Consider the following 144,179-nt stretch of genomic DNA (forward strand, 5'->3'; position numbering starts at 1 on the left):
TACTACCAATGTAATCAAACAATGGAAACAACAGGTGGGAGTATCAACAATTTAGGAAAAAGCAGGTCGCTACTCACTGTGAAAAAGGCATGTCCAGCTGCAGACAGACCTGAGATGCTGGACTTGGTAGTTGTGTGGTGTGCACGAGGTGTGCTTGTTTGTGTGCATGTCTGTTTTACTGATGAGGGCTGTGGCCAAAAGCTTTATGTAAGAGTCTTTTAATTGCACCTGTTGGCAATATTTTTTTTTTTCTGTCGTTTTAGGGCGCAAAACTGCTACGGTCATTAGCGCCCAGTCCGGGACTTAAGAAACAGTAAAAAACCTAAAAGAGAAACCAGCAGCAGTGGGAACAAAAGGCATAAAATTGGAGAAACTAAAAGCAGAAGGAAGGCTTAAAAATTCACTACAGAAGGGGGTTGGTTGTCCCAAAAAAAAAAAAACTTCAAATGACTGACGTCATTTCACTGGCACGAATGAACTCTAGAACACGATCGGCCGATCGCGTGTCATCTGCTAAAATTGACGATATATCAGGCGACAGCTGTAGATGGGTGCGTAACAGAGTAAAATAGGGGCACTCAATTAAAAGGTGTCTTACCGTCCACAACTGAGAGCAGTGGGGACAGAGTGGGGGAGGATCGCTGCTTAAAAGATGTCGATGGCTAAAACGACAGTGCCCTATCCGGAGTCTAGTTAAAATTACCTCCTCCCGACGACGCGTTAGGGAGGAAGAGGTCCAAGCACAAGGAAGAGTTTTTACGTCCCGCAATTTATTTTGAGGAAGTGTCGACCAGTGCGCGTGCCATAAATGAACAACACGACGACATAAAATGCTCCGTAGATCGGCGACGGGAATCGATGGAATAGCTGGCCGAAGAAGAGAGACTGCAGCCTTGGCTGCAATATCGGCCGCCTCATTTCCGCAGATACCAACGTGTCCCGGGAGCCAGAGGAACGCCACCGAGACGCCCCCCAGGTGGAGCAAGCGCAGACAGTCCTGAATCCAGTGGACCAGAGGGTACACAGGTTAAAGAGCTTGGAGACTGAGGAGAGAGCTGAGAGAATCGGAGCAGATAACGTACTGTATCCGCTGATGGCGGCGGATGTAGTGGACAGCCTGGAGAACAGCGTAAAGCTCCGCAGTATAGACCGAACACTGGTTGGGAAGCTGAAAGTGATTTGGGGTGTCGCCAACAACATAGGCACTCCCTACACCTAACGATGTTTTCGAGCCGTCGGTGTAAATAAATGTGGCGTCCGTCATTTGTGCACATAGAGCAGCAAATGCCCGACGATAAACAAGTGAAGGGGTACCATCCTTGGAAAATCTACAAAGGTCACGGAGCAGGCAGATCCGGGGACGGAGCCAAGGCGGTGCTGTACCCCAAGTTGTCAAGAAGGTTTTTGGAAAGCGGAAGGAAAGAGAATGGAGCAGTTGACGGAAGCGGACTCCCGGTGGTAGTAGGGAGGAGGGGCGGCCTGCATACCCTACATCAAAGGAGGCGTCGAAAAATATGTCATGGGCTGGATTAGCAGGCATGGAAGACAGATGGCTGGCATAACGACTCAGAAGGACTGCTCGCCGATTGGACAGCGGAAGTTCAGCAGTCTCAGCATAAAGGCTTTCCACAGGGCTGGTGTAAAAAGCTCCAGACACTAAACGTAATCCACGGTGGTGGATAGAGTCCAGACGCCGAAGAATAGACGGCCGAGCAGAGGAGTAGACTATGCTCCCATAGTCCAATTTCGAGCGCACTAAGGCGCGATAGAGGTGGAGAAGGACCACTCGGTCTGCTCCCCAGGAGGTACCATTCAGGACACGGAGGGTGTTGAGGGATCGCAGACAGCGAGCCGAAAGATACGAAATGTGGGAGGACCAGCATAGTTTTCTGTCAAACATAAGACCCAAGAATTTAGCGACGTCTGAAAACGGAAGGTTGACAGGTCCTAGATGTAAGGAGGGTGGAAGAAACTCCTTACGTCGCCAAAAATTAACACAAACGGTCTTACTGGGAGAGAAACGGAAGCCGGTTTCGATGCTCCAAGAGTGGAGGCGATCGAGACATCCTTGAAGACGCCGTTCAAGAAGGCTGGTCCATTGAGAGCTGTAGTAGATCGCAAAATCGTCCACAAAGAGGGAGCCCGAGACATCAGGAAGGAGACAATCCATAATTGGATTGATGGCAATGGCAAACAGTACAACACTCAGCACGGAGCCCTGGGGTACCCCGTTTTCTTGGGGAAAGTACGGGAGAGAGTGGTGTTCACCCGCACCCTAAATGTGCGCTCTGCCATAAATTCGCGAAGAAAAAGGGGCAGCCGACCTCGAAAGCCCCAAGAGAACAGTGTGCGGAGGATACCTGTCCTCCAACAGGTATCGTATGCTCTCTCCAGATCAAAAAATATTGCTACTGTTTGGCGTTTCCGGAGAAAATTATTCATGATATAAGTGGAGAGAGCAACTAGATGGTCAACTGCAGAACGATGCTTTCGGAATCCGCATTGGGCAGGTGTTAAAAGACTGTGGGATTCCAGCCACCAAGCTAAACGGTAATTCACCATACGCTCCAAAACCTTACAGACACTACTCGTGAGAGAAATGGGGCGATAGCTAGAGGGGAGATGTTTGTCCTTTCCAGGTTTTGGAACAGAAACGACGACAGCTTCCCGCCATCGTCGGAGAAAAGTACTGTCGGTCCAAATTCGATTATAAAGGCAAAGGAGGTAACGCAGACTATGGGTTGATAAATGCAGCAACATTTGGACGTGGATACCATCCGGTCCTGGGGCGGAGGAGCGAGAAGAAGAGAGTGCATGTTGGAGTTCCCGCATGGAGAAAACAGTATTGTAGCTTTTGCAATTTGGAGAGGAGAAAGCAAGAGGTCGCACTTCCGCTGCACGTTTCTTCGGGAGAAACGCTGGCGGGTAATTGGAAGAGCTCGAAATCTCAGCAAAGTGCTGACCCAATGAGTTAGAAATTGTGACGGGGTCCACTAATGTATCATATGCAACAGTGAGCCCAGAGACCGAGGAGAAACTAGGCGCGCCTGAGAACCGTCGAAGCCGACTCCAAACTTCTGAGGAGGGAGTGAAGGTGTTAAATGAGCTAATAAAGAATTTCCAGCTTGCCTTCTTGCTATCGCGGATGACGCGACGGCATCGCGCACGGAGCTGCTTATAGCGGATACAGTTGGCCAAAGTAGGATGGTGACAGAAAATGCGAAGAGCACGTTGCCGCTCACGTAGTGCATCACGGCATGCCTCGTTCCACCAAGGAACTGGGGGGCGCCGGGGCAATTCGGAGGTGCGTGGTATTGAACGTTCCGCAGCTGTAAGAATAACGTCGGTAATATGTGTGACCTCATCGTCGACGCTGGGAAAGCGACGGTCATCGAATGTCGCTAGAGACGAAAAAAGTGTCCAATCGGCTTGGGAAAACTTCCAGCGTCGCGGGCGCATATATGGCAGTTGAGGCTGCAGTCTGAGGACACATGGAAAATGGTCACTCGAGTGTGTATCATCAAGGGCGAACCATTCGAAGCGCCGAGCTAGCGGAACAGTACCGACCGCAAGGTCCAAATGAGATAAATTTGTCGTGAAGGCAGACAAAAATGTGGGGACCCCAGTGTTGAGGCAAACTAGATCCGCTTGGTGGAAGACGTCTAGCAATATGGAGCCACGTGGACAAGGATGTGGAGATCCCCAAAGCGGGTGGTGGGCATTGAAGTCCCCAACCAGCAAATAGGGGGATGAAAGCTGACCAAGAAGATGAAGGAGATCAGCTCGTGCCATTGGTGTGGACGATGGAATGTATACAGTACAAAGAGAGAACGTGTATCCGGAAAGGGAAAGACGGACGGCGACAGCTTGGAAGGAAGTATTTAAGGGGATTGGGTGATAATGGAGAGTATCATGGAGAAGAATCATGAGTCCTCCATGGGCTGGAGAGCCTTCAACAGAGGGGTAATCATATCGGACGGACTGAAAATGAGGGAGAACAAAGCGGTCATGGGGACGCAGCTTTGTTTCCTGAAGACAAAAGATGACCGGCGAGTAGGATCGTAAGAGGATTGACAATTCATCCCTATTGGCTCGAATGCCGTAGATATTCCAGTGGATAATGGACATGGGGTGAACAGAAAATGGAGGAATGTGACCAAAGTTGCTGTCAACTCAAAGACTGCTCGGAGCTAGCGACCGACAGCAAGGAATGGCAGTCAGCCGAAGGCAGAAGATCCTGATCCATAGGTTGGTCAGGAGCAGCTCCTGCCACCAGCGATCGGCCGGTTGACCGGCCACCAGCAGTGCGCCTCGGCAACACAGAAGACTGCCGAGGGCGATTCCCGCCAGGTGGTGCTGTAGATGGGACACGCCTTGGCGGAGAAGGAGAGGAACTGGGTTTCTTTGTAGCCTTCTTAGAAGTATGATGTTTAGATGAAGGAGGAACCGATGGTTGGGAAGTTGCGGTACGTAAAAACTCTTCACGAGTATGCTCTTTTTTGGAAGGCTTGGTGTCTGACTTTTGGACTCGAGATTTAGCAGAACCCGATGAAGGGTGAGCCATAGAGTGGGCAGACGAAAGTGGTGAGGTTGAACGGGCGATCTTTGCGCTGGCCGATCTGACGACCGTGGCACTAAAGGTGAGGTCGCAAGTCTGTGTGGCCGCCTCCTTTGTTGGCCGAGGAGAAGCAAGGACAGTGCTGTATTTTCCTGTCTGAGGCACGGTGGGCTGGCGACTGGCGAATAATTTTCGAGCAGCAAAGGTCGACACCTTTTCCTTCACTCTGATTTCCTGGATGAGCTTTTCGTCCTTAAAAACGGGGTAATCTCGAGAGGAAGCAGCGTGGTCACCCATACAGTTGATGCAGCGAGGGGATAGAGGTGGACAAGCACCCTCATGGGCATCCTTGCCACACGTAACACATTTGGCCAGATTGGAACAGGACTGGCTGGTGTGATTGAACCGCTGACACCGATAGCAACGCGTAGGGTTTGGGACATAAGGGCGAACAGAAATTATCTCATAGCCTGCTTTGATTTTCGATGGGAGTTGAACTTTGTCAAATGTCAAGAAGACAGTGCGGGTTGGAATGATGTTCGTGTCAACCCTTTTCATAACTCTATGAACAGCCGTTACGCCCTCGTCAGACAGGTAGTGCTGAATTTCTTCATCAGACAATCCATCGAGGGAGCGTGTATAAATGACCCCATGCGAGGAATTTAAGGTACGGTGCGGTTCCACCCGGACAGGGAAGGTGTGGAGCAGAGAAGTACGCAGCAATTTTTGTGCCTGGAGGGCACTGACTGTTTCTAACAACAGGGTGCCATTCCGTAATCTGGTACAAGACTTTACAAGACCTGCAATTGCGTCGACACCTTTCTGAATAATGAAAGGGTTGACCGTGGAGAAGTCGTGACCTTCGTCAAACCGAGAAACAACAAGGAACTGTGGCAACGATGGAAGAACTGTCTGTGGCTGAGACTCAGTGAACTTACGTTTGTGAGCAGACATAGTGGAAGGTGAGGAAACCATTGCGGAAGAACCCCCATGATTACCAGCGTCTCCGATGGCGCGCTCCTCCCTTGTGGGGGCCCTCACTGAGGGCACTCCCGCCTTAGGTGATTGTTCACACCTCAGGTCACACCTCCCGACAAACCGACGGAGGGACCAATCGGCACTTTCGGAAGGTATCAGTTCAGGTAATCACCCCTCCCTGGGCCTGGCCGTTACCAGGGGGTACGTACGTGTCCTACCTGTCTATCTGGTGCGGGGAATTACGCGTTACCCCGTCACCAGCTACGCATGGAAGTGCGTGGGTCGGCCTTCAGACACGCACAGGGAGGAAAAAAGAGAAAGGGAAAGGAAAGAAGAGGGGTCTCAAACGCCGCAGCAGAAAAAAGTGCAGAGAGAAGCGGGAAGGAAAAGAGAAGGACAGAGGAAGGACGAAGACTTGCAAGTATAGAAAGCAAGGAATTTGTAACAGTTAAGAGCGTCCGTCTCCGGACATAGGCACAAACCATACTCCCAGAGGGGGAGAAAAGGAAGGAAAGAGCCAGAGGTGAGGGGGGGTGAAGATGGGGGAGAGGGAAGGATGAGGAAAGGGAAGGTATGCAGCCCGGAAAGGAAGGAGGGCCACATTAGCTCGGGGTCCCGTGCTCGCTACGCACGTGTCCACAAAAGAGTTGTGAACCCCCTGGGGGGTGTTGGCAACTTGACTTGCCTTCTTTATTGTAAGTAGGTATCTTTCTTTTCCTACATTGGTGATCTTACTACTAATGTAGATCTTTGTACACCATAATACTCCAGTTTTGTTAGGAATATGTTAAAAGGAATGCAATCGATGCTTTACTTAGATCATATATAAGGGGTGTTCAAAAAGAAACGAGCCATAGGCATAATTACAGTAACCAGTACCTGTATGTTAGAAGTATTGACCCTGGCTGTTGAGACACTTGTCCCACTGTGACAGAAGGTGGTGAATGGCTGTCTCATAAAATTCTCAGAGCTGCAATGTTAACCAGTTCCACACGTACAGCTGGACGACGTCGTCCAGAGTGAATAGTTTGCCCCTCAGAGCCTTTTTAAGGGGGCCAAAAATGGCATAATCACAGGGAGAGAGGTCCAGACTGTGTGGAGGGTGGCCTGGATTTTCACACACACACACACACACACACACACACACACACACACACACACAGAGAGAGAGAGAGACTTGGACACACATGATCACAGTCTCTGGCTGCTGAATCCATCCTGGATTTTCTGGATTTTCCATTGTTTGATATTGTCTTTAAAATGTGTCACTCACCTCTTAACACTACTAGTGGCTATTCAAACATCTCTGTAGGCATGAAGTCTGAGGTGGATTTCAACAGAGCACATTTTTCCCTCTTTAACAAGGAATTCAATAAGAGCACGCTGTCAAAATGGAACACTGACATCGATCATCTCCGAAGTGCTGCTTGTGGTCACATAAAAGATGCTATGTCACAATATGGGCATATGTGGAGTAAAGTCTGAAGATTACAATCCTGCAGTTTTTTTTATTACATTGTTTGAATTAGAATTGTAACAATGGGTTGCTTACAGATTTCAGTGTGACTCTCATACACTATTAGGATTGCAGAGATGAAACAAGCTGATTTAGTAGTACTCGAATGCTATGATGACTGAGGTGTGATGGCAAGACATCAAATAATTAAGACTACTTTTGATGGCAGCTTGGACAGCGTCTGTGTCCTCAGTGGTACGTACGGGCCGTACATGCCCCTTGAAGCTGAAGCAGTGTGCCTAAAATTCCAAATTTCTGTTGTCACTTTGTGTCATAGCAGACTTGGACCACAGAGCTACATCTCACTGGAGCACCAAAACTCCCACCACACTCTCAACTGTTTTGGTACGACGCACTTACTGCAATAATCTGCACTGTTCCAGTGTAGCCAAATATATGTCACTGCTACACCTTTCCCCGCTTCTGCTGCTGCTGAAGGTTGCCGACATGAACTTCAAGTTTTGTCATTTCTCAGTGCTAGCTGTCATCACAATCTTGTCTGACTCAAGGAAAAATATAATGTGAACATTGTAACACTTGACTATTAAGTAAACATGATAACAACCTCTCTTTTTTTTTTACTTAAAAGGCTATACTTTTGAAAGCTGAAGTTAACTAGGTTACTAACCAGTTTGAAGACTGGCACTGAGGAGTAAAGGAGATACATTGGTCTGGAATTTGTAATGGACACACTGCACCCAGAGTGAAAGCTAAACAGGGAATGATGGATAGTTTGTAAGTGGGGTAATTTTCTTACATTTGTATCCAGTTTTAAAAATGATCTGTTGCTTGTATTTATGTGACTATCAACAACAGAAGATAATCACACTCCTCTTCCTTCTTAATGCTTGATGGACAATACTCAGGAACAAAATGTTCTGCAGATGCATCAATCTATAACAAAGAAAAAATAAATAAACCAGCTCATCTCTGGCAAAAATTAACTTGAACAGTTTCATTAATACCACTGTATGGGAAGTAAATGAACATACTAATGAATCTATTTTAGCAAAGAAATACGAGTTTGAACACAAGACTGGAGAAGTAAGTTTTCAGACAGTCTGGTAATCAATTCACCACATCCACCAAATACTGCAGTATCAGATCCACACTCTCAGCTTCACTGCCAAATATTATGAATTGTTAAAACGTGTGTCATATCAACCGATCCCCTCTTTTACATTATAAAATTAAATCATAGAATGTTTACTAAAATAGCAAGTTATTCTAAAAATTTAACCATGTTGTGATACTGCAGTGTGGTATCCCTGATGGAGAACCCAGACAGAAGTAAGAAATTGTTAAGACACAAGTGGCATGACATATGTTTGCAAAGAAGTTGTGAAAGAGAATGGCTTAAAATTTAGTGTTCTTGCATAGGGGTGCCAAGAGATTAGGGAATGTTCCGAGGCATACAAATAGTAATTTTTCTTTTGCTCGTTATTTGAATGGCATAGGAAATAAATCAGTAGCATTGGTACAAAGTAACCTCTGCTGTGCACTGTGGCTTGTGGAGTATATTTTTGGATGTAGATGCAACACCATGAGTACTTACACTATCCTCCAATTCAGCCACTTCAAATGTCAATTCAGGCTCTTTCTTGATGTTGTCATTACACACTGATGTTTGAAAATGCTCTTTGAGAACCTGAAAAAAAAAGAGTTAAAATGACATAAAAGTAACACACAAATCCAACAGAAGAGTTAGTATTTTGAGTGCCAAAATGTGGCCACATTTAGAGGTCACAAAGAGAAGGGGAGGGACTGCGGGAAGTAACAAAATTTAAATTACTCCCATGCCGACAAAGGGTTGTATGAATAGAAAAGGGAACATTCCCCACTAAGAAAGTTTTCAATTTAGTACAAATAACAAATTCTAAGCATATTCACTCATACGGGAGTTCTTTCTCACTTCAGGCCCTCCATCTTGAGGTGGTTCTCTGAGAGTGTTCGTCCCACACCAAACACACGTGTAATCTTACTTTTCATTCAACTCCCTCAAACAGGCAAGTATTCAATTAGCAGTTCTGGAGGAGCTACACAACATTTCGATTTAAGTTTTATGTGCTAAAACGAAGTATTAAGACAATTATGGAAAGTTCAAGAAAATGCATTTTTTGACACTGTTATCAAATTTTCAACATGCGAGAAACTTTTTTTGTTATTGAAGTAAGGTGAACACATTATGGGAATCAAACCTTAAGAATACGTCACATTTTCATCTACTCCAAACTGGATTTCTGTCAGTAAGATAATTTTGGTTAAATATGTCACATAATGGTCTACTCATGCGTCAAGTACTTAGGTGGTCATCTGTGTAATTTCTTTATTAGAAACAGATTGCTATGTTTTTAATAAATCAGACATTAATTTTTCTGATTCTCCTATACAGTTTTAATGCAACAAAATATAAGATTTATGTTGTGACAAAACATGAAGAAGCACATCTGAAAACAACAGTGACACAGTTGTCTGCCTTATACCTAATAAGTCTTGTCATACACCAATCTGAAAACCTTGGTTTGATAAATAGTATATGAAGTTTTCACTTTTGCTGCATTTAAAAAGCCATCCCTTCTTCCTTCACAGTTCTTGGGAGGAAATTTTCTTGTTAAACCTGTATAAACTACAGTTTCTCTCTTCAGTATTTCTTTCCGCTACATATATCTTTTTTTTTTTTAGCTGCCAACCAATATAATACCTGCCATTCTTACTAGGAAATCCAATAGAACTTAACTGCAATGGAACTTTCTCAGCTCTAAGTATGCTGCAGAGCGCACTTCAAAAAAACAACGGAGAATGTTCTCTGACTGAGAGAAACTCCTCTAGTTTTATTCACTCAAAATCAGAGAATGCTCTTTTTGTTGAGCAAATTCCCCCTACCCTTTTACTCAAGCTGAGAACATTCTCAAGTGAAGTGTATTCTCAGACTCTCTTTATTCATATGAACCTGAAAAAGTTCTCCAAAGTTCTGAGAATAAAATACATTCCCTGTTTTATTCATATGACCCATTGCTGTCATTAGAGACAAGGGACAGGACAGCACCAAACAAAGATGAATAAGAGTGGCCACAGATATTTGGATGTAGATATCATGTTATTTGACCGCTGTGATTCAGAGAAACTGCAAAAGAAATGAATCTTCTATTGCCCCCCCCCCCCCCTTCCCAGTCTCTCTCTCTCTCTGTATCTCTATCTCTCTCTCTCCCTCTCCTTTTATTTCCAGTTCTCACCACTCAAGTTTCATAATTTTTTGGAATTCTTCAGCACTTCAAAACCAGTAAATTATGTGATTCTTCAATTGAATTATGGTCAGTCAACATCTGCTCCTGCAAATGTTTTACTGTTTAAAATCAAGTTTTCATAATGATATATCTCTCTTACCATTACACGGCTATCTGAAACCCTCTTGTGTCTCTGGGGTCTGTTTCACAGATACAATCTGCTTCCACAACTCAGAATTGACTCTTTGCAAAGGGTAAGATCTAATCAGTGCAGTCATAGCAACAATGTGCTCTCTAATGACGGTTATGTTCAATAAAACTTTCTCAGTCTTGCAGTCACATCAACTGGCCAAAATGTCACAAGTTCCCTACCAAGAGCGCTGTCATCATTGTCAAGAGGACTGAATGCCGATTGATTCTCGGTATTTACTCACCCACTCTAACTGCATTCTGTGATGTTTGCTTCAGTATCACCTTGTGGATTATTCCCTGCAACTACTTCAGTCTTGCCATTGCCAGAACTAAGCCATAGTAAGCTGTAGGCCAATGTCTCTGTTAAGGCTGTTGTCCATAACTGTTTACAGTACATATATATGATCTAGTGAAAAGTATTGTATGCTCTTTAAGGCTATTTGCAGATGATGCAGTTGTCTGTACCAAAGCAGCAACATCAGAAGATAGTAAGAATTTGCAGAATGACCCGCAGATAAAGGTGTAGGCTCTGGCAGTTGACCCTGAACGTAAATAAACCTAACATACAGCGCATACATAGGAAAAGAAATCCACTACTGTACAGCTACACTATTGATGACAAACAGCTGGAGACAGCGTCTGCCATAAAATATCTAGGCGTAACTATCCAGAGCGACCTTAAGTGGAATGACCACGTAAAGCAGATAGTGGGAAAAGCAGATACCAGACTCAGATTCATCAGAAGAATCTTAAGGAAATGTAACTCATTCACGAAAGAAGTGTCTTATAAGGAGCTTGTTCACCCGATTCTTGAGTACTGTTCATCTATCTGGGATCCCTATCGGGTAGGACCGATAGAGGGGATACAGAATATCCTAGGAAGAGTGGCGCATTATGTAAGGGGATTGTTTAGCTGGCGAGAGACTGTTACAAAGATGCGAAACAAACTCTACTGGCAGACGTTACAGGAGAGGTGTTGTGCGTCACAGAGAGATTTGCTACTGAAATTTTGGGACAGCACTTTTCAGGTGGTGTCGGACAACATATTACTTCTGTCCACGTACATCTTGTGTACTGACCACGAGGAGAAAATTTGAGAAATTAGAACCAATACAGATGCTTACCGACAATCATTCTTCCCACACACTATTCGCAAATGAAACAGGGTTGGAGGGACCAGATAGTGGTACTGAAAGTATCCTCTGCCACACACCATTAGTTGGCTTACAGGGTATGCTGTAGATGTAGAGTGGGGTGTGGGCAGGATGGAAAAAAGGGTACTGTAGGGGTGATCGAAAATCCTCAGTATAGCAAAAAGAAATCTACTTCCAATGCAGCTTACGGTTTACAATGAAACCCTCTAGGAACAACGGAGCTGCACTGAGTACCAGTCTCACAGTCAACATGGAGGAGTGGCAAAAATTAGAATGTATTCAAAGGGAATGGTGATACGTCAGCACGAAAATGGAATAATACCGAGAGGTGGACGCTGACACGAGAGAGCTATCTGTCTTGCACAAGATGCTAAATATGAGAGAGCATAATTCACGAGTCTCCCTCTGCTGGCACGCTCAGGAAGTGGTCACAAAGTCTCTCTCCCATGCCTCCTGATTGCTTAGCCTTCATCTGTCCACTGTGCTAATATTGGCACCACATTGGCCAATATTTATGGGACAGCATTCACATATTCAACCCAACATTCAGTTGAATTCATACAGAGCCAACATTAACATATGAAGGTTAATCAGAAAGCTTTTGCCCCCTTTTTTTTAGGCTAAATTATGGATGTAAATGCAAACTCAACATATCCGTTCCAAGTGGAGGACCTCTGTTCTGGCCTTACCTGCCAGTAGCTCTGTCGCATGGTGCTGTTGTCAACTGCTGAAGATGGCTGTTGTGCTTCACACATGCATGGTGCAGAGAGCAGCAAAGTGTGATACATTTTCTACGGATCAAAGGACAAATGTCCATCGATATCCAAAGCAGAATGCAGCCCTTTTATGGGGAAAAGTACCTCGCTTTGAGAATTGTGAGGTGGTGCTGTTGCAAGTTTGGAAAAGTCTGAACACTTGCACGACAATGGGTTTTCACGTAAGTTGCATTCCTCACCCACTGACAATAACATTTGCTGCACAGATGCAGTGGTGGAGTATCTGCATGTACACCTCAAAGACATTTCTCAGGAGTTTGGCATTCGGTACTGGAGTGTTTACATCATTCACGGATCCTTAAGTACCAGAAGGTTTCAAGTCGGAGGGTGTGTAAGCCGTTGGATGACATAACGAGAGGCAAGCAAATGATTGCTTCACTGAACCATGTGCAAAGGCATGCCAAGTAGGGTGGCAGTAGTTTGAACCACGCTGTTACCAATAATGTAGATATTGCGTATCACACTGGAGTCTAAGCAGTAGAGCATGGTGGGGAAAGCTGACATGCTCCAGTCATTTCACTGGGAGAACCTGGACTGCCAATTACACAGTCTGGACCTCACCCCTAGTGATTTCCATGTTTTCAGCCCCCTGAAGACCTTCCTGGCAGGACAGTGATTCATGTTCAATGACAAAGCTAAGACAACTGTCCAATGTTGGTTTCACAGTCAGCTGGATGAATTCTACCACAGGGACATCTCAAATTTAGCGCTGTGTTGGGACAAATATCTGAATCTGTGTGGGCACTCTGTGAGAAAATAGTGTAAGGGACGAAGACTGATGTATGTATTGCTAATTACCTGTATATACCTTATTTTTGCTGAAAACAATAGGAGAAAATACTTTCTCCTGCTTTGCTTTCATGTTTGACACACAGTTCACTGCTGCTGCATTTGTGATTCTTGGTGTCTGAATAATTATGCTTTGTCGTTGCAAAATAAATAAAAGAAAACTTTTAAAAGAAGATGGTAAGCTATAACATTAGACACATTACAAAATAAGTAAGTTTTAAATATGGTATAGTAAGTTTTAAATATGGTATAACTCATGAATAACTATAATTAAAATATATCAGTTATTAGGCTGTTTGAACACAGTTTGGTAAGTTTTGTTGTATGCCAACCACAGATTTTTTTACAGCTTCTTCAGATGACTGAACCCAAAATAAATAAAAAAATATATACTTTCTGGAGGGAAGCTATACCTGCAAAAGTTCATCTGAAAGAGAATCTTCGATTTCTTGCTGACGTAGTCAGATTCATAAGGCTACTCTTCCTTTCTGCTGTACACTTGTCATCCTTAAGATCATAGACAAACCATATACTTCAATATACTTCATCACTTGATGCCCCTAAACTAACCAAGTCTTTTGTCCTGTGATAAGTTCACATTAAAGACGTTTTTAATTAATTACTATGCAACCCATATTGAATTTTTGCTGGATGCACAGTCATGCATCTGCAGTGATATTGTAGTGTTTTTAGATTCCTCATAGCACAGGCCTCCACAAATGTATTTCATGCTAATAAAGTTTGAAAAATTCAAGAACTTGCCCATTATTCCTCCATTTCCAAAAAACTGTAATGTCGAAAATCTACCTGAAAGTGCAAGCAGCAAAATAACTCAGATTTCAAAACTGCATCCGAAACACGCAATGTTGGTGCCAGTGTGTGGTGATCATATTGATATGGCCTGAGAGCTATCTGATGTTTGGTCAAAACACAAGTGACTAGGCCAATGTTGATTCCAATGGCGTTTCATCGATCCACACACTGGACCAAACCGTTGGCGCCACCACTGATCCCCGTGTGCAGATCCATTCTTACTGAAACAACAGCTGGGCTATGCCGTGCCTTCATATGGGCTCTGGAGCCCTCGGGCTCGCGCCTACAGTTACATACATACTCTGCGAGCCATTGTATGGTGCACTGTACCACAATTAGTCATTTCCCTTCCTGTTGCATTCACAAACAGAGCGAGGGAAACATGACTGTCTATATGCACCCACACTAGCCCTAATTTCTCTTATCTTTGTGGTTCTTACACGAGATGTACACTGGCGGCAGTAGAACTGTTCTGCAGTCAGCTTCACATACTAGTCTCCTAAATTTTCTCAACAGTGTTTCTCAAACACTGTGTCACCTTACCTCCAGGGCTTCACATTTGAGTTCACGAGCACCTCTATAATATTTGCACATTAACAAATCGAGCAGAGCGCCTTTCAATTGCTTCGTTGTCTTCCTTTAAGCTGACCTAGTGCAGATCCCAAACACACTAGCAGTACTCATGAACGTGCTGCGTGGCACCAGTGTCCTATTTCTGGTCTTCTTCACAAATGAATCACACTTTCCTATACTTCTCCCAATAAACCAAAGTTAACCATTTGCCTTTGTTATTACAATCCTTACACGCTCATTCCACTTTGTGTCACTTCGCAACATTACATCTCGATATTTAAATTACTTGACTGTGTCACGCAGCACACTACTAATGCTGTATTCAAACATTATAGTTTTGTTTTTCCTACTCATCCACATGAAATTACATTTTTCTATATTTAGAGCTAGCAGCCATGCATCACCCAAACTAGAGATTTTGTCCAAGTCATTTAGCAACCTCCTACAGCCACTCAACAGTGACACCTTCCTGTACACAACAGCATCGTCAGCAAACAACTGCAGATTGCTCCCCACACTGTCAGCCAGATCATTTATGTACAGAGAATAGTAGTGGTCCACTACACTTCACTGGGCCACTCCTGACGAAACCTTGCCTCTGATGAACACTCAGTGCAAGGACTGGGTTCTATTACTTAAAACGTCTTTGAGCCACTCACACGTCTGTGAATGTGATCTGTGTGCTCAGACCTCTGTCAAATGCGGAACAGTGTCAAATGCTTTTTTGATATCCAGGAATATGGGATCTGCCTATTGCCCTTCATCCACAGTTCGCAGTCTACCATGTGAGGTAAGGTGAGCCGAGTTTCACACAAGCAATACTTTCTGATACTGTGCGGATTTGTGAACAGGAGCTTTTCTGTTTAAGGCAGATCCATCATTTTCGAACTGAGAATATCTTCAAGAATTCTGCAGCAAACCTATGTTAAGATATACAGGGCTCACCTGCATTTTTCTCCAGTTTCTTGAGACTTCCCACGGGGTGAGAGATTCACAATAAATGTGAGCTACGTAACGGATCAGTGACGTAGAGTAATCTTTGTAAAACCACACTGGAATTCCATCTGGACCTGGCAACTTATTTTCTTTCATCTCTTTCAGTTGCCTCTCTACACCAGGGATGCCTACTAGTATGTTCTCTTTACGGGAGTCTGTAATAATGGTCTGTTTGTAATATGCTCCAGTGTGAACGATGTCTTAAATTTTAAATTTTAAATTTTAAACTTCAGCTTTCCTTTTGCTGTCTTCTATTTCCACACCAGACCAGTCAATGAGTGAGTGGATAGAAGCATTCAATGCACAGCACACATACAGTGGCATGCATATGTGGCTAGAATGATTGGGTGTAGAAAGTAAAATTGTAACACCAGATGGAATGATATTCAAATATATTAATTCATAAGAGTTGATGTTGATGGAAATGACTACGAGGGTTGTACAACAGACCAATAATGATAATCAGGAAACACTTGCGCGTTCATCGACAACAGTGGAAAGGGAAGATCATGTTAGGAGGAAAGAAAGTAAAAATTTAACATGCCACCAAAAGACGACATCATTAGAGGTGGAGTTCAGGCTCAAACTGAGAAGTGTTGTGCCCTTTCAAAGGGAACACCCCAGCAATTGCCGTAAGAGGTTTAGGCATACCACAGGAAATCTAAATCTGGATTTCTGGGCAGAGATTTGAACCACCATCCTCCCAGATCTAAGTCCAGTGCCTCACTGCTGCTTTAGCCACTTTGGCAAGCTAGAAAGAGGTCCATCTAAACTAAATGTGTTCTGTGTCACTTCTTACAAAGATGCGTACAGCCCGTTCATCTTTGACAACAACAAACTGCCTTCAGCAGGACTCTAATGTTTTCATATTCCGACAAAACTCTGCTCCACGGTGCTAGTAAGACAGTGTCTGACAATTTCACACTGCCTCAGTATCAAATAGGATGCCCAAGAGACCGAGACACTGGCCTACATTCTTGGTCTCCAAGATATTCAGACATGACACCATATGACTTTTCCTTGCAGGGATGTGTGAAAGAAACTGGCAGCTGATCAAAGATGTTTATGGCTGAATACCTCACTCATGCCAAGGCAGAGTGATGGGTAATGCAAATCATTTCTCCTTCCAGTGTTACACTTATGAATGTTACCGATGATTTCAAACTTGTGACTGACTGTAGACAGCAAAATTCATGAGGGAGTAAATGCACTGCACGGCTGCCTACAAGAGGTTACAGAGTGGTCAGCATACATCACTCTTACAAGACACTTCTGTGGAACAAACATTTTTCACTTCAGTGGCAAAATAGTCGAGAACGTGGTGCAATAAGAGATTAGTCAGTGAAAATGAGAAGAACAAATCAACTTTTTGGCATTTTCGTCCCCAAAATCTGACATTATCTGTAATGCAAATAGGTACAGTTAAGCAATTTGAGACACACTGTAGCATATGACAGGTTCTTAGTAATATACACACCTAAGAATTTTGAACATTTTGTTTTGTTTATTAATTTACCTACAATTTCCAATGGTATGGTCAGGCCTTGTGCAGTATAGAATTCCATGTATTGTGTATTACCTAACTTCAGTTCATTTTCAAGAAAGTGTGCAATGTTTTTAACTATAATCTATGTTCTAAATGTTTTCCGTGCAGCAATTGTGTGACATAGTTCTTGAAATAACATAACAAAAACTTTAGGGTTTTGCAGGTATTTTGCAATTTGCCCATATTTGTAGCATATTTCAATTATTAAATATAAACTGTTAAAATTCATTTCAAAACTCCCTGCACTATCTTTGGCAGCTACTCTCTCTCACACCTCCCCTTAGTGTCCCCTCATCCTTACAACATATCTGTTCCTTTCAACCTGTAGCTCAAGTCAGCTTCCCTCATTTCCAACACCCCACAATCAATTACCCTCTCATTTCTGAAAAAAAAACACAAATGAGAGTGATCCCAAAAGTGAGGTTTGTAATATTATTCTTGATTTTTTAAAAGAAATGTTTATTTACAATAGATTGTACATAGTTTTGAAGATTCAACATTGCCATTTCGATCAATGGGCTTTTGTAAATGCTGTAGCAGTTTGTGTGCCCATGTTATACGTGAAGTATCGGACCTCATCTGTCACCTCATCTGTCACTGAAGTGCCTTCCAGCCAAATGTTCTTTCAATTTGGGAAATAGGTGGTAGTCACTGGGTGCCAAATCTGAACTATAGGGTGGGTGAGTGGTGATGTTGCATCAAAACTGTTGACAGGTGATGTGGGGTCGAGTATTGTTGTGGAAAAGACTTACGCCTTTGCTCAACATTCCTCTCCCTCGGTTCTGAATCGCTGAGTTTTTTTTTCAATGTTGGACAATACCTGTCAGCATTTGTTGTTGTCCCAGGAATTGTGAAGCTGAGCAACACTATTCCCTTTCGATCCCAAAACACAGTTGCCATGACTTTACCCACAGACTATGTTGTTGTGAATTGTCACGGCTCGGGTGAATCGGATGTTGCCACTCGTGTGACTTATTTGCTCTCAGGTGTGAAGTGGTAGGCCTAGCTTTCATGACCTGTGGCTACTGAATCCAAAAGGCCATCCTTTTCATCAGCATAGCATTGAAGAAATTGCCATTTGTGGTCTCCTGTCAGCATTCTCAGGACCCATCTTGCACACAACTTCTGAAAATTCAACACTTCAATCAAAGTCCAGTGAACAGTGCTTCGAGAAACTTGGGAACAACAGTGCAGAGCATGTTGAGAGTAATCTGGTGATCTCTAAGCACGATTTGTTCACCGTTTGTCAATGTCTCTTAGAGAATTGGTAGTCTCCCACTTCGTACCTCACCATGAATTTCAGTACAAAACTTGCGAACTCTCTACACCACTTGCAGACATTTTTGACATTCATTCATAACTCTCCATACACTTCCATCAACTGTTTATAAACCAATTGGTTTAATGCCTTGTTCACTCAAAAACAGAATAACTGCACGAACTTTGCACCTGGCGGTGGTGAGTAACAGCCCACTACCTGTGACTGCTGAGCTGAGACAAAGTACCTGCAGATGTGAGGTGGGTTCTGTACAGTGTGGAGAGAGCAAGGAAAAATCGGTGTGGCAAACAGCCACCCAAACAGTTTTCCTGAGGCCCTGCACTTTGGAGACCTCATTTTTGGGATTACCCTCTTAACTTCTGAAAATTAGAAAAACCGTTTCCTAGTTGTAACTGTTTCTTTCTGCCTAGTTGTAATTCTACAATATAAATACCTACTTACACCATTCTCAATCACATCCACACCTAGATCCAGCTCAGGATCTTCCTTGATACGGACACTGCATTCTGCAGTTTTTGGTGGACCTTCTTTAAACTGAAAAAAGGAAAACAATAAATCATTGTCAGTTCAGATGGTTACACACATTTACATTTACCCTTGGCTTGTCTAACAAATACAATTTGCCACAGGTGTGTGGTACTTCTTAAGTTTTGAGTTACGTGCTGGTGCATTTAGCCCAAACATGGGCTGCACAGGTAATGTTTAATGCTCTGCCCAACAACTACAGAAAGCATCACTTGAAAAAAAATATGATGTTAATTGTTAGTTCCAGCTGAGCCTGAACAAAAATCTGTCCTTCCAGAAAGGACCAGGTATGCCTGCTGTGGTGTGCAAGGTTGTACTACTGTGTCGACACAACAGGTGAAATTGAAAATTCTTCAGGTTTCACTATAAACAGTGATGGCTATCCTCAAACTGAAAATTGTAGCGTACTGATCACATTTGGACCAACTTCACCAACACATAACAAAAAACATATTACATATGTTGCAAAACACCTGAGGAAATATAAGAGACCTATTAGGCAAGAGACATTAGACATTGTTGAAGGAGGCAATCACTCAGAGAGAGAGAGAGAGAGAGAGAGAGAGAGAGAGAGAGAGAGAGAGAGAGAGAGAGACTTCATGCACGCTTTAGAGAACTTCTTTACATTATATCAAACTAAAAAAAAAATGCAATACTTTCCTTTAATATTATTAATTTAGTAATATGATGTAGGTCACTCACTCAATCACACTGTCTCATACCTTTTAAGCAATTGCCTCAATATTTTTGTAGCTTAATGCAAAAGCAACCAAAATCAATTTTTTACGAATTTTAAATACGTTACCTAATCAGCTAAGAAAGTTACCATGTCCGATATGTAAGAATAACCGAAGTCTAACTTTAAAGGCAATGATGGAATGCGACTTCTGGAAAGTCAATGTCATTTCACTAACATGGAAGTACTTTATGCAACAATAACAGATGAATATATTGGTGCAGGGTCTTCCTCATTTTTCACTGCTAGAACAGCCAATGTCAACTTTGGTTAATGACATTACAACTGACTCGTGCGTTTATTCTTTGACTTCAACCTTTTATTGTTTAATCTCTGACTGATATTATAATAATGGTGAATGTTTGTAAACATGTTTTTATTGAGAGGAAGATGTATTGCAGAGGTTAGCAGACATTCTTGTGGCAAACAATGTTTTCAGTTTTTCCTATGAAGAAAATTGTGTGTGTTATGAGTTAGATTAAATTAATCTCAAAATATGAGAGATAGTTTGATTAAGTTTTACTAGATTCTGGTTTGAAAGTGACTTCAGAAATAGGTGTTGATTTTTCTAGTGATGATTTTTATGAACACTCCAAACATCAAACTATTTCTGCAGACTTGCCTGCACCCTCTATGTCTGAAACTGATGCAACTAATCTAACAAAAGAAAAGGAATTAATCCCTGTGTCCAATGCAAAATATCTGCATGACATAACTGGATCTGAAACTGCCAATTCTGTGGTTAATTTTTTTTCAGACATTGTGTCTGAATACATCCCAATAGCAAGTTCCAATTCTTTTGATTTTGCCATTTTAACATGCAACAATAAACTATAAGAAAATAATGGCAATGCTGAGAACACATTACCAGCAGGACAACATTTTCCAAAGAACAAGCACACAAGAAAAACAACATCTCTTCCAGCAAAATGGGTTCATAAAAAAAAGGCAGGATACAAGGGATACAATACATTTTGACAACAGGAGTACAACAGCCAGTTAAGAGAGAAACCAACTGTGTAAATGTTGTTGAAAATGCTTTGATACCAGAGAAGGAAAGTTGCTACTCACTGTATAGTGTAGATGCTGAGTTGGGATAGGCACAACTAAGAGATTCACACAATTGTGGCTTTTGGCCATAAAGGCCTTTGTCAGCAGTAGACACACATACACACACGCACACACAGGCTCATGCAAACACAATTTGACACACGTCTGCAGTCTCAGAGACCTGAAACCTCACTGCGAGCAGCAGCACCATTGCATGATGGGAGGGGCGACTGGGTGGTGGTAAGGAGGAGGCTGGGGCGGGGATGGGGAGGGATAGTATGGGGGGGGGGGGGGGAATGGCGGACAGTGAAGTGTTGCAGTTTAGACGGAGGGCAGGAGAGAAGGTGCAGAGGGGGTAAGTAATGGAAAGGAGAGAAATAAAAAGAAAGCGTGTGGGGGTGAAATGGTGGCTGTGTAATGCTGGAATGGGAACAGGGAGGGGGCTGGATGGGTGAGGACAGTGACTAACGAAGGTTGAGGCCAGGAGGGTGAACGTATAAGTGCAGGAGAGGTGCTACAGTACAGTGTAATTATGACCCAGAACTTTTACAAAAAGCTGTTCATGATATACAGAGTGGTAAATTATCATATAGAAAAGTGTGCGATTTGTATGGTATACCTGTATCATCCTAACAAAATAAAGTGCAGAAAGCACATCAGAAAAAAAATGGGAAGACAGCCAGTGCTAAATAAAGAAGAAATGTTGAAGCAAGGCATCTTGAGGGCTGCACATTGGGGATTTCCCTTCACTAAATTGGATATTAGATATTTAGGTAAAGGCTACCTTGATAAATCTGGCCGAAAAGAGAAGAAATTACATAATAATTTGCCAGGAGAAGAATGGGTGCATTTATTCCTCAAATGACAGTCAGTAGATATTAAATGAGCTTGTGCAGACCTTATCTGTAATATATAAAATTCATTATATCATTCCATATCACTTATTCGTAACATAGGGCTACCTTAAAATGTGTGAAATGTCACCAAAATCAAATAAAAAGCATGTCGAATTCGAGAAAAAAAGGCAGTAACTGTCCGAATTCGCCCTCTATGTACTGTAACTTCGGCAGAGATTTAAAAAACACATGTGTCCGAAATCACCCCAATCCATGGGGTGACTTCGGACACTTTATTTAACTGCCTCAGTTAATGTACCTACACATACACTTTCGGGTTCTGGGATATTTTATTCGTTAAACATATACCCTACCACCTCCATAACATTCAATTTAATCTAACAACATATATGAAAGTTACAATCAAAATAACGACAAATCATCCCGTTTCACGGTACCTTAAGAGTTATGATCAGTTGTTAATGTTTGATACTTTGAAACACAACTATCCAATGGACAAGTGGTCATAACTTTTAAAGTATGTGTTTTAAAGTACATGTTTACAGGACTTTCTCGTTTTGGTCCATACTACCACTTCCCAAAATATGGAAGGCAAAGAGCTTGCAGTAGAAGAGGTTTCTTTCAACAGTATCAAAGATCGAGAATTGCTCATAGCTCTGGAGGTAGGCATTCCAGATCCCATGTTTACTTGACTTTTTTGTTCCGAATGATGATGCCTGTCATGTCCCTGAATACTGACCATCACTTCTGAAACAGACTGTATACAGAAAAATTTCTATACACGTTTCTTGCATTCACAGCACCAGATTAGCACACGGTGGGCAACAATGCCACAAATATTTTTTCAGTGTAGACCAGTTCCGCATTAATGAATTAGAATACCTACCAAGTTCTGCTGAGATACAATAAATACAGCCCACACTTTGTCTCTGTCAGTAGCTGCTCCCCCATACAGCCATGCTTCTTGGTTACTGTACTCATCATTTAGAATAACATGTAGAAAATAAATACTTAAATTCTGACTCATCTATGTCAGAGATATACAGGTTACATTAAGACATGTTATGAAGAACAGTCTGAGATTATTTACCATGAACTACTTGCCAAAAATTTTAACTTTTACATCCATCAGCCATGTACGAACTCGAGCTACAACTGATAGTGAGTAAGAAAAACAATCAAAGTATAAAAAGAGGAGAAGGTTCATTTAAATTTAGCAGAATCTAGCTATGAGTGAAAGTACGTCAACAAAGAGGAAAGTAAGGAAAATCAAAGCATTTTTTCCCTATCCTTTCATTTTCAAAAGTGTTTACCAGCACCAATTATATACAAAGCGATAGTTTTCTATAAAGACTTGCTCTGGACTCTGTACACTCTGGAACCAACAATCACAAATCCATTCAGTTTAATATTATCTTGGAATTCTTCCATTTGGTCCGTGTTTGCTTAGAAATACAGTAATATCAGAAATTGAGTCTGCCTTGATGCAAAACACCTTGTTATTTGTTTATTTCTTTATTATCCCAAACTAGTTTCAGCAACAAATATCACCATCACCAGTGGGGTTTTTTAATCTAAAACATGCAGAAAATGGCATGGTTGTACAAAGACAGTAAAACATTATTACATTTTTACAAATCATCTTTTAAAATATAGTTTTATATTGATACTTTCATACTACCTTGTTTATTGTATGTTACAGCATGGTTTAAGCAATTATTGGTGCTGTTAGTGACATATTTTCTGTGCAGGCGAGGTGGCACAGTGGCTAGCACACTGGACTCGCATTCAGTAAGACGACGGTTTGATTCCACATCCGGCCTTCCTGAGATAGGTTTTCCGTGATTTCCCTAAATCACTGTAGGCAAATGCTGGGATGGTTCCTTTGAAAGGGCACAGCCGACTTCCTTCCCCGTCCTTCCCTAATCCGATGAGACTGATGACCTCGCTGTCTGGTCTCCTCCCCCAAACAACCCAACCTCTCTCAGTAAGGCTCGGGGCTTGACAGTCAGCATTATCAGAAGAGAGTGTTAACTGTATGAACTAGGAGGGGAACATTAAAACTCTTGAGGAACAATGGAACTCAAGTTATACGAGTTTAAACAAGTGCATCATGCTAACAACAGAAATTTGAATGGAGAAAAAAGAAATCTGTATAAATAAGTTTTAGATACACTTACAAATTTAATGCACATAGTTCTCTGTAAAATACATACTATTAATCCAAAATTACAAAACGTAGGAAATAACTCTTTCTTTTTTAGGTTCATTAATTGATGTCTGGTCTGAAATGGATGGAACAGGTCCCATGTCAATGGTGGTGTACAAGGAATGTCACCATCTCCTGCTAATACTGATATTTTTCTAAGCTTCTGGCTCCTCAGATGTGAGGTGCACATTTATGAAGTTGAAATCAGTTTTCGACATCCTGATCTGAGAGGTGGTGGTGAGCTAAGGGAAGGTTTCTCAATAGTGCCATACTCTGCCACAAAGAATAAAATAGTACCTGGACACCAGAATTTAAAGCCATCTGTTCCAAAGTTGTTATAAACCACACCCTCGTGTAGTTAGTTGTAACACTTTAATTATACCCACGACACAAATACTAGGCTCAGGGTGTGTAGAAAGAGTCAAGTATAGCAAAATTTGACATCACAGACTCTTTATGACCCACGTGTTTACAAATGTATCTCAGTACTTTAAACAGCCTATGGTTGAAACTGTGTAAGAGGGTACAAGCATGCGCATTTGTTTTGTTTTAGGGTGTGAAAACAACTAAGGTCGTACATGCCCATGTCAGAACATAAGAATATTAATATGAAAAAGGAATTAAAAATGACCACATGTTAAGCCCAATCAATGAAAGGAAAGACAGCTAAGAAGGACCTCCTCTTGGAGGAAGAGCCACAAAATATGCCTTAGGAACGACTGTGTCACTAAAGCGGAGTTATTGAACGCAGTTTTCCAAAATTCCTTCACCAGGGAAGATGAATGGAATATTCCAGAATTTGAAACACGAACAGCTGCTAGCACGAGTTTCTTAGAAGTAGATACCTTAGGGGTTGCGAAGCAACTCAAATCGCTTGATACGGGCAGGTCTCCAGGTGCAGATTGTATACTGTTTAGGTTCCTTTCAGATTACGCTGATACAATAGCTCCCTACTTAGCAATCATATACAACCGCTCGCTGACCGATAGATCTGTACCTACAGATCGGAAAATTGCGCAGGTCGCACCAGTGTTTAAGAAGGGTAGTAGGAGTAATCCATCGAACTACAGACCTATATCATTGACGTCGATTAGCAGTAGGGTTTTGGAGCATATACTGTATTCAAACATTATGAATCACCTCAAAGGGAACGATCTATTGATACGTAATCAGCATGGTTTCAGAAAACATCGTTCTTGTGCAATGCAGCTAGCTCTTTATTCGCACAAAGTAATGGCCGCTATCGACAGGGGATCTCAAGTTGATTCTGTATTTCTAGGTTTCCGGTAAGCTTTAGACACCGTGCCTCATAAGCGACTTCTAATTAAGCTGCGGGCCTATGGAATATCGTCTCAGTTGCGCGACTGGATTTGTGACTTCCTGTCAGGAAGGTTGCAGTTCATAGTAATAGATGGGAAATCATCGAGTAAAACTGAAGTGATATCAGGTGTTCCCCAGGGAAGCGTCCTGGGACCTCTGCTGTTCCTGATCTATATAAATAACCTGGGTGACAATCTGAGCAGTTCTCTTAGGTTGTTCGCAGATGATGCTGTAATTTACCGTCTAGTAAGGTCATCCGAAGACCAGTATCAGTTGCAAAGCGATTTAGAAAAGATTGCTGTATGGTGTGGCAGGTGGCAGTTGACGCTAAATAACGAAAAGCGTGAGGTGATCCACACGAGTTCCAAAAGAAATCCGTTGGAATTCGATTACTCGATAAATAGTACAATTCCAAGGCTGTCAAATCAACTAAGTACCTGGGTGTTAAAATTACGAACAACTTCAGTTGGAAAGACAACATAGATAATATTGTGGGGAAGGCGAGCCAGAGGTTCCGTTTCATTGGCAGGACACTTAGAAGATGCAACAAGTCCACTAAAGAGACAGCTTACACTACACTCATTCGTCCTCTGTTAGAATATTGCTGTGTGGTGTGGGATCCTTACCAGGTGGGATTGACGGAGAACATCGAAAGGGTGCCAAAAAGGGCAGCTCGTTTTGTATTATCACGTAATAGGGAGAGAGTGTGGCAGATATGATACGCGAGTTGGGATGGAAGTCATTAAAGCAAAGACGTTTTTCGTCGCGGCAAGATCTATTTACGAAATTTCAGTCACCAACTTTCTCTTCCGAATGCGAAAATATTTTGTTGAGCCCAACCGACATCGGTAGGAATGATCATCAAAATAAAATAAGGGAAATCAGAGCTCGAACAGAAAGGTTTAGGTATTCGTTTTTCCCGCGCACTGCTCAGGAGTGGAATGGTAGGGAGATAGTATGATTGTGGTTCGGTAAACCCTCTGCCAAGCACTTAAATGTGAATTGCAGAGTAATCATGCAGATGTAGATGTAGATGTAGGAACAATGTCCTTTGCCATACTACGACAATGGATAAAAAATAAATCTGGTTGACAGCCCAGGCATCATTTGCTAAAATGGCTGATAACTCGGACGGCAAACATACATTAGAATGTAAGTGGCTGAAAAAGGGCTTTCAGTCAGGAAATGGCAAACCATCAAAGGTTTACAACAGTGAGCACGAAATGGTAAGGGATCACCACCTAACAAACGGCTAAAACAACAGTACGCAATATGCAACCTAGCTAAAATGAGCTGTTCACAGCGAGACAGCCGTGAGGAAGACGACTAAGCCACTGGGAGAGGTTTAATGTTCTGGAGCTTGTTTCCCTGTAGTGAAAACCAGTGATGATGTCAAAGTGATATCACCTGCTCACAGGCGGCAACACGGAGATAATCGAAAGGAACGGAAGAACTAGAAGGACCGAGGCTTCGGCAGCAGCATCAGTAGCCACGTTTCTCATCAGGCCGACAAAAGGGACCCACATAAACGTCACGGTGGCTCCATCAAGAGTGAGCAGGTGGAAACTTTCTTGAACCTGTTGCACTAAGAGATGGACAGTGTACAGCACACACAGTCAACTAAAGGCCATCAGTGTACACAAAGATACCTTCGCTGAGCTCCAACCGAAAGTTGAGAAACTTAAAGCGATAGATCGAATCTGGAGTAGTTTCTTTAGGAAGCGAATGGAGTCCATGGTGAGCACAAGCCACCACATGAATCCAAGCTTGTTGTAACCAAAACAAACTGCGGAAATACCTTGGGCTGCGGATCGGAGCTGCCAGGCGGGGAAGCCGCCGGCGGTGGAGCACGCACCACCGGGTAAACACGAGGACAAGTCGGACGACAGACCGACGACAACTGACAACAACCGACCACGATGGACTATGACCGACACAACAAGGAAGAGATAAACAACGGAGGCTTGTGAAAACCACAACACCAAACACCAACAGTAAATCCACTCGGAACCAGAGCCAGGCAAATGTCACAACGAGCAATGACCAGAACGCAGTACCGCCAAGATAGAAACTAAATCCAGAGTGAGTACCAGACTGACTGGACTAGGGCAGAGCGGGTCCCTATATACGAAACCAGAGGGAGCGCCTGTTGCCCGCTGTCTGCACGTGGCGTAGCGGTGGCGCCCTCGCTGCGGGGGAGCCACTGTGCGGAATAGCCGCTGCGGAGGCAGAGCCCTCTATGGGCTGACCACGTCCATTTGTTCTGGCGCGTGTTCGACTTCTGCAGCAGAAGGTACTACAAAGGTGGTGAAGGATTCACACCCATTGGGGAAACTGGCAGGTAGTGTGAAATTACGCTGCCAGAGCAAATGACGAAAGCTAACTCCAGGGGGTTACAGAGAAGAGGGAGGTGTCCCCACCCTGACAGTCACAGGAGTCATGAAGGAGGCGGCACACGATGGGTGGCCAGGCACGGCAGACAAACGGCACGCGTATCTGCCGGTAGAACACCGTGCCGGTACGACAGCGGTAGTTCGGCAGCTTCTGCATAGAGATTTTTAACCGGGCTAGTGTAAAAGGTGCCAGTGGTCGAACAGGTATCATGATGACGAACTGTATTTAGATGGCAGAAAATGGATGCATGTGCAGATGTGTAAAAGAAATACCCATAGTGTAGTTTTGGATGGGCAAGGGATCCTGGAAGTACCACTTAGGACACATAGAAGATTGAGGGGCCAGGTACAGAGAGCAGCCAGGTAAGATGTGTGAGATGACCAAAAAAGTTTCCTATCAATCGCGAGTTCCAGAAATATTGTAGTTTCAGTGAGCAGAAGAGCAAAGGCCCAATATGTAAAGATGGTGGAAGAAACCCAATGCACCTTCCAAAATTCATACAAACAGTTACTTCAGAGGAAAAGTGCTAGCCACTGTCTATATTCTGCAAGTAAAGACTCGAGACATCGCCGAAGACACCACTCACCGAGACGAGTCCACGGAGAACTACAATACATCGCAAAATTGTCGACAAAATTGAGCCGGAGATGCCCAGTAGGGCACAGGCCATAACAGGATTAATGGCTACTGCAAAAATGATGATTCTCAGGATGGAGCCCAGAGGCACCCCATTTTCCTAGATAAAGGTGTTCGAGAAGGCACAACCCACATGTAACTTGAAAACGCTGTCTTCTAAAAATTCCTAAAGGAAATGGAGCAGGCATCCTCAGAATACCTCGTGTAGAGAGTACAGAGGATACCAGTCCTCCAGCAGGTGTCAAAGGCTTTCTTGAAATCAAAACATGTGGCCACAGTCTGGCATTTCTGCAGAAACCATTCATGACATGGGTTGACAAAGTGACAATACGGTCAACTGCAGAATGGCGCCCTCCAAATCCACATTGTGCAGTGGTTAATAAATTGTGAGACTCTTGCCACAACACCATCTGGACATGAGTTACACGCTCCGTCACTTTGTGCACACAGCTGGTGAGAGAAATGGGGTGACAGCTAGAAGGAACGCATTTGTCATTACCGGGCTCGGGTACGGGAACGTGTGCTCTGCCCAGATGCGACTGTACGTACAAAGGAGTACCTGCTTGCCCACAAGAGGAAGGTGCGGCAACACCTGAATATGAACATCGACTGGCCCTGGGGAAGAGGATCGGGACGAAGTGAGAACATGACGTAGCTCCCTCACAGTAAAAGCAGCATTGTAGCACTCGATAGGATAGCTATTTTGTGGAGATTTTGGGCTACACCCACTATCACCCTGCCTTCCTCCATCATAAATGAGTGGAGGCAGCTCGGGTAATACACTCGGGTAATACCTATCACCCGAGCCGAGAGTGACAGTGTAGCTTAAAATCTCTGCAAATTAGCGAGCCGAGGTGTTGGAGATAGCAACAGGGTCCACTATGACATCATCTGCTACGGTCAGACTGGAAACCAAGGAACAGACCTCGACACACGACAGAGGTGGGAGTGGGACTGTTAACAGGAATAGTAAAGGAAATTCAGCTAGGTTTTTTGCTATCCCGAAGAACGAGACAACACTGCACATGCAACTGTTTATAATGAATGCAGTTCACAATCTTAGGACGACAGTTAAAAATGCGGAGAGCACGTCTCTGCACACGAATTGCGTCGTGGCGTGCCCGAGTTCCCCGAGGGAACGGGACATAACGCAGTAAAGGTGAAGCGTGAGGAACAGAACATTCTGTGGCAATAAGGATAACATTTCTAAAGTATTCCATGTGGTCCTCACAACTGGGGAAATGGTGTCGGGTGAAGGTTGCCAGGGAGGAGTAAAGTCTCCAGTCGGCTTTAGAAAGCTGTCATTTGGGTTTACACATAGGTGGGAAGGAGTCAGAAAACATACAGCACATGGGAAATGGTCACTAAAGTATGTATCAGAGAGAATGGGCCACTCGATATGATGGGCAAGCTGGGCAGAGCAGGAGAGGGCCAAATGGGAACATGTGTGTGTGGAATCTGAAAGGAACATGGGTGCTCCATTGTTAAGGCAGATGGGGTTTAGTTAATTGTGCCAAAAGGGCACCTCTCTGACAAGTTCTGGAAGAAGCCCTAAGGGGATGGTGAACATTAAAGTCACCAAGCAGCAAAAAGAGGTGAAGGAGTTGTCCAATAAGTTGGAGGAAGTCTGCCCCCGTGACAATGAATGACGGAGGGCTGTAGATGGTAGAAAGAGAAAAGGTGAAGTGAGGGAGGAAAATGAAGACTGCAACAGTTTGTAGCAGGTGTTCACTGAGATGGTTTGACTGTAAATAATATCCTGGATGAGCAGCATGACAGTCCCGTGAGACATAATGCCACCCTCAAAGCAGACTGGAAAGAAATGCAAGAGGTCAAAGAGGTCATGAGGATGCAATTTTATTTCCTGGAGGCAGAGAACAAGTGGACACTGCGATTCCATGAAGAGCCATAATTCCTCCTTGTTAGATCTAAAGCTGCAAATGTTCCATTGGAGGAGAGTCATGTTGGAAAAAGGAGAGGAGGGAAAAAATGAAGGGCAGCTGCCAAGTGCCAGCCTACGAAGACACTCTGCTACAGGGTGCAGAGGCTGGAAGATCTTGCGCTATGAGTTCTAGAGAGGCATCGGCATTCTCCCTCAGCCAGTCTGTGGATTCCAGGGCAGAAAAATGGTGCACATCACTGACACAAAGGTTGGGCGGGTGAGGGTATCGCACCGTGACACCGTTTAAGAGGTTCTCGAAATCGGTGAAGGAGAACACCGTTCGCCTTTGTTTGATTTCTTGGATACTTTGTGGTTGGCAGTTGGAGATTCAGATGTTTGTTGGCTGTAGAGATGGAAACAGTCTTCATGGGAGTATTCCTCCCATCCTCCCATAGCAAGAACTGTACTGTAAGTGCCAGGTGGTAAAATGCAGGGCTTCCAACTAGCCAACAAATTGCGAGCAGCAGGGTACAGCACTTTTTTCCTTCACCCGGATCTCACGGACAGCCTGCTCATTGAGATACACAGGATATTCTCAGGAGGAGGTTGCATAGTTGCCATTCTAATTGATACAGTGGGAAGAAGGAGGCAGGAAAATGCTGTCGTGAACATCCTTAACACACAGGTAACACATTTGGCCAGGTGCCAACAGGACATTCGAGTGTGGTTCCGATGAGGACACTGGTAGCAGCACATTGGGGTTGGAATGTACAGTCGGACTGTGATGAGTTCATAGCCTGCTTTGGTCTTCAACAGAAGCACTACTCTAACAAATGTCAGAAAAAGAGTGCATGCGGGCACCAACGATGCATCTACCTTTTTTGTCACCTGACGAACTGTTGTGACGTCCTGATCAGACAGATAAGTTTGGATTTCTTCCTCAGTCAGACCATCAAGCAGCCTAGTGTAAATAACACCACGCGAATAATTCAGCGTTCGTCGGGCCTCGACACGAGCGGAATAGCTGCGGACGAGCAACACTGCAAGCATTTGTTGCGCTCGAGAATCAGAATGAGTCTCCAAAAGCAAACTGCCCTTGTGTAAACAACAGCAGGATTTTACAGGGCCAGCAATTGCATCAACGCCTTCCTGAACAATAAATGGTGTAACCGTAACAAAGGGCTGACCGTCTTCAGTACGTGAAACCACGAGGGACTGTGGTGCAGCTGGGATGGTCATTTACATAGAGAGTGAAGAAGATGATTGACTCATTGTGAGAAAATTCCTCACGATTGCAAGCATCTCTGTTGGCACGCTTCTTCCAACTCGGAGCCCTCCATCAGAGGGGGGGGGGGAGTCATCTGCCTCAGTTGATTATTCAAACCTGCCAAATACCTGAGAGACAGACCAATCGGTGGTTTGGGAAGGTAACAGCTTGGGCAATCATCCTTCCCTAGGCTTGGCCTGTACCAGGGGGTACACACAGACCCTACCTGTCGACCTGCGGCAGCGAAGTATGCATTACTCAGTCACCCGTTAAGCGTCAGACACGTGGGCTGGCCTCCAGCAGCACACACGCAGGAAGAAGGAAAAGAGGAAACTAAAATGCCACAGCACAGGAAGGGTAGCAAAGGGGCAATGAAAAAAATGAAAAAAACTGTGTAGGGACTGTTCTGATGTCAGGCTACTGAAAATTTAGGTCATATTCCCAAAAATATCCCAGACATGCTCCCCAAGGGAGGGCAAAAAGAATAACAGGAAGATAGACATGCAACACAGAAAACGAAAAGTGCTGCAAAAGCTGGGGCCCTGTGGTAGCCAAGCACGAACTCACCAGAGAGTGGTCAGCCCTCCGGAGGTACGCTCCCGCTCAGGTTGCTAACACGTGCTTGTTAGGTGACACTCTCTCAGAACAGGCAATTCAACTGCTGAAGAGGTAAAGAATGATCAGTACACACCAAACACTAGTCCAATAAGAACTGTAGGGTAAGCTTCCACTACCAAATGTGTTCTCAATACTAAAAGGATTGCCTTATTTACCAGCACCATGGCATCTGAGATGACTTAATACTTCCCTAAACAATGTTTGAAAGGAGAAAAACACTTGCAGAACCAAGCTGGAAAATTCAAACAAAAAGACAGAAATGAAGCAAACATACAACAACACAAAGTGTCTAAGCAAGAAAATAAAAAAAAAAAGAACTGACCACATGTATATATGAACTTCTCTCCTTCTTTTAAGTCATCTACCCACCCTTGGGAGGTTTCCCTACCATTAGTGAACACCATGTACATGTCCATACAGTACGAAATGACTGCTGCTGTGTACAAAGTATGGCAGAAATCATACAATTCACTGTGCTCCAAATGGTATGGGCGAAAAACTGTGGTCCACCAGCACAAAACACTTTCAAACTGTATTAGACTGCTCTTGCACATGCAAACTATGAGTAATTCACTGCTGGAACATACCCTGAGAAACAGCTCCTTATACATCCTGGTTGACTGTAATCATAATTCTGTAAATTACCCACTGCAGTAAAAGCAGTGATTAATGACATTACATATAGGAAATATATTGTAGTGATATCAACTGAAACATTACCTTGTTCTCATAATCCTTTGGCTCCTGTTTGATATTCATAATGAATGTGTGAGGATACAGATCAACCTATAACATAAAATTTACAGTCAATATTCGGCATTGTCTATACGGCAGCAGCTATGATCTACAGTACAAATAAGTGTTAACATGCCAGTATATGCCAATAAAATTGAAAACCACACAGGTGAACAAAAAAGAATAATGCTCAAGCTACTGGGCTTTCCAATCCAAAAATTTAATGGGTGCTTGCAGTATAAGTCCTTTCCTTCACTAGCATTCAGTCCCACCATTTTTCCTTGTCATGACTGGCCACAGTAGTCCACTGTACATCCATTTTCTCTTTAAATATAACACATTATAAATTCTAAGATAAGAACAATAAACAATACCAAAGATATGTAGCCACTACCCACTAGTAGAATGATGTGTTGTGCGGCATGCACAATCTTTTACCTGCACCAAGAAATTACTATGTTTTATGCCACAACTGTAACTACAGGGACATGTGGAAAAAATATACACAGGCAGGCATGCACTCACGCCCACCTGCACTGGTTGAAAGAAAGTATCGAAATGTTGTTCTGTGCAAAGTATTCTGTAAGCACAGTCACCTTCAACTGGTAAACAAATTATACATACAAAACCATCCGGGCACATGGCTGAAAATGACAGATGTTCATGGAACCCTCCATCAGTAATGCTGGAATACAGTATGGTGTTGGCCCACCCTTAGCCTTGCTGGCAGCTTCCACTCTCACAGGTATACATTCAATCAGGTGCTGGAAGGTTTATTGGGGAATGGCAGCCCATTCATCACATAGTGCTGCACTGAGGAGAGTTATCTACACTAGTCGGTAAGGCCTGGCACGAAGTCCAAAGTCGGCATTCCAAAACATCCTGAAAGTGGTCTACGGGATTCAGGTCAGGACTCTGTGCAGGCCAGTCCATTACAGCAACGTTAGTGTCATGTAACCACTCTGCGACAGGCCGTGCATTATGAACAGGTGCTCGATTGTATTGAAAGATGCAATCGCTATCCCTGAATTGCTCTTCAACAGTGCAAAGCAAGATGGTGCTTAGAACATCAGTGTAGGCATCTGTTGTGATAGTGCCACACAAAACAACAATGGGTGCAAGCCCCCTCCATGAAAAACACGACCACACCATAACACCACCACCGCCAAATTTTAATGTTAGCACTACACACGCTGGCAGATGATGTTCACCGAGCATTTGCCATACCCAGGCCATGCCATCGCATCGCCACATTGTGTACCATCATTCTCACTCCACACGCCATTTTTCCACTGTTCAATTATCCAATGTTTACGCTCCTTAGACCAAGTGGGGCATCATTTGGCATTTGCCGGCAGGATGTGTGGCTTACGAGTAGCTGCTCAGCCATGAAATCCAAGTTTTCTCACCTCCCGCCTAACTGTCTTAGTAATTGCAGTGGATCCTGGTGCAGTTTGGAATTCCTGTGTGACAGTCTGGACTGATGACTGCCTATTACACATTAAGACCCTCTTCCACTGTCGGCGATCTGTGTCAGCCAACAGACAAGGCGTCGTTTGGCATTTACTGGCGTGATGTGTGGCTTATGAGCAGACACTCGACCATAAGATCCAAGTTGCAGTGGATCTTGATGCAGTTTGGAATTCCTGATGTCTGCCTACTACACTTTACGACCCACTTCAACTGTCGGCAGTCTCCGTCAGTCACCAGACGAGGTTGGCCTGTACGCTTTTGTGCTGTACATGTCCCTTGACATGCCCACTTAACTATCACATAGGAAACAGAGGACCTAGGGATGTTTATGAGTGTGGAACTCCCAGGTACAGACGTATGACAAGTGACTCCAAATCACCTGACCACGTTCAAAGGCCGTGAGTTCCACAGAGTGCTCCAATCTGCTCTCTCAGGATGTCTAATGACTACTGCGGTTGCTGATATGGAGTACCTGGCAGTAGGTGGCAGCACAATGGACCTAATATGACAAATGTATATTTTTGGGGGAGTCTGGATACTTTTGATCACATAGTGTAGATGGGGTGAAGTGGATACAACCTGTGTTATTTTACTTGATACTCTGGAATCAGATATGCCACACTCCGAATCTCTTGTCTACTGCTAGAAGATAAACCCAGCTGGCCAAAAAAGTAAACTGTAATCATGATTCTGTAAATTACCCACTGAAGTAAAAGCAGTGATTAATGACATTACATATAGGAAATAGATTGCAGTGATATCAACTGAAACATTACCTCATTCTCATAATCCTCTGGCTCCTGTCTCATATTCATAATGAATGTGTGAGGACACAGATCAACCTATAACATAAAATTTACAGTCAATATTGGGCATTCTCTATACGGCAGCAGCTACGATCTACAGGACAAATAAGTGTATGCCAATAAAATTGAAAATTACACATGTAAACAAAAAAGAATATTGCTCAAGCTACTGGGCTTTCCAATCCAAAAATTTAATGGGTGCTTGCAGTATAAGTCCTTTCCTTCACTAGCATTCAGTCCCACCATTTTTTCTTGTCATGACTGGCCACTGTAGTCCACTGTACATCCATTTGCTCTTTAAATATAACACAATATAAATTCTAAGATAAGAACAATAAACAATACTGAGGAGATGTAGCCACTGACCACTAGTAGAATGATGTGCTACGTGGCATACACAATCTTTTACCCACACCAAGAAATTACTGTTTTATGCCACAACTGTAACTACAGGGACATGTGGAAAAAATATACACAGGCATGCATGCACTGCTTGAAAGAAAGTACGGAAATATTGTTCTGTTCAATGTATTCTGTAAGCACAGTCACTTCAACTGGTATACAAATTAACCATACAAATTTAAGAAGTACTTTCAGAAGACATACATAGAGCACATACACTTGCTGGTTTAAAAAAAAAAAAAAAAAAAAAAAAAAAAAAAAAAAAAAAAAAAAAAAAAAAAAAAAAAAAAAAAATTTTGGCCACTGCATTCACTAATTATTTTTTCAATTTGGGTTTTGGTTTATCAGCCTGTTGTCTAACATTACTGACTAAGATGATGATGGCCAAAAAGGTACAAATATGAACAACAAGTAACTGCTAATGCTGGATATGTGAAATAATACAGTCAAAACCATTAGTAACTAAATGGTAAATCGATCCAAAAAAAATTGGATGGGGTAATCTGCAGGTGTGATAGCATCAATGAGTGAGGAATAGCAAGTGAGTCTGCTCGTTCAGTACCTGTTCAGGGTCGTCCTTGCAGTGACTTTAGGCAGAGGCAGTTTCTGGCCTTTGTACTCAGACTGCCATATTTATACCCCTACTACACAACTGTGTCTGGTCTTCAGACAAAGCCTCCAGCTTTTGTTGTGTTCTCCTACTATGGTGGACACTGCTTCACCTGTTTTCCTCATTCAGTATGAGCCACCCTTTATCAAAATGATCTTGTAAGCGCCACATTTGTGGATTTTTTATCTTTTTATTCAGAATACTGTTAGTAATAGTGTGCTGGTAACACTCTGAGACTTGAGAGAGAAAGCAGAATAGTGGTTTAGTAGTGACAAAAGTGGACAAGGATGCTTTTAGACAAAACAGATTATTTGAAAAAGAGGGAAGATTTCCTTAACACTGAGAAACTGCAGAACCTGAGTAACAATACCACAAAGGCATTTAGGAAACCAGTGCAAAATATTATTAATAAATGCACCAGTACTTTTTGAGAGACAAATACGATCCACAATACAGATGAATGCTTCTGCACCATTATTTTAGATTTAATTAATCTTTCAGAAGACAGCTGTCAAGTTCTATCAGTGTCTGCAGCAATCCATGCTCAATATGGGAAGAAAAGTTCAAGTTGAGATACAAAACCAGTGAACCTGAAAGCACAACACAGTATTAAGAACAGTACACTTTTACTAAATAAGTTTTGTAATATTCCAGTTAATGATTGGTTTGCAGAAAAAGCATAGTAATCCAACAAAACAGGTAAACTTTATGGAGCTATAGAAGGAAAAAATATTTTTGTTTCCAAAACGCATTCTACCAAGAAACAGATGAGTTAGTTATTAGCTACCTGTTGCCTCCACTGCTAGCAGAAATTTCCATGAACAGTTTCAAGACTACTACTTAAACTGGAACCACTAGTCAAATGCGAGCTACACTGCTACTGGTACATATGTAGAAAGGAACAATCAGAATACCGCAAACTTTTCTGAGAAATATGAATGAGGACTGCAAGAACATACAGAGACATTAATATTGACAACAACACACAAAGCTTTCAATTAAAAACATACAGTAGACGCACAAATATTCACAGGTCCCCAACATTCCAGCTTTGTCAGTGTCCTGAAATTGCCTCCCCCCCCCCCCCCCCCCCCCCTCAAAAAATAAACAAATAAATGCTGCTTTCCACGTCATGATTCACTGTTTGCTTTCAATTCCACTGAGTTTGAACAAATACACACAATCAAAATAGTTGTAAGCAATGGTTACCAACCATCTGCCATTATAGCTGTGTCGTCAGTGCTGCAGAATTCCACGCGAGGGGCCCGGGTTCGATTCCCAGCCAGGCCAGAGATTTTTTCTGTTCGGGACTGGGTGTCGTGTTGTCTTGATCATCATTTCATGCTCACTGACACACAAATTGCCAAAGTGGCATCAACTAAAAATACTTGCACAAGACTGCCAGTCTACCTTATAGGACAGCCTAATCACATGCACATTTACATTTACCGACCCGCTCTTACTAACTGTATTCTTAACAAAAGGTTACAAAAACACTAGTGCATTGTAGTCTCTCAAAATGTAAAATGTGAGGCTTTATGACCTGCTTCAAACACATGTGGCGAGTGAAGGAAATTTTTGTTTGTATTCTTCTTCTTCTTCTTCTTATTATTATTTGTTTAGCATGAAAACTGATTTCTGGTGCTATGTTTTAAATCCCACAATCACTGTACAAAATTACACCCATCTGGAGCAACCTGCAGCCAACCCACGGAACTGGTCATTGGGCGACTGGGTGGCACGAGTCTTCAGTCACAAGATGAAAGGCTTTGGCAGACAGCATTACTAGCAGAAATTGTTATGACAAAAATATTGTAAAGATCATAAAAACTGAAATGAAATATGTTAGTTACTTTAAAGATGCTGAAATGAAATATGTTACTTACTTTAAAGATGCTCTTGAGATTACGTCATGTACGAGGGCATTTTGAAAAGTAAAGATACAATGGCTCGCAGTCCTTAAATAGAATATTCATTTAGAAAACGTCAGTTGCATCTTATTAACTGGATTATTTGTTATTTATTGACATAATCACTTCCATTATCCAAACATTTGTTAAGTCGGTGCATAAGCTTTTGTATCCCACAGTCATAGAAGGTTGCCGCCTGTTGTCAGAAGCACATTTCAACTTCATCTTTGATCTCTTCATCATCGTGGAATGATTTTCCACCGAGATGTGACTTCAGGTAACGGAAGATGTGGAAGTCAGTGGATGCAATGTCCGGGATGTATGGTGGATGGTCCAATACGTCCCATTTGAATTGTTTGAGTAGTGCTTTGGTTACGAGTGCTGTGTGAGGCCGGGCGTTGTCGTGAAGCAAGCGGACTCCACTTGTCAGCGTTCCCCCTGCATTTGTTTTGAATTGCCCTTTGAAGGCATTTCAAAGTCTAGCAATATGCAGCAGCATTGATTGTCGTTCCAGGAGGCATAAATTCCAATGGAAGAATCCCTTGTCTGTCCCAAAAAACAGAAGCCATGATTTTCTTCGCTGAAATCGACGTTTTGCATTTCTTGGCTTTTGGTGAATTCGAATGGCGCCATTGCATCGATTGTTGCTCGGATTCAGGTGTACGGTGATAAACCCACGTCTTGTTACCCTTCACAATGTGATCAAGAAACTCATCACCTGCTTCAGCATAGCGTGTGAGGAAGTCGAGTGCAAAGCCCATCCTTTTCTTTTTGTGTTCTTCCATTAACAGTTTTGGAACTTAGCACGCACACAATTTCCTGTACCCACACATGACAGTCACAACATCAAAGAGTCATCATTGACACGTCCAGTATGATCTAATGCAATTCTTTCAATGTGAGACATCTATTCGCATGAATTGCTTCCTCCATTCTCCGAAGAAGGGCATCAGAGATCACAGATGGCCGACCTGTTCTTTGTTTGTCATGAACATCGGTCCTACCTTCAGAGAAATTATGACACCATTTCGTTACATTTTGTCGATTCATAATGTTCCCATAAACAGAAACAATTTCTTTGTGAATATCCGCTGGTCGCTGACCTTTTGCATGAAGAAAACGTATGACGGAGCGCACTTCGCATTTGGCAGGATTCTGAATTAGCCATTTGAAAACGACCTAATCCAACCGGAAGCAACATCAACTGCTGAACGAGCGCGAGGAGAAAGCTAACAGCTCAAGGTTAACAGCAGTGTTGCCAACTTGCTCGCCAAAACTCTTCTGTTCCTCTAGCGTATGGTGTATTTTTACTTTCTGAAATACTCTCGTATTTTATGGCTCAAATCTGTACAAAATTATGTAAAGCGTGTTTATGACAATACCACTATGTTACAAACTGTGTATTATGAATTTATTACAAAATAACTATTTTTTTCTTATTTATTAAAGTTGAGTGACTTGTGCACGAAGTATCTACTGGAATCAGATTGACTGGATTTCTGTTATCAGAAGTGGATTGGCATCAACTGCACTTTGTGGGTTTAAAAAGAAAATATTTTACTATGTAAAATTTTACAGCACAGATATTAATAGCTTTGGTTGACTTTTCTACACTGACCACATCTCAGAGTCCGGAAGTGTTAATTTATGAAATATCCTTACATATTCACTCATTAAAAGCTCATAGGAACCTGGCAAGAACAGTCACTAATTTTTGAAAGATTACTGAAGTTAAATAGCGCAACATTAGAAAGCGTGTTTCGATGAATCTGTAGAAGCAGTGTCATCTCTGACTTTCTGAAACTTCTCGAAATTTTATCATAGACCAAAGCATAAACTCTGCGGTTTTTATGAGACACACAACTCAATGAACTTTTTTTATGTTACCTGACCTGATTTTAACTGAACCAAACAACTGCTTTTATTTAAACTTATTGGCAAGAATATTTGATTGATCTACATGTTGCTTTACCAAGAAGTGGAAGAAATGCTGCCTATTCGAATCAAAAACCAGCAAATGCAGACTACAGTGCCAAGACAGGGCTGATATATTGGACTGTGAGAATTAAAATCTTACAAAACCAACACTGTGTGTGTAACACTGCAGTATTCACCAACAGAGCCCCAAATACTGCCAGTAATTCCTCGGCTACCATTAGCTAGTAGGCAATCTACCACAATATGCAATATTTTTAAAGAAAAAATATTCAGTTACTAAGTATACCACAAACACAGCAGACAAAAATTTGATTTGAGAACAACTACAACTGAGGGTTGTACTGAAAAGACAGAAGTCCACTTAAGCTGTAAATGAGATTTTAATAGCATGACTAGTTTTGAACTCCATTGTCAGGTGCTACACATTGCAACGAGGAGGGGAGGGCATGCTAGAATACAGCATTATCTTTGGAAGTCAGAACAGTTAAAACCGAACTTAATGGCTTCTTACTCCCATAGTTTGTAAAGTTGCTCATTACTCTTAAGGGGGGGTACCATATATTTTAAAATAAAATCCTAAATCAGTAGCTTAACTACCCAAGAATACACTGTCAAACTTTCAAACAAAAATTTGCGTTCGTTTAGATAATATGAGCGTAGTACCAAGTGCACATCAGGTTCAAACTCGAGCGCAGATAGGGCAGAGCACTACCTCAGGTGGGCTTGACTGGTTCAACCTCACACAAAATGCAAATGAAAGTTTTAATTCCACTATTTGGCGATTAGCTCCGAAACACTTGCACTCTGGACTAAAAGTCATTGAATTGGCATCATATTTAGCAGCGGGCTTAATCGATGAAGGAAATTCATTCCTTCTGATGGTCATGAATGAGGAAGGAATTTTAGTAGGCACGCAAAGCTTCAATTATGCTGAGCAAATGGATAACCAGCAAGTGAGCTGTCAATATCGACGTAATTCATTTTAATTGAAAGAAGGTCAGAAAGCACCACTCCATGTGCAAAACGAATCCTTAGAGGAACGAGGAGGATTACTATATGGTGCTGGAAACGCAGACTAATCAGTAAGCATTTTGCATTGTCGTTCACTTACTTGAATTTCTAGTTTAGAAGAATTTATTTTTCAAATGCATTTATTTCAAAATGACTTTTTTCACATTTGCGTGCAGTCTAACTTAGAAAGTATAGAACAGATCATTATGAAAACTGATAGTACGATTGTTTATAAAATTACAAATTATATGACCAACTTGTGAGATGATATCATGATTGTAAGGGTATCTTTCTTTGCATAATTAGAGGAAAAAAATCGTGAAAATCGAAGTACATTGTTCCAACACTTGCAAAATTTTTAATTTTCATTATTTTCACCTGCACTGAGGTTCATATTCTTTGAAAATAAGTTATTAATGTAAAATCAAAACCTTTTTGATTTCAAATAAAAATCTGAATGGCTACACTGCATGCAATTGGAGTAATATACTCACAACCTTCATCGGACATAACAACGTAAATTTGTTAGTTTTGGCTGAAATTATTCAAAAAAATTGACAAGAAGTGTTTCTAAATATGAATGAAATTATGTCAAAATTTGATTAAATTTTAATTAATTCTTCTCAGCCAAAAACAAAAAAATCCCAAAAAATCAGTGTCAAACAGCCTCCTAATGTGGTTTCCCCCCTTAACATTATGTATTTTATAGCTCATGTTTACTTAACTTTTTTTTCTTATTTTGATTCAATCGCTGAAAGTGTTGGTGTAATCCTGGTTCACCCTTTATGTTTGACCATTAACAGGTTACGGCAGGTTTAATAATCTAGTGTGAATGCACGATATCCTTGTTAACACTAGAGCTGGCTTCCGATTTTGCCACCCTTGGCTTTTAAATACATTTTTGTGTCATGTTTTATTATCCTTATGAGCACTAGAGATATGCTATAGGGAGTAGAATTCCACCACTACCACACCTATTTTTATTGCCTATACTGGGCAATGCAAAAAGAAAAAACAAATTTAAGTGGTTTATCCAAGCCATAAAAGATAGAGACGCATTCTGCATGTCACTGGATAGAGGAAGATCCAAAGATTAGATACAGCTACAGAGTTGTTTGTATGTAGCACCATTACAACCATACCACAAGAGATGTCTTCTCTGTGATCAAATTTTCATGAATTCAATCCACTGTTCAAGTGCAATGTGCATTCCATCATTGGTTCAGCAAGAAGCCACATCTGTACAGGCATACACAATTCCCAGAAGTTTGTCACATATCCAAAGGGAAGAGCATTAGTCGGCCACGTTCAGCTGATGAAAATGTCGAGCATATGTGAGATGCATTCACACGGAGCCCTCGGAAGTCCACAAGATGGGTTTCCTCAAACAACAGTGTGGTGCTTTCTGAAAGAGACACCTGTATATGAAGCCTTACAGGTTGCAGTTACTGCAGCAATTGGGTCCTGGCGACCATAACAAAAGATAGGAATTTTGCATTTCCATTCTCCAGGATACGGCAGAGGACACCTCTTCAAATGGCTCACCTTTTCAGACAAATCAACATTTCATCTATTCGGTACAAATTTGGAGGTCACAAAATCCTGACATAGTCATCTAACATGGAAGACTCAGTGAAACTGAATGTGTTTTATACTATTTCTGTTGACAAAGTTTATGGACTTTTCTATTTTGCAGAGGAAACTGACAGGAATTTCATAACTGGATATGGTGCACAGTTGGTCATTTCCTCAAGTTCATGAAGATTCCAACAATTTCATTTTTATGCACGACTGCTCCCCCACCTCACTTTCACCCTGAGGTGTGGCATTATCACCATCATCTCACACCGTTAGACTGGAAGAGCTAGATAAAGAGACATTGCTCATAGCTTTTGGCCACCCACGTCACCACACCTCATGCATTATCATTTTTTTTTCCCCGTCTGGGAGTACATAAGCAACGAAATCTGTCTGCAACTCTGACAGCAACTCTTCACGATCTGAGAAAACGAACTGTTCAAGTCGTCAACTCAAAACAAGAACCTGTTGATTTGTGTGGGGAATGGAATTGACCACCATTTTGCTTTTTGTTGATCAACGAATGGTGCTCGTGTTAAGTGTGTGGTGTAGTGTCTGCGTGAACAAAAATCTTTGAACCTTCCTCTATCCAGTGACTTCCAAAATGTGTTTCTTAGTTTGTCTATAATAAACAACAGACATCTGTGCTTTCTTTTCGAATCACGCTGTATATAGTGTTGCTCATTTAAGTGAATAAATTTTTGCATGTACTACCACCACGAGCCCACCTTGCTAGCCGCATGGTCTAACACGCTGTTTCCCGAGTGGGAAGGCGTACCGGTCCCTGGCACGAATCCGTCAAGCGGATTAGTGTTGACGTCCAGTGTGCCGGCCACCCTGTTTCAAGGCAATTTTCAAGGCAATTTTCCATCTGCCTCGGCAAATGTGGGCTGCTTCTCCTTATCCCACCTCAGTTACACTATGTCAGAGATTGCTGCGTAAACACCATCTCCACATACGCATACACCATAATTATTCTACCACGCAGACATTTGGGGTTACACTTGATTAGTATGAGACGTTTTGCCAGGCGCGGTTGGGAGGGGGGGGGGGGGGCGGGCATGTGTGAGATTGTATTGATGACGTATTACTTTTATTATAGATCTTCACAGTGTTTTTGCACACATGAGAATGGCATGGTGAGTGACAGGTGTGTGCTTGACTGGTTTTTGTTTTGTTGTGAAGTATGTCCTGAGTTTATTAAGTACCGGGGTAAGTTGGGTGGGCTTGAGGTTGTGGTGGAGTTGGACGAGTTGCAGTTTGGGAAAAGGAAATATGGCAAGGGTAAGTCTGTGGTTGGTCTCTGGGAGTGGGGGGCTGATGTACTAGGGGGGGGGGGGGGGCCTGTTCGGAATGTGTTTTCTGGGTTGTGGAGGGGTCGTCTAAGGTGGAATTAAAGGGGTTAATTGAGGAGTTTATAGAACCGGGTTCCATTGTAGTTTCAGATGCTTTTTCTTCTTATAGGGGGTTGGGTGAGAGGGGGTACAAGCATTTAGTTGTTAACCATAGTTTAGAGTTTAAAAATTATGAGACGGGAGCTTGTACGAACACTATAGATGGGATGTAGGGGGCCATTAAGTCAGTTCTTGGGAGGGGTAAGACCCAGAAGAAGGCCACTGCAATTGTGGCCGAAATGTTGTTTTTTCTCCAGCAGCAGTAGTTTTTACATTATGACGCAGTACCATACCCAGAAAACTTTTATGTCCATTGTTTAGATGTAGTTTGTCCCCACCCAAAAACACCAAATTTCCCACCCTTGTCCCATTAGTATCATTAGAGTTTTGTGGAACGTGTGTGTGTGTGTGTGTGTGTTGGCTTTTTGATGTATTTTCGTGTTTGTTATCATGTTTATGTAATGACGTCATAAGCGCCATATTGAATTTGTGATGTATGGTCGTTTCCGCCATATTTGTGGCGCCACGGGTCAAAGCAGATGGGTCGAATCGGACGCTACTGTATTTCCAACTGTCAGATATAGAAGTAACTTCAGGTGTGCCCCAGGGAAATCTGTTGGGACCCTTGCTGTTCATGCTGCATGTTAATGGCCTCACTGAAAACGTTAACAGTAACCTCAGACTTTTTGCAAATGATACAGTTATCTGTAACGCAGTACTGTCTGAAGAAAGCTGCACAAATTTTCAGTCAAATCTTGTTAATATTTCAGAGTGGTGCAAAGATTGGCAGCTTGCTTTAAATGTTCAGAAATGCAAAACTGTGCACTTCACACTAGCATTATAATATCAGTGAGTCACAGATGGAATCGGCCAATTCATAAAACAGCTGGGTTAACACTTTGTAGGGATATAAAATGGAATGACTGCATACATTCAACTGTGGGTAAAGCAGGTGGTAGACTTTGGTTTCAGTAGAATACTGGGGAACTGCAATCAGTCAACAAAGAAGATAGCTTACAAATCACTCATGCAAGCACTTCCAGAATATTGATCAAGGCACGACTCATACAGACTAGGACTAACGGGGGATATTGAACGTACACTGAGAAACAAACAGTTGCAGGTTTGTTTGACCTGTGTTACAGTGACATAGAAACTGAGCTGCCAGGCTCTGAAGATAGATGTAAACTAGCCCCAGAAAGTCTACTAATAAATTTTTGTGAGGAAAAGATTAGAGTAATTACAGCCCACATAGAGGCATTCAAACAATTGTTCTTCCCATGCTTCTTACATGAACGGAACAGGAAGAAACTTTAAGAACTGGAGCTATGGGACGTACACTCTGCTATGTACTTTGTGGTGGTTTGCAGGGTATGGCTGTAGAAGTATATTACATATTTGAAGAAAATGTGTGTGTGTGTGTGTGTGTGTGTGTGTGTGTGTGTGTGTGTGTGTGTGTGTGTGTGTGTGTGAGGGGGGGGGGGGGGTTAAAAAACCAAACTAAATGCAATTAATCTATAATGAGCCACTGGAGACAAATTGTCCCTTGAACAAAAATATTCAGAAAACATTCAGAAGAAACCTCTAATTTTTTGTGAGGAGTCAATGTTCCTCCAGAGTAATGATGTAAAACATTATGATGAGAAAATAAAAAATAAGGAGGACAGAAGTTTTACTTAGATAATAAGAGAAAACGTATTTAGATGTGTTGGTTTACCTCTAACATTTCGCCAATACTTTCAGTAATTATTTGCTTCTGTTTCAAATCCGACAACAAAGCTTGAGCGGTACAACCTTTTTTCACTTCACGCCGAGATTTTTGTCTGTGTACAAGTTTCTGCTTTATGGTACTTTCAAGACCATCTTTAGCAACTTCCTTATCATAGTCACACATACAAGCTTTTCTAGACCTTCTTCTCTGTTTTAGGGGCTGATTATTTGTGGAACACCTAAAAATTTGTCATTTTATGTACTCACTGTGAACATCCCTCAATAAAATATACTGAATACAACACACTACAATATTTCTGAATAGGTAGCATATATATTAAGAAATTTTTTTCTGCTAACACTACATTCTGCTAGTTCCTCCTGTTAATGCTATGGTAACATTAGCTTTGAATTAAAAAAAAAAAAGTCATTGAAATTCGCACAGATTTTGATAACTACTAAACCAAACTTCTGCTGAATGTAATTTTATATATCAAATAATGAAACTGATTGCTTTAGAGATTGAAACTCGTGCATGACAACATGCTTTAAACAGTCATGTCGGCAAAAGTACAAATAAAATAAATGTACCCTACATTTCATTGTCCGTTGCAGACGAAACGTTTTCCGTGTTTATTTCAAACTGTGGCAATTTATTTCTTCCTTTCGATGCCAAATGCAGAGGACAATAAAAAATTGATGGAACAGCATCACGCTTCAGTTTTCTTCCGGAACCAAAGGCCACAGTTTCGAAACAGTCTGATGAAAAATGTTTACTGCATATTTTTGTGTACTTGGTTGCTTTAAAATTCTTCCTTTTCAGTGCAAGGGTCCAAACATTCCTCCGTACTTCATCTGCGGGGAAACTATTAACAAATATACTTAGATTAAGTTAAAACACATTTCTTAAGTTCGCATCATGGGAAGAAAACTGACAGAAGATAATGTAATTATTATATCACAAATACCCGTTCGTGTTTTTCGAGACATGTGTAACGAACATTATGAATTAATTAATAGTATATATACACAAATAAATAGTCCTGGAAGACCATTCGCTTCTGCTCGGTAAAGATGTTACTTTTTGCGTCCTGTATTTCATACACTTTGTCTCGAAGAATACGTTTGCAAAATTTTGTTGTCAAAATAACTTTACCTGTGAAATGAAAGTTCAGCTCCTTTAACGTATTTTTCCGTGCAACCCAACGCTGCACAGGAGTTCACCATTATAATACAAGAACGTTGACAGGTAACACTAAAGCAAAGGAAAAAATACAATCTGTCTACTAATCGCCGGCAACTGTAATCCATCCGTCAGCTGATTGAGACATTGGTTTCCATATTACCTGTAATGACGTCATTTACCGCAAGTTTGGCGTACATGATATATTTTCACTTGTTCATTAGTTTATACCACAAATACTGCGATTCTTTTGGGTTATTACAAAAAGAAAATGAATTTTACGACAGAACTTCCCTTAATTAAGAGAAAATAAAACCCAATGACGTCACCTTCATTTGTTATTTTGTTCATTGCAGGTTGTACCATAAAATACGAACTGAACGAGCTGCAATCAATATTCGGAAAACATGACGAATGCTAAGCACAAATTTGGTAGAGGTTTCTGCTTTCCCCTTTCTAATTGAACCTGTAATGAACAAGGTATTTTCTTCATTTGCTAGTTTTTCGCGTGTAATTCGACCTAATAAACAGCGCGGAACACTAAAGTAGTATTACTGTCTAGTGTCTTGTCGAGGTTATTCTAATGCTACATATGTTGGGATAAATAGTGATTGCAGAGAGCATTTTACAGAGCATGGACTTCACAGAAACATGAAAGGGAAAGAAGCCATGAGTGCTGAAATATCGAATGCTATTAAAGACTCTAAAGTAGAAAGAAACACTATTACACTGTCTGGAAACGGCCTTATTAAAGTATCAACATTAGTGGAAATAGGAAGAGCTGATGTCCCACAATCATTGGTAGCAACAGAAGATTCTTTGACGTTAGAAGAAGTAAAAAAATCTGAAGTGTCGTCCAGTACAGCAGCCACATCAGCCAAATTGTCAGTAGTGTCGAAATCATCAAAAACAGCTGAACCATTATCATCAGCAGCAGATGTACCACCCTCCCCAGCAGGTTCAAAATCAAGTCCAGAATCTGTGACTAGTCCATCAATCAGAAGAACAGAGGCAAGAACAGTGGTACAAAATGCCACTCAGATATCATCAACAGAAGAAAAATCAACACCATCGGAGCATCATTTATCAGCTTCATATGCAGCTTCAACGTCCACAGTAACGTCAGTGCCAACTGTAGTTCAAGATTTAAACGAAAATACAGTTTCAGCAAAAGTTCCAGTATCAATTGGAACATCACTTACAAAACCAGACTCAGCATCAAAACTGGCAGCAGCTCCAACATCCACTGAATCATCAGCTTCAGAAACACCTCCAGCATCCACTGAAACAGCAGCTACAACTACAGATACAAGTATGGTGGCACGTCCAGGGGTAAGAAATACAAGGAGCAGGAAACGTGTAATTCTTAAGGATTTTTGGTACCCAGCCTCAGCAACGAACAGCCGGTAACATTGGGAAGCATGAGTACAAACTCCTCTCAATCTAATTTCAATAATTTAAAAATAATGAGCCTTAACATACAATGCATTAAAAATAAAATATTAGAACTTGAGATTGCAGCCAGTGAAGCTAGTATAGATTGTATTTGCATTCAAGAACATTGGTGCATGAGTTATGAACTAGAAAATATTTGCATTTCCCCATACAAATTAGTAAGCCATTTTTGCAGGAAGGAAACAAAACATGGTGGTGTTTGCATTTATGTAAAACCTGGAGTAAAGGTTAAAAATATGACTGTAACTGAATCCTTGAATGCAGAAAAACATTTTGAGGCTGCAGCAATACAGTTGAATATGCAAAAGAGTAAATTAATAATGATGTCAGTGTACAGATCACCATGTGGTGATCCTGAAATTTTTAGAAATAAGTTAGAGGCATTGCTCAAAATATTACATCATAAAAAATTAACAATAATTATAAGTGGAGAGTTTATGTCAACTTATTGACTGAAGGTGCATCCAAAGATCAGTTCCTGAATGTTTTACATAGCTTCAATTTGTATCCACATATAACTAACCCTACAAGAATAACAAACTCTTCAAAAAGTCTCATAGATAATATCTTCACAAATATAGATGCCATAGATATATATGTAATAAATGTTGACCTAGGAATATCTGATCACAATGCACTTATCCTTAAATTTCCCATAGCCCCTGTGACCAAAAATAGTTCATACCAAATGTACAGAAGAACCTTCTCCACAAATAGTTGCAGTCACTTCATAAATACACTGACTAACCAATCATGGGCAGAAGTACTGTTACAAACTAGCACAAACACTGCATATAATGTTTTTTCTTCCCTGTTTATGTTGAATTTTGAAATGTGTTTTCCTAAGAAACTTGTCAAAACAAAAACATATGGGCATACACATGCTAACTCCTGGATCACAACAGGTATTAGAAATTCCTCCAGGACCATGAAAATGCTTAACTATAGACTGAAAAGTTGGACTGACCCCAAGTTTAAAGAATATGTAACAAATTACAAAAAATATATAGAAAAGTAATTACAAAAGCAAACTTACTAAGTAATGATAAATTAATAAGAAAATCAGGCAATAAATCAAAAACTATTTGGGAAATTGTGAAAAGGGAAACAGGTAAGGGCCTCAAGGATCAGGAAATAGTACTCAAAAATAGTGAAAATATTGAATTAAAAGATGAAACTCTGGCAAATTACATTAATAATTACTTTTTAAGTGTACCAGTGTCATTAAGTAAAAACTTTACTGAACATGAGAAATTAACAGCCCCAAAAGTAGACAGTAGTATGTTGTTAACTCCCACAAATGATAATGAAATATTAAAGGTGATAAAGAGTCTAAAATCAAAAATGTCTGCAGGTGTTGATGAAGTGCCTGTGTCAATAATAAAAAAAGTTGCCCAACAAATTATAAAGCCCCTGGTACATATTGCCAATTTGTCTTTCAGCGAAGGTGTGTTTCCTGAGGGGTTGAAAATCTCTAAGGTTAGACCTCTGTTTAAAAAAGGAGATCCATACAAGGTAGAAAATTATAGACCAATATCCCCTCTCCAATCATTTTCAAAAATTCTAGAGAAATTAATGAAAACCAGACTCATAAATTACTTAGATGCTCACAAACTTCTAAACTGCAATCAACATGGCTTTCGCTCAGGCCACAGCACAGAATCAGCTATCCATGCCTATACCAAAGAGATTGTCAGGAGTCTCGACACTAAAAAATGTGTAGTGGGAATTAACTTAGATTTATCTAAAGCTTTTGATACAGTAAATCACAAAATTCTGTTAAACAAGATGGAGGCAATAGGTGTAAGGGGAGTTGTGAAGCAGTGGTTTGAATCTTACCTTCAAGATAGAACTCAGGTAGTAGAAGTCATCGCAGAACATAAAAATCAGAAAATCAAGTGGGTTTCAGATGCAAAGAAATTGGAAATAGGTGTCCCACAGGGCAGTGTTCTTGGTCCCTTATTATTCTTGCTTTATATAAATGACATAAAAAATCCTAATATTTCTACCAAAATAATGTTGTTCGCAGATGACACTAGCATAATTATAAGTGATGATAAAAAATCATTAACCACCACAACTGATATAGTCCTGAAATATATTCAACATTGGTTTCATGCTAATGAGTTAACACTTAATCTAAGTAAAACAAATTATATACAGTATGGCAAAGCAACTCAAGATATGGACCTCCAGTTAAAACTAATGGATAAAAAGATAGAGTGTACAATCCACAAAGTTTTTGGGCATGCACATTGATCAAAACTTAAGCTGGAAAGACCATCTCAAGTACTTATCCCAAAGGCTCAATTCGGCATGTTTTGCATTGAGAATATTATCTAGATTATGCAGCACAGACTGTACTAGACTAGTGTATTTTGCTTACTTTCAGTCCATCGTGTCTTACGGCATAGTGTTCTGGGGTAAAACTAAATCAAGTTTAACAGATATCTTCAAATTTCAGAAAAGAGCTATACGAATCATAACACATAACTCTCCAAGAACTCATTGTAGGCCCCTTTTCAAAGAATTGCAAATACTCACAATACCATCACTGTATATTTTTAAAAGCATTCTGTGTACAAGAGCACATATGAAAAATCTACGTACAAATGAGGACTGCCATAATTATAATACTAGAACTCGTAAGAATTTGTATGTAGAAAGGGTAAGGACAACACAAACCCAAAAGCATGTAAGTTATTTTGGAATAAAACTCTATAATGCTCTGCCAGTGTACATGAAGGCAATAACAGATGAAGTAAAATTTAAGACTGAGCTTAAAAATTACCTTTTAAGCAAAACTTTCTATGATGTAGATGAGTACTTTGATTGTGTGTAAATTTATTGCCAAAAATTTTAATTTATATGTCTAAATTTGTACTTTTAAAAAATGCCTTGAAAGTGATGTTCCATTATTATGTCTGTAGTACTTGTACTAGTATGATAACTGTTGTGACAATTCCTACATCATGTAAATGATATACAGGAAGATAATAAAATGAAATGAAATGAAAATGTCTTCGCTCTAACTGCTGCGATGCAAGATGAAACGTAGCGCTCAAAAATTCTTAGGGGTGCTGAACAAAATAATATCTGTGGTCGAACGGAGGCGAATATTATAAGTCAGAATGTTCCCTAACTTCCATTTAGGAGTTGTCCCGAACAACAAGCTGTCGCCCTGCTTTAAAATTTCTTCAAGTACAGAGGGAAATAAGCCCATTTATTATTAGTTTGTTTTGGCTGAACCATTTCATAACAGTAGGTAATGTCTCAGATAATGTTTTCTGTAATATTTCTGGTGTCTTCCCACTGACTAAAATGCTTGTGCCATCTGCAACCTGGATAGTAGTGCTATGACACTGTTTGGTTAATGCTAGGCCAGTTACATATATCAAAAATAGGATGGAACTCAGCACTGCAGGATCAGTGGGAAGTCACCAAGAAGTGTTACCGACTATACTATCTGAGATGCCAACGGCATTGCGGTGGGGGTAACACAGTTTCCCATGAGGTCACCACAGTTAAGCAATGTTGGGCTTGGCTAGCACTTGAATCGACCATCAGTTGGGTCTGCTGAGTGTTGTTGGCAAGTGAGGTGCACTCAGCCCTTGTGAAGCAAATTAAGGAGGTACTTGATTGAAAAGTAATGGCTCTGGTCACAAAAACTGACACTGGGTGGGAGAGTGGTGTGCTGACCACATTCTTTATCACTTACAAAAATATTCTGTAAATATGGCTACTTGCAGCATGTAGATTGTAATCATTAACATTAGTTCCAGTTGTAATTTTCTAGCTAAAATGGTTTAATTATAAGTCAAAGCTGAAAAAAATGTGTTCATTAATGTAAACATGAAGATATATTGGCACTGACCTGTCCAACAGCCGGCCAGAGTGGCCATGCGGTTCTAGGCGCTACAGTCTGGAACCGAGCGACTGCTATGGTCACAGGTTCGAATCCTGCCATGGGCATGGATGTGTGTGATGTCCTTAGGTTAGTTAGGTTTAATTAGTTCTAAGTTCTAGGCGACTGATGACCTCAGAAGTTAAATCGCATAGTGCTCAGAGCCATTTGAACCATTTCAAACCTGTCCAACATTTGATGTGCTGTACTGTGGATGTAAGTTTTTCTGGACCAAATAAATACAATACAAATCCTGCCATACAATAAACCCCATCAGTATTTATACAAACTTTCAATAAAGAGTTGTCTATAGCCTGCATGCATGCATAAATGTGTAGGCGATATTTAAGTAAAGGCAACTGTCGGCAGCACAAATGTTTCCCTTGAAAATTTATATCTTGACTGTAAACTCAGTACAAAAATAAATACTGTCTTCTTTGATTATCAGAGATAGTAAAATGATTCCCCAAGCACCTTGCAATTAATATTTTGAACTCGGTTCATATGCTAGAACAATGTGTATGAAAGTTATCAACTTTTTATCAGTTTGAAAAGCCCACACAATTATAAATATAAACAAATAGAGACACACACCCCCATGCTAAACCACACGAAATGACAAAAAAAACAGACAACACAGAACTCCCCAAATTCCACTAAATACAATATCCTCTGGAATCAGACAGTTTCCTTGACCTATATAGCTCAACAGCAGTCCCAATCCCACAAATTGGAATCTAACACTTCCCTTGACCTATATAGCTCAACAGAAACTCCCGATACAACAGCCACAACCACACATTGTAATGGAACATTCCCCTCGACCCCAACACACAACAAATACACTAAGAACAAGAAAAATAGAAACTTACTACCACAAAGTTCTGGCGCCACAACCTAGGTCGGCCACCATAATTGCACACTGGTGCATGCCCCCCCCCCCCCCCCCCCACACACACACAAAAAAAAACCAACAAAAAAATACACAACCAAAAGAAAGGCCCAACCCACGCACACCATATCCCCCCAACCCAACCTCCCCCCTCACCCCACAATAAAATACCCATAAACAAAAACCAAATGCAAAATCTCAATCACACACTACAACTCAACAAAAACTGCAACAATATAGATCCTCCACAACTAAACCACAAACCAACACACTCCCCTCCCCACCCCCAACAAACAGTACCCACAAATAACCCCATCCCCCACTGAGCCACAGCCACACCCTCCGCCCCCCCCCCCCCCAAACCACCCTAACTAACTACCTTCGGCCTGTACATCTTACTAATAGCCCTTAAAAAAATAAATACTCATCTAAACGAGACTGAAGGTTGGAAGAGCGCCTCTTCCCCACCCAAGAACTGACTTAACGGCCCCCCACATCCCTTCTATAGTATTCGTACTACCCCCCGTCTCATAATTTTTAAACTCTAAACTATGGTTAACAACTAAATGCTTGTACCCCCTCTCACCCAACCCCCTATAAGAAGAAAAAGCATCTGAAACTACAATGGAACCCGGTTCTATAAACTCCTCAATTAACCCCTTTAATTCCACCTTAGACCACCCCTCCACAACCCAGAAAACACATCCCGAACATGGCCCCCATCCCCAGTATAACAGCCCCCCACTCCCAGAGACCAACCACAGACTTACCCTTGCCATACTTCCTTTCCCCAAACTGCGACTCGTTCAACTCCACCACAACCTTAGTCCCACCCAACTTACCCCTGTACTTAATAAACTCGGAACATACTTCACAACAAAATGCAAACCAGTGAAGCACACTCCTGTCACTCACCATGCCAGTCTCATGTGTGCAAAAACACTGTGAAGATCTATAATAAAAGTAATACGTCATCAATACAATCTCACACATGCCCCCCCCCCCTCCCTCCCCGCCTGGCGAAACGTCTCATACTAATCAAGTGTAACCCCAAATGTCTGCATGGTAGAGTAATTATGGTGTATGCATATGTGGAGACGGTGTTTACGCAGCAATCGCTGACATAGTGTAACTGAGGTGGGATAAGGAGAAGCAGCCCACATTCGCCGAGACAGATGGAAAATTGCCTGGAAACCCATCCACAGGGTGGCCGGCACACTGGACGTCAACACTAATCTGCTTGACGGATTCGTGCCAGGGACCGGCACGCCTTCCCACTCGGGAAGCAGCGTGTTAGACCGCGCGTCTAGCAAGGTGGGCTCGTGGTGATAGTACATGCAAAAAATTATTCACTTAAATGAGCAACACTGTATACAGCGTGATTCGAAAAGAAAGAACAGGTGTCTGTTGTTTATTATAGACAAACTAAGAAACACATTCTGCATGTCACTGGATAGAGGAAGGTTCAAAGTTTTTTGTTCATGCAGACACTACACCACACACTCAACACGAGCACCATTCGTTGAACAACAAAAAGCAAAATGGTGGTCCATTTCTTTCCGCACACAAATTGACAGGTTCCTGTTTTGAGTTGACAACTTGAACAGTTCGTTTTCTCAGATCGTGAAGAGTTGCTGTCAGAGGTGCAGACAGATTTTGTTGCTTATGTTCTCCCAGAGGGGGAAAAAAATCACAAGGCATGAGGTGTGGTGACGTGGGTGGCCAAAAGCTATGAACAATATCTCTTTATCTAGCTCTTCCAGTCTAACGGTGTGAGATGATGGTGGTAATGCCACACTTCAGGGTGAAAGTGAGGTGGGGGAGCAGTCGTGCATAAAACTGAAATCGTTGGAATCTTCATGAACTTGAGGAAATGACCAATTGTGCACCATATCCAGTTATGAAATTCCTGTCAGTTTCCTCTGCAAAATAGAAAAGTCCATAAACTTTGTCAACAGAAATAGTATAAAACACGTTCAGTTTAGGTGAGTCTTTCACGTTAGATGACGATGTCAGGATTTTGTGACCTCCAAATTTGTACCGAATAGATGAAATGTCGATTTGTCTGAAAAGGTGAGCCATTTGAAGAGGTGTCCTCCGCCGTATCCTGCAGAATGGAAATGCAAAATTCCTATCTTTTGTTATGGTCGCCAGGACCCAATTGCAGCAGTAACTGCAACTTGTAAGGCTTCATATACAGGTGTCTCTTTCAGAAAGCACCACACTGTTGTTTGAGGAAACCCATCTTGTGGACTTCTGAGGGCTCCGTGTGAACGCATCTCACATATGCTCGACATTTTCATCAGCTGAACGTGGTCGACTAATGCTCTTCCCTTTGCATATGTGACAAACTTCTGGGAATTGTGTATGCCTGTACAGATGTGGCTTCTTGCTGAACCAATGATGGAATGCACATTGCACTTGAACAGTGGATTGAATTCATGAAAATTTGAACACAGAGAAGACTTCTCTTGTGGTTTGGTTGTAATGGTGCTACATAATCGTACAAACAACTCTGTAGCGGTATCTAATCTTTGGACCTTCCTCTATCCAGTGACATGCAGAATGCGTCTCTATCTTTTATGGCTTGTAATAAACCACTTAAATTTGTTCTTTCTTTTTGCATTGCCCAGTATAGGCAATAAATATAGGTGAGGTAGTGGTGGAATTCTACTCCCTATAGCATATCTCTAGTGCTCATAAGGATAATAAAACACGACACAAAAATGTATTTAAAAGCCAAGGGTGGCAAAATCGGAAGCTAGCTCTAGTGTTAAAAGGATATCGTGCATTCACACTAGATTATTAAACCTGCCGTAACCTGTTAATGGTCAAACATAAAGGGTGAACCAGGATTACACCAACACTTTCAGCGGTTGAATCAAAATAAGAAAAAAAATAATTGAGTAAACATGAGCTATAAAATACATAATGTTAAGGGGGGAAACCACATTAGGAGGCTGTTTGACACTGATTTTTTGGGATTTTTTTGTTTTTGGCTGAGAAGAATTAATTAAAATTTAATCAAATTTTGACATAATTTCATTCATATTTAGAAACACTTCTTGTCAATTTTTTTGAATAATTTCAGCCAAAATTAACAAATTTACGTTGTTATGTCCGATGAAGGTTGTGAGTATATTACTCCAATTGCATGCAGAGTAGCCATTCAGATTTTTATTTGAAATCAAAAAGGTTTTGATTTTACATTAATAACTTATTTTCAAAGAATATGAACCTCAGTGCAGGTGAAAATAATGAAAATTAAAAATTTTGCAAGTGTTGGAACAATGTACTTCGATTTTCATGATTTTTTTCCTCTAATTATGCAAAGAAAGATACCCTTACAATCATGAGATCATCTCACAAGTTGGTCATATAATTTGTAATTTTATAAAGAATCGTACTATCAGTTTTCATAATGATCTGTTCTATACTTTTTAAATTAGACTGCACGCAAATGTGAAAAAAGTCATTTTGAAATAAATGCATTTGAAAAATAAATTCTTCTAAACTAGAAATTCAAGTAAGTTAACGACAATGCAAAATGCTTACTGATTAGTCTGCGTTTCCAGCACCATATAGTAATCCTCCTCGTTCCCCTAAGGATTCGTTTTGCACATGGAGTGGTGCTTTCTGACCTTCTTTCAATTAAAATGAATTACGTCGATATTGACAGCTCACTTGCTGGTTATCCATTTGCTCAGCATAATTGAAGCTTTGCGTGCCTACTAAAATTCCTTCCTCATTCATGACCATCAGAAGGAATGAATTTCCTTCATCGATTAAGCCCGCTGCTAAATATGATGCCAATTCAACGACTTTTAGTCCAGAGTGCAAGTGTTTCGGAGCTAATCGCCAAATAGTGGAATTAAAACTTTCATTTGCATTTTGTGTGAGGTTGAACCAGTCAAGCCCACCTGAGGTAGTGCTCTGCCCTATCTGCGCTCGAGTTTGTACCTGATGTGCACTTGGTACTATGCTCATATTATCTAAACGAACGCAAATTTTCGTTTGAAAGTTTGACAGTGTATTCTTGGATAGTTTAGCTACCAATTTGGGATTTTATTTTAAAATATATGGTTCCCCCCCTTAAGAGCAATGAGCAACTTTACAAACTATGAGAGTAAGAAGCCATTAAGTTCGGTTTTAACTGTTCTGACTTCCAAAGATAATGCTGTATTCTAGCATGCCCTCCCCTCCTCGTTGCAATGTGTAGCACCTGACAATGGAGTTCAAAACTAGTCATGCTATTAAAATCTAATTTACAGCTTAAGTGGACTTCTGTCTTTTCAGTACAAGCCTCAGTTGTAGTTGTTCTCAAATCAAATTTTTGTCTGCTGTGTTTGTGGTATACTTAGTAACTGAATATTTTTTCTTTAAAAATATTGCATATTGTGGTAGATTGCCTCCTAGCTAATGGTAGCCGAGGAATTACTGGCAGTATTTGGGGCTCTGTTGGTGAATACTGCAGTGTTACACACACTGTGTTGGTTTTGTAAGATTTTAATTCTCACAGTCCATCAATATATCGGCCCTGTCTTGGCACTGTAGTCTGCATTTGCTGGTTTTTGATTCGAATAGGCAGCATTTCTTCCACTTCTCAGTAAAACAACATTGCTTTACAGGTGGGTCAACCAAATATTGTTGCCGATAAGTTTAATTAAAAACAGTTGTTTGTTTCAGTTAAAATCAGGTCAGGTAACATAAAAAAGTTCATTGAGTTGTGTGTCTCATAAAAACTGCAGAGTTTATGCTGTGGTCCATGATAAAATTTCGAGAAGTTTCAGAAAGTCAGAGATGACTCTGCTTATACAGATTCATCGAAACACGCTTTCTAATGTTGCGCTATTTAACTTCAGTAATCTTTCAAAAATTAGTAACTGTTCTTGCCAGGTTCCTATTAACTTTTAATGAGTGAATATGTAAGGATATTTCATAAATTAACACTTCCGGACTCTGAGATGTGGTCAGTGTAGAAAAGTCAACCAAACCTATTAATATCTGTGCTGTAAAATTTTACATAGTAAAATATTTTCTTTTTAAACCCACAAAGTGCAGTTAATGCCAATCCACTTCTGATAACAGAAATCCAGTCAATCTGATTCCAGTAGATACTTCATGCACAAGTCACTCAACTTTAATAAATAAGAAAAGGAGTTATTTTGTAATAAATTCCTAATACACAGTTTTTAAAATAATGGTATTGTCATAAACACACTTTACATAATTTTGTACAAATTTGAGCCATAAAATACGAGGGTATTTCGGAAAGTAAAGTTACACCATATGCCAGAGGAACAGAAGAGTTTTGACGAACAAGTTGGCAACACTGCTGTTAACTTTGAGCTGTCAGCTTTTTCCCCGTGGCCGTTTGGCAGTTGAACGTTGCTTCTGGTTGGAGTAGGTCGTGTTCAAATGGCTGATTCAGAATCCCACCAAATGCGAAGTGCGCTCCATAATACGTTTTCTTCATGCAAAAGGTCAGCGACCAGCGGATATTCACAAAGAAATTGTTTCTGTTCATGGGAACATTATGAATCAACAAAATGTAATGAAATGGTGTCCTCATTTCTCTGAAGGTAGGACCGATGTTCATGACCAACAAAGAACAGGTCGGCCATCTGTGATCTCTGATGCCCTTCTTCGGAGAACGGAGGAAGCAATTCGTGCGAATAGACGTCTCACATTGAAAGAATTGCATCAGATCATACTGGACGTGTCAATGATGACTCTTTGACGTTGTGATTGTCATGTGCGGGTACAGGAAATTGTGTGCGTGCTAAGTTCCAAAACTGTTAACGGAAGAACACAAAAAGAAAAGAATGGGCTTTGCACTCGACTTCCTCACACGCTATGCTGAAGCAGGTGATGAGTTCCTTGATCACATTGTGACAGGTGACGAGACATGGGTTTATCACTATACACCTGAATCTGAGCAACAATCGATGCAATGGCACCATTCGAATTGACCAAAAGCCAAGAAATGCAAAACGTCAATTTCAGTGAAGAAAATCATGGCTTCTGTTTTTTGGGACAGACAAGGCATTTTTCTGTTGGAATTTATGCCTCCTGGAACGACAATTAATGCTGCTGCATATTGGCAGACTTTGAAACATCTTCGAAATGCAATTCAAAACAAATGCAGGGGAACACTGACAAGTGGAGTCCGCTTGCTTCACGACAGCGCCCGGCCTCACACAGCACTCGTAACCAAAGCACTACTCAAACAATTCAAATGGGACGTATTGGACCACCCGCCGTACAGCCCGGACATTGCATCCACCCACTTCCGCGTCTTCCATTACCTGAAGTCACATATCGGTGGAAAATCATTCCACGACAATGAAGAGATCGAAGATGAAGTTAAAATGTGGTTCCGACAACAGGTGACAACCTTCTATGACTGTTGGATACAAAAGCTTGTGCACTGACGTAACAAATGTTTGGATAACAGGAGTGATTACGTCGAAAAATAACAAATAATCCAGTTAATAAGATGTAACTGACGTTTTCTAAATGAATATTCTATTTCAGGACTGCGAGCCATTGTATCTTTACTTTTCGAAATGCCCTCATACATGATGTAAGCTCAAAGCATCTTGAAAGTAACTAACATATTTAATTTCAGCATCTTTAAAGTAACTAACATATTTCATTTCAGTTTTTTTGATCTTTACAATATTTTTGTCATAACAATTTCTGCTAGTAATGCTGTCTGCCAAAGCCTTTCATCTTGTGACTGAAGACTCGTGCCACCCAGTCGCCCAACGACCAGTTCTGTGGCTTGGCTGCAGGTTGCTCCAGATGGGTGTAATTTTGTACAGTGATTGTGGGATTTAAAACATAGCACCAGAAATCAGTTTTCATGCTAAACAAATAATAATAATAATAAGAAGAAGAATACAAACAAAAATTTCCTTCACTCGCCACATGTGTTTGAAGCAGGTCATAAAGCCTCACATTTTACATTTTGAGAGACTACAATGCACTAGTGTTTTTGTAACCTTTTGTTAAGAATACAGTTAGTAAGAGCGGGTTGGTAAATGTAAATGTGCATGTGGCTAGGGTGTCCTATAAGGTAGACTGGCAGTCTTGTGCAAGTATTTTTAGTTGATGCCACTTTGGCAATTTGTGTGTCAGTGAGGATGAAATGATGATCAAGACAACATGACACCCAGTCCCGAGCAGAAAAAATCTCTGACCTGCCCGGGAATCGAACCTGAGCCCCTCCTGTGGAATTCTGCAGCACTGACCGCACAGCTATATTGGCAGATGGTTGGTAACCATTGCTTACAACTATTGTCTTGATTGTGTCTATTTGTTCAAACCAAGTGGAATTGAAAGCAAACAGTGAATCATGACATGGAAAGCAGCATTTACTTGTTTATTTTTTGTGGGGGGAGGGGGGGGGAGGCAAGTTCAGGACACTGACGAAGCTGGAATGTTGGGGACCTGTGTGTATTTGTGTGTCCACTGTATGTTTTTAATCGGAAGCTTTGTGTGTTGTTGTCAATATTAATGTCTCGGTTGTTGATGGATGTACTTCCTATTTATCTGTATGTTCTTGCAGTCCTCACTCATATTTCTCAGAAAAGTTTGCGGTATTCTGATTGTTCCTTTCTACATATGTACCAGTAGCAGTGTATCTCGCATTTGACTAGCGGTTCCAGTTTAAGTAGTAGTCTTGAAACTGTTCATAGAAATTTATGCTAGCAGTGGAGGTAACAGGTAGCTAATTACTAACTCATCTGTTTCTTGGTAGAATGCGTTTTGGAAACAAAAATATTTTTTCCTTGGATAGCTCCAAAAAGTTTACCTGTTTTGTTGGATTAATATGCTTTTTATGCAAATCCAATCATTAACTAGAATATTGCAAAAATTATTTAGTAAAAGTATACTGTTCTAAATACTGTGTTATGCTTTCAAGTTCACTGGTTTTGTATCTCCACTTAAGCTTTTCTTTCCATATTGAGCATGGATTGCTGCAGACACTGATAGAACTGGACAGCTGTCTTCAGAAAGATTAATTAAATCTAAAAATTCATCGGTATTGTGGATCATATTTCAGTCTCTCAAAAAGTACTGGTGCATTTATTAATAATATTTAGCACTGGTTCCCTTAATTGCCTCTATGGTGTTGTTACTGAGGTTCTGCAGTTTCTCAGTGTTAAGGAAATATTCCCTCTTTTTCAAATAATCTGTTTTGTCTAAAAGCATCCTTGTCCACTTTTGTCACTACTAAACCACTATTCCGCTTTCTCTCTCAAGTCTCAGAGTGTTACCAGCACACTATTACTAACAGTATTCTGAATAAAAAGATAAAAAATCCACAAATGTGGCGCTTACAAGATCATTTTGATAAAGGGTTGCTCATACTGCATGAGGAGAACAGGTGAAGCAGTGCCCACCATAGTTGGAGAACACAACAAAAGCTGGAGGCTTTGTCTGAAGACCAGACACAGTTGTGTAGTAGGGGTATAAATATGGCAGTCTGAGTACAAAGGCCAGAAACTGCCTCTGCCTAAAGTCACTACAAGGACGATCTGAACAGGTACTGAACGAGCAGACTCACTTGCTATTCCTCACTCATTGATGCTGTCACACCTGCACATTACCCCATCCAATTTTTTTGGATCGATTTACCATTTAGTTATTAATGGTTATGACTGTATTATTTCACATATCCAGTATTAGCAGTTATTTGTTATTCATATTTGTACCATTGTGGACATCATCATCTTAGTCAGTAATGTTAGACAATGATAACCCGAAACCCAAATTGTAAAAATAATTAGTGAATGCAGTGGTAAAAAACGTGTTTCTTTTTTTTTCCAAAATGTTTTAAACCAGCATGTGTATGTGCTCAGTGTATTTATTCTGAAAGTAGTTCTTACATTTGTATGTATAATTTGTTTACCCGTTGAAGGTGACTGTGCTTACAGAATACATTGCACAGAACAATATTTCCTTACTTTCTTTCAAGCAGTGAGTGCGTGTGTGCGTGTGTATATTTTTATCCACATGTCCCTATAGTTAAAGTTGTGGCATAAAACATAGTAATTTCTTGGTGCAGATAAAAGATTGCGCATGCCACACAACACATCTACATCTACATCTACATTTATACTTTGCAAGCCACCCAATGGTGTGTGGCGGAAGGCACTTTACGTGCCACTGTCATTACCTCCCTTTCCTGTTCCAGTCGCGTATGGTTCGCGGAAAGAACGACTGTCTGAAAGCCTCCGTGCATGCTCTAATCTCTCTAATTTTACATTCGTGATCTCCTTGGGAGGTATAAGTAGGGGGAAGCAATATATTCGATACCTCATCCAGAAATGCACCCTCTCGAAACCTGGCGAGCAAGCTACACCGCGATGCAGAGCGCCTCTCTTGCAGAGTCTGCCACTCGAGTTTGTTAAACATCTCCGTAACGCTATCACGGTTACCAAATAACCCTGTGACGAAACGCGCCGCTCTTCTTCGGATCTTCTCTATCTCCTCCGTCAACCCGATCTGGTACGGATCCCACACTGATGAGCAATACTCAAGGATAGGTCGAACGAGTGTTTTGTAAGCCACCTCCTTTGTTGATGGACTACATTTTCTAAGGACTCTCCCAATGAATCTCAACCTGGTACTCGCCTTACCAACAATTAATTTTATATGATCATTCCACTTCAAATCGTTCCGCACGCATACTCCCAGATATTTTACAGAAGTAACTGCTACCAGTGTTTGTTCCGCTATCATATAATCATACAATAAAGGATCCTTCTTTCTATGTATTCGCAGTACATTACATTTGTCTATATTAAGGGTCAGTTGCCACTCCCTGCACCAAGTGCCTATCCACTGCAGATCTTCCTGCATTTCGCTACAATTTTCTAATGCTGCAACTTCTCTGTATACTACAGCATCATCCACAAAAAGCCACATGGAACTTCCGACACTATCTACTAGGTCATTTATATATATTGTGAAAAGCAATGGTCCCATAACACTCCCCTGTGGCATGCCAGAGGTTACTTTAACGTCTGTAGACGTCTCTCCATTGATAACAACATGCTGTGTTCTGTTTGCTAAAAACTCTTCAATCCAGCCACACAGCTGGTCTGATATTCCGTAGGCTCTTACTTTGTTTATCAGGCGACAGTGCGGAACTGTATCGAACGCCTTCCGGAAGTCAAGAAAAATAGCATCTACCTGGGAGCCTGTATCTAATATTTTCTGGGTCTCATGAACAAATAAAGCGAGTTGGGTCTCACACGATCACTGTTTCTGGAATCCATGTTGATTCCTACATAGTAGATTCTGGGTTTCCAGAAATGACATGATACGCGAGCAAAAAACATGTTCTAAAATTCTACAACAGATCGACATCAGAGATATAGGTCTATAGTTTTGCGCATCTGCTCGACGACCCTTCTTGAAGACTGGGACTACCTGTGCTCTTTTCCAATCATTGGAACCGTCCGTTCCTCTAGAGACTTGCGGTACATGGCTGTTATAAGGGGGGCAAGTTCTTTCGCTTACTCTGTGTACAATCGAATTGGTATCCCATCAGGTCCAGTGGACTTTCCTCTGTTGAGTGATTCCAGTTGCTTTTCTATTTCTTGGACACTTATTTCAATGTCAGCCATTTTTTCGTTTGTGCGAGGATTTAGAGAAGGAACTGCAGTGTGGTCTTCCTCTGTGAAACAGCTTTGGAAAAAGGTGTTTAGTATTTCAGCTTTACAAGTGTCATCCTCTGTTTCAATGCCTTCATCATCCCGGAGTGTCTGGATATGCTGTTTCGAGCCACTTACCGATTTAACGTAAGACCAGAACTTCCTAGGATTTTCTGTCAAGTCGGTACATAGAATTTTACTTTCAAATTCACTGAACACTTCATGCCTAGCCCTTCTTACTCTAACTTTGACATCGTTTAGCTTCTGTTTGTCTGAGAGGTTTTGGCTGCGTTTAAACTTGGAGTGAAGCTCTCTTTGCTTTCGCAGTAGTTTCCTAACTTTGTTGTTGTACCACGGTGGGTTTTTCCCATCCCTCACAGTTTTACTCAGCACGTACCTGTCTAAAACACATTTTACGATTGCCTTGAACTTTTTCCATAAACACTCAACATTGTCAGTGTCAGAAAAGAAATTTTCGTTTTGATCTGTTAGGTTGTCTGAAATCTGCCTTCTATTACTCTTGCTAAACAGATAAACCTTCCTCCCTTTTTTTATATTCCTATTAACTTCCATATTCAGGGATGCTGCAACGGCCTTATGATCACTGATTCCCTGTTCTGCACATACAGAGTCGAAAAGTTTGGGTCTGTTTGTTATCCGTAGGTCCAAGATGTTATCTCCACGAGTCGGTTCTCTATTTAATTGATCGAGGGAATTTTCGGATAGTGCACTCAGTATAATGTCACTCGATGCTCTGTCCCTACCACCCGTCCTAAACATCTGAGTGTCCCAGTCTATATCTGGTAAATTGAAATCTCCACCTAAGACTATAACATGCTGAGAAAATTTATGTGAAATGTATTCCAAATTTTCTCTCAGTTGTTCTGCCACTAATGCTGCTGAGTCGGTAGGTCTACTAGTGGTCAGTGGCTATATCTCCTCGGTATTCTTTATTGTTCTTATCTTAGAATTTATAGTGTGTTATATTTAAGGAGCAAATGGATGTACAGTGGACTACAGTGGCCAGTCATGACAAGGAAAAATGGTGGGACTGAATGCTAGTGAAGGAAAGGACTTATACTGCAAGCACCCATTAAATTTTTGGATTGGAAAGCCCAGCAGCTTCAGCAATATTCTTTTTTGTTTACATGTGTAATTTTCAATTTTATTGGCATATACTGGCATGTTAACACTTATTTGTCCTGTAGATCATAGCTGCTGCCATATAGACAATGCCCAATATTGACTGTAAATTTTATGTTACAGGTTGATTTGTATCCTTACACATTCATTATGAATATCAAACAGGAGCCAGAGGATTATGAGAATGAGGTAATGTTTCAGTTGATATCACTACAATCTATTTCCTATATTTAATGTCATTAATCACTGCTTTTACTTCAGTGTGTAATTTACAGAATTATGATTACAGTTTACTTTTTTGGCTAGTTGGGTTTACCTTCTTACAGTAGACAAGAGATTCAGAGTAGCATATCTGATTCCAGAGTATCAAGTAAAATAACACAGCTTGTATCCACTTCACTCCATCTACACTATGTGATCAAAAGTATCCAGACTTCCCCAAAAATATACATTTGTCACATTAGGTGCATTGTGCTGCCACCTACTGCCAGGTACTCCATATCAGCAACCGCAGTAGTCATTAGACATCCTGAGAGAGCAGAATGGAGCACTCTGTGGAACTCACGGCCTTCGAACGTGGTCAGGTGATTTGGAGTCACTTGTCATACGTCTGTACCTGGGATTTCCACACTCATAAACATTCCTAGTCCTCTGTTTCCTATGTGATAGTTAAGTGGGTATGTCAAGGGACATGTACAGCACAAAAGCATACAGGCCGACCTCGTCTCTTGGCTGACACAGATCGCCGACAGTGGAAGAGGGTCATAATGTGTAATAGGCAGACATCAGTCCAGACTGTCACATAGGAATTCCAAACTGCACCAGGATCCACTGCAATTACTAAGACAGTTAGGCGGGAGGTGAGAAAACTTGGATTTCATGGCTGGGCAGCTACTCGTAAGCCACACATCCTGCCGGCAAATGCCAAATGATGCCCCACTTGGTCTAAGGAGCATAAACATTGGATAATTGAACAGTGGAAAAATGGCGTGTGGAGTGAGAATGATGGTACACAATGTGGCGATGCGATGGCATGACCTGGGTATGGCAAATGCTCGGTGAACATAATCTGCCAGCGTGTGTAGTGCTAACATTAAAATTTGGCGGCGGTGGTGTTATGGTGTGGTCGTGTTTTTCATGGAGGGGGCTTGCACCCATTGTTGTTTTGTGTGGCACTATCATGGCATAGGTCTACACTGATGTTCTAAGCACCATCTTGCTTTGCACTGTTGAAGAGCAATTCAGGGATAGCGATTGCATCTTTCAATACAATCGAGCACCTGTTCATAATGCACGGCCTGTCGCAGAGTGGTTACATGACACTAATGTTGCTGTAATGGACTGGCCTGCACAGAGTCCTGACCTGAATCCCGTAGACCACTTTCAGGATGTTTTGGAATGCCGACTTCGGACTTCGTGCCAGGCCTTACCGACTAGTGTAGATAACTCTCCTCAGTGCAGCACTATGTGATGAATGGGCTGCCATTCCCCAATAAACCTTCCAACACCTGATTGAATGTGTACCTGTGAGAGTGGAAGCTGCCAGCAAGGCTAAGGTGGGCCAACATCATACTGTATTCCAGCATTACTGATGGAGGGTTCCATGAACATCTGTCATTTTCAGCCATGTGCCCGGATGGTTTTGTATGTATAATTTGTTTACCAGTTGAAAGTGACTGTGCTTACAGAATACATTGCACAGAACAACATTTCGATACTTTCTTTCAACCAGTGCGGGTGTGCGTGAGTGCATGCCTGCCTGTGTATATTTTTTCCACATGTCCCTGTAGTTACAGTTGTGGCATAAAACATAGTAATTTCTTGGTGCAGGTAAAAGATTGTGCATGCCGCACAACACATCATTCTACTAGTGGGTAGTGGCTACATATCTTTGGTATTGTTTATTGTTCTTATCTTAGAATTTATAATGTGTTATATTTAAAGAGAAAATGGATGTACAGTGGACTACCATGGCCAATCACGACAAGGAAAAATGGTGGGACTGAATGCTAGTGAAGGAAAGGACTTACACTGCAAGCACCCATTAAATTTTTGGATTGGAAAGCCCAGTAGCTTGAGCATTATTCTTTTTTGTTCACCTGTGTGGTTTTCAATTTTATTGGCATATACTGGCATGTTAACATTTATTTGTACTGTAGATCATAGCTGCTGCCGTACAGACAATGCCGAATATTGACTGTAAATTTTATGTTATAGGTTGATCTGTATCCTCACACATTCATTATGAATATAAAACAGGAGCCAAAGGATTATGAGAACAAGGTAATGTTTCAGTTGATATCACTACAATATATTTCCTATATGTAATGTCATTATTCACTGCTTTTACTGCAGTGGGTAATTTACAGAATTATGATTACAGTCAACCAGGATGTATAAGGAGCTGTTTCTCAGGGTATGTTCCAGCAGTGAATTACTCATAGTTTGCATGTGCAAGAGCAGTCTAAAACAGTTTGAAAGTGTTTTGTGCTGGTGGACCACAGTTTTTCACCCATACTATTTGGAGCACAGTGAATTGTATGATTTCTGCTATACTTTGTACACAGCAGCAGTCATCTGGTACTGTATGGACATATACATGGTGTTCACTAATGTAAGGGAAACATCCCAAGGATGGATAGATGACTTATTTTCTTGCTTAGACACTTTGTGTTGTTGTATGTTTGCTTCATTTCTGTCTTTTTGTTTGAAGTTTCCAGCTTGGTTCTGCAAGTGTTTTTCTCCTTTCAAACATTGTTTTGGGAAGTATTAAGTCATCTCAGATGCCATGGTGCTGGTAAATAAGGCAATCCTTTTAGTATTGAGAACACATTTGGTAGTGGAATCTTACCCTACAGTTCTTATTGGACTAGTGTTTGGTGTGTACTGATCATTCTTTACCTCTTCAGCAGTTGAATTGCCTGTTCTGAGAGTGTGTCACCTAACAAGCACGTGTTAGCAACCTGAGCTGGAGTGTACCCCCCGGGGGGGCTGACAATTCTCTGGTGAGTTCGTGCTTGGCTACCACAGGGCCCCAGCCTTGGCAGCACTTTTCCTTTCTGTGTTGCATGTCTGTCTTCCTATTATTCCTTTTGTCCTCCCTTGGGAGCAAGTCTGGGATAAATAATTGGTAATATGTCCTGAGTTTTCAGTAGCCTGACATCAGAACAGTCCCTACACTGTTTCTTCTTCTTCTTCTTTCTTCATTGCCCCTTTGCTTCCCTTCCTGTGCTGTGGTATTTTAGTTTCCTCTTTTCCTTCTTCCTGTCTGTGTGCTGCTGGAGGCCAGCCCATGTGTCTGACGCATAACAGGTGACTGAGTAATGCGTACTTCGCTGCCACAGGTTGACAGGTAGGGTCTGCGTGTACCCCCTGGTACAGGCCAGGCCTAGGGAGGGGTGATTGCCCGAGCTGTTACCTTTCCAAACCACCAATTGGTCTGTCTCTCAGGTATTTGGCAGGTCTGAACAATCAACTGAGGCGAATGATCCCCCCCTCTGATGCAGGGCCCCGAGTTGGAAGAAGCGTGCCATCAGAGATGCTTACAATCATGAGGAATTTTGTCACAATGAGCCAATTATCTTCTTCACACTCTATGTAAATGGAATGAGGTTAACAATTCAATGACCATCCCAGCTGCACCACAGTCCCTCGTGGTTTCACGTACTGAAGACGTTCAGCCCTTTGTTACGGTTACACCATTTATTGTTCAGGAAGGTGTTGATGCAATTGCTGGTCCAGTAAAATCCTGCTGTTGTTTACACAAGGGCAGTTTTCTTTTGAAGACTCATTCTGTCAAGTGCAACAAATGCTTACAGTGTTGCTCGTCCACGGCTATTCTGCTCGTGTCGAGGCCCGACAAACGCTGAATTCTGGTGTTATTTACACTAGGCTGCTTGATGGTCTGTCTGAGGCAGAAATCCAAACTTACCTGTCTGATCAGGATGTCACAGAAATCTGTCAGGTGATGAAAAAGGTAGATGCATCATTGGTGCCCGCATGCACTCTTTTTCTGACATTTGTTAGAGTAGTGCTTCTGTTGAAGACCAAAGCAGGCTATGAACTCATCACAGTCCAACTGTACATTCCAACCCCAATGTGCTGCTACCAGTGTCCTCATCAGAACCACACTCAAATGTCCTGTTGACACCTGGCCAAATGTGTTACCTGTGTGGTAAGGATGTTCACGACAGCATTTGCCTGCCTCCTTCTTCCCACTGTATCAGTTAGAATGGCAACTATGCAACCTCCTCCTGAGAATATCCTGTGTATCTCAATGAGCAGGCTGTCCACGAGATCCGGGTGAAGGAAAAAAGTGCTGTACCCTGCTGCTCACAATTTGTTGACTAGTTGGAAGCCCTGCATTTTACCATCTGGCACTAACAGTTCTGTTCTTGCTATATCTTATTCCATGAAGGACCTAGCCATGCAGACTCGCAGCCTCAAATTCAGCACCTCAGTTGTAAAATCTCTGTGTCATGGTACCATCCCCGTCTCCCCCTCTGGCTGTGCAACAAGCCACGAAATTTTTGCCTCACATGGCAAAATCACCTGCTAAGCAATCAGCAGGTGAGACAGGATGGGAGAAATACTCCCATGAAGACTGTTTCCATCTCTCCAGCCAACAAACATCTGAATCTCCAACTGCCAACCACAAAGTATCCAAGAAATCAAACAAAGGCGAACGGTCTTCTCCTTCACCGACTTCCAGAACCTCTTAAACAGTGTCACGATGAGATACTCTCACCCGCCCAATCTTTGAGTCAGTGATGTACACCGCCAACCATTTTTCTGCCCTGGAATCCACTGACAGGTTCTTCCAGGCTCTGCACTCTGTAGCAGAGTGTCTTTGAAGGCTGGCACTTCGCACCTGCCAAGGTGACGCCCCTTCATTTTTTTCCTCCTCTCCTTTTTCCAACATGACTCTGCTCCAATGGAACATTCGCAGCCTTAGATCCAATGAGGAGGAATTATGGCTCTTCATGGAATCACAGTGTCCACTTGTTCTCTGCCTCCAGGAAATAAAATTGCATCCTCATGACCTCTTGCATTTCTTTCCAGTCTGGACCTCTTGCATTTCTTTCCAGTCTGCTTTGACCTTCCCACTGAGGATGGCATTCTGTCTCATGGGACTGTCATGCTGCTCATACAGGATGACATTTACAGTCAAACTATCTCAGTGAACACCTGGCTACAAGCGGTTGCAGTCTTCATTTTCCTTCCTTACTTCACCTTTTCTCTGTGTACCATCTACATCCCTCCATCATTCATTGTCACGGGGGCAGACTTCCTCCAACTTATTGGGCAACTCCTTCACCTCTTTTTGCTGCTTGGTGACTTCAAGGTTCACCATCCCCTTTGGGCCTCTTCCAGAACTTGTCAGAGAGGTGCCCTTTCGTCACAATCTACTAAACCCCATCTGCCTTAACACTGGAGCACCCATGTTCCTTTCAGACTCCACACACACATGTTCCCATTTGGACCTCTCGTGCTCTGCCCAGTTTGCCCATTGTCTCAAGTGGTCCATTCTCTCTGATACATACTAGAACGACCATTTCCCGTGTGCTATCTGTTTGCTGACTTCTTCCCATCCACATGTAAACCCAAACGGCAGCTTTCTAAGGCTTACTGGAGACTTTACTCCTCCCTGGCGACCTTCACCGAACACCCTTTCCCCAGTTGTGATGACCTCATAGAATACATGAGAAACATTGTCCTTATCACTACAGAATGTGTTCCCTTGGGGAACTCGGGCATGCCACGAAGGAATTTGTGCACAAAGACATGCTCTCCACATTTTTAAATGTCGTCCTACAATTGCAAACTGCATTCATCATCAACAGTTGCATGTGCAGTGTTGTCACGTTCTTCGGGATGGCAAAAAATCTAGCCGAATTTCCTTTACTCTTCTGTTAATGGTCATACTCCCACTTCTGTCGTGTGGGCCAACCTCTGCTGGGTCTCTGGGACCGAAGTCTATTCCTCAATTTCCAGCCTGACGAAGCAGATAATGTCACAGTGGACCCTATTGCTGTCTCTAACACCTCGACTTACTATTTTGTGGAGATTTCGAGCTACACCATCATCCTCAGCTCAGGTGATAGGTATTACCCGAGTGTATTACCCGAGCTGCCTCCACTCATTTCTGATGGAGGAAGGCAGGGTGATAGTGGGTGTAGCCCAAAAGCTCCACAAAATAGCTATCCTATCAGAATCGTCAGTGCTACGATGCTGCTTTTACTGTGAGGGAGCTACGTCATGTTCTCACTTCGTCCCAATCCTCTTCCCCAGGGCCAGTCGATGTTCATATTCGGGTGTTGCAGCACCTTCCTCTTGTGGGCAAGCAGGTACTCCTTCATACATACAGTCGCATCTGGGCAGAGCACACGTTCCCATACCCGAGCCCGGTAAGGACAAATACGTTCCTTCTAGCTGTCACCCCATTTCTCTCACCGGCTGTGTGCGCAAAGTGACGGAGTGTGTGATTCGTGCCCAGATGGTATGGTGGCATGAGTCTCACAATTTATTAACCACTGCACAATGTGGATTTCAAGTGCACCATTCTGCAGCTGACCATCTTGTCACTTTGTCAACCCATGTCATGAATGGTTTCTGCAGAAATGCCAGACTGTGGCCACATGTTTTGATTTCAAGAAAGCCTTTGACACCTGCTGGAGGACTGGTATCCTCTGTACTCTCTACACCAGGTATTCTGAGGATGCCTGCTCCATTTCCTTCAGGAATTTTTAGAAGACAGCGTTTTCAAGTTACATGTGGGCTGTGCCTTCTCGAACACCTTTATCTAGGAAAATGGGGCGCCTCTGGGGTCCATCCTGAGAATCATCATTTTTGCTGTAGCCATTAATCCTGTTACGGCCTGTGCCCTACCGGGCATCTCTGGCTCCCTTTTTGTCGACAATTTTGTGATCTATTGTAGTTCTCCGTGGACTCGTCTCGGTGAGTGGTGTCTTTGGCGACGTCTCGATTGTCTTTAGTTGTGGAGCATCGACAGTGGCTATCACTCTTCCTCTGACGTAACTGTTTGTATGAATTTCTAAAGGTGCATTGGGTTGCTTCCACCATCTTTACATATTGGGTCTTTGCTCTTCTGCTCACTGAAACTACAAAATTTCTGGGACTCGTGATTGATAGGAAACTTTTTTGGTCGTCTCACATGTCTTACCTGGCTGCTCTCTGTACCTGGCCCCTCAATCTTCTGTTTCCTAAGCGGTACTTCCAAGGGGAGCGGATTGGACCACCCTCCTCCATTTGCACTGGTCCCTTGCCCAGCCAAAACTACACTATGGGTATTTCTTTTACACATCTGCACATCCATCCATTTTCTGCCATCTAAATACATTTCATCGTCATGATACCCGTTCGACCACTGGCACCTTTTACACTAGCCCGGTTAAAAATCTCTATGCAGAAGCTGCCGGGCTACCACTGTCATACCGGCACAGTGTTCTTCCAGCAGATATGCATGCCATTTGTTTGCCATGCCTGGCCGCCCATCCTATGCCTCCTTCTTCACGACTCCTCTGACAGTCAGGTTGGGGCAATCTCCCTCTTCTCTGTAACCCCCTGGAGTTCACTTTCATCATTTGCTCTGGCAGCTTAATTTCACGCTGCCTGCCAGTTTCCCCAATGGGTGTGAACCCTTCACCACCTTGGCTTCATGAGGTGGCTTGGACTCCATTCGCTTCCTAAAGAAACTACACCAGATTCGATGTATCGCTTTAAGTTTCTAGACCTTCACTTGGAGCTTAGCGAAGGTATCTTTGTGTACACTGATGGCATTTAGTTGACTGTATGTGCTGTACACCGTCCATCCCTTAGTGCGACGGGTTCAAGAAAGTTTCCACCTGCTCACTCTTGATGGAGCCACCGTGACGTTTATGTGGGTCCCTTTTGTCGGCCTGATGAGAAACGTGGCTACTGATGCTGCTGCCGAAGCCTCGGTCCTTCTAGTTCTTCTGTTCCTTCCGATTATCTCTGTGTTGCCATCTGTGAGCAGGTGGTATCACTTTGACATCATCACTGGTTTTCACTACAGGGAAACAAGCTCCAGAGCATTAAACCTCTCCCAGTGGCTTACTCATATATCAAGAGCTCAGATGGAAACCCAGTTCTAAGCAAAGAAGGGAAAGCAGAAAGGTGGAAGGAGTATATAGAGGGTCTATACAAGGGCGATGTACTTGAGGGCATTAATATGTAAATGGAAGAGGATGTAGATGAAGATGAAATGGGAGATATGATACTGCGTGAAGAGTTTGACAGAGCACTGAAAGCTCTGAGTCGAAACAAGGCTCCATTGGAACTACTGGCAGCCTTGGGAGAGCCAGTCCTGACAAAACTCTACCATCTGGTGAACAAAGTGTATGAGACAAATGAAATACCCTCAGACTTAAAGAAGAATATAATAGTTCCAATCCAAAAGAAGCAGGTGGTGACAGATGTGAAAATTACCGAACTATCAGTTTAATAAGTCACATCTGCAAAATACTAACGAGAATTCTTTACAGACAAATGGAAAAACTGGTAGAAGCTGACCTCGGGGAAGATGAGTTTGGATTCCGTAGAAATATTGGAACACGTGAGGCAATACTGACCCTACGACTTATCTTAGAAGCTAGATTTAGGAAAGGCAAACCTACACTTCTAGCATTTGTAGACTTAGAGAAAGCTTTTGACAATGTTGACTGGAATACTCTCTTTCAAATTCTGAAGGTGGCAGGGGTAAAATACAGGGAGCGAAAGGCTATTTACAATTTGTACAGAAACCAGATGGCAATTATAAGAGTCGAGGGACACAAAAGGAAAGCAGTGGTTGGGAACGGAGTGAGACAGGGTTGTAGCCTCTCCCCAATGTTATTAAAGCTGTATATTGAGCAAGCAGTAAAGGAAACAAAAGAAAAATTCGGAGTAGGTATTAAAATCCATGGAGAAGAAATAAAAACTTTGAGGTTCGCCGATGACATTGTAATACTGTCAGAGACAGCAAAGGACTTGGAAGAGCAGCTGAACGGAATGGACAGTGTCTTGAAAGAAGGATATAAGATGAACATCAATAAAAGCAAAACTAGGATAATGGAATATAGTCGAATTAAGTCAGGTGATGCTGAGGGAATTAGATTAGGAAATGAGACGCTTAAAGTAGTAAAGGAGTTTTGCTATTTGGGGAGCAAAATAACTGATGATGGTCGAAGTAGAGAGGATATAAAATGTAGACTGGCAATGGCAAGGAAAGCCTTTCTGAAGAAGAGACATTTGTTAACATCGAGTATAGATTTAAGTGTTAGGTAGTCGTTTCTGAAAGTATTTGTATGGAGTGTAGCCATGTATGGAAGTGAAACATGGACGATAAATAGTTTGGATAAGAAGAGAATAGAAGCTTTCGAAATGTGGTGCTACAGAAGAATGCTGAAGATTAGATGGGTAGACCACATAACTAATGAGGAGGTATTGAATAGAATTGGGGGGTAGAGGAGTTTGTTGCACAACTTGACTAGAAGAAGGGATCAGTTCGTAGGATATGATCTGAGGCATCAAGGGATCACCAATTTAGTATTGGAGGGCAGTGTGGAAGGTAAAAATCGTAGAGGGAGACCAAGAGATGAATACACTAAGCAGATTCAGAAGGATGTAGATACTGGGAGGTGAAGAAGCTTGCACAGGATAGAGTAGCATGGAGGGCTGCATCAAACCAGTCTCAGGACTGAAGACCACAGCAACAACAACATTCTAATGTATGTTTGCTGTTCGAGTTAGCAGCCATTTTAGCAAATAATGCCTGGGCTGTCAACCAGATTTATTTTTTATCCATTGTAGTAGTATGGCAAAGGACATTGTTCCTAAGGCATATTTTGTGGCTCTTCCTCCAAGAGGAGGTCCTTCTTAGCTGTCTTTCCTTTCATTGATTGGGCTTAACATGTTGTCATTTTTAACTCCTTTTTCATATTAATATTTTAAGGTTCTGACATGAGCATGTATGACCTTAGTTGTTTTCACACCCTAAAACAAAACTAATGCGCATGCTTGCCCTTTTTTACACATTTTCAACCATAGGCTGTTTAAAGTACTGAGATACCTTTGGAAACACATGAGTCAAAAAAGTGTGTGATGGCAAATTGTGCTATACTTGACTCTTTTTACACACCCTGAGCCTAGTATTTGTGCCATGGGTATAATTAAAGTGTTACATCTAACTACACGAGGTTGTTGTTTATAACAACTTTGAAACGGATGGCTTTAAATTCTGGTGTCTAGACACACTTTTATTCTTTGTGACGGAGTATGGCACTATTGAGAAACCTTCCCTTAGCTCACCACCACCTCTCAGATCAGGATGTCGAAAACTGATTTCAACTTCATAAATGTGCACCTCACATCTGAGGAGCCAGAAGCTTAGAAAAATATCAGTATTAGCAGGAGATGGTGTCATTCCTTGTACACCACCATTGACATGGGACCTGTTCCATCCATTTCAGACCAGACATCAATTAATGAACCTAAAAAAGAAAGAGTTATTGCCTATGTTTTGTAATTTTGGATTAATAGTATGTATTTTACAGACAACTATGTGCATCAAATTTGTAAGTGTATCTAAAACTTATTTATACAGATTTTTTTTTCTCCATTCAAATTTCTGTTGTTAGCATGATGCACTTGTTTTAAACTCGTATAACTTGAGTTCCATTGTTCCTCAAGTGTTTTAATGTTGCCCTCCTAGTTCATACAATTAACACTCTCTTCTGATAATGCTGACTGTCAAGCCCCGAGCCTTACTGAGAGAGGTTGGGTTGTTTGGGGGAGGAGAACAGACAGCGAGGTCATCAGTCTCATCGGATTAGGGAAGGACGGGGAAGGAAGTCGGCTGTGCCCTTTCAAAGGAACCATCCCAGCATTTGCCTACAGTGATTTAGGGAAATCACGGAAAACCTATCTCAGGAAGGCCGGATGTGGAATCAAACCGTCGTCTTCCTGAATGTGAGTCCAGTGTGCTAGCCACTGTGCCACCTCGCCTGCACAGAAAATACGTCACTAACAGCACCAATAATTGCTTAAAACGTGCTGTAACATACAATAAACAAGGTAGTATGAAAGTATCAATATAAAACTATATTTTAAAAGATGATTTGTAAAAATGTAATAATGTTTTACTGTGTTTGTGCAACCATGCCATTTTGTGCATGTTCTACATTAAAAAAACCCACTGATGATGGTGATATTTGTCGCTGAAACTAGTTTGGGATAATAAAGAAATAAATGAATAACAAGGTGTTTTGCATCAAGGCGGACTCAATTTCTGATATTACTGTATTTCTATGCAAACACGGACCAAATGGAAGAGTTCAAAGATAATATTAAACTGAATGGATTTGTGATTGTTGGTTCCAGAGTGCACAGAGTCCAGAGCAAGTGTTTATAGAAAACTACCCCTTTGTGTATAATTGGTGCTGGTAACCACTTTTGAAAATGAAAGGATAGGGGAAAAAATGCTTTGATTTTCCTTACTTTCCTTTTTGTTGACGCACTTTCACTCGTAGCTAGATTCTGCTAAATTTAAATGAACCTTCTCCTCTTTTTATACTTTGATGGTTTTTCTTACTCACTATCGGTTGTTGTTGCTGGAGTTCATACATGGCTGATGGACGTAAAAGTTAAAATTTTTGGCAAGTAGTTCACGGTAAATAATCTCAGACTCAAAACGTAAACACTGTTCTTCATAACGTGTCTTAATGTAACCTGTATATCTCTGACATAGATGAGTCAGAATTTAAGTATTTATTTTCTGCATGTTATCCTGAATGATGAGTACAGTAACCATGAAGCATGGCTGTATGGGGAGCAGCTACTGACAGACCGAGTGTGGGCTGTAATTATTGTATGGCAGCAGAACTCGATAGGTATTCTAATTCATTAATGCAGAACTGGTCTACACTGGAAAAATATTTGTAGCATTGTTGCCCACCGTGTGCTAATCTGGTGCTGTGAATGCAAGAAACATGTATAGAAATTTTTCTGTATACCGGGTTTTACAGAACTGATGGTCAGTATTCGGGGACATGACAGGCATCATCATTCAGAACAAAAAAGTCAAGTAAACATGGGATCTGGAATGCCTACCTCCAGAGCTATGAGCAATTCTCGATCTTTGATACTGTTGAAAGAAACCTCTTCTACTGCAAGCTCTTTGCTTTCCATATTTTGGGAAGTGGTAGTATGGACCAAATCGAGAAAGTCCTGTAAACATGTACTTTAAAACACATACTTTAAAAGTTATGACCACTTGTTCATTGGAAGAGTTGTGTTTGAAAGTAGCAAAAATGAACAAGTGATCATAACTCTTAAGGTACACATTTTAGGGCACACATTTACTGGACTTTTGTTCTTGTTTTGGTCCATACTACAAGATTTGTTTCACAGTGTCAAAGATTGAGAATTGCTCACAGCTCTCAAGGTATGCATTTTAGAGTGCTCATTTACTTGACATTTTTGTTTTCGATGATCTTTCCTGTCATATTCCTGAATACTGACCATCACTTCTGAAGCACCCTGTATAACGCATTAGGACTGGCACATGTGCGGAAAAGGTCAAACAATTGAGAAAGGCGTAATGTTGATTTCATTATTAAGTACTGATTAAATGATTTGTTCAGTATGAACATTGCAGATGTTGACAAGACACTGTACAGTGCCAGATTTGCACATGGACCTCAGTGTGTAGCTGCACTTTAATTATAACCACGTGCTATGTTGTCTGGCATGCCATGATTGTTTCAATGCTATGTTTTTACAAGAAGCATATTTTGTTGAAAAGTGGCCTCTACTGCTATCTACTGTATCCTTTTTCTATTAAGCAAACAGTTTTTGTAGGGCTTTCCTGTATAGTGCATAATATTTGTTGATTTTGCGCCACATCCAGTAGTTTGTAAAATTTGATGAAAGTATCATCCCGTTCTTGTTCATTAAAATTCTCAAAGCATTTTCAAACAATGGAAAATCCAGGATGGAATGTAACAATACCAGAGAAGGAAAGTTGCTACTCACCATATAGCAGAGATGCTGAGCCGCGATAGGCACAACAAAAAGATGCACAGAATTGCAGCTTTTGGCTATAAAGGCCTTCGTCAGCACTAGACACACACACACACACACACACACACACAAACACACACACACACACACACACACACACTCACACACACACACACACAGACTCACGCAAACGCAACTTGCTCACACGTCTGCAGTCTCGGAGAACTGAAACCACACTGTGAGCAGCAGCACCAGTGCATGATGGGAGTGGCGACTGGGTGGGGGTAAGGAGGAGGCTGTGGCGGGGAGGGGGATGTATAGTATGGTGGGGGTGGCGGACAGTCAAGAGTTGCAGTTTAGACGGAGGGCAGGAGAGAAGGTGTGGAGGCGGGAGGCTGTCTGTCTGTATGAACGGCCACCTACAAACTGTGGCCAAAAAACAAGTGGACCACCCTGTTGCTGAACATGCTGCCAAACATGATATCCGTCATCTCAATGATTGCCTCACAGCCTGTGCCATATTGATCTTTCCCACCAACATCAGCTTTTCTCAATTGCGCAGGTGGGAACTTTCTCTGCAATACATCCTACGTTCCCGTAACCCTTGTAACGCCGGAAATGCATATCCTCCTATTTCCATCTATTGTACCATAAATTTGTTTTCCTTAATTTTGTTACCTGAATATATAACATTTCTGTGTCTTCGTATATTGTAATTGTTTTACTATTTGTATATATATATATTTATGCATTTATGTCGATGTATAATTGGTTTGTTTTGTAAATATTATTTGTATTTTTACACTGGGTCTTGCCTAGGGAAAACTGCTATCGAACGATTACATCAATAGGTCGTGTGAAGAATCAAAGTGTGTAGGATCGTTGGTAGTGTTAACTCTGCCGTGTGGAGCGTGGGCTGAGCAGTGGGAGTCTGGCTGGAGTAGCGAGTGGAGCAGGTGTGTTGTGTGATGCTCCCTCGAGTTGCCGCGCTTTCGTGGTTTGGCAGCATGTAATTGCGCTCGACTCGCGATGATAGTTTCTGACATGGTGTCGCGGACGGGAAGCATTAGCTGGCGCACATTAAGAGCCCATTTCGCCTGGTGACCGTGTCGAGAAGAAGGCGCGCCAACATCCAGCTTCTGCAACAGCGACGGCCGACAATGAGTGACTGTCGCCACCTCCTCGATCGACGGCTTCAAACCTTCAATCAACCAACAAGGAAGACTGGAAGCACGTAAAGTTTTAGAACTGTATGTCAGACCTCAGCTTTTCAAACTGTACCATTTTTGTAACTATAATTACAGCAACTTAGCGTGTACATTTGTTGCTCATTGTCCCAATTGCATTACCAAGCAGGGTCCCTTCCTTTTCCAGAATGAACCCGAGTGTCGTTGAAATTCAAACGCCAGCATTAAAGAACTATAATTCGATTTCAATGCTTTAATTTCAAAGTTCAGTTAAAGTATTCATAGCTGGCCACAGTATTTAGATTGCACAAGCACAAATTAAGAGTGCGAGTTTTGTTACCGTATTTTAGCTTACCTGTGACTGCAGCTCAGCTTGGTACGTACTAAATTTTACTATTGTTAATTGTTCAGAATCGTTTAATTCAAGTTCAAAGTTAAATCTCTTCTTTCTAAATTGCGTAGATTCAAGTAGCTTTAGAAATGATTGTTGAGGTAGTCCAAGACTAACTGTATTTTACTGAATACCAATGTGCTTCAGAAAGAAAGCTCACTATTAACTTTAGTCACTAAATTAACTTTCAATTTTCCTGTTTTATTAATTCTTTTGCTAAGTTAAGTCAGAGTGTAGCGAAATTTATTACTTCTGACAAACTTTCAGTTTTCACACTGCACATGTCAACCTTCAGTTGCCACGCTTCTAGTGCTAATTACATGTGTAATAACCTTTTTTTTCAGTTACTATAATAATTGTCCTTAGGACTGGCGACCGTAATTTCCCCCAAATCTCAAATATCTAGTTTGTTAACGTAACGGCCGCACATTTACTTTCTTTATTAACTTTACCCCTTTTCCAAAATTAATTTCCACCAGTTTCATTTGCGTTTTTCCTTTCATTTAGATGTAACCCTTTCCTCCCTCTTTACCGACAGGTTAACTTCGGTGACAATTGCTTTTCCAAAATTCCCATTAGGTACACGCGGTTTCATTTTTCACTGTCATTAAGGTCGATAAGTGAGGGGGAGGTTACACCCTCCTGGCCTCAACCTTTGTTAGTCGCTGTCCTCACCCATCCAGCCCCCTCCCTGTTCCCATTCCAGCACTACACAGCCACCATTTCACCCCCACACGCTTTCTTTTTATTTCTCTCCTTTCCATTACTTACCCCCTCCGCACCTTCTCTCCTGCCCTCCGTCTAAACTGCAACACTTCACTGTCTGCCACTCCCCCCCATACTATCCCTCCCCATCCCCGCCCCAGCCTCCTCCTTACCCCCACCCAGTCGCCCCTCCCATCATGCACTGGTGCTGCTGCTCGCAGTGAGGTTTCAGGTCTCTGAGACTGCAGACGTGTGTCAAATTGTGTTTGCATGAGCCTGTGTGTGCGTGTGTGTATGTGTGTCTACTGCTGACAAAGGCCTTTATGGCCAAAAGCCACAATTGTGTGAATCTCTTAGTTGTGCCTATCACAACTCAGCATCTCCACTATACATTGAGTAGCAACTTTCCTTCTCTGGTATCAAAGCATTTTCAACAACATTTACACAGTTGGTTTCTCTCTTAACCGGCTGTTGTACTCCTGTTGTCAAAATGTATTCTTTCCCTTGTATCCTGCCTTTTTTTTATGAACCCATTTTGCTGGAAGAGATGTTGTTTTTCTTGTGTGCTTGTTCTTTGGAAAATGTTGTCCTGCTGTTCTGTCAGCTGGTAATGTGTTCTCAGCATTGCCATTATTTTCTTATAGTTTATTGTTGCATGTTAAAATGGCAAAATCAAAAGAATTGGAACTTGCTATTGGGATGTATTCAGACACAATGTCTGAAAAAAAATTAACCACAGAATTGGCAGTTTCAGATCCAGTTATGTCATGCAGATATTTTGCGTTGGACACAGGGGTTAATTCCTTTTCTTTTGTTAGATTAGTTGCATCAGTTTCAGACATAGAGGGTGCAGGCAAGTCTGCAGAAATAGTTTGATGTTTGGAGTGTTCATAAAAATCATCACTAGAAAAATCAACACCTATTTCTGAAGTCACTTTCAAACCAGAATCTAGTAAAACTTAATCAAACTAACTCTCATATTTTGAGATTAAATTAATCTAACTCATAACACACACAATTTTCTTCATAGGAAAAACTGAAAACATTGTTTGCCAAAAGAATGTCTGCTAACCTCTGCAATACATCTTCCTCTCAATAAAAACACGTTTACAAACATTCACCATTATTATAATATCAGTCACAGATTAAACAATAAAAGGTTGAAGTCAAAGAATAAACACATATGAGTCAGTTATAATGTCATTAACCAAAGTTGACATTGGCTGTTCTAGCAGTGAAAAATGAGGAAGACCCTGCAGCAATATATTCATCTGTTATTGTTGCATGCAGTACTTCCATGTTAATGAAATGACATTGACTTTCCAGAAGGTGCATTCCATCGTTGCCTTTAAAGTTAGACTTTGGTTATTCTTACATATCGGACATGGTAACTTTCTTAGCTGATTAGATAATGTATTTAAAATTCATGAAAAATTGATGTTGGTTGCTTTTGCATTAAGCCACAGAAATATTGAGGCAATTGCTTAAGACATGAGAGAGTGTGAATGAGTGAGTGACCTACATCATATTACTAAATTAATAATATTAATAATAATATTAAAGGAAAGTATTGTATTTTTTTAGTTTGATATAATGTAAAGTTGTCTAAAGCGTGCATGAGGTCTCTCTCTCTCTCTCTCTCTGAGTGATTGCCTCCTTGAACAATGTCTAATGTCTCTTGCCTAATAGGTCTCTTATATTTCCTCAGGTGTTTTGCAATATATGTAATATGTTTTTTGTTATGTGTTGGTGCAGTTGACCCAAATGTGATCAGTATGCTACAATTTTCAGTTTGAGGATAGCCATTACTATTTACAGTGAAACCTGAAGAATTTTCAATTTCACCTGTTGTGTCGAGACAGTAGTACAACCTTGCACACCACAGCAGGCATACCTGGTCCTGTTTGGAAGGACAGATTTTTGTTCAGGCTCAGCTGGAACTAACAATAAACATCATATTTTTTTGCAGGTTATGCTTTTCTGTAGTAGTTGGGCAGAGCATTAAACATTACCTGTGCAGCCCATGTTTGGGCTAAATGCACCAGCACGTAACTCAAAATTTAAGAAGTACCACACACCCGTGGCAAATTGTGACTGCTAGACAAGCCAATGGTAAATGTAAATGTGTGTAACCATCTGAACTGACAATGATTTATTGTTTTCCTTTTTTTCAGTTTACAGAAGGTCCACCAATAACTGCAGAATGCAGTGTCCGTATCAAGGAAGATCCTGAGCTGGATCTAGGTGTGGATGTGATTGAGAATGGTGTAAGTAGGTATTTATATTGTAGAATTACAACTAGGCAGAAAGAAACAGTTACAACTAGGAAACGGTTTTTCTAGTTTTCAGAAGTTAAGAGGGTAATCCCAAAAATGAGGTCTCCAAAGTGCAGGGGCCTCAGCAAAACTGCTTGGGTGGCTGTTTGCCACACCGGTTTTTCCTTGCTCTCTCCACACTGTACAGAAGCCACCTCACATCTGCAGGTACTTTGTCTCAGCTCAGCAGTCACAGGTAGTGGGCTGTTACTCACCACCGCCAGGTGCAAAGTTCGTGCAGTTATTCTGTTTTTGAGTGAACAAGGCATTAAACCAATTGGTTCATAAACAGTTGATGGAAGTGTATGGAGAGTTATGAATGAATGTCAAAAATGTCTGCAAGTGGTGTAGAGAGTTTGGAGGTTTTGTACTGAAATTCATGGTGAGGTAAGAAGTGGGAGACTACCAATTCTCTAAGAGACGTTGACAAACGTTGAACAAATCGTGCTTAGAGATCACCAGATTACTCTCGACATGCTCTGCACTGTTGTTCCCAAGTTTCTCGAAGCACTGTTCACTGGACTTTGACTGAAGTGTTGAAATTTCAGAAGTTGTGTGCAAGATGGGTCCTGAGAATGCTGACAGGAGACCACAAATGGCAATTTCTTCAATGCTATCCTGATGAAAAGGATGACCTTTTGGATTCAGTAGCCACAGGTCATGAAAGCTAGGCCTACCACTTCACACCTGAAAGCAAATAAGTCACACGAGTGGCAACATCCGATTCACCCGAGCTGTGACAATTCAGAACAACACAGTCTGTGGGTAAAGTCATGGCAACTGTGTTTTGGGATCGAAAGGGAATAGTGTTGCTCAGCTTCACAATTCCTGGGACAACAACAAATGCTGACAGGTATTGTCCGACATTGAAAAAAAAAACTCAGCGATTCAGAACCAAGGGAGAGGAATGTTGAGCAAAGGCGTAAGTCTTTTCCACAACAATACTCGACCCCACATCACCTGTCAACAGTTTTGATGCAACATCACCACTCACCCACCCTATAGTTCAGATTTGGCACCCAGTGACTACCACCTATTTCCCAAATTGAAAGAACATTTGGCTGGAAGGCACTTCAGTGACAGATGAGGTGACAGATGAGGTCCGATACTTCATGTATAACATGGGCACACAAACTGCTACAGCATTTACAAAAGCCCATTGATCGAAATGGCAATGTTGATTCTTCAAAACTATGTACAATCTATTGTAAATAAACATTTATTTTAAAAAATCAAGAATAATATTACAAACCTCACTTTTGGGATCACTCTCATTTGTGTTTTTTCCTCAGAAATGAAAGAGGGTGATTGATTGTGGGGTGTTGGAAATGAGGGAAGCTGACTTGAACTACAGGTTGAAAGGAACAGATATGTTGTAAGGATGAGGGGACACTAAGGGGAGGTGTGAGAGAGAGTAGCTGCCAAAGATAGGGCAGGGAGTTTTGAAATGAATTTTAACAGTTTATATTTAATAATTGAAATATGCTACAAATATGGGCAAATTGCAAAATACCTGCAAAACCCTAAAGTTTTTGTTATGTTATTTCAAGAACTATGTCACACAATTGCTGCACGGAAAACATTTAGAACATAGATTATAGTTAAAAACATTGCACACTTTCTCGAAAATGAACTGAAGTTAGGTAAAACACAATACATGGAATTCTATACTGCACAAGGCCTGACCATACCATTGGAAATTGTAGGTAAATTAATAAACAAAACAAAATGTTCAAAATTCTTAGGTGTGTATATTACTAAGAACCTGTCATATGCTACAGTGTGTCTCAAATTGCTTAACTGTACCTATTTGCGTTACAGATAATGTCAGATTTTGGGGACAAAAATGCCAAAAAGTTGATTTGTTCTTCCCATTTTCACTGACTAATCTCTTATTGCACCACATTCTCGACTATCTTGCCACTGAAGTGAAAAATGTTTGTTCCACAGAAGTGCCTTGTAAGGGTGATGTATGCTGACCACTCTGTAACCTCTTGTAGGCAGCCTTGCAGTGCATTTACTCCCTCATGAATTTTGCTGTCTACAGTCAGTCACAAGTTTGAAATCATCGGTAACATTCATAAGTGTAACACTGGAAGGAGAAATGATTTGCGTTACCCATCACTCTGCCTTGGCATGAGTGAGGTATTCAGCCATAAACATCTTTGATCAGCTGCCAGTTTCTTTCACACATCCCTGCAAGGAAAAGTCATATGGTGTCATGTCTGAATATCTTTGAGACCAAGAATGTAGGCCAGTGTCTCGGTCTCTTGGGCATCCTATTTGATACTGAGGCAGAATGAAATTGTCAGACACTGTCTTACTAGCACCGTGGAGCAGAGTTTTGTCGGAATATGAAAACATTAGAGTCCTCCTGAAGGTAGTTTGTTGTTGTCAAAGATGAACGGGCTGTACGCATCTTTGTAAGAAGTGACACAGAACACATTTAGTTTAGATGGACCTCTTTCTAGCTTGCCAAAGTGGCTTAAGCAACAGTGAGGCACTGGACTTAGATCTGGGAGGATGGTGGTTCAAATCTCTGCCCAGAAACCCAGAATTAGATTTCCTGTGGTATACCTAAGCCCCTTACGGCAATTGCTGGTGTGTTTCCTTTGAAAGGGCACAACACTTCTCAGTTTGAGCCTGAACTCCACCTCTAATGATGTCGTCTTTTGATGGGATGTTAAATTTTTACTTTCTTTCCTCCTAACATGCTCTTCCCTTTCCACTGTTGTCGATGAACGCGCAAGTGTATTCCTGCTTATTGTAATTGGTCTAGTTGCATTTCCTGCTCGAGTTACTTGTGTAAGTTTAGGTGCTCTATTTCAAGTTGGGAAAACTGTTGTACAACCCTCGTAGTCATTCCCGTCAACTTTAACTCTTATGAATTAATATTTGAATATCATTCCATCTGCTGTTACAATTTTACTTTCTACACCCAATCATTCTAGCCACATATGCATGCCACTGTATGTGTGCTAAGTGCATTGAATGCTTATATCTACTCACTCATTGATTGGTCTGGTGTGGAAATAGAAGGCAGCAACAGGAAAGCTGAAGTTTTAAATTTAAAATTTAAGACATTGTTCACACTGGACCATATTACAAACAGACCATTATTACAGACCCCCATAAAGAGAACGTACTAATAGGCACCCCTTGTGAGAGGCAACTGAAAGAGATGAAAGAAAATAAGTTGCCAGGTCCAGATGGAATTCCAGTGTGGTTTTACAAAGATTACTCTACGTCACTGATCCGTTACGTAGCTCACATTTATCGTGAATCTCTCACCCCGTGGGAAGTATCAAGGAACTGGAGAAAAATGCAGGTGAGCCCTGTATATCTTAACATAGGTTTGCTGCAGAATTCTTGAACATATTCTCAGTTTGAAAATGATGGGTCTGCCTTAAACAGAAAAGCACCATTCACAAATCAGCAGAGTATTAGAAAGTATTGCTTGTGTGAAACTCGGCTCGCCTTACCTCACATGGTAGACTGTGAACTGTGGATGAAGGGCAATAGGCATATCCCATATTCCTGGTATCAAAAAAGCATTTGACACTGTTCCGCATTTGACAGAGGTCTGAGCACAAGGATCACATTCACAGACGTGTGAGTGGCTCAAAGACATTTTAAGTAATAGAACCCAGTCCTTGCACTGAGTGTTCATCAAAGGGAAGGTTTCGTCAGGAGTGGCCCAGTGAAGTGTAGTGGGACCACTACTATTCTCTGTACATAAATGATCTGGCTGACAGTGTGGGGAGCAATCTGCAGTTGTTTGCTGACGATGCTGTTGTGTACAGGAAGGTGTCATTGTTGAGTGGCTGTAGGAGGTTGCTAAATGACTTGGACAAAATCTCTAGTTTGGGTGATGAATGGCTGCTAGCTCTAAATATAGAAAAATGTAATTTCATGTGGATGAGTAGGAAAAACAAAACTATAATGTTTGAATACAGCATTAGTAGTGTGCTGCGTGACACAGTCAAGTCGTTTAAATATCGAGGTGTAATGTTGTGAAGTGACACGAAGTGGAATGAGCGTGTAAGGATTGTAATAACAAAGGCAAATGGTTAACTTTGGTTTATTGGGAGAAGTATAGGAAAGTGTGATTCATTTGTGAAGAAGACCAGAAATAGGACACTGGTTCCACGCAGCACGTTCATGAGTACTGCTAGTGTGTTTGGGATCTGCACTAGGTCAGCTTAAAGGAAGACAACGAAGCAATTGAAAGGAGCTCTGCTCGATTTGTTAATGTGCAAATATTATAGAGGTGCTCGTGAACTCAAATGTGAAGCCCTGGAGGTAAGGTGACACAGTTTTTGAGAAACACTGTTGAGAAAATTTAGGAGACTAGTATGTGAAGCTGACTGCAGAACAGTTCTACTGCCGCCAGTGTACATCTCGTGTAAGAACCACAAAGATAAGAGAAATTAGGGCTAGTGTGGGTGCATATAGACAGTCATGTTTCCCTCGCTCTGTTTGTGAATGCAACAGGAAGGGAAATGACTAATTGTGGTACAGTGCACCATACAATGGCTCGCAGAGTATGTATGTAACTGTAGGCGCGAGCCCGAGGGCTCCAGAGCCCATATGAAGGCACGGCATAGCCCAGCTGTTGTTTCAGTAAGAATGGATCTGCACACGGGGATCAGTGGTGGCGCCAACGGTTTGGTCCAGTGTGTGGATCGATGAAACGCCATTGGAATCAACATTGGCCTAGTCACTTGTGTTTTGACCAAACATCAGATAGCTCTCAGGCCATATCAATATGATGACCACACACTGGCACTAACATTGCATGTTTCGGATGCAGTTTTGAAATCTGAGTTATTTTGCTGCTTGCACTTTCAAGTAGATTTTCGAAATTACAGTTTCACGGAAACAGAGGAATAATGGAAAAGTTCTTGAATTTTTTCAAACTTTATTAGCATGAAATACATTTGTGGAGGCCTGAGCTATCAGGAATGCAAAAAACTGCAATATCACTGCAGATGCATGACAGTACATCCAGCAAAACTTCAATATGGGTTGCATAGTAAGTAATTAAAAACGTCTTTAATGTGAACTTATAACAATACAAAAGACTTGGTTAGTTTAGGGGCATCAACTGATGAAGTATATTGAAGTATATGGTTTGTCTATGATCTTAAGGATGACAAGTGTACAGCAGAAAGGAAGTGTAGGCTTATGAAACTGACTACTTTAGCAAGAAATTCAAGTTTTTCTGTCAGATTAACTTTTGCAGGTATAGCTTCCCTCCAGAAAGTATCTTTCTTTTTTATTTTGGTTTCAGTGATTTGAAGAAGCTGCACAAAATCTGTTGTTGAGATACAACAAAACTTACCAAACTGTTGTGAGGGTTTATGCTTCGAACAGCCTAATAACTGATATACTTTAATTATGGTTATTGGTGACTTATACCATATTTAAAACTTACTTATTTTGTAATGTGTTTAGTGTTATAGCTTACTATCTTCCTTTATAAGTTTTCCTTTATGTATTTTGCAACAACAAGATATTATTATTCAGACACTAAAAATCACAAATGCAGCTGCAGTGAACTGTGTGTCAAATATGAAGGCAAATCAGGAGAAAGTATTTGCTCCTGTTGTTTTTAGCCAATACACATATCAGTCTATGTCCTTTACACTATTTTCTCACAGAGTGACCACACAGATTCAGATATTTGTCCCAACACAGCGCTAAATTTGAGACGTCCCTGTGGTAGAATTCATCCAGCTGACTGTGAAACCAACATTGGACAGTTGTCTTAGCTTTGTCATTGAACATGAATCACTGTCCTGCCAGGAAGGTCTTCAGGGGGCTGAAAACATGGAAATCACTAGGGATGAGGTCCAGACTGTGTAATTGGCAGTCCAGGTTCTCCCAGTGAAATGAATGGAGCATGTCAGCTTTCCCCACCATGCTCTACTGCTTGGATTCCAGTGTGATTTGCAGTATCTACATTATTGGTAACAGCGTGGTTCAAACTACTGCCACCCTACTTGGCATGCCTTTGCATACGGTTCAGTGAAGCAATCATTTGCTTGCCTCTCGTTATGTCATCCAACGGCTTACACACCCTCCGACTTGAAACCTTCTGGTACTTAAGGATCCGTACCAAATGCGCCAGTACCAAATGCCAAACTCCTGAGAAATGTCTTTGAGGTGTACATGCAGATACTCCACCACTGCATCTGTGCAGCAAATGTTATTGTCAGTCGGTGAGGAATGCAACTTACCTGAAAACTCATTGTCGTGCAAGTGTTCAGACTTTTCCAAACTTGCAACAGCACCACCTCACACTTCTCAAACCGAGGTACTTTTCCCCATAAAAGGGCTGCATTCTGATTTGGATATCGATGGACATTTGTCCTTTGATCCATAGAAAATGTATCACACTTTGCTGCTCTCTACAACATGCATGTGTGAAGCACAACAGCCATCTTCAGCAGTTGACAACAGCACCATGCGACAGAGCTACTGGCAGGTAAGGCCAGGCCGGTCTGAGAAAGAACAGAGGTCCTCCATTTGGAACGGATATGTTGAGTTTGCATTTACATCCATAATTTAGCCTAAAAAAAAAGGGGGCAAAAGCTTTCTGATTCACCTTCATATGTTAATGTTGGCTCTGTATGAATTCAACTGAATGTTGGGTTGAACATGTGAATGCTGTCCCATAAATATTGGCCAATGTGGTGCCAATATTAGCACAGTGGACAGATGAAGGCTAAGCAATCAGGAGGCATGGGAGAGAGACTTTGTGACCACTTCCTGAGCGTGCCAGCAGAGGGAGACTCGTGAATTATGCTCTCTCATATTTAGCATCTTGTGCGAGACAGATAGCTCTCTCGTGTCAGCGTCCACCTCTCGGTATTATTCCATTTTCGTGCTGACGTATCGCCATTCCCTTTGAATACATTCTAATTTTTGCCACTCCTCCATGTTGACTGTGAGACTGGTACTCAGTGCAGCTCCATCCTTCCTAGAGGGTTTCATTGTAAACCCTAAGCTGCATTGGAAGTAGATTTCTTTTTGCTATACTGAGGATTTTCGATCACCCCTACAGTACCCCTTTTTCCATCCTGCCCACACCCCACTCAGTGTGGCACTCACTGTGCACTGTCCCGAAAAACCTGCTTTGGCAGAGTATATTCTGGGAAATGGCCACTGAATAAACTGCTATAGTTCAGCATGCCCTGGGTAATGGTCACTGATTAAACATCGGTGGCACCTCTGTCGTAGTCTTCACAAACAGCTTCCGGGGACAGCATTATCAAAGAAGCTATTAAAATAATCTACATCTACAGCATACTCCGTAAGCCAACTAATGGTGTGTGGTGGAGGATACTTTCAGTACCACTATCTGGTCCCTCCAACCCTGTTTCATTTGCGAATAGTGTGTGGGAAGAATGATTGTCGGTAAGCATCTGTATTGGTTCTAATTTCTCAAATTTTCTCCTCGTGGTCAGTACACAAGATGTACGTGGACAGAAGTAATATGTTGTCCAACACCACCTGAAAAGTGCTGTCCCAAAATTTCAGTAGCAAATCTCTCTGTGATGCACAACACCTCTCCTGTAATGTCTGCCAGTAGAGTTTGTTTCGCATCTTTGTAACAGTCTCTCGCCAGCTAAACAATCCCCTTACATAATGCGCCACTCTTCCTAGGATATTCTCTATCTCCTCTATCGGTCCTACCTGATAGGGATCCCAGATAGATGAACAGTACTCAAGAATCGAGTGAACAAGCTCCTTATAAGACACTTCTTTCGTGGATGAGTTACATTTCCTTAAGATTCTTCTGATGAATCTGAGTCTGGTATCTGCTTTTCCCACTATCTGCTTTACTTGGTCATTCCACTTAAGGTCGCTCTGGATAGTTACGCCTAGATATTTTATGGCAGACGCTGTCTCCAGCTGTTTGTCATCAATAGTGTAGCTGTACAGTAGTGGATTTCTTTTCCTATGTATGCGCTGTATGTTAGGTTTATTTACGTTCAGGGTCAACTGCCAGAGCCTACACCTTTATCTGCGGGTCATTCTGCAAATTCTTACTATCTTCTGATGTTGCTGCTTTGGTTCAGACAACTGCATCATCTGCAAATAGCCTTAAAGAGCATACAATACTTTTCACTAGATCATATATATGTACTGTAAACAGTTATGGACAACAGCCTTAACAGAGGCGTTGGCCTACAGCTTACTATGGCTTAGTTCTGGCAATGGCAAGATTGAAGTAGTTGCAGGGAATAATCCACAAGGTGATACTGAAGCAAACATCACAGAATGCAGTTAGAGTGGGTGTGTAAATACCGGGAATCAATCGGCATTCAGTCCTCTTGACAATGATGACAGCGCCCTTGGTAGGGAATTTGTGACATTTTGGCCAGTTTATGTGACTGCAAGACTGAGAAAGTTTTATTTAACATAACCGTCATTAGAGACTACATTATTGCTATGACTGCACTGATAAGATCTTTCCCTTTGCATACTGTCAGTTCTGAGTTGTGGAAGCAGATTGTATCTGTGGAACAGACCCCAGAGACACAAGAGGGTTTCAGACAGCCGTGTAATGGAAAGTGAGATATATCATTATGAAAACTTGATTTTAAACAGTAAAACATTTGCAGGAGCAGATGTTGACTGACCATAATTCAATTGAAGAATCACATAATTTACTGGTTTTGAAGTGCTGAAGAATTCCAAAAAATTATGAAACTTGAGTGGTGAGAACTGGAAATAAAAGGAGAGGGAGAGATAGAGATAGAGATACAGATACAGAGAGAGAGAGAGACTGGGAAGGGGGGGGGGGGGGGCAATAGAAGATTCATTTCTTTTGCAGTTTCTCTGAATCACAGCGGTCAAATAACATGATATCTACATCCAAATATCTGTGGCCACTCTTATTCATCTTTGTTTGGTGCTGTCCTGTCCCTTGTCTCTAATGACAGCAATGGGTCATATGAATAAAATAGGGAATGTATTTTATTCTCAGAACTTTGGAGAACTTTTTCAGGTTCATATGAATAAAGTGTGTCTGAGAATACACGTCACTTGAGAATGTTCTCAGCTTGAGTAAAAGGGTGGCGGGAATTTTCTCAACACAAAGAGCATTCTCTGATTTTGAGTGAATAAAACTAGAGAAGTTTCTCTCAGTCACTGAACTTTCTCCGTTGTTTTTTAAAGTGAGCTCTGTAGCATACTTGGAGCTGAGAAAGTTCCATTGCAGTTAAGTTCCAATGGATTCCCTAGTAAAAATGGCAGTTTTTATGTTGGTTGGAAGCTAAAAAAAAGATATACATAGTGCAAATAAATACTGATGAGAGAAACTGTAGTTTATACCAGTTTAACAAGAAAGTTTCCTCCCAAGAACTGTGAAGTAAGAAGGGATGACTCTTTAAATGAAGCAAAAGTGAAAACTTCATATGCTATTTAGCAAACCTTGGTTTACAGATCAGTGTATGACAAGACTTATTAGGTATAAGGCAGACTACTGTGTCACTGTTGTTTTCAGACGTGCTTCTTCATGTTCTGTCACAGCATAAATATTATATTTTGTTACATTGAAACTGTGTAGGTGGATCAGAAAAATTAATATCTGATTTATTACAAACATAGCAGTCTGTTTCTCATAAAGGAATTACACTGATGACCACTTAAGTACTTGATGCATGAGTGGACCATTATGTTTATTTATTTATTGCCCTCTGAATCAATATTGTACATGACATGCACATGGTGATGCACAAACATACATTGAATGTTGGACATTATGATAATTTGCTGGTATGAAGTGATATGCTGAAAGTTTACACAAACATGAGTTTACACACATATTTTCTGAGAAGTTATGAACACACAAATTACATACTTGTTTACAAATTTGTATTTTAGTGCTGTATCCCTCTCACACATACACACAACAGTACCTGGTCAGTTATTCTTTCTGCATTTAATTTGCTTAGTAGCAGATGAGATAGATGCAAGATTTTTGCACATACTTGCATTAATGTTTTACTCTTTACAAAAGTATTTGAACTTATTCGTTGAAGTCGGCTTCTACCAGTTTTTCCATTCGTCTGTAAAGAATTCGCGTTAGTGTTTTGCAGCTGTGACTTATTAAACTGATATTTCAGTAATTTTCACATCTGTCAACACCTGCTTGCTTTGGATTGGAATTATTATATTCTTCTTGAAGTCTGAGAGTGTTTCACCTGTCTCATACATCTTGCTCACTAGATGGTAGAGTTTTGTCAGGACTGGCTCTCCCAAGGCCGTCAGTAGTTCCAATGGAATGTTGTCTACTCCCGGGGCCTTGTTTCGACTCAGGTCTTTCAGTGCTCTGTCATCATACTCTTCACGCTGTATCGTATCTCCCATTTCATCTTCATCTACATCCTCTTCCATTTCCATAATATTGTCCTCAAGTACATTGCCCTTGTATAGATCCTCTATATACTCCTTCCACCTTTCTGCTATCACTTCTTTGCTTAGAACTGGGTTTCCATCAACGCTCTTGATATTCATACAAGTGTCTCTCTTTTCTCCAAAGGTCTCTTTAATTTTCCTGTAGGCAGTATCTATCTTACCCCTATTGAGATAAGCCTCTACATCCTTACATTTTTCCTCTCGCCATCCCTGCTTAGCCATTTTGCACTTCCTGTCGATCTCATTTTTGAGACGTTTGTATTCCTTTTTGCCTGCTTCATTTACCGCGTTTTTATGTTTTCTCCTTTCAGTAATTAAATTTAATATTTCTTCTGTTACCCAAGGATTTCTACTAGCTCTCGTCTTACCCATTCCTCTTCTACTGTATTTCTTTCCCCCATTCCTGTCAATTGTTGCCTTATGCTCTCCCTGAAACTCTGTACAACCTCTGGTTTAGTCAGTTTATCCAGGTACCATCTCCTTAAATCCCCACCTTTTTGCAGTTTCTTCAGTTTTAATCTACAGTTCATAACCAATAGATTGTGGTCAGAGTCCACATCTGCCCCTGGAAATGTCTTACAATTTAAAATCTGATTCCTAAATCTCTGTCTTACCATTATATAATCTGTCTGATACCTTCTAGTATCTCCAGGATGTTTCCATCTATACAATCTTCTTTTATGATTCTTGAACCAAGTGTTAGCTATGATCAAATTATGCTCTGTGCAAAATTCTACCAGACAGCTTCCTCTCTCATTTCTCTCCCCCAATCCATATTCACCCACTATGTTTCCTTATCTCCCTTTTCCTACTCTCAAATTCCAGTCACCCATGACTATTAAATTTTCATCTCCCTTCACTACCTGAATAATTCCTTTTATCTCATCCTACATTTCATCAATTTCTTCATCCTCTGCAGAGCTAGTTGGCATATAAACTTGTACCGCTGTAGTAGGCATGGGGTTCGTGTCTATCGTGGCCTTAATAATGCATTCACTATGCTGTTGGTAGTAGCTTACCCGCACTCCTATTTTTTAATTCATTATTAAACCTACTCCTGCATTACCCCTATTTGTATTTTGTATTTATAACCCTGTATTCACCTGACCAAAAGTCTTGTTCCTCCTGCCACCGAACTTCACTAATTCCCACTATATCTAACTTCAACCTATCCAGTTTCCTTTTTAAATTTTCTAACTTACGTGCCCGATTAGGGGATCTGACATTCCACGCTCCGATCCGTAGAACGCCAGTTTTCTTTCTCCTGATAACGACGTCCTCTTGAGTAGTCCCCGCCCGGAGATCCGTTTGTCTGGCCTCTCAACAGATACCCCTCCGTTGTGGTTGCACCTACGGTATGGCCATCTGTATTGCTGATGCACGCAAGCCTCCCCACCAACAGCAAGGTCCATGGTTCGTGGGGACATGTACTAACATAGTGAGTAATAAATGTTGCACTTAATGACTTGGTCTGTAGATTCATCCAATAATATGTACTGGAAAGCTGTGATGTTTATGGTAATTTCTTTCTTTCTTGTATTGATTAAAAAAAGCCACTATGTTTTGAATGCATTGTAAAGAGCATGAACATTTGTTTACACCAAGTTCTTAAATTTTCTTAGCCTGTTTAATTAATGTATATTTTCAAACATTTGGAAATGCATGTACAACAGTAAAGTATGTTGCAGTTATTTCAATTCAGGTGTAACTGTAAAGTATCATTGTAGCAACAATATATTTTTGCTTTCCCCATATAATAACTGTACTTAAATTACATCAAAGTATGAAATATGTCTACTTTGTCCAACAGTAGAAACACATTTTCAGCTCCCCCCCCAACCCCTGTATGATGGTGACATGTTCGTCAATGGTGGAAAAGATTGCACAAGTTCATTTATCAAAGACTAGTAACAATTCTACACTGATGTGGACTGAAAGAAAATGTAAAATAAATCAGTTCTAGAAATAGAACAATAATATTTCTGATGGCTGAAGTCCGGTTAGAGTGTAACTGAATCTAAGTTCATTAAACACACACTCTATAAAGGTCAGTCCTCCACAGAGCAAAACTAAGTATGGCATGTGGCTGTTTGAAAGTTACCCAGGAATAAATTTACAGGTTGCAAGTATGCCACAATGTCAGTGTCCCCATCTTCTTTGGTCCACAGCTGGCATCTCCCAGGATTGCAAAGTCAGATGTGAATGGCAACGACATCGTGGAGATAGCTCTCGAGTGAGAATCCTGATTGATGGAATTCTTGTGGATTCATTGCTTAACCCAGGGAACTCACTCAGAGTGAACTTGTCTGGTCTGACCCGAGTGTCGCCCTAACTACCACTAGGGACTAGGATACAGCTGAGCCTACTTTTGATCACGTGTACTGCGGAAGAGAGTAGATCTGTGCAGCATGTAGTCTCCGGTGGCACTTCAAGTCACTTTCTGGTGGATGTTTGGAGCTTATCGGTCTGTCTTCTATAAAATTGTACCCCTGTGTATTACACATCTTTGAAATACTGATGTGGTAGACTTCTGTTTGTTAGTAGGATACTTGGAAGTGCATTCAGTCTACAAAAGAGATTGTGTACAAATAACTCATGGGACTGATTCCAGAATATCGCTTGAGTGTGTGGAACTTGTACCAAATAGGACTAACACAGGATAATGAATGTATTCAGAGAAGGGTAGCACAAGTGGTCAAAAGTTTGTTTCATCTGTGGGAGAGTGTCACAGAGATACTGAAGGAACTGAACTTGAAGACTCTTGAAGATAGATTTAAACTATCCGAAGAGAATCTAATAAAGTGCCAAGAACAGGCTTTAAATGTTGACTCTAGGACCCCCTACTTATTGCTCACATAGGGATTGAGATGACATATCTAGAATAATTACAGCACACAAGAGGCATTCGAACAAACATTCTTCCCATGATGCATACATGAATGGAATGGGAAGAACAACTAATAATTGGTACACCATTCGGTATGGTTAACTGGACCACTGACATTTATTGGAATTCACTGAAAAACACAATATATATTACTAAAAACAAAGATGATGTGACTTACCAAACGAAAGCGCTGGCATGTCGATATATATTACAATATACTTGCTTCATACTATTTAATACAGGATACAGAAATGCAAACAGTTAGTTATATACTCAAAACAGTCAACAAAAGACTGATAAACAGCTAATACAATGTGAAGTTATGCAAATCACACTTGAAAGAACACATTTGCTTATTGAGCAGATTTTAATTGAAATGGATTAGTTAATTTCAATACAACATCAGTCTCTGGTACAAAACGTCTTTCATCTGTTGTCATAAATTTGATTGTTCCAGTCACGCGTTTGTAAAATGACACTTCAGCTCCATCTTTTAGGACTTTAAGAACCTTAGCAACATAATGTTTGAAAGTAGTAGAGTCTTTACCATAAACTTTCACAATCATAAAGTTTCCTGAAGAATAAAACATACTGTCTTCATCTGAAGACAGACTCACTGCTGAAGAAGAGCCATCATAGAGAAGAGATCCTTCAGATTCTTCCAACTCAAAGAGCTTTCTCTTTGGTCTCTTATTCTAATCAGACTTCTTTCTTATCATTCTATTAGATTTCTTCATTTTCTTTCCTTTTGTTAATCTAGCTTCATCTTCAAGAATGTTTTTTACAGCCGTGTCTGTCAGAATCATTGATTTTTGTTTCTTGGTTTGTTTTCTTCTTGGAAAAGGGGCTTTGGGATGAGGCCAAATGTCTTCTGGAGAGATTGGTTCAGTTCTTTTGCCATTCATCTTGACTTCTTTTCAAGGCTGAGGAATATTTAAATCTGTAGTTATGGTCTTGTCAGAAACAGCAACAATGGAAGTAGATGTCATATCATTTCTCTGGTTAGATTCAGTGGGCAAAGGCTGATTAGTTAAATAAGTTGGGAGATAGTCTTCGGGTCAAAAAATATCTCTGTTTAGTGGTTCAACACCACATGCCCTAAAACCACTGCATATATTTCGGCTGGGGAATGCAAGGGGAAAAACTCTGCCAACCAGTCCAGCAATATCATAGATTGTGATAGATCTTTCTGTATCTGCCATGAGGTCACAACGTGCTGTATTGTAGAACATCTTTAAAGGTGCAACAACTCCCACATCCAGAGGTTGGAACTTACGGCTTGTGTGAGGAGGCAAAGTAAGCAAAATAATTCTATTTTCTTTTGCATATGATATTGCTGCTATGCTTGTGTGGCTTTCATGATCGTCAAGAATCATGGGCATAGGATTTTCCTTAGTAGGCCTTTCATGTTTTACAAAGTGCTGCAGGACTGGTAAAAATAGTTCACTGTTCGTCCATCCTGAGGCAGTGGCTCCACCCCCAGAGCCTGGTGGGGAATTATGCAGCATGTGACCTTTAAAATGCACCCTAGGAAACACAAGGAATGGTGGCACAGCTGTTCCAGAAGCACTGATTATTGCAACCATTGTCACAAGTGATCCTCTTTCAGCAGATGTAGCTTGTCCAACTTTTTGCACTCAGTCTGTGCCAATACTTTAGGTGGTTTCTGCACAGTGGCTGCTGCAGTCTCATCCAGATTGTATATGTCTTGTGGTTCAAACCTGTATTTTGCTTTAAGGCAAATCAGATTGTCAAAGAACACTTCCACATTTGCCTCTGTGAAGCTAGTGGCCTACTTGTCTATTCTGGTGTTTGTAATGAAAGTCTGTTTCATTTCATTACTGCCCTGAGCCATTCCAGTTCTGCCATTTTCTCTCTTTCCCAGGTCTGAGATACAGGGTTTCCATTCCTCTTAGCATATTCATAAGCCAGAGTCCTTGCAGTTTTTGTGGTTAAGCTATAATGGATATTGCATGCAGTTGTAATATAGTTAGCAAGTGTTGGAGTGGGACAGAGGCCCAAAGAAAGAAAGAAAGATGTGAGCCATTACTAAATTACATGAAGCAGCATCAAATGTCTGAAAGAGAATTTCATAATCAATTTCAGCAATGGAATTCAGTGCTAAGTTAATAAAGTTAGCTGTCTCAAGCTCCCAAGCCATCAATTAAAAAATAAACCTTGGGAAATATCAAATATCCATTAACAGAAGTTAGCATGAGCACTTGTGCTTCTTATGATGCTGAAAGCTGATAATTGTCCAGACCTGTCTGACAATCGACATACCCACTTAACTCCTGCCCATCCCATGCAACATGTTGCCTCATTGCAATTTCATCTACCACTATTGCACAATACAAATTCTCACCCTTGTTTGACACTTCAGCAACTTTTGCTTTCAAGGCAATTAGAGCTCTAGAGGTAAAACCTACTGATCCGTCAACAGAATCCTTAATGTAGCCTTGTGGGGCAAGGCGAAGTCAAAGGTCTCATGTAGTTATAAGCTCGAGTTGAGTAGAACTGGAGAGTTAGTGCAAAAGGTCAGAATTCATATGCATATTGTCTCCTCAGTTGATAAAACCCTCTTCTCCAATTCCTTTGAAGGTCCTGGAACTGAGGCCTGAAACATAAACATGAACTTCCCAGATTTACCAAATAAAGGAAAGGCATCCACTCACATATAGCTGGCTGTTGTGAGGTGTATTACAAAAAACAATTTTTACACTAGCTTTCAAGTTTGTGTAAATACCATTTTCTGTTGCACGTTTCTAAGTGCCACATATCAGTCAGCTATAGGGGAGTGATTGCCTTTCCTTTATTCTTCATAAAAATGAGCTTTTCATACACTTCTTTATTACAAGATGGAAGAATAGAATGGATAACAGTATTCCTTAACTTTGACCTCCAAAACTTTATGCATTTTGTCAGAAAGATTTGTCTTCTGTTTTAGCTCAGCAAGTGAAGACAATAAGAAGGAAACTTTTTTCTTGCACCTTGCATTCGAAGGTCTCAGCTGAGCAGCCTTTTGCTTTTCTTATACCACTTGATACCTAGCAGCAAGAAGAGCTTTCTTTGATTTTGCAGAAGGGTTCATGTCCTCTACTCATATTTGAAATGGTAAAAATGGCTATAAAGACAAATGTAAAACTTACTGATTTATGAACATCACAGAAAATATGCGTACATCACCATAACTGTAAGGCTTCTTCTTGCCTCCTGATGTTGAAGGCACTGAAAGGAACACATCATTTTCACTTGGCATTTTGCTGGACATCATTCACATTTTGGGAACATACTCCATCACAATCTGGTAACATTTATTGATGTCCTAATAACATGTCAGATTAAGTTCAACATGTCTGTTTCGGAAAAAAAAAAATGGAAAATAAAATCACTAGTGTGGTAAAATCAACACATAGCAGTACTTAATAATTTATTTTTGTTGGTGATTTTCTTTATGTCACAGATGTTGTGGGAAATCAAAAATTGTTGGCACACCATCAGCCTTTGACCACGCATTTCCAAACGTCTCCCTATCAAAACATTCCTCTGCATAGTGCTTAGAGCACACTTTTGAATACATTATAGTGATTGTTCCTTTTTATGTTCTAAAGCCATATTATTTACACTCTCTTAATTTTTTGAGAAACTAAAATATAAAAATCACAAAAACTAGTAAATTCTCATACAAAAGTACTTATATTACCCAGAAGGATCTGAGAACCTACATGAAACCGAGTAAATTAATCTGACTTTCATGTATAAATCTTAGCTGCAGATGAATATGGTATCAACATGTATACACAGATTAACAGTTCACTCAAACATACTTCAAATTTATCTAGCACCTGTCTCATAAATACAAGGGTCACTCCGAAAGAAATGCACACTATTTTTTTAAAATCCATTTTTTATTCTATATGTTTTAAAGTTTTACAGTGTGTAGATAAATCCTTTAGGAAAAATATTTTCATTTCTCCACATAATTTCCATCCCTCTCAACTGCCTTACGCCATCTTGGAACCAGCACCTGTATATCCACACGGTAAAATTCTGGACCAACCTGTTGGAGCCACTATTTGGCAATACGCACAAGGGAGTCATAATCTTCAAACCTTGTTCCACAAAGAGAGTCTTTCAGTTTCCCAAAGAGATTATAGTCACATGGAGCAAGGTCAGGACTGTAAGGCAGGTGTTTCAGTGTCGTCCATGCGAGTTTTGTGATTGCTTCCACGGTTTTTTGACTTACATATGGCCATGCATTGTCGTGCAACAGCAAAACATTGTGCTTTTGCCGATGTGGTCAAACACGACTCAGTTGAGCTCAAAGTTTCTTCACTGTCATCACATATGCATCAGAATTTATGGTGGTTCCACTTGGCACAATGTCCACAAACAAGAGTCCTTCGCAATCAAAAAAACACAGTAGCCATAACTTTTCCAGCAGAAGGTGTGGTTTTGAATTTTTTTTTTTCTTGGGTGAATTTGCATGCTGCCACCCCACTGATTGCCTCTTCATCTCTGGTGAAAAATGGTGGAGCCATGTTTCATCACCTGTCACAATTATTCCAAGAAATTCATCTCCACCATTCTCGTACTGTTCCAAAAGTTCGCTGCATACCGTTTTTCTTGTTTCTTTGTGAGAGCCACTGTGCACATTCTGGGAAACCACCTTTTTTAACGCCAACACTTTCAGTATTCTGGAAACACTTCCTTCCCCTATCCCAACGTAGCATGACAATTCGTTCACTGTGATGCACCTGTCAGCAGTTACCAGTTCGTTAATGCACATTGTCTGGAGTGTGTGCATTACGAGGCCTGCCGCTGTGAGGACAATCCTCAATATTGCTGTACCCGCTTTCATCACTTAACCTGCTCACCCACTGACTAACTGTACTGCAATTGACAGCAGCATCTCCGTACACCTTTTTCAACCTCTTGTGGATGTTTCCCACTGTCTCGTTTTCACAGCACAGGAATTCTATGACAGCATGTTGCTTCTGATGAACGTCAAGTGTAGCAGCCATCTTGAAGACATGCTGTGACACCTCCACTCATGGGAACAGGTTGAACTAAGTTTGAAAACAAGCAAGAAGGACGTATCAACACACTGCAAAACTTTCACACATGCAGAATGAAAACTGTATTTTTACAAAAATAGTGTGCATTTCTTTTGGAGTGACCCTCGTACATGACCAAAAAATAGCAAAAATTAGCTCCTGTAGCAACAAAAATACTGCGCTACAGCTGCTATTAATAGTTAAGCGTACAGAAAGACATGTAAAATGAGGTAAATACGTGTACTGTCACAGTAGGCAACTAAGTAGCATCATCCCAATGCCATATGATTAGCCTGATCTGATATCGAGAACATGAGCAGTATGCTACCTTTTTTAAATGAAGCCCCATCACTTCTTCAGCAATCACCACTTCTCAGGAACAGGGAAAGCTTTTTAGTTTTCATCATTTTATGTACTGCACTTGAGAATGACTTGTAAGGGTAACAGACCCATAAGTCTCTCCTCCAAGGGTCTGTTTCTTTATTTGTAGTGTGTCTTTTCCAATTTCCTATTCAACTAATGCCTTGGGCACTCTTTACTGATTCCATGGTTCTACTATGGTGGTACCTATTTCTGATGTGACATATGACATGCCTCACTTGGTATAATTTTTCATAAATTTTTGTGGACCTGTGTTTGATCAATTCTGCTGTATGTTCTCCATTGGGCTCCTTATGCAATGTCTGGATGTATGTGTATTCTGAAGCCCTAAGTATTTACTGAAGGACTTTATTTTGTAATATCTGGATGTGCTGTATTTGGATCCTACTGTTGAGATATTTATATTCAATGGCAATGGAAGCGACTAAACCGAAAACACCCTGTGAAGGTGATTGGTCGGAAGACAGGATGTCATCAGTTGCAGCTCTGGCTGTCTGTGGAGTTGTGATGTCATGCCTTTCATCACATCATGCATAAGACATCCCAATGCATGTCTGCATTTTAGAAAATGGCGCTATATTAAGGTGTGTCACAATCAGAAGAAAATTCGAAGATAACCTGGACATGTAAAAATACTCTCAGGGCTACCCAGTCACACACTCACGCGAAGAAATGGGTGCACGGTACACGCAGAAAAAGCTTAACAACCAAATATCATGACAGATGTAGAAAAAGCCCACCTGCTGTATAAATGTAGTATTCTTTATTTGAGGATTATCATTTCCAACCCTCTTAGGCCTAATTTTTGTTCCATGTACTGACTAATAAAATCCACAGCATAAGTATTTCTTGTAAACCTGTGCCAGTAATGTGACTCATAACTTTTATTTTTGGAAAAAAGTGTTTTGCACTGCATGGCCTTTGAATAGAAATAACTATATGGTGTGAAAATAAAGTGGAAACCATGTCTGAACTAAAAATTACAATATTAGTTCCATAGTTTTTCTTTGGATTTTGTAGTTAGCAAGTTAAAAAGCACATGCCCTGTAAAAACTGCCTGAAAGGGGTAACATAACACAACAATTTGGTTTGACATTCCATTTTCTTAATAATATAAATATTTCACTCTGTTTCTGGGTATGTTCTGGGCCCTTTGTGGTCTAAAAAGAAAAATATTGATATTAAATAATAATATTGTCATTAAATATGTAAACAGTAATCCTGAGGATCAAAATTAAATGAATACCAAGTTTGTAGATGTAAAACGCAAAAATTTATACTCTATTTACTGAAATACATCATCATTTCAAAAATACATTGAATTCAGTTAATGCTGTAAAGTGCACATACCATTAGATTTCCTCATTAAACTCAAGCAGACATTCTTCCTCGATACAGTTGCATAGAGATCTGGACAAAATATTCCTTGAGCAAAAGGTTTACAGTTTTCTTTCTCTTGGGGGGTGGTGGGAGGGGGGTGGAGGGGGAGCCGCCATCAGTATTCTGACTGTTGATGCGGCTCACCATGGATTCCTCTCTGGTGCCAACCTCTTCATCTCAGAGAAGCATTTGCAACTTGCGTCCACAGTTATTTGCTGGACATATTCCACAGTTTTTTGCTCATCAGCTCCATCTAGTCCTGTGGAAGTTATTCCCTGATGTCCTAACAGATGTCCCACCATCCTGTGTCTTCTTCTTGTCACTGTTTTCTATATATTTCTTTCCTCTCCAGTTCTGTGGAGAATTTCCTCATTGGAAACCTTATCAGTCTGTTTACTTTTCAACATTCTTCTGTAGCACCACATCTCAGATGCTTCAATTCTCTTCTGTTCCAGTTTTCCCACACTATATATTTCACTGCAATACAACACTGCGCTCCACACATACATTCACATCAGAAATTTCTTTCTCAAATTAAGGCCTATATTTCATATTAGTAGACTTCTCTTGGACAGAAATGCCCTTTTTGCTAATGCTAGTCTCCTTATTATGCCCTACTTGCTCTGTCTATCTGGGTTATTTTGCTGCCTAGGTAGTAGAATTCCTCAACTTCATGATTAATATAGGTATGAAATGAGAGCTGCCTCGCTTTCTCTCACTTGGTTTCAGCTCTCTTTCGCAGTAAGCCAATTACACTAGAAGGTCGTTGAATTACTCCAGTTACGAATATTCTTCATGCCTGGTGAGGTGCAAATGAATAAATCCGCACCTTCCAAAAATTCACTATCTAAACAATACAAAATAATGTATGCAATACTATAAAACCTTTTTTTATTTCTTTTTCTTTACTGTATTTCAATTCCCCATTGGGGTGGGCTGGCAGCAGCATATGTTAAAAATAACACAAAGGAGAAAACATGGTGTACATAGATATAAAAAAAGGGGGAACATTATGAAAGACAACAGACAAAAGGGGCGACTGTAAAATGGAGGTAAAAACCATAAAAAAGTAGCGCATACAAAAAACCACACACTGGGACAATTGAAAGAACACAACGCGCAGTATGACTGGAGCATAAAAGTATCGAAGGATGGCGTAGCACATAACAATCACTGACAATAACACTAAGTACAAGACCAGCACACAATTAAAATCACACCTCTTGATGCACAGGACAACAGCACCAAACACAACACTGATGTGGCACACTGATGCTTATCAAAACGGAGGATCTGCCAGGTGCAAGGAGATGAGGGAGAAGGGAAGAAGGGAGGGTGAGGAAGAGAAGGGGGGGGGGGTGGAGGTGGGCCGGGGGCGTGCCGAAGAGGGCCAGAGAGGGAGGGATGTGGCAGGGAGAGGGGCGAGGATGGGGTGCTGGGTCTCAGAGGGGGGGTGGGGAAGGAGGAAAATCCGCTCTGGGAGAAGGAGGGGAGAGGAAAAAAGGGGCCCTGGGGAGGGGGGGGGGGAACAAGGCAAGGTTATGAAACTTCCTGGCAGATTAAAACTGTGTGCCGGACTGAGACTTGAACTCGGGACCTTTGCCTTTCATGGGAAAATGCTCTACCAGCTGAGCTACCCAAGCACGACACACGCCCCATCCTCACAGCTTTACTTCTGCCAGTACCTCATCTCCTACCTTCCAAAGCTGTGAGGACGGGGCGTGAGTCATGCTTGGGTAGCTCAGTTGGTACAGCATTTGCCCATGAAAGGCAAAGGTCCCGAGTTCGAGTCTCGGTCCAGCACACAGTTTTAATCTGCCAGGAAGTTTCATATCAGCGCACACTCTGCTGCAGAGTGAAAATCTCATTCTGGAAGGCAAGGTTATAGTTGGAAGGAAGTGTATATGTCATGGTGAAGTTCATCATCTGGGAGGGGGAGGTGCTGTAAATTGGATACAGCGATAGACGCGCGGCAACGGACGGGGGGGTGGGAGGGGGCGGGGGGGGGGGGGAGAATCGAGCCTGTGGACAGTGTAAAGGATGCGGAGATTTTGGAGGAAAAGGAGAAGGTGGGAGAAGGGGATGAGTTCATACAGGAGCCATGTGGGAGAAGAAAGGCGGATACGGAAGGCAAGGTGGAGCATGTGGCGGAGCATGGACCTTGTAAAAGCGGGTGGGAGCAGAGATCCAGGCAATGCTGACATAACATAGGATAGGACAGATGAGGGATTTGTAGGTGTGGAGGATGGTGGAAGGGTGCAATCCCCATGTCCGGCCAGACAGGAGTTTCAGGAGGCGGAGACGGGAATGTGCTTTCTGCTGGACGGTCTGAAGGTGAGGGGTCCAGGTGAGTCGACGGTCGAGAGTGAGGCCGAGGTATCTCTGGGTGGTGGTGAGCTGGATGGGACGACCATAAAGGGTGAGGTAGAAATCATGGAGACGGAAGGAGCGGGTGGTGCGGCCTATGACGATTGCCTGGGATTTGGAGGGGCTGAGATGGAGGAACCACTGGTTGCACCAAGTGGTGAACAGGTCAAGGTGGGTTTGGAGGGAGCGATGGGACTGTTGAAGGGTAGGATAGAGAGCGAGGAAGGCGGTGTCATCAGCATACTGGAGAAGACTCTACAACCCATTGCCATCTATATAACAAGCTTATGTAGTCATTAGTTCATGTGGCTATGGTGATAATTATATTAGTAATGCAGTAGCACATGCATTCTATTGGATACTTTTGTTATGTAAATAGGATTTCTCAGGAAACATAGACCTAGAAACGATAGTTGTTTGACGCATTTGACAATGTCGTACCAAATACTGACATGCATCTAAAATGTGCTGCTACTGCCTTCGTATGGTGTCATGAGCAACTTTCATTGAAACCTTGTGTCTTCTGCTGATGAACATTCAGTAGAGTTCTCACGCAAAACATTGTGATACATCATCCTCTCAATGGAGTCATTTCTTAATGTTAGCGGAAGTGGCAGTCACTGTGTGAAATGCCTTCATTAAAGATAATAGCCAGCTTTCGAGCCATAACAGCACACTGACTGCAGCGCTGCCAATCGGACGCTGTGTACTAGCGACAGCAAGGTTAACTGGCAAGGCGAGCTGCCGACGGGTGTTTATTTGGTCACGTTTCGAAAAGAATAGCGAAATAAGTATGGGTAATACGTTTCTTTCTTTCGATTTGATAAATTTCCTGTTTCCAAAGACATCGGAAAATTGAAAAAGATATTTTTCTTAGCGTTGCACACACTATTGATTTTTTAGTCTTATTTATTTATTATTTTCATTTTATGGCCTTCATTGGACCATTCATTGGGTTGGAAATTCCTCCTAACCCACTAAGGTATGGTTTTCCCACCAATACTCTGGTTTATTCGTTACCTAATGTATTTTAACGTGTTGCACTTTGGCCCGGTATCAGAATCTGCGTAACCGTTATTTTTCTTTCCATTTTAGTACTGACCTTACATCTGAAATTGTAACGTGGTAACGCTCAAAGGGGCAAAATTAATTATATGCTAAGTTACGAAATGAAGTTTATTTCTAAGTAAAACAATAGCCAACACATGACAATGACTCTCTTCAAGAAATTCAGTGTGGTAGTGGATGAGGACACGTGTACTTGGCAATGGGTGGGAGTCCTGCTGTCAGGTAAATGATAAATTTTTTTGTAGTAAAGTGCTTTTGTTTCAAGATAATGATTTGGAGATCAGTACTATGGAGGTTTCTAACAGGGTTACAGGGTTAGGTAATGGTAGGATTGGGTACTGGGTGGGGGTGGGGGAGCGGGAAGGTCGTCGAAAACATTAGAGGGACACTGGCGCATCACTACAGTGAGCAGTCCCGGTGTATGTACGCTGCAGAAGTAGTGCAGAGATGCAGACACTTGCGCGGGACAGAGCAGCATGGCAGACTGGCAACAAACTAGCGTGCAGAACCACGAGAGAGCCAGATCACAGAAGAAAAGTGCTGTATTGCAGAATGTTCAAAGAGTGATGGCTACAATGCTTAGAGAGAAATTACAGGATGCACCCTGAGGGAAGGAAGCAGGGGATTTATACAGTAGATAGTATTAATGGAAAATTTAACTCTCTCTTAATCGTATTGGTGCATGGCTTTGAGTCTCGATTTCCCCTAAAATAAAATAAATAACAGAACATTGAATAGAAGAAAGGGTGAGGAGTGGATACCCCATGTGACTGCAGTATGTTAACTGTAAGTCAGCTGACTTAAGAAAGAACTGAAGTGGAGAAAGCAAGTATGGCCCCCTCGTGGACCGTAAAAAGATGCGGAGCTGTGCCCTTGTGCAGAAATTCGTGACAGATCGAACTCTTGCCAGGAAATGAGTGATGACACCAGTATAGTCAAATCCTCCTCTCTTATCATTAAAAAAACAAAATTATGTATGGTGCTCAAAAAATAAAACACTTTCAGAATAAGGCAAAACTACTTTGAACATCATTAAAAAAAGAAACAAACCAATACAGTACTCCAAATGTAATTTTGCATAGTCTCAGTGTGGAAGACTACAGAGTGGTTACTATTTAATTGGTTATATATAAGACTTTTGCACAATGAATGATTCTAAAAATCATGTGTTTTAGAAATATCTTTATTGTAGTGTATTTGTTTAAATTTGTTACACTTTAATGTGAGGTCACACACACTGTGGTGTCAATGGCTGACAGAAACAAAATGAGTGGGCACCATGTTAGTGGTACTGCAAGCTCTTGATGATGATGATGCTCCCGTAAATATACACTATGTGATCAAAAGTATCCGGACAACTGGTTGAAAATGACTTCCAAGTTCATGGCACACTCCAATGCTAATGCTGCAATTCATTATAGTGTTGGCCCACCCTTACCAGTGTGATGTGTGGCTTACGAGCAGACACTCGACCATGAAATCCAAATTTTCTCATTTCCCACCTAACTGTCATACTACTTGCAGTGGAACCTGATGCAGTTTGGAATTCCTATGTGATCATCTGCCTATTACACATTATGACGCTCTTCAAGATTTTTTAGGATAAGATAAGATTTTTAAGGATAGATAAGATTTTTAAGGAACAACTTTGATTGTCAGTTAACATGGAATGAACATGCACAGATTCTGGGGAAAGCAAATGTTATTTGCATATTTTGCTCTTGTGGTGACACACTGGTCTTATATTCATTCTGTTCTTAGCTATGGGATTCTTTTCTGGAGACTGAAGGTACAAAATGTGGATACAATTTTCAAATTGTACAAAATTCCCAAAGTTTAATAACTAGCAGTAGTAGTCATCCTCATTGTAAAACATGTTTAAAAAACTGCGCATCCTTACTGCGCCGAGGGTGTACATCTACCTTTTGTAGTGCATATCAAGAAAAAGATTCCTAAGTATTTCCCATAGTTCTTTATGTAAACATGGGGAAAACACCAGCTTGCAGTTATATTTACTAGGGAAGAACAAATATCCGAAACAATATATTCTGTCAGGGAAAGTAGTTTTACAATAAACTGACATAGGTGAAGAAGATTACTAAAATACATATGTTTGAAAAGTGAGCCTAAATATTCTTTGTAAGTATTGTATATTACATGATCAAAGATTACTTAGAGGGTTCAGGATAGTGGTTAACAGTGGAAGGGGGTAACTAAATCACCTAGCGACATCAAAATAATGTAATGTTTTTGCAAGAAAATCATGTTGAAAGATCAGTAATGGTAGACATTAACATCTCGTCATTCTCCTGAGTTCAGCATTTCACTTATTGTGGCAGACACTGACTGTTTTTCAGGTGGGCTGAGGGGAAGACAAGTAGATCAGTTTTCCAGATGGACTGGAGTTAGTGCAAGGGGTGTAACAGCAAGTCCATGTTTCTGGAGCCATCAGCAGGGGTCCTCGTGTGTTTGGTGATTAAGAGTAAAACTGTGTCTGTATTGAAGAACGCCATACAATACAGATCGAGCAATGAGGCGGTGCCCTTGTTGTGACACTGACCTCATATTTATGAGGATGGAGTGTACTCTGGACAACTATCCCAAATTAGGTTTTCCGTGGTTTTGCTAAGTCACTTCAGGCAAATGCCAGGATAATTCCTTCATCGAGGCCACGGTTGACTACCTCTACTACCCTCTTAAAAGTATAAGTGTATGTCCTATACGTCTGTATACTTTTTGAGCTATTTACTTTCATTGTATTATGATGTCAGATCCTTATCACAATAACATGATACCTGAATGAAAGAATAAATAAATAAATAAATGTGTCAATTTGATCTTATATTACAAAAATATGAATATCCAGTTTCAGTGATAAGCTGCAGTAAAGTGAGGTGTAACACAGCACTCCAGCACAGTGGCATTGTGCATAGTGTTTATAGTACCGACAGATGAAGATTGCAAAATGCACAGTTAACTCTTATTAGCAGGTGTTGTGAATTTGGACAGGGGTACAGTGAGGAGAATTTGTATTGCTCGTGCACTTTAATGAACACGATGGGTGCAATGTTTCTTTGAGTAGGAGAGACACTGGCAGTTGGCCACACTCTGTGGCTCCTGCCAGTTTGGTAGTTACTCCACACAGCTGTTGCTCTGCCTCGGAGACACGCTGCAGTCCACGGAATAGTGTACACTGCAACAGTAAACTACATCGTGAAAGAGGAAAGTTGCAAGTAGTTAGTTGCTGTGAAGTCTGACACAGAGGTACCACTGAACTGCCTGCCAATTTGTAATACTTAATGTAATCAACAAATGGTAACTGCAGACAGTTGTTATATGAGACTTTTCAGATTGTATGAGTTGGAAGAATGTATGTACATCTTCAGAGTGTCTTCTGTTATTCTGTAGTTTATTGGAAATACATAAGCATAATTTTCATCTTCAGCATGGGTCAACTGGCACAGGAGACAAAGTCCACAAAGGGATGGAAGAAGATGTTGAGCAGGTAGAAAAGCACCTAATTAATTTCTGATCTGTACCCCCTGTGAACATTTCTCAACTACAGTAGAGAGCATCCCAAAAGATCTGTCTAACATGCATAATTTCTAATGTGTTATGTTGTGATTAAGTGTCGGGACAAGAAGCAATGAAATATTCACATATCTGTGATTTTTTTTATTCTTGTAATATAGGTAAACAGGCCTAAGTATTATTGTTATTTGTTCTGTGCAGATTGTGTCTGGTATGCACTCTAATACAGTGGTAAAATACTTGGATTCCCCAACTTTGTTCAAAGTGTTATCTCATTTGACATTGTGCAGAGTAAGCTAATCTGACTTGAATCAGATTTTGATTCATTTCTGTGAGTGTAGCCCTAGGTGAAGTTTAGGTCAAAAAGTGACAATTTGTTTGTTAGTTGGTGAAATGGTATTGCAGGCTTCAGTTCATCCTAGCATATTGCCACTGTGCAGTGCAAATGTTCTAGAATCAATTGTAGTTTGGTAAGACTGTTATTTTTAGAAAATATCTTCAAGTTCTGAAAAAATGGACTGATGAAAATGAAAGACAAATGTGGTTTATGGAAGCCTTTGAAGGAAGTTGTGACGTCATTTGAAGCAGCTTGGCGAGTTTTCAGAAGTAGTCCAGGTTTACTGTGAAGTGGAAGTAAGAGTATACTGATTGAGTTACGGATGAAAGTGTGTTCATTATTAACAGGTCTCCCATTTTTTGATAGTTGCAGTATGTTCACAGCAACAGAAGTAAAGCGAGACTGAAATTATTGACATTATATGTCATCACTGAAGGAAATTTTAAAGGACTATTTCACCCGTGGACTCTACTGCTTGTGTGGAAACAAATCTGCAGAGGTAAGACCAACTTCTACAAAGTTTAAAGGGCAGTAATTGTTTAAGTATTAGTGTGTATATTCATGTATATTCATGCATATGTTAACTTTTGTAATAAACCTTACTTCATACACACTCTCATCCCTCATGTATTTTATCATACGATATTACCAGAATTTTATGACCATGAAGAATACTTACAAAGTTTGTAACATTTCCATCTAAAATCTTTGTTGCTGATGTGAGAAATGGGGAATTACAATTTCTTTTATGAGCACTCTAATCAAAATTTCTACTTATTGCAAGTATAAACCACCCAAAATTGGTGTTTTATTATACTTTCTATCAGTCTTGTCCTCACAAGTGCCATAACGTGAGCAGGAAATCATTGCAGGAGAGGTGAATACAGACCTGTAATGAAAATTTTGTTCTGCAGAAAGTTTAAGGACACTGTTCCTCTAAGATGGATGTAACCTATCACTCACCACACTCTTATTCATAAAATAACAACAAAGAGGAGAAATAAAGAAGGTGCCAGTGACACCACTCTTCCAGAGATTGCTCGTCATGTTATGATATTATTAATAAACTCATTGCTGACAAACAGAAAATTCTCACATATTAAAATGCAGAAACTTGAAACAAGTTAACTATGATGCCCTATTAATGAACAGTTCCGTTATTACTTGGCTAGACATAAACATTGAGGTGACATTGGACGTAGAAGTCTCAGACTTACTACATTGTACTACAAAGCTGGCCCCAAAGATTCTGTCAAAGTAAAGACAGCTCCTGCACATGGCTAACTACAACACTATGCCAGATAATGAATAAAAGTGGTTCCTCACAGAGAAGACTAAATAGAATTCCAACTCATGAACTACATGATGTATGTAGGAAACTATGAAACAAAGTGAGGCGAAATGTGGGCAATGCCAAAACTGGGATGCCTGCTGTGGTACACGCAACGTTTCAAATCCTGCAGCACTGTGGAAAAAACTGCACACCTGTGGCATAGTAAAGGGAAAAATCTGATACAGTGTTTCGAGCTTCTGCAGAAGAATTAGTCCTTTTTTACTTAACAGCAGTCAGTTCTCAAGTTGTGCTAAATTATCAGCTACAAGATAGCACTTTATTGGCAGGTGCATTTTTCTTAAAACATGTTGTACACACACAGCACAGAAAGCAATCATGAGAATCTTTTCTGAGGCAACAGGTAATGATGGAGTGAGTATAAGAATGATTAAAAGCATTGTGGATACTGTTTTTCAAGTTTTCTCAGATGTTTTCAGTCTCTCTCTTCCTACTGATATGCATCCTACTGAGTGTATGCAAAGTTTAATTCAACCAAAACCTAATGATCATAACCCAAAATCATTGGATGACTATACCAGCAGTATCTAAACCTTGGAGTATACTGTTCATGAACCGGTAACAGTTACCTCAAAGCTTATAACATCCTCGACAAACATCAATCAGTCTTCTGAAAAAAAAAAAAAAAAAAAAAAAAAAAAAAAAAAAAAAAAAACCACAGCACAGATTTCATTAAACAAAGTTATTGGTGACATAAAACATGTCACAAAGAAGCTGCTTAATTGCAGCAACTCTTTTGATGTGGTTTATTTTCATATATTATTTATTAAAATGGAACATATGAATTTATCAAACAGCGCTATACTGTGGTGTGACAGCTACCACAAAAATGGATGGTAACGACTTTCTGTGAGTCAGAGAAGCCAGAATCGGAAAATGTGCTCTGTAAAGCCTTTCAGGGTTCCATCCTTGGTAAATTGCAGACCTCGTTGTATTTTAATGATATTTCATTGTGTACCACTTTGTAACTACTACTTATATGATGATGATACTCAATTGTAATCAGTATCACAATGGGCCCAAAATCTGGTTCTTAAACTAAACCTTCCAAAGTGCCAGTTCACCCTGATATCTCACCAAAAGATGAGCGGAGAACATTTTTATAAAACAGTCCCTTCAATACCTCAATGATATCCACTTACAGTTCCAAAAAACAGTGAAATATACTACTGGCCATTAAAATTGCTACACCACAAAGATGATGTGCTACAGATGCGAAATTTAACCAACAGGAAGAAGACGCTGTGATATGCAAATGATTAGCTTTTCAGAGCATTCACACAAGGTTGGCGCCGATGGCGACACCTACAACGTGCTGACATGAGGAAAGTTTCAAACCGATTTCTCATACACAAACAGCAGTTGACTGGCATTGCCTGGTGAAACATTATTGTGATGTGTTGTGTAAGGAGAAGAAATGCGTGCCATCACATTTCAGACTATGATGAAGGTCAGATTGTAGCTTATTGCGATTGCGGTTTATCGTATCGCGACATTGCTGCTCGCGTTGGTCGAGATCCAATGACTGTCAGCAGAATATGGAATCGGTGGGTTCAGGAGGGCAATACGGAACGCCGTGCTGGATTCCAACGACATCGTATCACTACCAGTCGAGATTACAGGCATCTTATCTGCACGGTTTTAACTGATCGTGCAGCCACGTCTTGATCCCTGAGTCAACAGTTGGGGATGTTTGCAAGATAATAACCATCTGCAGGAACAGTTTTACATCATTTGCAGCAGCACGTACTATCAGCTCGGAGACCGTGGCTGCGGTTACCCTTGATGCTGCATCACAGACAGGAGCGCCTGCAATGGTGTACTCTATGATGAACCTGGGTGCACGAATGGCAAAACGTCATTTTTTTTGGATGAATCCAGGTTCTGTTTACAGCATCATGATGGTCACATCCGTGTTTGGTGACATCGCCATGAACGCACATTGGAAGTGTGTATTCATCATCGCCATACTGGCATATCACCCGGTGTGATGGTATGGGGTGCCATTGGTTACACGTCTCGGTCACCTCTCGTTCACATTGACGGCACTTTGGACAGTGGACGTTACATTTCAGATGTGGTACAACCCGTGGCTCCACTCTTCATTCGATCCCTGCGAAACCCTACATTTCAGCAGGATAATGCATGACTGCATGTTGCAGGTCCTGTACGGGCCTTTCTGGATACAGAAAATATTCAACTGCTGCCCTGGCCAGCACATTCTCCAGATCTATCAGCAATTGAAAATGTCTGGTCAGTGGTGGCCAAGCAACTGGCTCATCACAATACGCCAGTCACTACTCTTGATGAACTGTGGTATCGTGTTGAAGCTGCATGAGGAGCTGTACCTGTACACGCCATCCGAGCTCTGTTTGACTCAATGTCCAGGCACATTAAGGCCGTTATTATGGCCAGAGGTGGTTGTCATGAGTACTGATTTCTCAGGATCTATGCACCGAAATTGCTTGAAAATGTAATCACATGTCAGTTCTAGTATAATATATATGTCCAATGAATACCCATTTATCATATGCATTTCTTTTTGGTGTAGCAATTTTAGTGGCCGGTAGTGTAGCTTGGCACAATCTTTGCTGAGCTTCTAAATTGAGAAGATCAAACTGTTGCAGCATGCACAAAATCTCTGTCCTGCCTACATGAATTTGAAAACCTTAGAAGAATATTTCTGCATTTGGTTAAGCAAAAATTATTCCTTTCTTTTGTACTGTCAAAGTTTTACTACTGTGATGTAGTTCAACACAACACAGAATAGTGAAAACTCCAGATTATTGAGCTAGTGATGAATGCTCACTCAAGACATGTATGCAACACTTGGTTGTCTGATCATATCAGTCATACCTGAACTGAGTCAGGCTGCATGTGGCCAGATACACGACATGATTTTCATGCTGCACATTGGTTTGCTAGTCACTTGTCTTCCCAATATGTCTTCTCACATATCTATTACCTGTCATCTTGCACTTCTCTGATACCAGATTGTATAAGTCCAGCTTTTTAGCTGTACCTTCACACAACCCTAGATCTTTCTCCTTCTCCGATCCAACCGTATCACAGTAGGACAAATTATCCTGTAACCTGCACCTTACCAAAAATCATTTTGCATTCAAGAGATGATAAAAATATAATATGTTATCATTGATACAGCCTCCCTCTCTGCTTTTCTGATCCCCATCTATTTTCGTTTTTGTCTTGTCATCTTATCTGCTAAGCATACCAAATTATTTCTCACTCTTTCGCTGTTTGGTCTACTCCACCACAGTTCTCTACTGTTATCATATGTTTTTGCTGGCTACAAGTACTGATATTCAACAAGAAAGTAATGAAGAAATTGCTTAATATTAATTATACTGACATTTATTAAATTCAACATATGCTTTACTATACACATTGTCATTAATATTATATATCACTCATGCAACATGAAAATTGCAGTTCATTATCCAAGGAAACCTGGTTAGAGGTAAGACAGGAGCAGAAGGTGTAATCTTGCCAAATGAAGTAAATACATAAATAAATAAAACAGTTTGTTCAGTTTCTGACAGCTGTAGAGGGCAATACATGTTTCATTAAAGTTGCAGGGGCACATTTAATGATTTGTCATTTTTTAAAAACTGTTTTGAACTTTGAGTGCAGTGATGGTAGATTGTGGAGTAATTGCAGGTACAATTGTTTTCCAAATTTGAATTGTTTCCTTTCTTCAAGAAACTGTTCAGTGTTTCTGTTTCCCTTACAAGGATCTTGGCAATGGCCATAAACCTTGTTTTGTTTAACCTCGTTGCCATCCCCTTTCTCTTCCAGATAGATGTAGGCACTATCAGTAGCTCATTCTATCATTTGTAAAATTCATCATAGTTGCTTTATGCTAGGTTTATGCTAAATGCTTATATGAAACACTCATTTATATTTTGCTAATATTTTGAACAAAGTTGGGGAATCCAAGTGTTTTACCATCCTATTAGATTGCACATCAGACGCAATCTGTACAGAATAAATAACAGCAATAGTTAGGCAGTTTACCTATATTACAAGAATAAAAAAAGCATCAGAAATATGTGAACATTTCCTTGCTTCTTGTCCCGACACTTAATCACAACATAACACATTAAAAATACTGCATGTTAGAGAGATCTTTTGGGATGCTCCCTACTGTAGTTGATAAATGTTCAGTGAGGGGAGGGGGGGGGGGAGGGGAGGGGTTATCTACCTTCTCAACATCTTCTTCCATCCCTTTGTGGACTTTGTCTCCTGTGCCAGTTGACCCATGCTGAAGATGGAAATTATGCTTATGTATTTCCAATAAACTACAGAATAACAGGAGAACTCTTTGAAGATGTACATACATTCTTCCAAAGATCTCTAGCTCTTTAAATAAGTGTCTGCAGGATGATCTTGGATGAGCTCCAGCAATTATTCTGATTACCCGCTTTTGTTCAATGAACACTTTTGTACCCAATTATGAGTTACCCCAGAATATGATGCTGTACGAAAGCAGAGAATGAAAATAGGCACGGTAAGCTAATTTACTCAGATGTATATCGCTAAACTTTGCAATGAGCCTAATAGCATAAGTAGCAGAACTCAAAAGTTTCATCAGATCCTCAGTGTGTTTTTTCCACTTCAACCCCTTCATCAATGCATACACTTTGAAATTTTGAATATTTTACCTTAGCTACCGATTTCTGATTGAAGTCTATATTTATTAATGGCGTCTTTCCATTTACTGTGTGAAAATGTACATACTTTATTTCGTCAAAGTTTAATGAGAGTCCGTTTGCAGAGAACCACTTCATGATTTTCTGAAAAATATCGTTTACAATTTCACCAGTTAATTCTTGTCTGTTGGGTGTGATAGCTATACTTGTATCTTCAGCAAAAAGTACCAGCTTTGCATCTTCGTGAATATAGAATGGCAAGTCATTAGTATATATTAAAAACAGCAGAGGACCCAAGACCGAACCTTGTGGCACCACATTCTTGATTGTTCCCCAGTTTGAGAAAGCACCAGTTTTTTTGCATATTATGTGAACTGCTTACTTCAACTTCCTGCACTCTTCCAGTGAGGTATGATTTAAACCATTTGAGCACTGTCCCATTCATACCACAGTACTTGAGCTTATCTAGAAGTATTCCATGATTTACACAATCAGAAGCCTTTGATAGATCACAAAAAATCCCAACGGATGACTTCCAGTTACTCTGAGCATTTAATATTTCTTTAGTGAAATTATATATAGCATTTTCCGTTGAAAAACCGTTCTGGAAACCAAACTGACATTTTGTTAAAACTTTATTTTTACAAAGGTGTGAAGCTACTCTACAATACATTATTTTTTCAAGAATTTTGGATAAGGCAGTCAGAAGAGAGATTGGGCGGTAGTTGTTGACATCAGACGTATCCCCTTTTTATGCAGTGGTTTAACAATGGATACTACAGCCTATCCCTGCTTCAGAGAGCTATTACATATGTGGCTAAGAATCCCACTTATTTCTTGGGAACAAGCTTTTATTATTCATTGTTATTGTTTCATTTTCTTTCTCTAATGTGACTTGTGGTGAGTGAAAAACACCTATGTTTATATGATCTTAGTTCAACAACTGTCATCAGCTGGCATGTGAACCATCTGCATCTTCAGTACCCTGTTTGCCAGGCAAGACAGGAGCTGCCTGCTCACAACTGCCTTGACTGCTAGTCCTCCTGACTTTTTTTTTTTTTGGTCATCCGTCTACTGACTGGTTTGATGCGGCCCGCCACAAATTCCTTTCCTGTGATAACCTCTTCATCGCAGAGTAGAACTTGCAACCTACCTTCTCAATTATTTGCTTGACGTATTCCAATCTCTGTCTTCCTCTACAGTTTTTGCCCTCTACAGCTCCCTCTAGTACCATGGAAGTCATTCCCTCATGTCTTAGCAGATATCCTATCATCCTGTCCCTTCTCCTTATCAGTGTTTTCCACATATTCCTTTCCTCTCCGATTCTGTGTAGAATCTCCTCATTCCTTACCTTATCAGTCCACCTAATTTTCAACATTCGTCTATAGCACCACATCTCAAATGCTTCGATTCTCTTCTGTTCCGGTTTTCCCACAGTCCATGTTTCACTACCATACAATGCTGTACTCCAGACGTACATCCTCAGAAATTTCGTCCTCAAATTAAGGCCGCTATTTGATATTAGTAGACTTCTCTTGGCCAGAAATGCCTTTTTTGCCATAGCAAGTCTGCTTTTGATGTCCTCCTTGCTCCGTCCATCATTGGTTATTTTACTGTCTAGGTAGCAGAATTCCTTAACTTCATTGACTTCGTGACCATCAATCCTGATGTTAAGTTTCTCGCTGTTCTCATTTCTGCTACTTCTCATTACCTTCGTCTTTCTCCGATTTACTCTCAAACCATACTGTGTACTCATTAGACTGTTCATTCCGTTCAGCAGATCATTTAATTCTTCTTCACTTTCACTCAGGATAGCAATGTCATCAGCAAATCGTATCATTGATATCCTTTCACCTTGTATTTTAATGCCACTCCTGAACCTTTCTTTTATTTCCGTCGTTGCTTCCTCGATGTACAGATTGAAGAGTAGGGGCGAAAGGCTACAGCCTTGTCTTACACCCTTCTTAATACGAGCACTTCGTTCTTGATCGTCCACTCTTATTATTCCCTCTTGGTTGTTGTACATATTGTATATGACCCGTCTCTCCCTATAACTTACCCCTACTTTTTTCAGAATCTCGAACAGCTTGCACCATTTTATATTGTCGAACACTTTTTCCAGGTCGACAAATCTTATGAAAGTGTCTTGATTTTTCTTTAGCCTTGCTTCCATTATTAGCCGTAGCGTCAGAATTGCCTCTCTCGTCCCTTTGCTTTTCCTAAAGCCAAACTGATCGTCACCTAGCGCATTCTCAATTTTCTTTTCCATTCTTCTGTATATTATTCTTGTAAGCAGCTTCGATGCATGAGCTGTTAAGCTGATTGTGCGATAATTCTCTCACTTGTCAGCTCTTGCCGTCTTCGGAATTGTGTGGATGATGCTTTTCCGAAAGTCAGATGGTATATCGCCAGACTCATATATTCTACACACCAACGTGAATAGTCGTTTTGTTGCCACTTCTCCCAATGATTTTAGAAATTCTGATGGAATGTTATCTATCCCTTCTGCCTTATTTGACCGTAAGTCCTCCAAAGCTCTTTTAAATTCCGATTCTAATACTGGATTCCCCATCTCTTCTAAATCGACTCCTGTTTCTTCTTCTATCACATCAGACAAATCTTCACCCTCATAGAGGCTTTCAATGTATTCTTTCCACCTATCTGCTCTCTCCTCTGCATTTAACAGTGGAATTCCAGTTGCACTCTTAATGTTACCACCGTTGCTTTTAATGTCACCAAAGGTTGTTTTGACTTTCCTACTTTCCTATATGCTGAGTCTGTCCTTCCAACAATCATATCTTTTTCGATGTCTTCACATTTTTCCTGCAGCCATTTCGTCTTAGCTTCCCTGCACTTTCTATTTATTTCATTCCTCAGCGACTTGTATTTCTGTATTCCTGATTTTCCCGGAACATGTTTGTACTTCCTCCTTTCATCAATCAACTGAAGTATTTCTTCTGTTACGCATGGTTTCTTCGCAGCTACCTTCTTTGTACCTATGTTTTCCTTCCCAACTTCTGTGATGGCCCTTTTTAGAGATGTCCATTCCTCTTCAGCTGTACTGCCTACTGCGCTATTCCTGATTGCTGTATCTATAGCGTTAGAGAACTTCAAACGTATCTCGTCATTCCTTAGTACTTCCGTATCCCACTTCTTTGCGTATTGATTCTTCCTGACTAATGTCTTGAACTTCAGCCTACTCTTCATCACTACTATATTGTGATCTGAGTCTATATCTGCTCCTGGGTACGCCTTACAATGCAGTATCTGATTTCGGAATCTCTGTCTGACCATGATGTAATCTAATTGAAATCTTCCCGTATCTCCCGGCCTTTTCCAAGTATACCTCCTCATCTTGTGATTCTTGAACAGGGTATTCGCTATTACTAGCTGAAACGTGTTACAGAACTCAATTAGTCTTTCCCCTCTTTCATTCCTTGTCCCAAGCCCATATTCTCCTGTAACCTTTTCTTCTACTCCTTCCCCTGCAACTGCATTCCAGTCGCCCATGACTATTAGATTTTCGTCTCTATCTGTTCATCTTCAGCTTGCGACGTCGGCATGTATACCTGAACTATCGTTGTCGGTGTTGGTCTGCTGTCGATTCTGATTGGAACAACCCGGTCACTGAACTGTTCTCAGTAACACACCCTCTGCCCTACCTTCCTATTCATAACGAATCCTACACCTGTTATACCATTTTCTGCTGCTGTTGATATTACCCGATACTCATCTGATCAGAAATCCTTGTCTTCCTTCCACTTCACTTCACTGACCCCTACTATATCTAGATTGAGCCTTTGCATTTCCCTTTTCAGATTTTCTAGTTTCCCTACCACGTTCAAACTTCTGACATTCCACGCCCCGACTCGTAGAACATTATCCTTTCGTTGATCATTCAATCTTTTTCTCATGCTTTGTTTAGCAGTATTTTATCATCTACAGTGTCAGAAGCCTCGGTCAAGGATAAGAATACACTACGTGATCAAAAGTATCCAGGAACCCCTGAAAACATACGTTTTTCATATTAGGTGCATTGTGCTGCCATCTACTGCTATGTACTCCATATCAGCATCCTCAGTAGTCATCAGACATTATGAGAGAGCAGAAAGGGGCACTGCGGGGAACTCACGGACTTCAAACGTGGTCAGGTGATTGGATGTCACTTACATCGTACGTATGTATGCGAGATTTCCACACTCCTAAACATCCCTAGATCCACTTTTTCCAATGTGGAAACGTGAAGGGAGACGTACAGCACGAAAGCATACAGGCCGACATCACGTGTTGACTGACAGAGACTGCTGATATTAGAAGAGGGTCATAATGTGTAAGAGGCAGATGATCACACAGGAATTCCAAGCCGCATCAGGCTCCACTGCAAGTACTATGACAGTTAGGTGGGACGTGAGAAAACTTGGATTTCATGGTCGAGTGGCTGCTCATAAGCCACACATCACACTGGTAAGGGTGGGCCAACACTATATTGAATTGCAGCATTAGCAATGGAGTGTGCCATGAACTTGTAAGTCATTTTCAACCAGTTGTCCGGATACTTTTGATCACATTGTGTATATCTATGAGAGGCTCGTCATCATCACGAGCTTGCAGTACCACTAACATGATGCCCACTCAGTTTGTTTCTGTCAGCCATTGACACCACAGTGTGTGTGACCTCACATAAAATTGTAACAAATTTATAGCAATATACTACAATAAAGATCTTTCTAAAACACATGATTTTTAGAATCATTCATTGTGCTTAAGTGTTACATATAACCAATTAAATACTAACCACAATGTGGTCTTCCACAGTGAGACTGTGCAAAATTACATTTGGGGTACTGTATTGGTTTCTTTCTTTTTTTAATAATGTTCCAAGTAGTTTTGCCTTATTCTGAAAGTGTCTTATTTTTTGAGCATCATACACAATTTTGCTTTTTTTAATAATTAGAGATGAGGATTTGACTATACTGATGGTATCACGCACTCTTTGAATTATGTTTTGCTCTCTATAACTACCAGGAGATACTTAACAGTGTGTTAGGTTTATGTTGGCCCATGGGGTGTTGAACTGGCAGAATTTGGTTGGTTTGTGGGATTAAAGGAACCAGACTGCCACGCTCATCGGTCCAGCAGAATTTGGAAGGCGTCCACCAGTAGTGATTTTCGTTTGGTTGCAGCCAGTGCCACCCAGCTGACTGTAATGTGTAAGGGAGCCACTGTCTTCTTTATTAGTGTTGTACTTTACCCTATTTTGTAGTGTTTCCTTCCTTGTGATAAGTGCACATAATTGCTGCAGTTAGGATTTTTCTTAAACATATATGTACATAAGATGATTTCAGTTGCATGTACAAGGTGTATCTGAAAAGTTCAGTGAATTGTGTCAGAATATAATGGAGAAAAGAGTTGCCATCCAAATACTTTGACTGTCCTTCAGAGTAATCACTATTAGACACTGACACTTCTGACATTGGTCCTAAACTGCCAGTAGATGCTTGCCGAATCGCTCGAAGCATCACGGTCACACACTGTCGGATACCCACGTCTTTATATGAGGTGAAACCTGGTGCTACCAATACAATCCAAGCATCAGGTGACAGTCAATGGCATTTTGTTCATCCTCTTCCTCACCTCTCAAGAAACAATTGGATGCCAAACACAAAATATGACATTAGGATGATCTCGAACAACTTTTTTGATGGCAAGATTTCGATCTGCCACGAATTTCTGCCCGAGGACACAGCTCTGCAGACCACTGCAGTCCACGAGGGGGTCGGACTCGCTTCTTCCACTTCGGTGTCTTTCATTCTTAAGTCAGCCGACTTACAGTTAACATACTGCAGCCACAAGAGGTACCCACTCCTGACCCTTACTTCTATTCAATTTTCTGTTATTTATTTTATTTTAGGGGAAACTGAGACTCAAAGCCCTGCACCAATACGGTTAAGAGAGAGTTAAATCTTCCATTAATACTATCTGCTGTATAAACCCCCTTATACCTACCCTCAGGGTGCATCCTGTAATTTCTCTCTAAGAATTGTAACCGTCCCTGTTGAACATTCTGCGGATCAGCACTTTTCTTCCGTGATCTGGCTCTCTCGTGGTTCTGCACGCTGGTTTGTTGCCAGTTCGCCATGCTGCTCTGTCCTGTGCAAGCGTCTGCATCTCGGCACTACTTCTGCAGAGTATACATACACCGGGACTGCTCACTGTAGTGATGCGCCAGTGCCCCTCTAATGTTTTCGACGACCTTGCCGCTCCCCCACCCCCACCCAGTACCCAATCCTACCATTACCTAACCCTGTTAAAAACCTCTGTAGTACCGACCTTAAAATCATTGTCTTGAGAGAAAAACACTTTACTACAAAAAAATTTATTGTTTACCTGAGAGCAGGACTAACACCCGTCACCAAGTACAGGGGTGTCCTCGTCCACTACCACACTGAGTTTCTTGAAGAGAATCATTTTCATGCGTTGGCTATTGTTTTACTTAGAAATAAACTTCATTTCGTAATTTAGCAAATAATTAATTTCGCCCCTTTGAGCGTTACCAAGTTATACTTTTAGAGGTAAAGTCGGTACTAAAATGTTAAGAAAAACAACGGTTATGCGGATTCTGATACTATGCCAAAGTACAACACCTTAAGAGATGTTAGGTAACTAATAAATCCGAGTATTGGCAGGAAAACCATACTTTAGTGAGTTAAATGCCAACCCAAAACCCTAAACATCTAGGATTGTGCCTCTGCAAAGGTTAACTACCTTTGAAAGTCAACCATGGAAATGTGTTTTAGGAAAAAATTTCCACCGTCCTGTCCAAGAATGAAGGAGAAGGCTACATCGGATTCGGTGGGTAGCCACTGCAGCGGTTAATAAAAAAGAAAAAGCGAAGAGAAGAAAAAATTGAAAATGTGGGAAGAAATGTTGAATAAAAAGGGGGTTTTAAAATCGTTAATGACCGTGAAAAAGGGAAAGAATGAAATGCAAAGCGGACTTCATATTACGGAAAAGTTATCGGACTTCGTGATTCGGAAAAGCTATTGTTGGGGTGGTCCTTGTGGCATTTCTGAGTAAAAGTCAAACCAATTTCCACTACAAAAAATATTTGAAAGAGGACAAATGTGATTAACAGGGTGGAAATGGCGTAGATAAGAGTTCATCCTTTACCATGTTAACATGCCTTCTTTCGTGCGGCGTCCAGGTCTTCAAAAATCTCCTACTTCATTTCTTCTTGAATAGTAGTAGCTGCTCCGAAATCTTGCAGTCGTCCAGGAATCACTGATTTATACAAATCAAAACCATCTTGGTATTGAATGCTGATGAAAAATATTATTTAAAGGCAAGAAAACATTTTATTAGCTTTGTAATTACACCCTGGATACGGAAAAAACAACACATTTACTGTAAGAAAAACACAGAAGTTACACACAAGCCAAGAATAAAGATATTGACAGCAGAGTCATGGAGCAGCACATAAATATAGACGTCAAGGAATTTTTTTCTTTTCTTTTAACACTTCCTCCAAAAGAAAAAATCATGAAATTATTGCTTTGTCTCTTGCATGCCAATTTCTGAACATAGAAAATTAAATCGAACTCGTTCAAGAGGTTTCGTCAAAATATCTGCCAACTGGTTGTGTCCATCAATGTGTTCCAAGAAAATCTCACCGTTCAGATACTTTCACGAACATAGAAATGTCGGACCTCTATATGTTTAGAACATCGATGATATTCTGGATTTTTTGCCAACTTCAATGCACTAGCATTGTCAGTGTAAAGAACTGGAGGCTGCCCCGACATTTCCACTAATTCTGATAGCAGACGACGTAACCAAACTAACTCTTTTGCTCTTTCACTAGCTGCAATTATTTCCGCCTCGGTTGTGGATGTGGCCACTACTTTCTGCTACTGACTTGTCCATGACACTGCACCACCTGAGTACTTTGCAAGAATTCCAGTTGTTGAGCGCCTTGTCCGGTTATCACCTGCGAAATCTGCATCAGCGTAAATCTTTAACTCTTCTTTTTTATTATATACAATTCCAAAATTTAAGGTCCCTTTCAAATACCGGAAAATGCGCTTTACTCTATTCCAGTCTTCAGTGGTTGGTTTCTCCATAGCTCGAGCAGCTTTATTGACTGCAAAAGTGATGTCTGGACGAGTTACTGTTGAAAGGTACATGAGACAACCAATTGCTTCACGGTAGGGTACAGATGACGAAACTTCTTCGTTTTGATTATTGTCCTCACGTCCAATAGGAGTTGAGATTGTATTGCATTCTGCCATTCGAAATCTTTGCAGAATTTCTTCTGTGTATTTCTCTTGACTTATCATTATTGCTCCATCTTCATATTGCTTTATTTTTATGCCAAGAAAATTGTCAAGACTGCCAGTTGTTATTTCGAATTCATGTTGTAAAACATCCATAAAAACAGCAATTTCTTTCTTGTTACTGCCGACAATCAGGCCATCATCAACGTAGATTGCCACATTAAGGCTATTTCCATTTTGTCTACGATAAAATAGGCTTGGGTCTGCATCACTGTTTGAAAAACCAGCTTTCTTCACGAACTCAACAAAACGTTTGTTCCAGCAACGTGGCGCTTGCTTCAACCCATAAAGACCTTTTTTTAAGAAACATACTCGGCCTGTACCATCTTCGAAACCTTCTGGTTGTTCCATATATACTTCATCTTCAAGTATTCCATTCAAAAAAGCTGCCTTTACATCGAATTGTTCTAGCAGCATTTTCTTTGAAGCAGCTACAGCCAACAGAGCTCGTATGGTGTCATAACGTGCCACAGGGCTAAATGCGTCGTCATAATCAATTCCTGCTTTCTAAATACAGCCTTTTGCAACCAATCTGGCTTTAAAGCGAGTGCCTCCATTGACTGCGACCTTTCGCCGTAGAACCCAGCGGCTTTGCAATACTTTGGCATTCTTCGGACGGTCAACCAGCACCCAGGTATTGTTTTCCTTAAGTGATTGAAGTTCTTCACTAATAGCTTGCATCCATTCTTCCTTCTCGTTTGACTGCAATATTTCTGAAAAACAGATTGGATCTTTGTACCCAAGTGCATCAACTTTTGTTGCCATACAAAATTCACCACTTTCCATCCAGGTTGGTTTTCTTCGTTGTCTTTTATTCTTCTGTTTCTCTTCATTAGAAGATTCAGCAGCTTCTGCTTTTAGAAATTCTGTTAATTTTTTATTTTCTTCAGATTCACTCGACTCTTGACTTTCTCTAGAATCGAGAGTGCCAATTTTTTCTTGAGTTTGGCTTCCTCCAGAAGTGTACAGCCTAGGAGATTTACATTGGTCATCTTTAGATGAATTCGGATCATTACATTCTTCCCGAGGGACTTCAAATTCAACATGATCACTATGTAAATCACAAACAATTTCTGGCTTAAATTTTACATCGTGACTCAACACCACTTTTCTTTTAGATGGAATCCAAACTCTGAACCCATCTTTGTCATTAACATATCCAACAAGTCGTCCAAAAACTGCCTTATCATCAAACTTGGAACGGAATTGTTTGTTAATGTGAACATAGCAGCCTGTGCCAAAAATTCTGAGATGATCAAGTCGTCCTACTGGTCGATTAAGCCATAGTTCATAAGGGGTTTTATTTTCAACTGAAGATTTTCCAGTACGATTTATTAGGTAGACTGCTGTGTTACATGCCTCTGCCCACAACCCTTTAGGTAATTTACTCGGATTTAGCATTGACCTGGCAGCTTCAACAATGGTCCTATTTTCCCGTTCAGCAACACCATTTTGTTCAGGAATGTAAGGAGGAGGAATCAGTAACTCTATTCCCCTGTCTGCAAGCAGTTTACTGACATTCTTATTGTTAAATTCTTTGCCACCATCACATCTAAATTGTTTGACAACATGTCCATTAGTTCGTGCTTCATTTAAAAACTGCTTAAGCACAGTACACTCTTCACTTTTGTGTCTTAAAAAGAAAATTCGACGAAATTTACTAAAATCGTCTTTGAAACATACATAATAATGCTTGCCTCCAAAAGATTTCGTGCTCATTGGTCCATTTACATCCGCGTGGATTAATTCACCAGTGCTGGTAGCGCGTATTGTTCGTGTTTTGAATGGCAGCCTATGCATCTTTCCAACCGCACAGCCGTCACAAACTTCACTCTTGGCATCTTCCACATTAATGTTCATTCCTTTTAAAATATTCTTCACATGTTGTTTATTCTGATGACCAAACCTTTCATGGTACACTTGCAATGTTTCGGATGAAGTCATCAAGCTCATACGATTCATTTTTGCATTTCTAACAACACGCATGTTCGACACATAAAGTCCATTTTTCACATAACCTGTCATAACAATATTTCCACTGACTTGTTTTCGAACACAGACATTATTATAACTAAAATTAGTTCTGTAGCCTCTGCAGGCAATGGCTCTCACAGAGAACAGATTAGCACTTGCATCAGGGACGTACAAAACATTGTCCATTCTAGCATTGTACCATTTATTGTTTCGTCGGATTCGGATGTAAACTGTTCCTTGACCGTACGCACACATTTTGACATCTTGTTTTCCCAATGAAATTACTTGAGGAACATCAAATTCACTATACGAAACAAAATACTGTTTGTTCGTCATCTTTACTTGCTGATTACTTGTTTGCCGTTTTCTTGTTTTAGGAACGACAAAAGTTGCACTTCCATTAACGTCTTGTTCACGCAGTTCAATAGTACAGAGTTTTTCAATCAATAAATTCAAGCTTTGCTTTTCTGTCGGTATCGTATCCCAGAGATCCTTAAAATTGTCGCAGTCTTTTCCCAGTGTAGACAAAATTTGACCATTTAAGATTCTTTCAGATAACGTATTTTCTTCATGTTTTGCTAATTCATCGTTCAGGTCCACAAATAACTTTTGCAGTTTGGCCACATGTACACTAATATCTTCCGATTCATCACGTTTAATACGGAAAAATGTTTCAATCAACATATTTAAACGCTGAGTACTGCTACGTTCAAATCGGGCGCGTAATTTGTTCCAGATTTCTTTAGCATTCTTGCACGTTAAGACGAGTTCTGCAACAGGTTTACTTAGCGCACTTGCTATAAGACTTGCTGCCTTTGCGTCGTCCTTGAGCCATTCCACATACGCTTCTTTTTGTTCACTTGTCGCATCTTGCGGCAACTCTACACGTTCACGTGTACCGTTAATAATATCTTCTAGTCCATATGAACGTAGCACCATAGAAATATGCCATTTCCATTTGGCCCAGTCGTCCGGTCCTTCAAGCTTATCAATGCTGACCTTATAATCGCCGCTAGCAGTCATGTTTCTTTACAGACATACGCTCATTTCAAATATTGTTTTTATTAAACTGTGTTGTTTGCCTTTACACGTGTACTGGGCCCATAACCTGATGAAAAATATTATTTAAAGGCAAGAAAACATTTTATTAGCTTTGTAATTACACCCTGGATACGGAAAAAACAACACATTTACTGTAAGAAAAACACAGAAGTTACACACAAGCCAAGAATAAAGATATTGACAGCAGAGTCATGGAGCAGCACATAAATATAGACGTCAAGGAATTTTTTTCTTTTCTTTTAACAAATGCAATTTATTTTACGTTGCTGCTTCCATCCTCCGAATTTCATACAAATTTCGACAATACGTCTGCACATCAATCAGTTTTTTCGTCTCAATCCGAGCAAGACCAGCTAATAAGTAAGTTAAGCTTCCGCTATCAAGAGACAAAAGCCGGATAGAAAACAAAAAGAGTTACAATTTTAGTACCTTCATTTTCTTATATATTTTCTCTGCCGTCGAGCGACGGTATAATTTATATCTGAGGGAACGAGTGTAGCGCGGCGAAATTCAAAGTCCCGCTATATCGCCCCCTCGAATGTCACGCGTGGCAGGCTAGCAAACAATAGTGAAGTACTATAACGAGTTACCCACACAATGTATCGACAGCGGACAGACGAATGGCTTCTTTAAGAACAGCGCGTTTCAGAAAGTATCAACGATCTGGATTGGCTGGTGTGGGAGACGACGTCATGGCACGACGTGGCCAATCAGCAAAGCCAATTCCTTGGCGTCCCCTAGACGCAAGTGCTCGCCAGCGCAGTTAATGTTGTGTGCTTCCAGCGCTTCGACCATAAATATAATAGACTGGCCCTGAAGCCATTTTCGTGGCTTCAACATCTCTGGGCTGAAGTCACGTGAATGTTGGCAAAACATGGTTGTTTCGTGTTGCGCTTATGGCTGTATTCAGCGTTTTGTCGGGGGAAATGGCATTACATTTGCAGAAGCGTTTATTGAAATCTGCTGAAGTGAGTTTTATATGTTTTTTACACTTGAAATAGAGTATCACGTAAATTAAAGTGTTGAAAGTGATGCCTGTAAAGTCAGACTCATATTACATTTTGGAAAGTATCTGTGATAATTCGGTTACAGAAGTAAATATAATTGTTTCTTGTTCCTACTCATAGGTTCCCTAAGGATGAAAACCGAAGGCAGCTTTGGATACAGGCCCTGAAACGGAAAAAGTTTAAGCTATCTGCATATACGCGCCTTTGCTTGAAGCACTTCGCGGAGAAGTGTTTTGATAGGTTAGTTATTATTTACAATGTATATTTATAATTTATATTTACAGTGTCTGTCATTTTTAAACCTAGGCCCCAAAATAATTTTCTGAAACTTAAAAGTCTCACCTTTGATCTAAAATATTATTTTTTTTAAACTTACAGGTTAAACTCTTGTAAAAATAGTGGGAACTGAACCTTTGAAGTGCACCTAAAATTGATACTCTAAAATGGACCTGCTCCTAAAGTCGACAATTTTGGCACCTATAGCTGACATAATTCCCATATCCCATTTTCTTTTATAAGTGACTAGAGCTCAAAACACGGCGAATCCAATGTTTAAAGTTTTGACACGAGCCCACTCTTACTGTTTAAAAGAATTTTAATGACATTGACAGTTTATAGTAATTTCGTCCCGCTGCCCACCAGAGTGGTGTTCGACGTATTTGTTAGATTTTATAAATGGTACTGTGAACAAATCCAGGTCAAATGTAGTTCTGGCATAAATTTTCGCACATAAAAAAGTAATTTTTGTTGGAAGCGTTTGGCAGTAAATTGAGAAATGTGGGGAAAATACGATACAAACATAGGATGGCAACCGCTGATTTGAAATCCCGCCACGTTTTGCCAACAGTCCCGTGGTTTATGTTGGAGCCACACCAGCCCTATAGCTTCTGCACAGCAAGGCCAGTCTACTAGTATCTATGGTCGAAGTTTCAGCGTTGGTTTCCCAATGCATCTCTGGCAGCACGTAGTCTTTGCGCATGCGCAATAGCATCACTGAATTTCGCGTGCGGCAGTTTCAAAATCGCTATGTTATGACAGTCTTGCACAGTATTCACTTTCACGTAGTGTTCATTACAAGTTGTTATTCCAGAATGAATGACATGCTAAGTCCGGTGACACCATAAGATTGAGCGTGTGCGTGATCTGAAGGAATGTCCATGTCTTCTGTTACGACACAACACTCCAGGTCCTTGCGCGTTTTCATGACTATTGTTCCCGGGGCATATGTGGTCGATGTAGTTTTAGGCTCCACATCGCCTACGACAGGTGCTGAGTTTGTTGTCTCCAAAGCATCTGAAGTCCGGCCAGGAACAACGGCGTCGAAGTTAGCAGAGGTAGGTGTTTCCATGACGTTGTTTACACTCGCCAACAAACGTTCATTTGCAGTGTGAAAATCCTCATTATCGTCGAAGTAAATTGCAGTTTATATCGGTTTACAAACAGTTATTTGGTTTATGCACCATAAGTTTCACAAATAACACAAATTTCGTCGTTTATAACGTACACAGTTTAACACAGTTTGCAACACTTTTTGCCATATTTACATTTTAACAAAGTTTACTGTGTCCCAGCATTTCTACATCGTTAATTATGAAAGCTTACATTTTGTGGTCACATTTCAAAATATGTTGACAATATGCAAAGTTTTAACAGATATACAAATACATATAAATTCACAAGAATATGCATGTGAAATATTTACACTAAAAAATTATACTAAGTCCCATTGGCTTTCATTTATTGGGGTTTATGGTCCTTTCAAGTTTCTTTATTCATGTTTGGCCGTACAAAGGAATATCATACTTAATATTTAAAGCACGGGCTTTCTTTCATTTATTATTCATTTCTTTCTTTTGATTCAATATCTGGCTAGTGGTTGACCAAGCTTTTAATGCCATCAATAATCCCTTTTCAAAAGACTTAATTTTCTTCATGTCTTTTTATTCATATCTGAAAATTTACTGTCACGCAACAAACTCTTACATTCCAGAAACAAACAATACCCAGCTGCAGGGGGTGGTAGGACAATGGAGAAAGAAAGAAAGATATAATGGAAACTGTTCACTACCTATAAACTACCAAATCCTACAACTACTACATAAAAAGAGAACATAATACATTATAACGTTTGCATACCTTCAAGGGGTGTGTGAAAGGAGGTGCTTACAATTTACCAAATCATGGGTAAATGTAAGTGTCCTTACATCAAGTCTGTGTAGTGTAACCTCATGACAGATTCTCAGTTTGTGTTCTGAATGTTCATATGACTAAGCGTATTATCCCGTAACAAATCCTTGCATGAGTAAATCACATATCTGCTCAGTACTTCCTCGATATCTCCACTTCTTGTGGATACCGTCTATACAAATGGAAAATATATCTCACAGAGATTGTCTCTCTCATAATGTGTATTATATAATAACGTAGCAAATTTCCTCTCACGAGTTCAACCATGAACTTCCTTCTACTTTAGTAAAGGTTAAACATCATGTATGTGTGTATATATGTCATTTCTTACTATAAAACACAAATAAAGAACATAATATTATAATTGACAGTAAAATGTCTCTTTCTAAGTGTCAGTTGCTCGACGTCGGCTGCACGGGTGGTCACTGCTCCTTTGCACTTACCTTGCATAGCCTGAAAAGTCAAATGTTGTCTTCAACATAGATGTAATTTTGTCACCTGTTCGCTTAGGTGGAGGTGTTGTACGAGTCGCGTAACGGCCTTAATAACTATCCTATCTTTTAATTCCTCAGGGTTCTCTGTCGTGTGTAAGTATAATAAAGGCTAACGTGGCACTAAATTTCACTTTCGTAAAAAATTTTTTAATACAAATGTATTCAAACGAGGACTGTGTAAAAACTATATTTCAACTTAAGTTCCTTAAAATATCATTCTCCTGTCTGAACACGCACTATAAATGTTTTCTTCCACACAGTGGCGTAACAAAACTTAACGAAAGGTTACTAAGTTACACTTCTGAAATAAATTAAAGCTAATGTGTTTCCAAGTTACATTCTTATTACACTTCTTTCAACAGCTGTAATCATCATTATGTTCATTCTGCTTTTCTTCCATTCGTTCATTTTAAAGGGCACTGAAACTAGATTCACATTTAACGTCTTATACTCACGTGTTCTAACTCATTACCAATGTTTTCTTTCAAACTGAAATTCTTATGTAATCTTAAAGATGTAGACTATTTTATCACTTCTCTATGTAGCACAATATTACCCAAAACATTCTCACTTATTCCCTACTCACATATTTCTCTTATTCATCATAATATATATATCCTTATCAAATATTTATATATCACATACGTGGGGCCATCTGGCACTTCCATTCTCATAAAACTACAATAATATCTTCCTCAAATAACCTCTTGTCTCGATCAACTACTTCACAGTAACTTGTTGTTGTTGTTGTGGTCTTCAGTCCTGAGACTGGTTTGATGCAGATCTCCATGCTACCCTATCCTGTGCAAGCTTCTTAATCTCCCAGTACCTACTGCAACCTACATCCTTCTGAATCTACATAGTGTATTCATCTCTTGGTCTCCCTCTGTGATTTTTACCCTCCACGCTGCCCTCCAATGCTAAATTTGTGATCCCTTGATGACTCAGAGCATGTCCTACCAACCGATCCCTTCTTCTAGTCAAGTTGTGCCACAAACTTCTCTTCTCCCCAACCCTATTCAACACCTCTTCATTAGTTATGTGATCTACCCATCCAATCTTCAGCATTCTTCTGTAGCACCACATTTCGAAAGCTTCTATTCTCTTCTTGTCTAAACTATTCATCGTCCATGTTTCACTTCCATACATGGCTACACTCCATACAAATACTTTCAGCAACGACTTCCTGACACTTAAATCTATACTCGATGTTAACAAATTTCTCTTCTTCAGAAACGCTTTCCTTGCCATTGCCAGTCTACATTTTATATCCTCTCTACTTCGACCATCATCAGTTATATTGCTCCCCAAATAGCAAAACTCCGTTACTACTTTAAGCATCTATTTCCTAATCTAATTCCCTCGGCATCACATTCCATTATCCTAGTTTTGCTTTTATTGATGTTCATCTTATATCTTTCTTTCAAGACACTGTCCATTCCATTCAGCTGCTCTTGCAAGTCCTTTGCTGTCTCTGACAGAATTACAATGTCATTGGCGAACCTCAAAGTTTTTATTTCTTCTCCATGGATTTTAATACCTTCTCCGAATTTTTCTTTTGTTTCCTTTACTGCTTGCTCAATATACAGACTTAATAACATCAGGGAGAGGCTACAACCCTGTCTCACTCCCTTCCCAGCCACTGCTTCTACTCCCGGGGCCTTGTTTCGACTCAGGTCTTTCAGTGCTGTGTCGAACTCTTCACGCAGTATCATATCTCCCATTTCATCTTCATCTACATCCTCTTCCATTTCCATAATATTGTCCTCAAGTACATCGCCCTTTATAGACCCTCTATATACTCCTTCCACCTTTCTGCTTTCCCTTCTTTGTTTAGAACTGGGTTTCCATCTGAGCTCTTGATATTCATACAAGTGGTACTCTTTTCTCCAAAGGTCTCTTTAATTTTCCTGTAGGCAGTATCTATCTTACCCCTATTGAGATAAGCCCCTACATCCTTACATTTATTCTCTAGCCATCCCTGCTTAGCCATTTTGCACTTCCTGTCGATCTCATTTTTGAGATGTTTGTATTCCTTTTTGCCTGCTTCATTTACTGCATTTTTATATTTTCTCCTTTCATCAATTAAATTCAATATTTCTTCTGTTACCCAAGGATTTCTATTAGCGCTCGTCTTTTTACCTACTTGATCCTCTGCTGCCTTCACTATTTCATCCCTCAAAGGTAGCCATTCTTCTTCTACTGTATTCCTTTCCCCCATTCCTGTAAATTGTTCCCTTATGCTCTCCCTGAAACTCTGTACAACCTCTGGTTCTTTCAGTTTATCCAGGTCCCATCTCCTTAAATCCCCACCTTTTTGCAGTTTCTTCAGTTTTAATCTACAGTTCATAACCAATAGATTGTGGTCAGAGTCCACATCTGCCCCTGGAAATGTCTTACAGTTTAAAACCTGGTTCCTAAATCTCTGTCTTACCATTATATAATCTATCTGATACCTTCTAGTATCTCCAGGATTCTTCCATGTATACAACCTTCTTTCATGATTCTTAAACGTGTTAGCTATGATTAAGTTATGCTCTGCACAATATTCTACCAGGCGGCTTCCTCTTTCATTTCTTACCTCCAATCCATATTCACCTACTACGTTTCCTTCTCTCCCTTTTCCTACTACCGAATTCCAGTCACCCATGACTATTAAATTTTCGTCTCCCTTCACTATCTGAATAATTTCTTTTATTTCATCATACATTTCTTCAATTTCTTTGTCATCTGCAGAGCTAGTTGGCATATAAACTTGTATTACTGTAGTAGGCATGGGCTTCGTGTCTATCTTGGCCACAATAATGCGTTCACTATGCTGTTTGTAGTAGCTTACCCGCATTCCAATTTTTTTATTCATTATTAAACCTACTCCTGCATTACCCCTATTTGACTTTGTATTTACAATCCTGTATTCACCTGACCAAAGGTCTTGTTTCTCCTGCCACCGAACTTCACTAATTCCCACTATATCTAACCTATCCATTTCCCTTTTTAAATTTTCTAACCTATCTGCCCGATTAAGGGATATGACATTCCACACTCCGAACTGTAGAACGCCAGTTTTCTTTCTCCTGATAACGACATCCTCTTGAGTAGTCCCCCCCGGAGATCCGAATGGGGGACTATTTTACCTCCAGAATATTTTACCCAAGAGGACGCCATCATCATTTAACCATACAGTAAAGCTGCATGACCTCGGGAAAAAATACGGCTGTAGTTTCCCCTTGCTTTCAACCGTTCGCAGTACCAGCACAGCAAGGCCGTTTTGGTTATTGTTACAAGGCCAGATCAGTCAGTCATCCAGACTGTCGCCCCTGCAACTACTGAAAAGGCTGCTGCCCCTCTTCAGGAACCACACGTTTGTCTAGCCTCTCAACAGATACCCCTCCGTTGTGGTTACACCTACGGTACGGCTATCTGTATCGCTGAGGCACACAGTAACTCACCTTCTTATATTAACCTAAATATTAACTCATTCATACTGATCGTTCATTCTTACATCCTCATTCATTCTGCTACATACCTATGTCATTACTGATCTCAATAGCTATTACTCCTCTCATTAGAGTGCCTTGAAATAACTATCTAGTTGTTGATTCAACTTATAATTTACAGTTAACAACAAATGTAACTTGCGTAGATCTCATTCCTACATGAATATCTTATCTCATTTAGTAAGTGTTCTTACCTGGTTTTACATTCTCTTCATAATTACGTGTACAAGTGTAACTGCAGTATATAATTTCCGTAAATTAACGTTTATGTTCTTAGGCTCTATAACTTAATGTTCGTGTATTCAATACAAATATTTACGATCTCGTTTTCACAGCGACTTGCTCATGTTCAAATTAGTTGTCATTATATTATGTTGTTTTAGTGCACAAAGGGTTTCAAATGTCTGTGGGGATGCAGCCCCCTCCGCTTGTGGGATAACGGGTATTCTAGGGTGTAACAACCTGGGTGAGGTATGCTTGCTTTTCTGAAAGGACCTGAATATAATAGCTGCCATTTTCTGTTCAGTTGTTTTAATTTTGTAGACTTGGGATGTGAACGCAAAAGAAGAAGGTCATCAACCCGATAGGTTTGTTAATTCCTGTTCTGCTGTCATTTTGTCGTCGTACCTGAGGAAACAAACCGGCTCAGCCGTTGCGCTCTTACAACACCTTACGACCAAAGCACGAGCGCTCAGCTCTGTCGTCGACTGTTTTCCGCCGTCTGTTGTGTTTGGCCGGGTTCATTGACCAGCTCCACTATGTTTACATTCCGGCCGGTTGGCGCCCACGCGTCAGCTGATGGCGCGCCGCAATTGTTATTGCTACTTCGTGGCGGGGAATGCATGACTGTATTGGGGAACGGCGGCGGATTCCGTGGAGGGTTATGATTTGTCATGCGTGAATTTTGTGTGTTCCACATATTCTGTCAGTGATTGTTGGGATTGTTGTTGTTTTCGTGGTAATTATGTCTGTTATATGGCACGTTCCTGTCGAAGTAGCCCGGGTTGTACCGGTTATTCTCACGTCTCCTATTGCGGTTGTTGTTGTACTGTCTGTGATTTTCATTTTGCATGTAGTTACTAATTTGATATGGGTGATAATTATTGTTATTATTATTCCACGAATTTCTGCGGTTGTTCCTACCGTCATACACGTTTCCATTTGAATATGTTTCGCGCGCAGGCATCGTATTATGTCGCGGCGCGGACGGATGGTTCCACCAGCCACCGTCACTACGGTTACTTTGGGGTGGATGCTGATTTTGGTTACTAATATGAGTAAAATTTGAGTGGCGTGAATCGCCTCTGTAAACTACGTCCATTTGATCTAAGAAGTTTAAGAAAGTCTTAATGTCATTCTCCGGTAATCCTATTAACCTGTCTCGGTATGGAAAGGGTAAGTGGCTCTTTAAAGTGTCAATTATCGCTGGCAAGTCGGCTGGTTTCGACCAGGACAGTGTCTTGTCTAGGTACCTCTCAAAGTATTGTCTTAATGTCTCTTTTTTAGGGTCATAGGTCTCGGGGTTGCACACTTCTCTCCTTAGACTCTGTTGCTCATTCTCGGACCAGAATTCGTCCAGAAAGGCTTGTTCGAACTGTTCAAACGTAAGGCACCGCCGCTTCATAGCGGCACTCCACTTAGCTGCTCGTCCTCTCATGAGATTGGTGACGTATCTGATTTTATCGACTTCTGACCAACTACGTGGAAAAACACCGTCAAATGATCTAATATACACAATAGGGTGGACTTTGTGCTTGTCCTCACTGGAAAATGTCTGGAAATACCCATGCCTTACAAACGTGTCATTGGCCATGCCGGTTGGCATAACTGTATTGATGTGTTCCATTAAGTTTCGGATATGCAGCCGCAAGAAATCTCCTTCTTCTTCTAATATTTCGGCTGTATAATGTTCAGCCATCTTCAGAGTGAGCCGGAAGACCACCGCTCCAGTGCTCGCTTCGTCCCTTTATACTGTTGTACCGCGCGACTGCGCATGCGGCCACAGATGCAAATGCGCCAAAGACGTTGGTCGGCGGCAGAGACGTGCATAATGCGCGAGTTGTTTCTACGACTCCGCAGTCGATCTGTGTTGGCATATCGATGTATCATCGTGAGCTGCACTGTGACGACGTCTTTGCGAGTTTATTACAGCAAGTGCCGGATTCCATGATTTACCAAGATTGAAACCACAATCTCTATTAATTAAATTCGTCGTCAAGCGAATTGCCTCCTTCACTATCGAGCCCCAAAAGGATGATGTAGTTGCCAAAATTTCGACGTTGTCATACAACATACTGTGCCCATTATCAATACAGTGGTCTGCCACTGCCGACTTGTTAGGTTGTAAAAGTCGTGTGTACCTCCGGTGTTCTGTACATCTTTCTTGGACAGTACGAGTTGTTTGTCCGATGTAAGAGAGGTTACATTCACATGGAATTTTGTAAACTCCAGATTTTCGGAGCAGCAAATCATCTTTGACAGAGCCCACGAGTGCAGCTGTCTTGAATGGTGGACGAAAAATCACTTTTACTTTGTGTCTGCCGAGAATGCGTCCTATTTTTGATGAAAGGCTACCCACATATGGCAGGAAGGCCATCGATTTAAAGGTTTATTCATCTTCTTATGCTTTCTTTGTGGCCTCTTTCGGTTTCATTTTCAGTGCCCTCTGTATCTGTTGTGGAGAGTACCCATTATCTTCAAACACTCTTTGTAAGTGGGAAAGTCCATCTTGCAGACTGCTTTCGTCAGAAATAATATGCGCTCAGTGAGTCAAAGTTCGGAGAACACTCATTGTCTGGGCAGGATGGTGGCAGCTATTTGCACGTAAATACAGATTGCTGTGTGTCGGCTTCCAATACACTTCATATCCCAAAGTTCCATCCTCTCTGCGCCGAACCAAAACATCCAAGAATGGAAGGCATCCCTCCTTTTCAACTTCCATTGTGAACTTTATTTGATCGTGGAGGGAGTTCAAAAGTCTTGCAAGTTGTCTTCGCCATGGGGCCAAACTACAAAGGTGTCATCAACATACCTCCAGAATACCGTGGGTAAGCGTCTTCTCCTGTAAGTCCTCCATAAATAAATTGGCCACCAGAGGGGATAAGGGACTACCCATGGCGACTCCGTCCGTCTGTTCAAAAAATTCGTTGTTAAATAAGAAATATGTGGAGGTGAGAACATGTTGTTGTGGTTTGTGTCACTTGCTACTCTAGGTGGTGTTGTACTGTAATATTGCTCGTTTGGTGGAAAAGAAAGCGGCACATTGTAATTTTGGTTGGAAATGGGTGATTCCACAATAGGTGTTCTGTCTGTGTCATTAGCCATGGTTTTAGCTGATTTGTCGTTCGCTGACGATGCGTTTGCAGCAATCGCCAAACACGGCACAACATTGTCTCGTAATTTTGTCACTTCGTCTTCTATGTGTTTTGTCTCGTCTTTAACATGTCTCTTTGTTTTTGAAAGTATGTCCTGTGTAATTGTTTCAAGTTTTTTGTCCAGATAGCCGTCACACAATTTACATTCATGTACGATTCTTTCGGCCATGTTGGTGTCGTTGTTTAGTGACGGGAGGTCCGCTCGGTCTTCTAATTTTTGTATCTTTTCTTTGAGGTGTATTTGTTCAAGAACTACCATTGTGAGCTGTTGGGTAATATTTCCCACTTCTTCAGTCAGCTTTTCTTGGGTGGAGCTAGCTGAAGTGTGGGCCTGAGCTAACTCTTCCACACAGGTGTTCACTTCCTGCTGCACATTAACAATTTGAGTTAACTGATTCTCACATCGGGTGATATTGTTTTTTGTTTCATGTGTGAATGTAACCAAAGTTTCTTCCTGTTTAGTGACTCGGTTGGACAATGTCTCAAATCGCTGGCTGAGCTGTTGAGTGGTGGTATTTAATTCTGTCATCTGTTTTGTCGTTCGTTCAAAATTTTCGATCATAGTATGGTTTAATACGTCAATTTTCTGACTATCGTCTCGTTTCATGTATGCAAATAACTCCAATAGTCGGTCCAGTTTGTCAGTCTCCTGTGTCCGATTTGTGTCACGTTGCTGAATTTGCCTCATATTCGGTTCTGACATTGATGTTAACAGTGACGCTGCTGGTCTAGTCTCACGTCCATTCCACATTTCGTCATTTAAAGTCGCTATCTGTGTATTATCACAAATGTTGCGAGTTCGAGGCAAAATCATTGCATTGATCTGTGAACTCGTCCATGGAGGGAAACGCGGACTTTCTTGTTGGTTGAACGATGAATCTAGTTCACTTAACTCATCTGCCGAAACTATCGCGACCTTACCGCGTTCCATTGTAATAGGATGTATAATCGTAAGTCAAAAAGGGAATAATATAAGTCTGATTAATAAAGATTTGACTCAAATTTAGGTTGAAATATTTTCTCGTCAATGTAAATGATTGCTCTATTGCAACAATGGTTTGAGAAAGATGCAGCAGGGCGGGCAAAATTGTTCGTAACAAATGACTGTTTGGCGGTCAAATTCACGATCTTCATATGCTACAACAATACTATAAATACTACAAACTACAATAGAGATAGATAATTTTGGAAAATTCTAGAAGAAAACTACAGGATGTGTGAAAGGGAAAAATGGATTCTGCAGTTGGCTATTGAATGTTTGAATGAAACATAATTGTGTGACTCACCATTAAATTTTCTGTCCTGCAGCAGCTGGTCGATCACTTCTGCGTAAATCGTATTCTTCAAAATATGGATTTTCTTAATACGTCTCCATCGGATAATCACCAAAAGGTCTCAGAATAACAGTTTTGCATCAATATATGCCATGCAAAGAAAAACAGATTGAATTAGTTACAAAAATTCGTTACAATATTGTTGTATAATCATTTGCTTAGGTTCAATAAAGTTGGTCTTTTATTTACCATTTAAACTTCAGGAGTTTTGGTTATTCTCTGTTGGGAAAAAATATAAATTAAAGTTTCAAATTTGCTCAAAAACGACACATCCGAAGATTGCGTCCTGTCGCGGGAGCCAGTTGTGACGGTTAATAAAAAATAAAAATAAAAATAAAAAAAAGAGAAGAGAAGAAAAGATAAGATTGAAAATGTGGGAAGAAATGTTGAATAGAAAGGGGTTTTTAAAATCGTCAATGACCGTGAAAAAGGAAAAGAATGAAATGCAAATCGGACTTCGTGATTCGGAAAAGCTATTGTTGAGGTGGTCCTTGTGGCGTTTCTGAGCAAAAGTCAAACCAATTTCCACTACAAAAATTATTTGAAAGAGAACAGAGAATAACAAAATGTGATTAACAGGGGGAAATGGCGTAGATAAGAGTTCATCCTTTACCATGTTAACATGTCTTATTTCGTACGGCGTCCAGGTCTTCAAAAATTTCCTACTTCATTTCTGCATGAAAAGTAATAGCTGCTCCGAAATCTTGCAATCGTCCAGGAATCACTAATTTATACAAATCAAAACCATCTTGGTATTGAATGCAATTTATTTTACGTTGCTACTTCCATCCTTCGAATTTCAAACCAACTTCCACAATACGTCTGCACATCAATGAGTTTTTTCGTCTTAATCCGACCAAGACTAGCTAATAAGTAAGTTAAGCTTCCGCTATCAAGAGACAAAAGCCGGATAGAAAACAAAAAGAGCTACATTTTTTGTACCCTCATTTTCTTATATATTTTCTCTGCCGTGGAGCGCTCATACCGCTGCGACGGTATAATTTATATCTGAGGGAACGAGTGTAGCGCGGCGAAATTCAAAGTCCCGCTACAGGTGGCAGCAGCAGCACATTTTAAATGCATATCGGTATTTGGTACGACATTGTCAAATGCGTCGAACAACCATCGTTTCTAGGTCATGTTTCCTGTGAAATGCTATTTACATAACAAAAGTATCCAATAGAATGCATGTGCTACTGCATTTGTAATATAATTATCGTCGTAGCCATATGAACTAATGAATACATAAGATTTTTATATGACAACGTACTTTTGAACAACCTACATTACTTTGGCATTAACTGTACTCAATTTTTTTGAAAGGTTAAGATCTAGTGATTAGATCTGCGCCACAACATACATTAAGGGTAATTACAACCGAGTCAGGTCATCAACTTCGAAGTATAAAGCAGAGTTGGGCAATACGATTCTTTTTCCCGATTCGATTCCTACGATTCAATCTCACATTGCGAATCGATTTCAACGATTCGTTCACGATTCTTTCACGATTCATTCTAGTCTGTGATGACACGATTCTTACGGAATGCAAAAAGTTCTACATCGTACTCGCAGATGGCAGGACGTGTCTGAAATTGTCAATGGGGTTAGAATCAAACGGTGTCATGATAAGATATACCAGAAATAGTTTATTTATGAGTAAATATGCACATGGACGTTACAAGTGTGATTCTCAATTTATGCGTGTAATGCCTTAATTGATGAAAGGTCACGTTGGATTTGATTGCATCTATTGTTTTATTTCAGTATGCCAGGAAAGAGTCGTCCATTTGTGCGAAAGGTGGTGCAAAATTACGTGGTATGCCAGTTTGGTTATGTGGCTTGAACGTATCTAACTACAGACGTCTGTTTTATAGTAACAAAATCTAGCTGTGAGGCAGACGTGGTTTGGCTCATATCATCCTATTTTTTTCTGTGCTAAGATGTCTTTCCAAGTCCACATCACCCTTGTAATTCATAACGCAGGTGACAGCCCTCCCACACGGCAAATTTAGCTTAACTTTAATTTCTTCTGAATACAAAGCATAGGTATTTTTCTTTTAATTTGTCTGAGAACTTGCCGCTGTCGCTACTATTTACGTGAGAAGGCGACATACTTCTAAACAGTAGGATTCAATCGTATACAGCGACATTACTTCACTAAAATTTAATATGAATCTGAACACGATAACATTCGAAAACTCGAACTTGAAATTATTAATTAAAAAGCTGTAATATTGGTCTAGCGGCAGTACTGGTGGAACTAACAGAATTAGCAAATTAACAGTGAAGTAATGTCGCTGTATACGATTGTGGCTGATGGTAGCGACAGTAAATGGGAAATGCCTTTACGCTCGTTCCCGTCAGCCACCGCCCAGTCAGCTTTGTTTTTACGAATAATGTTACGGCCCACGACCTTCGTTTGTTCGTTCCGAGCTTCCTTTGTTCACACGCATCCTCCACTTGACTGCCATCCGGCGTTCGTAATCATTCAGCACGACTCGGCGTGATTCGGAAGTTGCCTTCGAAGCATAGCGTACTAAGAATCGATGAATCGTTGGAACTTGGAATCGTCACGACTCGGAAACACGCAGTAGTTCTTACTATTCTTTTGAACGACGATTCGTCCGTATCACGATTCGATTCTTACGATTCTTTATTTAGAGTCGTTCAAATGAACGACTCATTCACGAATCGCCACAACTCTAGTATAAAGCGTTTACTGTGAAAGAGAGTTGAAACCAAGTGAGAGAAAGCGAGGCACCTCTCGTTTCCTACCTATATATAATAATCACGAGTTTCTGGTTACGACCTATGCAACTTGTATATGTGTAATTACGGGAAAAAAGAGACCAAAACACAAAGAGGACAACATGCTTAAAAGTGCCTGATTCAGTTGGTGACGCCCTGTGAGTGCATGGGAGGAGAAACTGCTACACTAATAGCTCTACAAGGGCAAAAGTACACTATGAGGCACATAATTAAAAAAAACTGAAAACTTGAAACGTTTTTGTCACTGAAACAGTAACAAAAAGAAAGAAAAAGCTGTTTTCGGAAACCGACCCTACAGAAATGAATTTAATTGCAGACTCATTGACGATTGTTGTAAGAACTGGATAAATTTTTTTCGAGGATGGGTTTTCTTCTTCTGTGGTGGTCAATCCAAGGATTGGTTTGCAACTGCTACAATAGCAGCTTGTCTCCATTCTGTGCGTCTTTCAGCTTTCCTCTTCATTTCTTTATAGGTGTTACATTCCACATCTTTCACGATTTGATCCATGTACCTCAGCCGTCGTCTTCCTCTTGGTCTTTTCCCTTGGCGTATCCCTCTATCATTGTGTTCAGGAGTCCTTTACGTCTTAATAGATGGCCTGTAAATTGCAATCTTCTTCTTAACAATGAAACTCCAGAAGCTTCTCTTCTCACCTGCTCTTTCCAGAACCACTTTGTTTGTGACCTTGTCGATACATTTTATTTTGAGCATGCGTCTATAGCACCACATTTCAAAAGAATTTAGCTTCTGCTGTTCCTCTGTCCTGAGAGTCCGTGTTTCACACCCACAGCATGCCACACTCCACACATATGATTTCAAAAATCTTTTCCTGATTTCAAGGCTGATGCTCTTAGATGTTAATATGTTTTTCTTCTTGTTAAAAGCAGCCTTTGCTTGAGCTATTCTGCTTCTCACTTCTGCCTTGCTCCTTCCATTCCTGGTAATATTACTGCCCAGATAAGTAAATTTATCAACTTGTTCAAGCAGTTCATTGCCTACATGAACTTGGACTTTCACTTGATCTTCTTTGTCGCATGCCATTACTTTTGTTTTTGCTTTATTAATTCTCATATTATATTCTTCACCCATAACTTTATCCATTCTATTCAGTAGGACTACAAGATCTTCTTCACTTTCAGCCAGGACAGCTATATCATCGGCATATCGTATCTATTCGTTGGCCATGAATTACTACACCTGTCTGTGAATTTTCCCTTACTTTTTTTAGCGCCTCTTCAATGTATACGTTAAAGATAACAGGGGATAGTGCGCAACCTTGTCGGACACCTTTCCGTATCTGCACCTCTTCTTGTTTTGTCCGTCCACGGATAATTGCTGTCTCGTTTTTGTACAGGTTCCATATCATTTTTCTATCTTTATGGTCTATTCCTACTTTTTTGAGTACCTCAAACATCTTATCCCATTTAACATTATCGAAGGCTTTCTCTACATCTACGAAAGCTATGTATGTTTTCAGGTTCTTATCTAGTCGTTTCTCTATTATTAGTTTTAGAGCAAATATTGCTTCTCTGGTTCCTCTATCTTTCCGGAATCCAAACTGGTCTTTGGAGAGTGTAGCTTCGACTTTTTGTTCTATGCGTTTTAGGATAATTGAGATTAATATTTTAGAGGCGTGAGTAACTAGGCTGACCGTCCTATAATTTTCACTTCTTGTAGCATTTGCCTTCTTTTGAATGGGGATCATAATGTTTTTCTCAAAGTCTGTAGGAATTTTACCCTGCTCGTACATGTTGAAAACATGTATTAGAAAATGTAGTGCTTTTGCTTTTTTAGGTATGGGAAAATCCAACATTTCTCCCTGTATTTGTTTCATGGGGGTTTTGTCACTGCAACTCACGGAGCTTTCAGTGCTCCAATGCTGAGCCCCATAATTACTCTATTCTCCAAAAAGCACTGCCAACGTATTCAGTAGCAGTGGGGCTCAAATCGCTATCTGGCCAGACTGATTTATGTTTCACGTGGTTTCCGTAAATTGCTTAAGGTGGATGCAGAGCCAGTTCCATTGACAAAGTCCCTGCCCCAACACTTGTCGAATCCAGTCATGTGCAGCCTTTTTACTTCTTCCCTGTTTACACACCAACATTTCAGTAGTTTTGGCGTGATCAGTATGATGCAATATGACCAAAAAGACAAATAAAAAATTCAGTTTGCCCTGCACAGTTTGTATGTTACACGTGTTTTGGGAAAACAAAGAACTAAGAAAATTTTTCTTCTGCAAGAGTCCTGAAATGTTCTTTGCACTGCCTATTTATGAATTGTCAAGTACAGTTTGTGGAGTAGGAAAATTAAATGTGGCTCTGCTTTCGCTCAAGTGAAACTGATGAA

General features: G+C 40.7%; 2 protein-coding genes across 8 annotated transcripts; one reads left to right on the top strand and one right to left on the bottom strand.

Annotated features, from left to right (window-relative positions):
• Window positions 1-7,024: 7,024 nt before the first annotated feature.
• On the bottom strand, window positions 7,025-47,942 carry LOC126108629 (THAP domain-containing protein 2-like). 7 transcript variants are annotated; one of them, XM_049913942.1, is made up of 9 exons: window positions 46,802-46,933; window positions 46,612-46,710; window positions 46,052-46,321; window positions 45,463-45,694; window positions 34,873-34,938; window positions 32,609-32,674; window positions 18,836-18,928; window positions 8,608-8,700; window positions 7,025-7,946 (listed from the first exon to the last, which is right to left on the bottom strand). In XM_049913942.1, exons 2-9 carry the CDS (start codon window positions 46,680-46,682, stop codon window positions 7,848-7,850), a joined length of 990 nt encoding a protein of 329 aa, XP_049769899.1. In that variant the 5' UTR covers window positions 46,683-46,710; window positions 46,802-46,933; the 3' UTR covers window positions 7,025-7,847. The 7 variants fall into 7 exon arrangements, with proteins under 7 accessions (XP_049769899.1, XP_049769898.1, XP_049769901.1 ...); XM_049913941.1 differs by lacking the exon at window positions 46,802-46,933 and having other exon boundaries at window positions 46,612-46,801; XM_049913944.1 differs by lacking the exons at window positions 46,612-46,710; window positions 46,802-46,933 and adding an exon at window positions 46,424-46,557.
• On the top strand, window positions 47,051-82,378 carry LOC126108631 (uncharacterized). Its single transcript, XM_049913948.1, has 4 exons — window positions 47,051-47,118; window positions 64,826-64,891; window positions 66,920-66,985; window positions 82,201-82,378. Exons 1-4 carry the CDS (start codon window positions 47,053-47,055, stop codon window positions 82,366-82,368), a joined length of 366 nt encoding a protein of 121 aa, XP_049769905.1. The 5' UTR covers window positions 47,051-47,052; the 3' UTR covers window positions 82,369-82,378.
• The last annotated feature ends 61,801 nt before the right edge of the window (window positions 82,379-144,179 follow it).

This window comes from Schistocerca cancellata, chromosome 11 (genome assembly GCF_023864275.1).
Source record: "Schistocerca cancellata isolate TAMUIC-IGC-003103 chromosome 11, iqSchCanc2.1, whole genome shotgun sequence".
Taxonomy (NCBI): domain Eukaryota; kingdom Metazoa; phylum Arthropoda; class Insecta; order Orthoptera; family Acrididae; genus Schistocerca; species Schistocerca cancellata.

Excerpts from the sequence above, each read along its gene's own strand:
- LOC126108629 (XM_049913941.1), bottom strand. The coding sequence starts at position 46,766 with ATGGATTACAGTTGCCGGCGATTAGTAGACAGATTGTATTTTTTCCTT. Across the intron at positions 8,701-18,835 it reads TGGATGTGATTGAGAATGGT|GTTCTCAAAGAGCATTTTCA; the intron begins GTAAGTAGGTAT and ends TTTTTTTTTCAG. Across the intron at positions 7,947-8,607 it reads TGGCTGAATTGGAGGATAGT|ATTGATGCATCTGCAGAACA; the intron begins GTAAGTACTCAT and ends TCTTTGTTATAG.
- LOC126108631 (XM_049913948.1), top strand. The coding sequence starts at position 47,053 with ATGCTAAGCACAAATTTGGTAGAGGTTTCTGCTTTCCCCTTTCTAATT. Across the intron at positions 64,892-66,919 it reads CAGAGGATTATGAGAATGAG|GTTGATCTGTATCCTCACAC; the intron begins GTAATGTTTCAG and ends TTTATGTTATAG. Across the intron at positions 66,986-82,200 it reads CAAAGGATTATGAGAACAAG|TTTACAGAAGGTCCACCAAT; the intron begins GTAATGTTTCAG and ends CCTTTTTTTCAG.